Source organism: Peromyscus californicus, unplaced genomic scaffold, assembly GCF_007827085.1.
Source record: "Peromyscus californicus insignis strain IS unplaced genomic scaffold, ASM782708v3 Scaffold_3__1_contigs__length_106647218, whole genome shotgun sequence".
In the NCBI taxonomy this organism is placed as follows: domain Eukaryota; kingdom Metazoa; phylum Chordata; class Mammalia; order Rodentia; family Cricetidae; genus Peromyscus; species Peromyscus californicus.
The window spans coordinates 42,504,435-42,643,789 of NW_026294551.1; the positions used below are offsets into that span (position 1 = coordinate 42,504,435).

Below are 139,355 nucleotides of genomic sequence, written 5' to 3' on the forward strand. Positions count from 1 at the left end.
CTGAGACACAAAGGGAGAGTGATTAATCCACAGGACAACAAAACTCAAAGTGACAGCTCTTTTTAAAATGCCTTATTACTCATTAAAACACCCTAACAAGTGGTCTTAAAATTGTCCATTTACAAGATGATGCAACAGAACTCAGTGAACAGGTTTTCTTTTACTCCTTGTGTCCCAATTCCCTCATTTTTTAGTATTTTTACAGCTGGCATTTTTGGAGCAAACTGTCAAAGCCAGCAGAAGCCTCTTACTGTTTGTTCCTGTATTAACTAGTTCCTGAAGCCTATGTAAAACAAAGGAGCACACCTACATGCTTGCAGGACGAAGAGGGAAGCGGTGACCTAACCTCTGCTCACCACACTGCCTCAGCTGACACACAGATGAGGACAGCCAGGCTCTACAATGTGGGTCATCCACCAAACAAAGACAAATGGGGCAGCTCTCCTCTCCTGACGTTTGGTGAATCAAAGACACTTATCTTAAAATGACAAGATCAGCCATGCATAGTGGCATATTCTGTTAGCTTTTAATCCTGGCACATGAGAGGTGGGTCTGTAAGTTCAAAGGAACCCCGGTCAACAAAAGGAGTTCCAGGTCAGCCAAAGTACTTAGGTGAGACCTTGTCTCAAAAACCTCTAAATAAATAAATACATAAACCCAGCACTTTCCACACGTACACCCAAACCCACCTGGAGCCCTCAGAATAAATAAATAAAATAATAAGGTTGAGAAAAAAGTTTAAATGTATAAACCCAGCACTTTCCACACATGTACTCCAACTCACCTGGAGACAGGGTCTCTCTGTGTAGCCCTGGAACTGACCTGGAACTCACTCTATAGACCAGGCTGGCCTCGAATTCAGAAATACACCTGCTCCTGAACGCTGGGTTTAAAGGTGTGCACCACCATGCCTGGCCACTATCCATCTCTTGATAACTTGCTTTCTTTCCTGTTTCTCACAAACACAGCAGTCTATAAGGCTTATTATTTTAGCCAAAATAAAAAGAAATGTAGAAGAAAAGAAATAGCTGTCTTTGAAGAGTGTGCAACTGAGATCAATTTATTTGGTACATGGGAAATTGTCAGAAAACAAGGAAAATTAAGGGCCTGTGAGATAGCTCAGCGGGCAAAGGCACCAGCGTACCAAGCCTGACAGCTTGAGTTCCACTGCCAAGACCCACGCTGTACCAGAGGACTGTGTGTCTTCTGACCACACACATGCCACGACACACACGGGCCCATATACACACAGACACATAAAATAAATACAGTGTAATAAAAAATTTAAAGAAAATAATAAAAATGAGGTGTTGCCACGTTTAATTTTTTTTCTTCAAACTCAGAAAGAAAATGGGAAGAGGAAGGAAAGACAGGGAATAAGCAAGAGAACAAGTTTATAATGTGCGAAGTTGTTATTAGTTGCTCATGAAGTGTGATCATGTGAGAAACTATCCTCAGAACAGTGGAGGGAAGAAGCATCATCTTAGAGGTGAAGACTAACATGAGCCAGCAGAGGCCACAGTAGTCAGCGCAGGCAGAGGTACACTGGCCTCGGAGGACACACCTCTAGACACACGAATCCTATTCAGCTTCCTTCCTACTGAGTATCATGTTTTTGTATAAAAAATAATCTCTAACCTAAGAAAGGTAGAAACCAGAGGAGCTGCCATACATGTGGACAGAGACACTTACTTTATAAGACACAAAAACCCAAGATCACATTACACAGCAGTTATTTATTTAAATACCTGAAAAGGTCAATGATGGAAAAAATAGGTTTCTTGTGAGAGTTTATAGTCATTAGATTTATTTTACCATTAAAAAAGTGCTGCCTCTAGATTATCCTGGCCAGATGTAGACGACTTCACAACACATGCAGCCACGGCAACACTACAACAGACACGGCCATTCTAGAACGGTCTCCACTTCAGGTGAAACTCAGCAGTGGTCAGGGTGGCTTGTTGAGTTAAACTGAAAACACTGGTAATATACAAATTGTTTTCTCGTTTGATTGAAAGGGCTATAAAATCCCACACACTGACAAAGAAGCAATGTAGTCACACAGGTAACACCTCTGCTAACTGCTTCTGCCTCAGTTCCTCAGCCACACACCCAGATACACAATTTTCTAGATTTCACAATGGCTTTGATGCTGGCCTACCGTAAGTGGCAGAAACAAAGCGGTTTTGGAAAGCTGACCTTGACTCCTGTGTGATCTTAAAAATAGAGAGAAATGGCTGTAGAAGCCAAAGGGTCATTCTGAGTCAACGTGAAATAAATATGTGATCCATGAGTAACACAATCTCTGGTGACTGACACCTAGCAGAGTGAGCCAAGTGAACACTATGACACTAATGTAAATGTCTGCAAACATCATTTCTAGAACTCAGTTTGGGAGACCATATCTTGCTTGAATATATACATTATTTACAAAATATTCCCTTTTGGCCTCTGAAATTTAGCCACTTAAGTTTGGCTACTAAGGTGTTTTCTTTCCACATGCCAGCTAATACTGCAGTCATTACTATCAGTAAAATACTCTTATGCATGAATTACAAATATTAATAAAGTAACTCTGCATGTATAAATATCTCAATATTTCTAGCAGAATTTAAAGCATTCAGAATGTACATAAAAGCATTTGCTTTTGGTAGGCCGGTTATTATCATTATTATTTTTAATCATCGCTGTTTCAATAATGCTTTGTACATAGCAAAGCCCAAAACTGCAAAAACAGTAGCACCAAAACTCGCTCGGAGCCAGAACGTGGAGCTCTTGAGGTCAGCTTGTGTCACGTGCCTGCAGTCAGAAAACAGATTAATATTTAAAACATTAGTAGTAGGAAAATTTTACAGCAGTCATCTAACAGTCTATCTGGGGGAAGTATTAGAACACTTGTCAGGCTAATTGCATACAGTAATGTTTACCCAAAACATTTATAAATATGGCTATACACAACACAGACATCAGTAAAGACAAATGTCTTTACAATTAGCTACTACTTGGAAACTGACCTCTAAAATTTTATCAGTTTTGTCACATGGGAAATAAAGTTAGAAGAATCAGCTGAATACATTTTAATGTCACCACAGTCCTTCAAAATGAGAATTAGGCTGGAGTCTCACAATTCTGAGAGTCTTATTCACAAAATGTGAGTAAGATAAAATCTTCTACCCTCAGGAATCAAAAACTATCTTGTAAGCAGTTAATTGACAAGTGACAATAATACTGTCTCAAGAGCAGTGCTTAATAGGTGAAAAACTTGAGACTTATAAAATTCACCCCCTCTAAAAAATTCCTCCCAAAGAGGAAGGGAAGACTGGCCAGCTTGCATTAGTTTGGTTACTGCTAATTGAAGAGACAAAAACCTAAAACTAAAACCAGCAAACCTTGATGTTAGTTAAACAGGCAGTGATAATGACGCCAAATAAAGGGCACGATGAGACAGGATGCATTAAAGGCAATGACACAAATGAAGCTGTATTATACACAACAAGAACAGGGACAGCCTAACACCACAAACTGAGTTTGTGAGCATGCTCAGTTAATAATACTGCTAAGCACCGTCAGGTGTCTCAAGTATGACAGCTTACCATGAAGAAGAAAAAGCTTAAAACAACGGTTGGATCATTTTATTAAGTGTCAATGAAGAGAATTAGGCTGGGCTCTTAGTTAAGTGCACACAATTGAGGTGATGTAAAAACTTCCAGAATTAAGAGCTTAGTGAGACAGTCTTGGTTACTTTACAATTAGGCAGATTTGAAGCAAAAAGACCAAGATGCTGTCATACGCAAAGAAGTTAAGAGCCGAGAGTTCAAACTGTACACAATGACTTTGCCTTGGTCACAGCTACGGAATGTCTGGATTAGCTCTCACAAAACGCAATCCGTTCATGGAGAAACCACTGCATCACAAGCCAGTGCCCCATGCTTCTCCCCACAGCCAAACAACACATGCGCTCCACACTGCACCCCCACCACAAGTCTCCTCTCAGTTATGTTTGACAAAGCAAAGTGATATCACAGGTTTACTCTACACTGCAAGTTAGTTCTTACAACGGGCAATGTTGTATTTTCTAAAAGGTTAGGAAGAGAATATTTAGATCTCAGGTTTTTCTAGCTGGGAAGATTCCAACAAGGCAACCCACTGGTGGTGGAAATGTTACCTGTCATCAAGAAAAAGCTGACCATGAGATGACTCCATGAAGATGGAATCTTCTACAGAGCTGACGGCGTGCACCTGGTGAGTAACACTGCCTTCGTCGTCTGCTAACAGCATGGCACCCCACTCAGCTACACGGGCTTTTAACCTTTCACACACATGCACACGGTTGGCAGTGCAGGGCTCACGAAAGAACGGGACTTAAAATAACATCTCTCAAGTAAACATCCTATATGTATTTTGGGTTGCTTTTCTATAAGATTGAATCTTATGCTTTCTATATTTAAAATATATGCATTACATAGATAATTGCTGAGTTAAAAACACTCTATGTACTCTTAAAACATTCATACTCTGAGCAAGGAAACCTGAAGCTGCTACATGCATCCCCTACATATCCCTAGGAGGCTGGTCTTAGTATATGAGACACTGAGAAAAATCCTTCAAACCACTACCATAAGCATTGCCTGACAACATATGATAACCACCATAAGTCACTCAACTGATGTTAACAATTACTAGTCATGAAGTTTATATGCTTAGAATTTCAGAATGTTGAAAAGTAAAAGTACTATCCATGAAAAAAAAATGACTCCAACATTCCAAACTGTTAGATCATCAAGGATCCATACTGAGATGAACAGAATTTGTATTTCCAATAAGGAAAGAGATGATTTAAAGCAGTGACTCTCAACCTGTGGGTCTCAATCCCTTGGAGGGAGGTGTGTTCAATGAGCCTTTCACAGGATCGCCTAAGACTATCATGAAACAGATATTTTATGTTACGATTCATAACAGTAGCAAAATTCCAGTTATGAAGTAGCAACGAGAATAAATTTGTGGTTGGGGGGGCTCACCACAGGAGGAACTGTATTAAAGGGTTGCAGCATTAGGAAGGTTGAGAACACTGACAAATAGCACAGGCTGAAAGTGTATCAGAGCTTTTGTTTCAACTTGGAGTGTCTATTTTGTGGGTAATACTAAGGAATAACCTAGGGCCTTGCACACTCCATCACTGAGCTACATCCCCAAGTCTACTTTTTTATTTCCAGGCAGGGATTTGTGACGTTGCTGAGGCTGGCCTTAAGCCTGTCCTCCACCTCTGCCTCCCAGGGCTGGAATTACAGGCAGGAGCCTCTGTGTCCAGACAGTTTGCTTTGGTTTTGGAATTTTCTCCTCTAGTCTTCAATATACAGGTATAGAGAGGAAGGGATTAGCATTAAAGTTAGCCGTGTCCAATTAGTTCTGTCAGAATGACTTCTCATGAGCAGTCCTTAAATGAATATGTACTTTACAAAGCTCCCTGTGACTCTGTCATTTTCAAATTTTATTACTTGTGGGGGTAGGGACTGGGACAGGCAGGGCCTCGGCACACATGTGGAGGTCAGAGGCCAACTTAAGGGGGTCAGCTCTCTTCTTCTATTTGGTAGATCCCAGGAATTGAACTCAGATTGTCATGCTTAAGTGGCGAGTGCCTTTACCCACTGGGCCATCTTGCTGGCCCTTTGTATTTGAGACAAGGTCTAATTCTGCCCCAGTTTCCTGAGTTCTGGGATTTTGAGTGTGTGCCAACCACAGCCAGATTCCTTTTTGTTATGTTTGTTGTATTTTTAAACAATTTATTAGACTGTTTTGTTTTGTTTTTTTGGGACTGTTTCTTTGTGTAGCCCTGGCAGTCCTGGAACTCACTCTGTAGACCAGGCTGACCTCGAACTCAAGAGATCTGCCTGCCTCTGTCTCTGCCTCCTAAGTGCTAGGATTAAAGGTGTGTACCACCACTGGCCAGCTATATTTTTTAGATTTTTTAAAATGTGTTTTTCTGGGGGCTGGAAAGATGACTCAGAGGTTAAGAGCACTGGCTCCTCTTCCAAAGGTTCTGAGTTCAAGTCCCAGCAATCACATGGTGGCTCACAGCCATCTATAATGAGATCTCGTGCCCTCTTCTGGCATTGGGAATACATGCAGGAAGAATACTGTATACATAACAAATAATTTTTTTAAAAAAAATTTTGTTTTGCCTATATGTATATATGTGTATTATGTGCATGCTTATTGCCCTTGGAGGTGAGAAGGAGGGTATCAGTATATAGGATCCTCTGGAATTGGAGTTACAGATGGTTGTGAACCATCATGTGGGTATTGAGAATCAAACCTGGGTCCTCCTCAAGAGCAACAATTGCTTTTAACCACTGAGCTGGCTCTCCAGTCCATTTGTTATACTTTCAGTATTACATTAATTAATATTCTCCTATAACTTCTTAGAAAGGAATCTGAAGTTTTAATTTTCATTCCTTTCATCTTTCCATTGATCCTTTCTAACTATAACTCATAGGAAACAAATGCACTAATATAAGTGATAATTCTAATTTTACAACTCTACTTGTGTATCTCAGGGATGAACTTTTAAGAAAATACTCTTCGTCTGTGTGGCCTGGGCAGGTGTCTCCATGACGGGTAAGGTGACCTGCTGACATCCCACGCAACCTAAGTCAGAAACTCATTTATTAGTAAAAGGGGGATCTGTAGGGCCCTGGCCCCTGTTTTGGGTAACTGTTGCCTTGCTTGCTGACCTTGACCTTGATATCCTCCCTATGCTAATTCCCTCCTGGGTTCCACCCTCCTGAATGCTTAAGGGAAGTTCCTTGTCTGTGTATCCTGCATAATGGGTGTTAACAGCTTAGATGCAAGATTGTAAAACATCAGTTTCTCCCATTGTGCTGTAAGCCTGTATTTAAGACCTCCTCCCTCCTTCAATAAACGGCATTCGGCATTAAAAAACAAAATAAAATTAAATAAAAAAAGAAAATACTCTTAGATAACTGTAATGCATGAATTCTTTGAGTTCTTAGGACACACAAGTATTATATACAGCCTTTCCCTTTTCCTAATTACATATTTCAAGTTGAAAACTACACCAAGGCTATCAAACTACAATCAAGTTCTGTTTCTAAATACTCTAAACACACACACACACACACAAACACACACACAAACAAAAAAAAACGTTTCTGGACCTTCTTGTTTCAATTCTCCAAGTGTTTTTACCTGGTATTTCCTACATTTACATAATAATAATGCCATTACTGCTACCAGTTTGTTATTCTGATTTCAGTGTGTGTGTGTGTGTGTGTGTGTGTGTGTGTGTGTGTGTGTGTGTGTGTCTGTAGTGCCAGGGATCAAAGCCTGGCCTCATACATGTGAGGCAAGCACTCTCACATTGACCTACAATCCTAGCCCTGCTAGTACAATTCTCCTAACGGAGTTAGAAGGCATGAAATATTTAACAAGAAGTTTCTCAGGAGAGATTAAGAAATCAGTGCACAGCAAGCACCCAGTAGAGATGAACTGGGACAGAAATCACCAGCAAGCTGTTAACTGAGCATGCCTAATAGTGACATACTTTGGAAAAGAGTGTAGATATGCACCAGTGTCAAGAAATGCATCCCCAAGCAGTAAGAACTCAAGTTTATAGATGATTTATATACACAGCAAATGTGTAAAAAAAAGAAGAGCAAACCAGGAAAACTCTACCTTGTCATGTTCTTTAATATACGAACCAGATGGAAAATAATCTGAAATCCTAATTATCAGCAGCTGACTGAGATCTGTAACACAAGTTCTTGAGCAATCTTAAATTTAACTATAGGAGCTGGAGGAATGGCTCAGCAGGTAAAAACATAGGCTGCTCTTCCAGAGGATCTGAGTTCAAGTCCCAGCACCCACATGGGGGCTTACAACCATCTGTAACTGCAGTTCTAGAGGATGACACCCTCTTCTGGCCTTCTCAGGCATCAAGGATGTACATGGTGGTGTACATACACACATGCAGGCAAAAGTCTCATATACAAAAAATAAGATAAGTAAATCTTAAAAAAAAAACCAAACCTCACCTGGCTGTCCTGGAACTTGCTCTGTAGACCAGGATGGCCTTAAACTCACAGAGATCCGCCTGCCTCTGCCTCCGCCTCCCAAGTTCTGGGATCAAAGGCATGCGCCATAATCCTCTGACTTTGTTTTAGCCCAGACTGATTTAGAACTCATTCTGTAACTCAAGTTGGCCTCAATCCCATAGTAATTCTTCTGCCTCAGCCTCCCTAGTGTTGAGATTAGAGACATAGGCCCCCATACCAAGTGCATGTCACATAAAAATGTTGATTCTTAATCTTTTGTAGAGTCAGAAAGCCAGCCAACACCAGAGCTACATGGCACAGGGATACAGCTGAATAGTAACTGCTTGTTATAGACAGACCTGTCTCAGCCACCATCTCTCCTCACACTTTCACATCACTCACCTAGAATTCTAGATCCTTAGGGAACTGAGTTTTGACTTCAACCCACCAACACTGCTTTCCTACACCACTTGAAGAAATTTAGTACAGAACCCCTGAAGTTCATTGCACTTCTACCCAATACATGGCAAAGCAGCAACTGAGATAAGAACAGAGTGCTCTGAAACATACATTGTTTTCCTCCTCTTTCCGTTCTTGATTACCAGATGTCAGTGATGAGTGCTGACACCATTATTAAATTACTTGTTTGAGGATCGCAGTGTAGAGCAAGTACATCAATTTAAAGCATCTCCAAACTATCTCACCTGGAAACTGAATCAATCTATGGGGAAAATTGTCACCAATGACACAGAAACTGAATCAGTCTGCTATGATAGCAATTAAGAGCTTCTAGAATAGATAATGAATAGGTGGTTTATAATCAGTAATTAATGTAAGCCAAGGTGGGTTCACCAAGAATAAGATATTAAACAGATGTCACTTCCTATTTAGTAGATAAAACAATCCATTGGTAAGTCAGGAGAATGTGATGAAAATTATACAGAGATTTCAGAAAAACCTTCCCTCAAACTCCTGATAGATAAGAAGATACAATGTATACTAAGTAATAATATACAATGTATACTAGATAATAATGTGTATACTAGGTAACAACATAAAATGTATACTAGGTAGCAATATGCAATGTATACTAGGTAACACACAATGTATACTAGGTAATATACTATTTATAATAGGTAATAATATGCAATGTATACTAGATAATACAATATACAATGTATAGTAGGTAAGAATAAGTATTTTATTTTGATTCTTTGGAGCTAGGTTCTCACAATGGAATTTAGTCAGGCCTCAAACTTACTGTGTAAACTAGGCTGGCCTTAAACTGGAGATCCTCCTGCCTCAGCTTCCTGAGTACTGGGATTGCAGGTGTATGCCACTGTTGTGGAATATTATTTTAACTAGGCAAAGATGTGTTACATTTGTTTATGCTGAGGAATATTACTTTTAACTATGTGTGTGGTGGGTAGCTGTTCTAGCTATGACCTTGAAGCACTGCCCCCTAGTGAGGCAGCAAGTAACTGTTACATCTGCCTATGACCTTGAAGTACATGCCCCTGGGGTGTAGACTCTCGGGGACCCTTAAGACCTGGGATGCACATACAAGGCGCTCTCTTCACTCCCTCATGGTTTGGATGCTGAGACTGACCAGGTAGATCTTGGACCAGGAAGATCAGCGTGGGACATAGCTTGGCTTTCCTGGACCCTATGATAAATCTTCTGTGCTGTAATGAGTTGGCCTCTAATAAATTCCTTTGCTCGTTAAATAGACTCTGGATTTCTCACATTAGATGTGAAGGTGTGTTACATTTGTTTGTGTTGCATCTGTTTAATTATGTAAACAAGTGTTGCATTTGTTTGACCTTGCCTGCCTAAGGCACCTGATTGGTCTAATAAAACACTGACTGGCCAATAGCTAGGCAGAGGAGGGATAGGTGGGGCTAGCAGGCAGAGAGAATAAGCAGGAGGAATTTAGAGAGAGAAGAAGGAGAATGATGGAGAAAGAGAGGGACATGCCTGAGGCCAGAAGCCAGGCAGCCACCAGCCAGCCAGTCAGCCATGGAGACAGCAGGAAAGTAAGATATACAGAAAGAAAGGGAAAAAGCTCCAAGGCAAAACATAGATAAAGAGAAACAGATTACAGGTGTATGCCCCCACACATGGCTCAAGAATATTTTTTTCACTAGTTGAATTTTATTTACATCTATCATTGACAGAGTTCGTTATGGCTAGTTCACTTCTCTCTCTTTTCAATCTCTGAGTAGTCAATATTATTTATCAGTAACTTAAAAACTAAAACACATCTAATCTATGCAATTCACAAATAACAAAATGGTAGTTATATAATGGACAAATTATAAAAATAATGTTTGAATGACTGAGCTAGAACAAATGGATTAAAAACGTTTAGTAAAGAGATATATGTACCTACGTTTACATTTAAAATGTCAACTAAAATACTAAAAACACCATTAGAGAGGAAGGGACATTTGCCTTAATAGTACTTCATGTGAAGAAAAGATCCAATTTCAATTAACCCCAAGTTAATAATATATGTCAACAGTGGGATGGGCTGATAAAAACTTTAGTCACACACTAGTCAGGTGCTGAACATGTGCAGAACATGGCTGCTCTCAGTTCTGGGCCAGTCAGACAACACCTGGAGCATTGTCAGCCACTCTTGTTGGCACCTGCTGATGACAATCAGGAATGATGAGGTCACTGAAAGCACCTAATTTAAGTGAAAGCTAAAAGAAAATGGGGTGTTCTACCTGGAGAAGAGAAAACAAGGGAGACATGATGGTCATACTCGAGTATCTGAAGGATTGCTAGTTGATGAGGGAGAGTGATTGTATGGTGTTCAAAAGGGCAGAACTTAACTAACAGAGAGAAAGCTACAAGAAAAATATTTTAGCTAAAAAATTCAAAGCAAAAGCAAAGTCTTTCTCCGAAAAAGAAAGCCATAAGCAAATAGCTACCTCTCAGGAAGGCATGCAGGAAAGCATTCTCATGGGATTAGTCAGATGCATTCCAGAATCTTCCAACTCTTAAGATTCCCAACACCAGAGCTCCTAGGTTTGTTTGGTTTGAACTAGCCTTGCATTTTTGTCTGTCACCATGGTGGAGTCTGGTTACTCCATTACAAGATGCTCTCAAAGGACAGAGGCAGAGCAAGGTAATTAATCCCTTCAAAGCAGAGCCTTCAGGGGCTACATTCTTATTTTGGAGCTGCTAGTGCTCAAAGCTTCACTGAAACACTTACAGAATGCCTTCAAAACTAGCTTCCAACTCCAGGAGAACAGTCAGCATTTCACAGGCCCAGCTACTATGTTGGTGGTAACAATATACCATGATTATTTGATCCAGCCAGAGTCTAGCCAGGATATAGATGTGGCTAGAGTATTCAAGAAAGGAACAATTAGCTAGACCATCTTAAACCAAATCTGTAATTAGCTTGACCATCTGCTTAATCAAGCCTGGCTCTTAATGATATTTAGATGACTTCAAAAACCAAATTCATCCTTAGATAGATACAAACTAACATTACATAGGGCTTTTAAATTAAAAAAAAAATTACTGATTTACAAAAGGGTAGCATGACCAGAATGGAAATAAAGTTCATTGCTTTGAGAGAATGAATCCCTTTCCCCGCTTCATTTATAAAAGGATATATTACTTTATAGGTCTATGTCATAGTTTAGCTTACTTTAAATGACTTCAATAAGTGATCTGCCTGTTTGGAGTAAACAAGGCTAACAAATCTGGGGGAGGGGGATTCAGAATCCAGCACTATAGCTCTTTTTTCTTTTTCCATATTCCTTAAAGTCTTTAAAGTTGATTATTACTCTTGTTTCCAGAAGCCATGTTCTTTCAAATAAACATTCCCCCAAAAGGAACACTGGAGTTATAAATGGTTTCAAGAAGAGAGAATCTGGTTCATATTAGTATGGTATGCATACAATATATCATAGGAACATGAACTAAGTACAGTACAATGTTTCTGATTTTGGATTGACATGTCTTTTCTTTACTATAAAAGTCCTCCTAGTCTACAACTCACACCCAAAAGATCTATGTACATATTATCTCCTAAAACAGAACAGACAACTAATTTTCCTAGTGAAAAAGACTGAAAACCTTGTTTTATAGTTCCCAAAATAGACCTATTAATAAAAAACCCTTATTAATGATGATTACCAAACTAAACATTGTCACCACATTGAGACTTTCAGTGGGAGTTAGTAGGGGTCAGTTGACTTGTTGCCTTTCTTGTGAGTAGCTGTATATTAAATAGTTATCACTTTTTCTTTTGTATTTTAACAGAATGCCTGGTACCCAGTAAATAAAGTTAAGAACCTGTTAAGAACTGCAGTGAAGATTTTGTTCTTTACAGATTGCAGCAAGTCTGAGTTGAGGAAGTTCTGACAGATGCAAAATGTACACCTGTTGCAGGTGCACATACAGCGTAACCGGGCATGGCTGTGAAAACACACAGAAGGACAGGGTTGAGTTCTTTCTTATAAATAGGGCACGAGTCGAGTGTGCCAACTTAAAAAAAAAGAAAGACTTAGGCATATGCAACACTCTTTGTAGAAAGGAAAAGGACAGTGTGGGGCATGCTAAAGTTGTGCAGAATTCCACATTTGCTGAAAACATAGTAAGCAGTAATAGTTCTTCCTCCCTCCCTATAGAAAATCTAGGGAATATTAGCTATCACTTTAAAAAAATGTTGGAGAGGGGAATGGAATCATTATTAGATGAGTTTTAGTGGAATAAATATGCACAGCAATAGATGGCACCCTCATCTAAATTAATAAAAATGAAACTTGAGTAAGCCATAGCGCCAACTGAAAGGACAAGGTTTGTAGCACTGAATAACCACTCCCTTCTCTTCCTCCTCCCTCAGCATACACACATGCCTGAAAACCAGGAAGGAGAAGAGTCACAATACACAAAGCCAACAGACAAGTAGATTCAACCCTGAGAAGATATGAACAACATCGTCTTTAATTCACCAAGCACCCTGGCTCCCAAAGGAAATCAGAGTGCTTCATCAATTTGTACTACAAGAAATACAGGGTTAATTTCAGCTACAAAACACAGCAGCTATAAGTATGATGGATGAGACTCTGGTAAGGATGTAAAAATCTAGTGAGCCAATTGAATCCGTTATGAAATTGAAGGGCTTTCTGACTCCTTTCTGGTTGAGTAAAGTGTCACTGGTTAGCACAGGCACATGGGGTGACCCATTTCACCTAAGCCCTGACTACAATGCGGGAACTTCCAATGACTGCTCAGTGGTCAGACAAACAAAGCCATCACACCACCCAAGAGGTACTGACTGGGAAGAGCACCATCTGATGAATTAATGTCATCACTTCCTGTGACATGTGATCATTTTTCAAGGCTTCTCAGTCAAAGGACTGGCCTAATCTGCCTTGGCTTAGCTTGTGAGAGCTGATGAGATCACAGTGCACAGTGGCGTGGCTGTGGGCATTAGCAGCATCTCAACAGTGCCTAATTCCCAATATGAAGAAAAAAAAGAATTTTGAGAATCAATGTTTAAGATATTTCTTTTTAAAACCTGGCTTGTGATGAGGAATTACATCACTGCTACCAAGACACTGCCAGCTGTCATACTGGAATCCATCTGTGATTTTATAAACTGAATCTGACTTCCACATCCACAAGGCTCCACCCACCAAAAAGGAGAGATGCAAAGTATGCTGAGCAACAGGGAGATGCTTCATGAGAAGTAGTTTGGTATCAATTACGTAAGAAGTGTCTATGTATGTACATTTATCATATATACACACACACACGAGTTAGCATCAACTGCTGTAGAGCACAGCTCTAGTCCCACTTGCAGTTTCCTGTGTGGCTGAAGAGGTAACTGATGTAACAGAGACGGCACTCTACGTTACAGCTAGGCAGTGAGTCTGACCAAGCAGTGCGTTTCTAGATAGTTCTAAATACTAACAGCAAGGAAGGAGATCTGGCCACCCTATAAGAAAATGTAAACAAAATCCCACAGAATCATAAAGAAAAAGTAACTTACAAAGCAGTTTTTAGAAAGACCCAGATTTTTCTCAAATTCTCTATTCTATCAGTGCTGCCCATGTCTCGGGAGAGGCTGCCTCTGTAATGATCCTCTCTGTAGATAACATACATGAGAGTTTTAAAGCAAAGGTAAAACAGAAATAAGGTTTTTAAAATCTTATATTAAGACCTTTTGGAAGCTTCAGTCTTTGTTTACAATAATGTTTAATTATTACTGCTATATTTGAGTATTGTATTGATTATACTTTATTCTAGTTTTCATGAAAAAAAAAATGACTTCAAGGCTAAAAGAATAATAAACAGAATATGCTCTAAAGTCCTGAGAAACGCACTGCCTGAAAAGCTGTTTTGTTACAAAACAGAATTTATACAAATACACTACTTGAGTAGGATGTCATTAAGATCATGCAATTTTAAGGCAGTTAGTGAACTATGAAGATAACCATAGTTATATGCTTGTACATATGCATGTATAGATATAATAAATGTACATAAAATGTGTGGTTATAATAATGCAAAATATTTATATAGTGGACATTCCATTTATAACTTTTTACAGAACTTTAAAAAAGACAAATCCTGATTTCAAACATAAAATGTAAGTTCAATGTAAATTCTCAAAAGACTTTAGAATTCTTCACACACCAAAGGTCAATTAATCAACAGAAAAATTTAAAAATGAAATTGTGTTCATGTGGAAATGCCTTATAAGCATAAAGCAACAAGACGTCAACTCCATTTTATCATGGCAGGATTACTGTTCAATGCTGGGTGGTAGCTGTGCTTTATTATACTATCCTGTTAGGACAGCTACAGTCTGCTCAAAAAACATACAAGTACTCTAGAAGCACTGTTTATATCATTTATGACACTCAAACCAAACTCGCAGTTGCTCAAATTTGTTCCTTCTCATTACAAAGTTTCTTTCTGTTGCTGAACAATTGCTATGTGACAAAGATCCCCCATGGCTAATGGCATGCAATGTTACTGTGAACCATGCAACATAAAAATGAAGACAGAGCAAGTACTTACGGGTACATGGCCATTGTTGTCAATTTAACAAAGATATCCTTACTGGGTGCATCAGCAGTGTTGCAAGTGAAGGCTTGAGGTGGAGGCATTTTGTGTTTCCTGCAGAAATCAGTGGGTGAGATACTATGTTCTTGTTTAACTTCATGCAGATCTGACTTTGCAGCTACAATTAAGCAGGGAATTCTGCTGTCCATAAAATGTTGCTATGGAATAAAAAAAATAAAATCAAATATTGATGGCAAGTTCAAAAATTACTATTTAACCAAACATAAATGAAAACACTTCCCCAGACTGGCAAGGCAATGATAATTCCAAAGGGAGGAAATGAAGTGAGAAGCAAGTTTGGTAGCACAAGGTCAGTCTCCTGTTGTTATGCATGATCCAGGACCACTTTTCTGGGTAGGTAACAAAACAGACCTACCCTAATTCTCAAGAGTCATTGTCATGTTTAACATGTTCAAATACATACCTATTTTCTATACTGAAAAGTATCATTTTCTTTACATTGTCTCTAGACTTTTACCACATACATTTATATTTATACAGCTGCAGTTATGTTACACACAGCATTTAAAAATATAAGGTTGTATCATTTCTGCACTGTAGAATGAAGACTATTGTTTTTAGTGTTTGCATAATATTTCACAAGATATTTATCTTTTGTGGAAAACCATTCTTCAACTGTTAGATATCTGGATTTTCCCAAAGTTTTTGATATTAAAAACAATACTAGGATACTTTTGCACATATAGCTTTCTTCTCCTGTGGACTCTTGTTGATATTCTCAAAGTGAACGATACGTTTGCAAACCTGTGGTTTATTCTCTTGCTCTGGCTGTTATTCTTTGGGTAACTGGCAATATACACTTGCATTCCTAATAGCCAAGAAGAACTTCCATTAATGCAAAAGTTCTCAATCAAGAATACACATCAAAGTCACACATAGATAAAAACATGTTACTACCTATGACTGGGACTTTATTAGTGTACAATGAAATGAAGACTTTCCAGGAATAGGGCACATAGATGTATATATTTAAAAAACCAACCAACCAACACCAACAAAGCCCTCTGCAGTCTATTTTGTTGTACTCTCCTGACTAGGAAACACCACACCGCAGATCCTTACAACCATATATAAAGTTACAATTAATCATGGGCATAAGAACAAACCTTAAAAATCCTGGCACAGTATTCAAAGGATCTGGGATTAGTGACATCATACACCAGGCATACAACATCACAAATGACCTCAGTCTCAGTTAGAAATTCCGACTCGGAGATATCGTGCAGCTTGTGAAAAGAAAAAGATAACAGGAAACTAAGAATCATAATATTGATATAAAAATGACTTGGCAAATTTCAAATAAAACATTATGAAAGCATGCATAGCCCAAAACATGGAAAATTATTTACAAAGAACAACTTAAGAATATTAATAGTCAGTAATGCCTCCTGAGTACTAATATTTAACACTATATGAGACAAACAAGATTTAATAAGAAGCTCACAAAACCCTTATCAGAAAGAGTAAAACATTATAACATCATAAAATTTATAGCATTTGTTCGATGTGATTATCTGAGAAACTATTTCCAAAAACAAAGCATGGATATATATATATATATATATTTTTCTTTTTGGTTTTTCCAGACAGGGTTTCTGTGTAGTCCTGACTTACTGGAACTCACTCTGTAGACCAGGCTGGCTTCGAATTCAGAGGTCCATCTGCCCCTGCCTCCTGCGTGCTGGGATTAAAGGCATGGCCACCACTATGGATGTTTTCTAATATTTGCTAGAAGCTCCCCATAGGAATCTAACTGGGTTAGAAATCTGTTTCGTCACAGTCTATTGTGAACCAAGTCTGAAACTGAAACCACAGCACCCAAAGAAAGCACATAACCTTTCTACTGTATTTCACCACTGTTTTTTCCTCTTTTTATATAATTTTCTATACTCCTCCCTGATAAACACATAAACTTGATTCAATTATATATAAACCACCAAGTACCAGCATTGATTTCATACTAATTTCTAGCCAATAACATTAGAATTTAAAATTAATATGTTGAAGCACTTAGTTTTTTATTTATTAGCATGGAAGGCACACACACGTTGCATGTGTGAACATGTCTGAGAATAACTCTGTGAGGTTGGTTTTCTCCTCCCATCTCTATGTAGATTCCAGGGATCAAATTTAGGCCATTAGGTTTTGTGGCAAGCACTGATGCCATCTCACCAACAATAATTTTATTTAAAAAAAAAAAAAAAAAGCACTCAGGAGGCAGAGGCAAGTGGATCTCTGTGAGCTTGAGGCCAGCCTGGTCTACATAACCAGTTCCAGGGCAGCCAAGGATACAAAATGAGACTCCATATCAAAAAAACCCAAACAAAACAAAAAGAAACAAACAAGATTTATGTATTTGTGTGTATGTGGGGGGTGAAGTGGGTGTGAATGTTTGTACATGTGCATGAGGGTGCCTGTAGAGACTAGAAGTGGGCACTGGATTCCCTAGAGCTGGAGTTACAGGTGGTCATGAACTTCTAGATGTAGGTGCTGGGAATCAAACTTGGATCCTCTGCAAGAGGAGTACATGGTCTAAACTGCTGAGCCATCTCCCTAGCAGTACATTTCTAAAATCAAAATGGCAGAATAAAAAGGGAAGATTTTGTTTTGTTTTACTTCTGAGTTTCTTTTTTTAAAAATTTATATATTTTTATTGCTATTTTGCCTATATGTATGCCTGTGTGAGGGTGTTGGATCCTGGAGTTACAGACAGTTGTTAGCTGCCATGAGGGTGCTGGGAAGTGAACCCGGGTCCTCTGGAAGAGCAGCCAGTGCTCTTTAATTGTTGAGCCATCTCTCCTGCCTCCTGACTGAGTTTCTTATTATGGGGTCGCTAACATACAATTAAGTGCTAAATAGTTTTACCTTTATCTATACCCATGTAATCATCACACAGAATCAATGGAATTAACATTCCAATGAGTAAACCAAAATGAAAAGTATCACACACATTCTACATACAGCCATTAAATGAAAGTTAATTTATTTCAGACCCATTTAAACATGTACCCAATACTTCAAGTCTTTGTATCCCAGAAGATCTTACCAACAAATATTTCTCTTGTCCATATACATAGACAGTGTTAATTGCATAATAGGACTTATGATCATCACGAATTTTCTTCTGTCTCTAAAAACAGAACCAAAAATCTCAGTTAATAATAAAATATTAAAGTAATTTCATCAGTACATACCTTTGTCCATGTGTGGGTATATTAAAAACAAAAAGACATTCATCCCTCTCTGTATGCTATTTATCAGTAAAAATGGGATATTGGTTTTATATTTCTTAGTTCTAAGGGTCTCAGACAAAAGGTGCATTTATTTTGCATAAAGTAAAAGCAGTAGCTGAAGAGGAAGTAAACAGGATTAGTGAGCATAGATTCTGGAGCCATCTGCTGGCAATTCTCATAGTACACTCTGGTCTCACATGAGAACCCTAAGTAAACAGTATTCTTTTTTTTTTTTTTTTTTTTTTTTGGTTTTTTCGAGACAGGGTTTCTCTGTGTATCTTTGCGCTTTTCCTGGAACTCGCTTTGGAGACCAGGCTGGCCTTGAACTCACAGAGATCCGCCTGGCTCTGCCTCCCGAGTGCTGGGATTAAAGGCGTGTGCCACCACCACCCGGCAAGTAAACAGTATTCTTAGTCAAGGGAATAGTCAGGACTAAGTATCATCACTCCTTAGATACATGAACTTCATGCCACTCTCTGTTAGGCGCTTTCATGTGTGCAGTCATTGAATCTCTGATTTTCTAAGACAGCTAACACCAGTGAAGCAAGATCGATCTTCAACAGGATTACTGTTGCTTTGTTTGTTAAAACAGACTCTCACTAAGTAGCTCAAAATGGCCTGGAACTAGCTATGTATTCAAGGCTAGCCTAAGACTCTAAGTCCTCAGTGTACCTACTGTTACAGTTTAGATTGTACAGCACTAATATAAGTAGACCATGACTTCTAATAATGACCTAAAAAGAATAATGCCCATAAAAACTTTTGTAAACTTATTATTATAAACATTTGTTAGAAGAAATTATAATCTGACAATCCTCACCATTAGGTTTCTTCCAAGGAGAGCCTGAAGAACTCCGCTTTTCCCACAGCCTTTCACTCCAATTACATTACATCTGAACACATTTCTCTGAGTCTGTTTTTTCTGCAGGTCAATCTTTTTATCTCTTGTTACTAAAAAGAAAAACAAAACACACAAACTGTACCACTAAGACTCACTAAGCCTCTACTCAACCATCTATAAAATTAGGTATTGGTGCACCTTTTAGAAATGTCTGATTTACAAACAAACAATGCTGCGTGGTGGTGGTGGTGCAAGCCTTTAATCCCACCAGATCTCTGAGTTTGAGGCCAGCCTGGTCTACAGAGTGAGTTCCAGGACAGCCAGAGCTACACAGAGAAACCTAGTCTCGAAAAAAACAACAAAAGAAAACAAACCCAAGCCCTACAATCAGTACAATAAAGCACCATATTCCTTTCTTTGGGGGTAGGGTAGGGTGGAGAGAGTTTGAGGCAGGATTCCTTGTCACCTAGACTGGCCTCCAGCTCTCTACTTGCTGAGGATGACCTCGCCCTCATTTTTATCACTGGAGCACTACTGAATAGAAAGAAGCAAAAGTACTCTATCCCCTTTGATAAATAATAAAAGAAATTGCCAAATTATGAGCAAAACAAATACAGACAGAGAATAAGATGAGCTTATCTCCATTCTTTGTAATATTTGAATTTGTTTTTTCTTTTCCGGCCTCCTGATAACTTTGTTCATATTTCTGAATCCCTTTTAAACATTTATATTAGTATATATTAATTATTATAGCAATGGGTTTTATTTCCACACATGTATATAGTGCACCATGATGATATTCACCCTCCTATCACCCTCTCACTTCTTCCCACTCCTGTTAACCCTTCTCCTTTCCAACCAGTCTGTCATGTCTTTTTGTTTAATTGATTTTTGTTTTATGTGCATTGGTGTTTTGCCTGCATGTATGTCTGTGTGAGGGTGTTGGGTCCCCTGGAATTAGAATTACAGACAGTTGTGAGCTGCCATGTAGGTGCTGGGAATTGAAGTCAGAGCTGTTTACCACTGAGCCATCTGCCCAGGTCCCTGTTTTTGTATTGAGAGAGGGGTTTCATATAGCATAAGTAGCCTCAAACTGGATTTGTAGCTGACAATGACCTTGAACTTGTGCTGGTATTACAGGGATGCACCACCATTCCCAGTTTATGCAGGTCTAGGGATAAGACCCTCATGCACACTACGCAAGCACTCTACCAACTGAGTGACACTCCCTTCCCCTAAACTGGAGTTAAAAAAAAAATCATAGTCATGAGCTGAATGGCATCCATATATGCTTACCTGTAATGGCTGAAGCTTGAGACTCTTGTTCCGTCAGTATGGAATAGCCTAGATAGCCCAAATACTCCAGGCAACGCTGTACATCTAAGTAGGTTGTGAGCCTAAAACCAGGAAGTTTACAAGGCTTATGTCCTAAATGAACATTCATAAAAAAAATTCCAATAACTGGAAAAAAATTACCCACTGTTAGGTTTCAGGTAACACTTGTCAGGCTGCTCTACTGTCTTATGTGCCCGACTGTGACTCTGTGAGCATGTGTATGCATGTACATTAGTGTAAAAGTGCATGTGTGCAGGCCAGAGGACAGTCTTTGGTACTGTTCCTCGGGAGCTGTCCACCTTATTTTTTGAAACAGTCTTTCACTAGTCTGGAACTCCACAAGAAAACTAAGCGGAAGGCCAGTGAGGTTCAGGAAACAGTCTGCCTGCCTCCACCTTCCCTGCATGGAAGAAAAGGACATGCCCTATCTGTACTGTTTTATATGGGTTCTGAAAATAAAACTCAGGCCCTTCTAGGCACTTTACCAGCTGAGCTATGTCCCTAGCCTCTCCAACCATAACTTTTCCTACACTGCCATTCCTGTAGGAAAACTGTAGGGAAATACAGGATAAGGGTGAATTCCACCTGCCAGAGAAAGCAAGCCTGTGCAATGAGCTGCTGCACAGACAGAGGCTGGTATAACCTATTGCAGATAGACAGACAGATAATATATCTGCTTCCCAGGCTAACATCATGTCCTGCACACACTGACCAGACAAAAACTAAGCAGATATGAAAAGGTTTGACAGAAAAGTAAAAAATACCTCCTGAGAGTACCCGAAATTGGTCCTTCTTATGTACTTGGGGGATGGAAGTTTGGGATGTAGCTCAGTTGGTAGAATCCTTAGTTTGATCCCTAGCAGCACATAAAACGAGCATGAAATCCCAGTTATTTATGAGGTAAAGGCAGGAGGATTGAGTTCAGGGTCAATCTCAGCTACATAGTAAGTTCCAGGCCAGCTTCGGATAGGTAAGACCTGGACTTGGAAAAGGAGATAGGGCTGGAGAGATGGCTCAGCTGTTAAAGGCTAGGCTCCCAACTAAGAAAAAAAGTACAAAAGGGAGGCAGTGGGAGGAAGGAGGGAGAGGGGGAGAGGCGGAGGGAGGGAGGGAGGGAGGGAGGGAGACAAAGAGAGGGGAGAGTGGTGGTACAGAGAAGAGGGAAAGAGAGAGAGGATGTTGAAAAGTCTGCCGCAGGTGCCCTTCCTTGAGGCGGAGCCTGGTTTTCCTCAACACATCTACCTCCTCTATAGAAAGAAAAAGAAGCTTTTCTCAGCAATGCTAAAGTAATGATGACATCTTGTAAGAACAGAGAATTCCCTAATGGTCTTGGCACAATGCCAACCATGCTCTGAGTAGATTTTAGACATATCCTCATTAACTTTTATAGAGAATTAATTAAAAATCATTTAAAACACAGAATGCCAACTCCAGTGCTTCTCCCCACTTGCTGAAATAGTAACAGCAGCTCCAATTTTCTTATCAAACAAAAAGTACAAAATTTAGTTTCATTTCAATATAACGCTAATATTTCCTACAACATCATGAGAAGAAAACAGCCCCTTCTTGAAAACCTTACGAAACCTCCACGGTTCATCTCACGAGACATGCTGTTTAGAGGAAACTAGGAAGGAAGGATTTCTCAAACTTAACAGACACACAAAATGACAAGTCAACACCACCATAATGGAAAAGGAATCGTGACTCTAGAGCAAAGGGGTGCGCTCGATACTCACGTCCACTGGGAGAGGAATCCCTGGTAGGTTATCCAGCCTCTTTCATTTGTGCAGACTGTGTTATTTACATCTGGTCCCCAAGGTATGTAAGGAAAAACTTTGAATAAATCTTTAAGTTCATCAGGTGACAAAGCACAGTCTCTGTCCTGAAGACACATAAGGAAATAACATAACATTCAGATCCCGAGAGAAAAATCTCCAAACAAGCTACCTAGTCTAGTAAAGCTATGCTTTGAGAACACTTGCCAGGCATGGTGCGACATACCTTTGATCCTAACACTTGGGAGGCAGAGGCAAGCGGATCTTTGTGAGTTCAAGGCCAGCCTGGTCTACAGAGTGAGTTCCAGAACAGCCAGGGATGCACAGAAAAATTGTCTCAAAATAAAATAAGAACTTTTTTGTGTTTTTGTTTGTTTTTCGAGACAGTGCTGGGATTAAAAGTGTGTTCTACTACCATCTGACCTAAAATGAGAACTTTTATATATTTTATCAAGACAGTTCCTTGAGCTGGGCAGTGGTGGCATACACTTTTAATCCCAGCACTCAAGAGGCAGAGGCAGGCTGATCTTTGTGAGTTCAAGGCCAGCTTGGTCTACAGAGTGAGTTCCAGGAGAGTCAAGGCTGTTATACAGAGAAACCCTGTCTTGAAAAACAAAAACAAAAACAAATAATCAAACAAAAAAGACATTTCCTCACATTATGAAACAGTCTACTGGAAAAATAGACTTTTTCATTCTAAAAAAATAAAATAAAATAAAATCACTGAATTTAAAAGCTTAAAGTATGGATGACATATCATAAACACTGGGCAGCTCAAAGAATAAAGGAAAATCACCCATACAAAAATATTTGACTATGTACTTTAGAAAACTGCAGGCAAAGGCTTACCAAATCATGTTTGTCAAAGGTGCTTTGGAGAAACAAATATGCATGATGATTTAATTCAGTAGTACAATCAGGAGGTATTTTTAGCCTGTTGATGAAAAAAATTTAAGAGTAAATCATTACTCAAATATTAAAATTTAACCTGAGAAATAAATAAAAAGATTGAAATTAGTATTTTTGTGGGATAATAGCATGAACAAAGAAATCTCCAAAGTCATATAGAAATTCTCAGGGAAAAGTCTCTGGGGTCGTTATGGCATTCCTCAGAAGAATTATTAATAATGTTCATTCCAAAGAGACATATACATATTTTTCCTAAATATTATTAGGGCAGATTGAAATAACAACTTTACAAATTCTGATTATAGGATGGAATGTGGCTCAAGTGGTAGATGCTTGTCTATGCATAAAGCCCTCAGCTTGATTCCCAGAACAACATAAACTGGGGGTAATAGCATATGTCTATAATCCAAGCACTCAAGAGGTGGAGGCAGGAAGATCAAGCATTCAAGGGAATCTTCAGCCAGCCTGTACAACATCAGACCCAGTCTCAAAAAACAAAAGAAAAAAATTTTTAAAATAACTTATTTATTCTTATGTATATTGGTGTTTTGTCTGCATGTATGACTATGTGAGGGTGTCAGATCCTGGAGTTACAAACAGACAGTTGAGAGCTGCCATGTGGGTGCCGGGAATTGAACCCTAGGCCTCTGGAAGAGCAGTCAGTGCTCTTAACCGCTGAGCCATCTCTCCAGGCCCAACAAAAGAAAATTTTAAAAGGAGCCAGGAGGTGACTTAGAAGCTAAAAATACTTGCTGAGCAGGCCTGACAACCGAAATCTGAATCCATGATATCCATTTTTAAAAAAACGGGGGCCAACCAGGTAGTGATCGTCTTTGGTCCCAGCACTCAGGGGGCAGAGGCAGGTGAACCTCTAAGTTTGAGGCCAGCCTCGTCTACAGAGTGAGTTCAAGATAGTCAGAGCTACAGAGAAATCCTATTCTGAAAACAACAGCCAGGCAGTGGTGGTGCACACCTTTAATCCCAGCACTCTGGAGGCAGAGGCAGGCAGATCTCCGTGAGTTCGAGGCCAGCCTGGTCTACAGAGTGAGATCCAGGACAGGCTCCAAAGCTACACAGACAAACCCTGTCTCGAGGAGAAAAAAAAAAAAACAACAAAAAAGAAAACAACAACAACAACAAAACAGGGGCCAAAAGATCTGTAATCCCCTGCTCACCCTAACTAACTAACCAACCAACCAACTAAATAAATAAATGTACTAAAAAACCAAAAAATATATTTTAATTAAAAAAAAGTAGATGGCAAACACCAACACCTAAAGTTGTTCCCTGATCTCCAAACATGTAGCATGACACACACCTGCCATCATACATAAACATATACACACATATAAGCCAAATGCACACATATGACACACACACACAAATAAATGACTATTAAAGGTAGGGCTGGGGAGCTATCTCAGTCAGTAAATGCTTGTCATAAAAACACGAGAACCTCAGCTCATACCCAGCACACAGATAAAAAATTGTTTTGTTGTTGTTTGTTTCCTTTGTGTAGCCCTGGCTGTCCTGGAACTAGCTCTTATAGACCAGGCTGGCCTTGAACTCACAGAGATCCACCTGCCTCTGCCTCCCAAACACTGGAATTAAAGGCGTGTGTCACTACGACTGGCAGATTTTATACTTTCATTATTGAATTCTTACCCTATTATATATAGGCAAATGTACAGGTGGGTACAATATAATATGCAGAAAGAAGAACAAGAAATGGCCAGTATTAGATGAGGAAGGACTGAGTGTAGGTAACGAACATAAAGGTTTACTAGTTCTAAGTCTTCATGAATTTTTCATTTTTTAGCAGATTTTACACACACACACACACACACACACACACACACACACACACACACACGTAATTTTTTTATTTTTCTAAGACAGAGTTTCTCTGTGTAACAGCCCTGGCTGTCCTGGAACTCGCTTTGTAGACCAGGCTGGCCTTGAACTCAGAGATCCACCTGCCTCTGCCTCCCGAGTGCTGGGATTAAAGGCATGTGCCATCATTGCCAGGCATGTAGATTATATATTTATGAAAGTATGCTCAGGGATGGAGAGGTGGCTAAGCAGTTAAAAGCATTTGATTGCTCTTTCAGAGGTTCTGAGTTCAATTCCCAGGACCACATAGTGGCTCACAACCATCTGTAACGGGATCTGATTCCCTCTTCTGGTATGGATGAAAACAAAGCACTCATATACATAAAATACATGAATAAATAAATCTTTAAAAAATATATAAATTCTCATGGAGGCAGTGGTGATCCATTCCTTTAATCCCAGTACTCAGGAGGCAGAGGCAGTTGGATCTCTGAGTTCAAGGCAAGCCTGATCTACAGAGTGAATTCCATGACAGCCAAGGCTACACAGAGAAACCCTGTCTCAAAAAACCAAACCAAAACAAAGAAAAAAAATTATATTCAATGGTTTAAATCACAACTATGGGCTTAATATTAATGGCAACATTTTAACGAGTTGAAATAATAACAGATAGTATTTAACAAATGTCAAATGCAATCAATGAGTTAGGTGCTATAAAGACAAAAACAAAACATCCTTCCTACTTTAGAATTTTTAAAAATTATTTTTGTTTATTAAATGCTTTGGACTTTTAAATTTGTTCATTTGTTTTTGAGACAGGATGTCAAAATTAAGACAAGGCTGGCCTGGAACTACACAGATCAAAATGACTGTGGGCTCTGTGAAGGGACACTAGCTCACTCCAGCATGTGGCTCTGGCAGGCCTTACCCTTCTCCCCCATTCCCTCTGCCTTGCTAAAAACCACTAGATTACATTGCTAAAGCTAGCCACCAAGGTCCTTCTATCCTCTACTTCCTCCTCCTGAGGCCGACTACCAAGGTCCAGCTATCAAAGTATTGAAGTCCAGCAATCTGAAGCCCCCTTCGGCTCACCTCATTAGCATGCCCAATTAAAATTAGATACTCCATCCTAACATGGGTTTTCCCCTGTACCTTTATAAACCGCCGTTTTCCTATGTGCCATGTCTGCCCCCTCTATCCAGAGGCAGTCCTTTGTCCTCTGGAACAAATACCCCAGCCCCTTTTCCCTTCTCTTCCCCTTCCCCCTCTTCCTCCATCTCCTGTCTTTGTCTCTTATCTCTGTCTTTTTTCCCGAGGGGGAAAATAAATCTTGGTGTTGAGAACTTGGTGGTGGGAGTGCTAAGCTGATACTTTCCTTTCATTCTGAACACTGTCTCGGACTCCCAAGTGCTGAGATGAAAGGAGTGTACCACCAAGCCTAACTAATTTTTATTTTCAGGTGTGCTGGATCGTTTACGACAACTTGACACAATAGTTATTGGAGATGAGGGAGCCTCAATTGAGAAAATGCTTCCATAAGATCAGTTGTAGGCAAGACTGTAGGGAATTTTCTCAATTAGGGATTGATGGGGGAAGGCCCAGTCCATCGTGGGTAGGGCCACTCCTGGGCTGGTGGTCCTGAGTTCTGTAAGAAAGCAGGCTGAGCAAGCCATGGGGAACAAGCCAGCAAGCAGCACTCCTCCATGGCCTCTGCATCAGTTCCTGCCTCCAGGATCCTGCCATTCTTGAGTTCACGTCCTGACTTCCATTGAAGATGAATTGTTGCTTTGGACACGGGGTTTCATCACAGCAAATAGAAACCCTGACTAAGAAAATTGCCATGGAACATTTGTGTTTATTTATAGAATACAGTATTATGAATTCATATCTGATGCTAAGTGTAAAGGTGCACACCTTTAAGACCAGCACTGAGGAAGACGACAGGTAGAAAGATCGGTTGAATTCAAGGCTAGCCTGGTCTACATAGTGAGTTCTAGGCCAGTAAGGGCTACATAGTGAGGAAAAAAATTAAAAAATCTTACCTGTATAGAATATATAATGATAAAACCATAGTAATTAACACTTCTATCTTCTCACACACTATCTTGTCTACAGTGTTAGCCCCTTTAGACATCTTCTCTCCAGTGATTTTGGAATGTATAATTATTACAAACTATAGTTAACTACCATGCTATATAGACATCGGAATTTCTTTCTCATAGCACTACATGTTGATGCTCATTAGTAACTTCCGTTCATTCATTTTCTTCTCCTCTTACTTCATGATCAAATAATTAAGCAACTACAAATGAGTAAGGACATACATCTGTCATCCGTGTCTGCCTATTTCACTGAACTTAGTACCCCCGAGTTCTATTCCCCGTGCCACAGATAACAAGATGCCATCCATCCTTTTGGGGTTAGAGAGAACAACAGCCAGGTGGTGGTGGTGGTGGTGGTGGTGGTGGTGGTGGTGGTGGTGGTGGTGGTGGTGGTGGTGGTGGTGGTGGTACACGCCTTTAAACCCAGCACTCTTTTTCTAAGAGGCAGGTGGATCTCAGTGAGTTCAAGGCCAGCTTGATCTACAGAGTGAATTTCAGGACAGCCAGGGCTACACAGAGAAACCCAGTCCTGAAAAACCAATAAATAAGTAAATAAATAATTTTTCATCCTTTTTTATGTCTAAATAAACATTCCATTAAGGAATTATATTCATATAGCACTTTAATTATTTATTATTTCTGTGTATGTTGAGTGTGGGTGGTGGAGATCAGAAGGAAATTTTGTGAAATCAGTTCTATCCTTTCAACTTTATGTGGCTTCTGAGGTTTGAACTCACTAAGCAGGCTTTCATGAGAAGCACCTGTATTTGCTGAGCTACCCAGCCATACTTTTAAAGAACTGTTTATTCAGGGCTGGAGAGACGGCTCAGAGGTTAAGAACACTGCTTGACCTTCCAAAGGTCCCGAGTTCAATTCCCAGCAACCACATGGTGGATCACAACCATCTGTAATGAGATCTGGTGCCCTCTTCTGCAGGGATACGTGCAGACAGAACACTGTATACATAATAAATAAATAAATCTTTAGGGGGGGAAAAAAGGACTGTTTATTCACCCACAAGTTACTGTGTTGTGGCTCTTTATGATCAGTGTTGCAGTAAACAAGGAAATGATGATTCCATTTCCGTTACATATGACATCAGTGGTGGGAACGCTGGGTCATATAAAACTTTACTCTTAGGTTTCTGAGGAACCTCCTTGTTATTTCCACAATGATGTACTCATTTGTGCTGCCATTAACACTGCATCAGAGTTCCCCTCTTCTGCACTATTAGTTTTTTTTTTGGCTTTGTTATACTTATAGCTCTTAATTCTAAGGAATCATGTTCAAGTGGGAAGTGAACCACAAAGGGCCTTTACAGGACAAGGTGTGTGTCTGTATGTGGGTATGTGCACATGAATGTAGGAACCTGTAGAGGCCAGAAGTGAATGTTACGATTCCATGGAGTAGGAGTTACAGGTAGTTATGAGCCACCTAATGTAACTGCTGGGAACTGAACTCAGGTTCTCTGAAGGAGCAGCACCAGTTCTTAATCCCTGAGCCGTCTCTCCAGCCCTGAAAAGCCACTTCTTAAGAGAGTAATAAGCCAGGCAGTGGTGGCACACATCTTTAATCCCAGAACTTGGGAGGCAGAGGCAGATGGATCCTGTGAGTTCAAGGCCAGCCTGGTCTACAGAGTGAATTTCATTCTTTTGAGACATGGTTTCTGACTGAACCTGGAGCAACTCTGGCAGCCAGCAAGCCCTGTGACACTCTTCCCTCCACCTCATCGACCCTAGCCCTGGGGTTATAGGTGTTTATGTTACCACAACCAACAATTTTTTTATTTGAATGGATAGTTTGCCTTCATGTGTCTGCACCATGTGTATGTCTGGTGCCCATAGAGGTAAAAAGAGGCATCAGAGCCCCTGGAACTGGAATTAGAGCAGATGGTTGTGAGCCACCATGTGGGTGCTGGGACTCAAACCAGGACACTCTGGAAGAGCAGCCAGTGCTCTTACCTGAAAAGCCTTCACTCTAGCCCCCAATTATTACCCTTTTTTTTGGTGTGTTTTTGTTTTTGTTTTTTTGAGACAGGGTTTCTCTGTGTAACAGCCCTGGCTGTCCTGGAACTCACTCTGTAGACCAGGCTGGCCTCAAACTCACAGAGATCCTCCTGACTCTGCCTCCCAAGTGCTGGGTTAGAGGTGTGTGCCACCACCGCCTGGCTGGAGGTGCAATTCTTAAACAGAGAAATGTTACCTTGAAAGTAATATATGACTAAAAGGTAGGAAAGAGAGGCCAGAAGATGTCAAAACCCGATTATGACAGACCATAATTCCCAAAAAGAGAGAAGAGGCACCCAAAACCAGGCAGTCTCTTCTGGGAGGGCATCACTGAACCCACATTTAAATACATAAGATTCAAACAGCATTATCAAAGGAAAATAACTACACATACATCAGTTGTTTAGGAAAAAATACTTAATGTGAACTAAAAACAAACTATAGAAATGAAGAAGAAATAATAAAGGAGGGGGAAAAGGTTCGATTTTTCTCATCTTTTGACTCTAAAACTATGATTACCCAGTATCTTTTTTCCCTCTGTTCTCAATAAAAATTTTTTTTAAAGATTTGTAAGGTTGAATATGGTGGCACAACTCTGTAATCCCAACACTTAAAAAGCAAAGGGAGGCAGATCTCTATGAGTTAAAGGCCAGCCTGGTCTACACAGTGAGAACCCATCTTAAAATAACAACAACAAAAATTCAAATAAGTGAATAAATAGATAAAGAAAAGTAGCCAGGTGGTGGTGGTGCACACCTTTAACTCCAGCATTTGGGAGGCAGAGGCAGGTGGATCTCCGTGAGTTCAAGGCCAGTCTGCTCTACAAAGCGAGCTGGTCTACAAAACAGCCAGAGCTGTTACACAGAGAAACCATGTCTCAAAAAACCAAAAAGAAAAGTGCTTATTATGTCATGCTATATTAAGTACTGGCTCTCAACTATGGACGATTTTGCTTATGAGAGGACATTTTGCTCGTCACAACTGGAAGAAGAGATGCTACTGTCATTTACGGTTCTGCTCACCATCCTAGAGGGGAGAGGACAGGGCAATATCCACAATCAAGGATTTTCTGGCGGGCGTGGTGGCACATGCCTTTAATCTCAGCACTTGGGAGACAGAGGCCGAGTCAGGGGAATTTCTGAGTTCTAGGCTAACCTGGTCTACAGAGTGAGTTCCCGGACAGCCAGAGCTACATATTAGAGAGACTCAAAAAACTCTCTGGTCCAAAATGTTCAGAGTACTAAAGTTGAGAAAATGCCTATAATCCTAATTAATCACAAGGCACTTAAAAACTATGCATAAATTAAACAAAACTTAAAGATACTTGACAAGTGAAATAAATTAGAAAGCTGAGGTACATACAGGGGGAATAAATACTCAGGCGTCAGATCCAGATCATCATCATAACCAAATCGTCGAAGTACAGTCCAAGTAGTCTCATGCCTCCCCCTCTGGATAAAAAGTGTATGTAAAAAGAGAAAACCTGAAATAAAGTAAATCAGTAAATACAGTTGGTGTGAAGAGTTAACTGTGGCAGGGAGGAAAGCATACAACGTGAGCTGGATTTGTGAGAACTCGTGTACTAGTTTCACACTGAGGAACAAGAGGTCTCGTGTGTCTGAAGTCTCATTTCAGACTCATTTCCCATAAACACGCAGCTCTGCAAGAGCAAGCAGTGGACAAAAGGGACAGTTACTTCTCAAGGAGCACAATGACAGCCAGAGCTACATGATGAAAACAAATGAGAATGGTGTGCCAGTCCCCTCGCTTACTTCTATAACGGAAAAGTCTGGGTTTTACTTCACCATTTATTAAACCATAACTCAGCAACATACTCAACAAGGAACACTATAATCGGTAAATCTGACTCATACACCCAGTCCCTAGAAGTAATTTTTGCCTAAAGATGGCTTAAGAGTACTAAGATGTTTGTTACATGTATATCTTTCCCTCATATGACTGTCTGCATATCTGATCTAACCAATTTCCCTACCTCTAATTTACACTGACAGTAGATAATAATCTCCCACCAATACTAACGTTTCCTTAATGTATGAATAATGCTATTTGAAATATTAAATTTAGAAGGTTGGGAAATGGGCTAGAAATATGATTAATGAGTAAGGCCCTAGGTGAACACCCAGCACCTGGGGAGAAAGTGATGAAGAACCCATTCCCTACCTCTCAGCGTCAACCCACTGTCAGCCACACCGTCACTTAAGTGTTTTCTAACCACATTCTTGACATCTTCCAGAGCTTGAGGAGCTAAAGGAGTGTTGAAACAAATTCTCTAGCAAAAACATAAAATAAAATAAATTTTAAAACAAACCAGAATATAAATCCACAAATAATATAAAACAGTGTTAGTCTACAAACTCAAAGTGCTACAACCAAAAGAAACAAGTAAATGTCATCTCTATTTCCTATTATTTAAGTGAAGTATGTTATGAAAGAAAGAAAATAATGTATGTCAAGAAAGAAACCTCCAGCACTTCTCACTCTGTTTGAGAAACAAAGTCTTTGTGTGGTCACATAATATAAAATTCAGAAATCACAGTGATTTACAGTTTGTCATTCTTCATACACCCACTGAATACCACAACCTCAAACTATCAAAAAGTCTCAGTTCCTAGGCATAATAGGCTTTTCATATTTTAAGATTTAATAGTTGGATGTCATAGTCTTACAGATAAGAGAACAGGTTGCTTAGTGGCATACTGTTAATCTGAAGCTCAAGACAGTTACCTGAAAGAAGTTGAGTTCAGCATCATTCAGAGTGCCATCATTATCTTGATCAGATATTTTAAATATACGAGTGAGGGCTTTTATACAAGCTGGTTTCATCTATACAACAGCGAGAAAAGAAACAAAATAATTTAAAATACAATTTTCACAAATAATACTGAGAAAGCTTCTGATAACTTTTATTTAACATCAAAAACTGATAACAGAGAAATGAACTAAAGCCAAGCCATTTACATTTTTTTAAGTACAGAGGACTGAACCTATGGCTTTGAACTCAGAGATCCACCTGCCTCTGCCTCCCAAGAGCTAGGATTAAAGGTGTGTACCATCAAACCTGGAGGAAGATTCCTGAAGTTTATTTAAACTTGGAGGTAGATTCATTCCTATACCCTCTCTCAGCAAGAGTATGTCATATTCAATACATACTGCAATAATCTCCTTAAGGTCATTTTCAATACAGCTTTGTCATAAAGAGTACTTATTATGTTTTACATATAGTTCCTGGAGGTAGAGTCTTACGAACCCATTTGAATCAGAGAACAAGATGCGGGATGAAAAAGCATATTCATTAATTTATAATGTCATTCCTATGATTACCCAGAGAAAAATGGTAATGGTAACAGTTGTGATTGTAATATGAAACTGAATTGCAGAATTTGGGGCTGGCAAAATGGCTTAGCCTGCCTATTATAGCCCAATGACCTGAGTTAGATCATCAGGACTAACACAGTGGAAAGAAGAGAACCAACTCCCAAATGCTATCCTCTGACCTCTATACTCACCCACACACACACACACACACACACACACACACACACTTGTGTATGTATACACAAATAAGGCGGGTGTGTGTGTGTGTGTGCAAAACAAAGTTTTTAAAAATTTTTATTTTTTTTTATTTTTAATTGTGCGTATTTGCCTGTGTATGAGTATATGCACTTGAGTGTGGGTGCTCTTAGAGCACAGAGGTGTCGGATCTCCCTGGAGCTACAGTTACAGGCAGTTGTGAAACACTACATGTGAGTGCTGGGCACTGAACTCAGGTCCTCTGCAAGAGTAGTAGAGTAGTACACACTTAAAAAAAAGTTGTTTGTTTGTTTGTTTTTCGAGACAGGGTTTCTCTGTGTAGTTTGGCGCCTTTCCTGGAACTCACTTTGTAGACCAGGCTGGCCACGAACTCAGAGATCTGCCTGGCTCTGCCTCCCGAGTGCTGGGATTAAAGGCGTGCGCCACCAGCCCAGCAAGTAGTTCACACTCTTAACCTCTTAGCTATCTCTCCGGCCCCCAAAAGAAAAATTCTTTTTTTGTTGTTTTGTTTTGTTGAGACAGGATCTCTCTACATAGCCCTGGTTGTCCTGGAACTCACTCTGTAGACCAGGCTGGCCTTGAACTCAGAGAGATCCACCTACCTCTGCTTCCTGAGTGCTGTGAATAAAGTCACGGGCATGGTACTATTATTACATTTTTTGAGGCAAGCTCTCAAAAAAAAAAAAACATTCTAGTAAAGCTTAGACTTAAAGCTCATACACATATAAAACAATATATAGTCTAAAAGTTTAAAATTTTGTATGGTATTTTATTTATTAGATATACCTGAGAACTGAATGGCTTTATTCAGTGACTGAGGGAAGGGCAGGGGATCAGCAGATGAGCAGAACTAATAATAGGCCTAAGAACAGAGCAACAGTTAAAGAATTCAGAATGAACTAAGGTGGTAGTGGCACACATCTTCAACCCCAGCAATCTACGGTGAGTTCCAGGACAACCAGTGCTACACAGAGAAACCCTGTCTAGGAAACACCAGGTTAAAGATAACTTTAAAAAACTTGCCGGGAGTGGTGGTGGCGCACGCCTTTAATCCCAGCACTCAAGAGGCAGAGCCAGGCGGATCTTTGTGAGTCCGAGGCCAACCTGGTCTCCAAAGCGAGTTCCAGGAAAGGCACGAAGCTACACAGAGAAACTCTGTCTTGAAAAACAAAACAAAACAAACAAAAAAAAACTTAAGGAATCATAAATTAAGAATAAAAATGAGAAACTATGGTGAGATTAAGGGATAACTCAAGACTAATTATTTTTCTGTCAAGACAACAGGAATATTTTAAGCTTTGGAGCCAAATATGCAAAATCACAGATAACATGTGGTTTTTATTTACATAGCATGAATTCCTGTTTTACTGACAACACTTAAAATGTTAATGCAGTAACAAGTGAGTACAATTTTGTAATTTAGTCACTAAAGAAAATAGAACTCACTGGGTAGTGGTGGCACACACCTTTAATCCCAGCACTCAGGAGGCAGAGGCAGGAGGATCTCTGTGAGTCTTGAGGCCAGTCTGGTCTACAACGTGAGTTCCAGGAAACTAGGGCTACACAGAGAAACCCTGTCTGGAAAAAAAAGGAAATAGAATTTGCAGGGAGGTGGTGGTGTATTCCTGTGGTAGATGAATCTCTGAGTTTGAGGCTAGCCTTATCTACAGATCGAGTTCTAGGACAGCCAGGATTACTGAGAGAAATCCTGTCTCAAACAAACAAACAAACAAACAAACAGAATTCTCCTGAAGGGATCGAATTTTACTAACTTGGGGTTCAAAGTTAGTGTTTTCTACTGGAATATCAGCTGTAAATGCTTATCTATCACTGCTGATCTGCAATGAGATTTCACGTTGCCTCTTAAGACTTTTTTTTGTAGCAATCTCTATTGTCAAATACTGATACACACATACCATGCTTTTGCTTTTTTTCTTGTTTTTCTTTGAGACAGGGTCTCTCTATGTAGTTGCTATGTAGACCAGGCTGGCCTCAAACTCAGAGCTCCTCCTTTCTCTGCCTCCCTAGTGCTGGGATTAAAAGTGTGTGCCGGCACATCTAGCTGCACAATATGTTTTTTTTTTTTTTAATTATCTTTATTTCTTTGGGAGGGGGAGCATGACTGTGCCACAGCACATGCATGGAGGTCAGAGGACAAGCCTCAAAAGTTGGTTCTCTCCTTCCAGCATGCAAGTCCCAGGAATTGACCTCAGGCTCACAGGCTTAGTGGCAAGGGCCTTTATGCAATGAGACATCTCACCAGCCCAACAAACATGATTTTAATTGGGAAAATCCATGACTTGGAAGGCATCTATAGAGCTGTATTAGACTCTTTCCTTGGCATCTTTTTTTTTCCACCCCCAATACAACTACACTGCAGATTCATCAGTTCCAGTTAGAGATCTGGAAGAAAATCAACTATAGAGTTAGATGGACTATGAAAACATGGAAATTTCCTTCAACTTGCATCAAAGCTTGAAAAACAAACACTGCTGCATCTGAAGCCTGGGTTTATGAGCTGTAAGTGCTTTGCTCCTGAAAATCTCCTTGCCATCTGTCTTGTCCTGGAATGGGATGTGGCACTTGGGAAGTGTCACAACACACAGTGGTAAGTGGCACTCTAGGCAGCAGTGGGGCTGACAGGACTAAACTGCAGCACTGCTCAAACCACTCACAGAGCCACGGATCTAAACAAACAATGGCTGCTATGCCAATGTAAGACAGTTTGACATATCATAAAATACACTTCCTTTTCATTTTCTTCAATATTTAAAAATACACAAAATGGCCAGGTGGTGGTGGTGGTGGTGCGCGTTCTTAGTCCCAGCACTCAGGAGGCAGAAGCCAGCCTGGTCTACAGATAGAGTTCCAGGACAGGTTCCAAAGCTACACAGAGAAACCCTGTCTAAGAAAAAAAAAAAAAATACATAAAATGTATTCATAGCTCATACGTTGTACAAAAGCCAAGTTTGGCTAGGGGGTTTCAATTTTCCAACTACTCAACAATATTATAAACTGCAAATTTTTATGTATCTTTAGATTTATTTCTGTGTGTTTATCTGTCTACATGCCACATATATGTGAGTACCTGGAAAAGATAAGGATGCAGACACTAGAATCCAAACTTAGGACTTCTGGAAGACAAAGAAATGCCCTTAACTGCTGAGCCGTCCTTCAAGCCCTCCAAAATTTTATTTCACTTTTAATCCTAGCATTGGGAAGGCAGAGGCAGGCAGATACTACAGAGTGAGTTCCAGGACAGAGAGAGCTACACAGTGAGACCAAACAAAACAAAACCCTTAGGGTTGAAGAGTTGGCTCAGCAGTTAAGAGCACTTGTTGCTTTTACAGAGGACCCAGGTTTGATTCCCAGCACACCACACTGGCTCACAATGATCCAGTTACAAGGGATCTGACATCCTCTTCTAACCTTCTCAGGCACCATGCATGCACATGGTACACATACATGCATGCAGGCAAAATACTGATACACATAAAATAATAAGTAAATCTAAAATTGTTTTTAAAAAATACCTCAATAAAAATTAATGTAGGGCTGGAGAGATGGCTCAGAGGTTAAGAGCACTGGCTGCTCTTCCAGAGGTCCTGAGTTCTAGTCACAGCAACCACATGATGGCTCACAAACATCTATAATGAGATCTGGTGCCCTCTTCTGGCATCCAAGCATACATGCAGACAGAACACAGAATATATAAATAAATCTTAAAAAATAAAATGAAGGCAGGCAGTGGTGATGCATGCCTTTAATCCCAGCACTTGGGAGGCATAGGCAGGTAGATCTCAGTGAGTTCGAGGCCAGCCTGGTCTACAGAGTGAGTTCTAGGACAGGCTCCCACAGAGAAACCCTGTCTCAAAAAACCAAAATAAAATAAAATAAAGTAAAGTAAAAATTAATCTAACTTAAAAATGGGCATAGTAGGTCCTTGAGTAGATATTTTGCCAAAGTAGACACATAAATGAGAATATAAAAACATTGTTTAAGGGGCTGGAGAGCTGGCTCAGCGGTTAAGAGCACTGACTGCTCTTCCAGTTCAATTCCCAGCACCCACACAGTGGCTCACAGCTGTCATAACTCCACTTAACTCCAGGTCCAGGGGACATGACACCTTCACCTAGACATACATGAAGTGAAGGCAAAGCACCAATGCACAGAAGAGAAAAACAAATTTAAAAAGTTTTTTAAAAATTGTTTAAAATCATTAGTCATCAGGATAATATAAATTAAAATCACAATGAAATAAAGTGATATTTCTTTTTAAAAATTTATCATTATTATTTTATTTTATGTGCATTGGTGTTTTGTCTGTATGTATGTCTGTGTGTGATGTGTGTGGCTGTCAGATCTTGGGAGTTAGACCGTTGTTAGCTACTATGTGGGTGCTAGGAATTGAACCCGGGTCCTCTGGAAGAGCAGTTAGTGCACTTAATGATGATCCATCTCTCCAGCCTCTAAAGTGGTATTTTCTAGGATGACTGTAATAAACCAAAAGACCCAAAGCATAAATGACTGCTGCAAAGATGTAAATAAGTTGGGAATTTCATCGGGGTATGGCAGTGAATACCAGTAATCTTAACATTTGGGAAAGAAAGGTAGGAGAATCAGAAGCTCTAGGTCATCGTCAGCTATACATCATATAAACATACCCCGGGATACATGAAAATGAGAGGATGGGGGTGAGAGACAGAACAAGAAACAGAGATGGAGTGCTGGCGCACACCTTTAATCCTAGCACTCCGGAGGCAGAGGCAGGTGGATCTCTGTGAGTACAAGGCCAGTCACATCTACAGAGTGAGTTCCAGGAAGGCCAGGGCTACACAGAGAAACCCTGTCTCAGAAAACAAAACAAAAGAAAGGGAAACAAACAAAAATTGGATCTTTATACATGACAGGTGGGAATGGACAGTATTTCCTGCCACTGTGGGAAGAGTGGTGGTTCCTCCCTTAGTTAAACATACAATAGTCCTGTTACTCAGCAACACCAATGCTACACACAGATGGAAAAGAACTGAAAACAGGTGTCTCAAGAAAAAAACTTGTTCGTGAACAAGTTAACAACAGCCCATTCACAACAGTCAAAAGGAAGAAACTACTTCAGTAGATGTCAAAACATAAAGAAATGAAGAGTTGCTTCTTCCATATGATGACATTTTTTTAACTAGAAGAAATGAAATACTGATACACACTACAGCATGAGTGAACCTTGAACACAGTGCTGGTGAAAGAAAAGAGAAATAAAAGCTATTCATTGGTGCCTCCACTGTCAGTGACCATCCAGGAGGGACAAAGGGAGGTGAGGAGTGACTGCTAATGGCCACAGGGTTTCTCTGGGGAAGTATATAAGGCAGTGGAGCTAGGTTAGAGGTAGGTCCCTTTCTGAATATACTAAAACTCACTTAATTGTATGCATGAAAGAGGTGAGCTTTGTGTCACGTTATCTTTAAAAAAAAAATCAGTTTTTTATCTATTGCAAAATTTTATTAGATTCTGGGTATTTCTCAATGGAATTACTGTATTTCTTACCTATGAAAGTATATCCAGGCTACATCACATGTACCCAGGACAAAAAATTATAAGAGGTCTGAGAATGTAGCTCAGGGGTGGGTAGCATATTCACTTACTATGCACAGAGCCCTGAGATCAATTACTGAAACCAAACAAACAAAATCACTACCCAAGTTTTTGCTTAGATTGACAGATTGTCAGGGCTGATGAGATAGATGGATTAATGGGTAAAGAATACTTGCTACCAAGCCTGACATCTGACCCAAACAGTGGAAAGAAAGAACTGATTTCCACAAGCTGTCCTCTGACCTCTATGCACGCCATGGCATACATCCACCTCATAAAATAAATCAATAGAAAATGAAGGGGTAAGTTCACAGTTGCACAGTGAGGAAAGAATTGAGTCTTGGCTGCTCTGTGAGTGTCGCCAGTGCTGTGTGTCAGCGGTACAATCTAAGAAGACTTAAACTGGAAACTCTATGAAGACACAATGTCAGTGGCAGTGTCGCTGAACCAGAACACTCAATTTAACAATTTAATAAGCAACACAATTCAATTTCTTTTTTTTTTCTTCTTTTTTTTGGTTTTTGAGACAGAGTTTCTCCGTGTACTTTTGGTGCCTGCCCTGGATCTCGCTCTGTAGACCAGGCTGGCCTCGAACTCATAGAGATCCGCCTGGCTCTGCCTCCTGAGTATGGGGACCACCGCCCTGCCCACAATTCAATTTCAATAGCTTCATCTTTATAAAAAGCTAAACAGATGACTGTAGCTTATAATAAGATTTGGTTTTACTCAAATACTGGGCAAGCCTCAATGAAACATTTCACTATTAGGATAAGAATTTATACTGTATCAAGCTGATAATAGAAAAATAAAATAAATAAATAATTTTAAAAAATTAAAAAAAAAAAAAAGCTAAACATCACTATCACCCATGACCATACTGCATCACTCAGGCCCACAGAACACAGCCTGGGGTTACCTCTTTCTCCTCTGGGCAGTACAGAGGCCCTGTAGGATGAAGAACAGCTTTCTGTGCATAATAAAACAGCTCTGATATATTCTTCAGGTTTTTTGCTGAACACTAAAAAAATAAAATAAAAAATAAAAGTTTTCAATTTTATACTCTGAAATCAATTATGATAGCTAAAAACAATTTTTAAAGTGTCAATATAGGATAGTCCTCCTTCGGAATCCCCTCCACTCCCAGGAGTTTTGCTCATTTTCTCTTACTACATCTACATCCACTTGGCTTAGCAGAAAAAAAGAAAGTCAGTAAGGTAAGAGTAAGATTCCTTGAAGAAACTGAAAAATAAATTTTCCTTTGTGGACAGTACCAATTTATAAAGAAACATAGAGCTTATGAAGAAAACTTTTAAATTCTCTGTTTTATTTGGTTTATATGACTTCACAAAGAACAGAAAATTTATTCCATCCCACATAATCCCCCCTGCCCATGAGACATACCTCCACACAGGTTTCTATTTCTGTATATTGGTTCATAATAGGAAGGATGGTCTCCATACTACTATATTCCACCAAATCAGATTTGTTCCCAACTAATATCAAAGGCAGCCTGAAATAGGGCATTAATGCAATAAAGAAAACAAACGATGTTAGATTTCTATTTTCACCTACATCATTACCCATTCTAACTAAAAAGCTTTAATCTTCCAAACGTAACTTGTCCACTATACTCTGTTCAAGGCCCCCAGAGAGTAGGTTCATTCAGTCAGTCAATGTCCGTTTATACAGCACCTGTTTCAAGTTACACACTCTTGTAAATATTAAGGGCATTAAGAAAAAAGTTCCTCTGGCACTGGAGAGATGGTTCAACGGTTAAGAGCACTGGCCACTCTTCCAAAGGTTCAATTCCCAGCACCCCCATGATGTCTCACAACTGACTGTAACTCCAGTTCCAGGGGACCTGACACCCTCACACAGACACACATGCAGGCAAAACACCAGTGCACATAAAATAAAATAAAAAAGAAAGAAAAAGTTCCCTCTCATTTGAATAGTGAAAACCAGAAAACGAGCAGTACCTAATTTCTAACTCAGTGTCATGAATGAACTAAATGGGGAGGCACAGGACAGAATAATGGGAGGGAGATGATCAAAAAATTTCTCTTCAGGGAATGGTGTTTGAGCCAAGGATTGAGGGACAAGATGAAATCTGCCACATGGAGGGCAGGGAGAGTTGGCTGGGAAGAAGAGAAAGTATGAACATCCTGGTGGGGTCAGAGAAGAGGAAAAATATCCCAGAATGGAGAGTGATAAACAAGGAAAAGGTAAGAAATGGGTTACACTGAGGATGAAAGGCCAGACACATTAAGACTTATACGCTGTGATAAGGAATGTAGGTTGTATCACTAGTATAAATGAGAAGCCAATGAAGAGCTATAAGCAGGGGCAATATCTGATCTAATCAATGAATTTATTTTTTATATTACTATTTGAATGTATCTGATACCACTGAACTCAATACTTAAGTTTTTGTTTTGTTTTAGTTTTTTATGTGTATGAGTGCTTTGCCCGTATATGTATGTATGTATGCCATGTGCATGCCTGGCACCCAAAGAAGTCGGAAGAAGACATTGGATCCCCTAGAACTAGAGTTAGAGAGTTGTAAGCCACCATGCGGGTGCTCAAAATCAAACCTGGATTTTCTGTAAGAGCAGCCAGTGTTCCTAACTGCTGAGCCATCATGGGGGTTCTGGGAATGTGATCTTCTACTTTTCAGAGATACATAGTGAAATATTTACAACTTGGTATGATATCTGTTTGCTTCAAAATGGTCCCAATGGGATAGATAAACAAGACTGGTCCTGAATTAACTGTTGAAGCTAGGTGACACTATTGACTCTCTCTCTCTCTCTCTCTCTCTCTCTCTCTCTCTCTCTCTCTCTCTCTCTCTCTCTTTCAGAAGGAAAAAACCTTGGCTGCTAATTCTCACAAACATGGTGAATGGTCCTAAAAGCCACCAGACTTTCTGCAACAAATGTGGCGGGCACCAGCCCTACAAAGTGACACAATATAAGGAAGAGAAAAGAGGGCTGCAGAGACACCTCAGCGGTTAAGAGCACTGGCTGCTCTTCCAGAGGTCCTGAGTTCAATTCCCAGCAACCACATGGCGGCTCACAACCACCTCTATGGGATCTGATGCCCTCTTCTGGCATAAATACATACATACACACATATGAATGCAGATAGGGCACTCATATACATAAAATAAAGAAAGGGAGGGAATCTATGTCCAGGTCCAGTGGAATTACGACAGGGAGCTGAGCAGCTATGGTAGGCAGACTATGCTTATTTTCCACAAAAAGGCTGACGTTACAAAGACTGGAGTTGAGTGTGCTGAGCCTGACTGCGATTTAAGAGAATGCTGGCTTTCAGAGGTGTGAGCATTATGACCTGGGAGGCAGTAAGAAGAGAAAAAGCCATGATCCAGTTCTAAGATGATTTTAGGGTTTTTGTTTTTGTTTGTTTTTCAAGACAGGGTCTCTCTGTGTAGCCCTGGGTGTCCTGGAACTCTGTAGTCCAGGCTGGCCTCAAACTCAGAGATCCACCTGCCTCTGCCTCCTGAGTGCTGGGATTAAAGGCGTGCGCCACCACCACCCAGTTAAGATAATTTTGTTATGGAGACAATAAAAAAGGTAAAAGAACTAAAAAGGCTTTTAAAAAATTTTCTTTACTACATTTGTGTGTGTGTGTGTGTGTGTGTGTGTGTGTGTGTGTGTGTGTGTGTGTGTTCAAGTATGCCATGTCCAAGGGGAGGTCAGAGGACAACTTTTTGGATTCGTTTCTTTTCCCACCATGTGTATCCTGGAAATCAAACTCAGGTTGTCAGGCTTAGCAGCAAGAGCAACTGTGCCATCTCAAAGTCTGGACAAAGCTTTTAGTTATTTATTTTAATTTATTTATCTAGTCTCTGTCTGTCTCTCTCTCTCTCTCTGTGTATTCTAGGGGTCACCATGTCCTCAGGGTTGTTGCCTTTAGCAACAGAACCATCTCACTGGCCCAGAAAAAGCTTTTTAAAAGTACGGTGGCAGAGCTGGAGAGATGGCTCAGTGGTAAAGAGCACTGACTGATGTCCCAGGAGACCCCGGTTCAGTTCCCAGCACCCACATGATAGCTCACAACTGTCTGTAACTTCAAAATCCAAAACCCTCACAGAGGCAAAACAGCAATACAATAAAATTAAAAAGCAAAAATAAAAATAAAAATATGGTGTCTTGAGGGCTACAGTAATGGCTCCATGGTTAAAAGTACTCATTGTTCTTGGAAAGGACCCAGTTCATTTCCCAGCACCCAGATGGCAGCTCACAACCGTCTTTAACTCCAGTTCGAGAGGATCTGACACCCTTTTCTGACCTCTGGGGGCACCAGGCACATACATGGTAAACAGAAATGTGAATAAAACATTTCCAGGCAGAAAGCATACAGAGAACTTAAAGATCTTGTTTTGGGTAAGTGAAAACTGAGAGGCCTATGAGCAATCAAAATGGGTTATCAGCCGGGCGGTGGTGGCGCACGCCTTTAATCCCAGCACTCGGGAGGCAGAGCCAGGCGGATCTCTGTGAGTTCGAGGCCAGCCTGGGCTACCAAGTGAGTTCCAGGAAAGGCGCAAAGCTACACAGAGAAACCCTGTCTCGAAAAACCAAAAAAAAAAAAAAAAAAAAAAAAAAAAAAAAAAATGGGTTATCAAAGACATCAGAGTAGTGGAGACTGTTACTTTTGAGTTTGAAATGCAGCCTGGAGGCAAAACAAATCATTTTACTAGACTCCAGGATCCCAATAGAAACACCTGCAGCACTCAGTTAAACACCCCTTACCTTCAGTGTGATTTTTATTGCTTATGGTGCCCAAGTATAGACTGCTAACAAAATTAGGAAGAATTAAGAAACACAGTAGTTTATAACAAAAGGTGTGCATCAGAATAATTTTTAGAATGTTAAAAAAATGAATGTTTTAACCCAATTCCACGTTTGTCAGTTCTAAAATCCCAGGCTAAAATGGAAGTCTCTGTAGTTTTTTAAAAGTCTCTTAGATGACAGTGACACTGATTTAAAACTAAGAGACACTGATCTAAAAAGAGTCCTAAGGAAGAACAGGCATGCACCAAAAACAAACTGCAGACATGAGGCTTAGGAAAAGTTACTGGAAAATATAAGGTTCATACAGGCATGGCAGTGCACACATATAATGCCAGCAACTGGGAGGCTGAGGCAGGATTTTGAGTTTAAGATCAGTCTACACTACTCAGTGAGAACCTGTCTCAAAACAAATAATAATAAAGTCAAAAAGTACTGCAATTTGGGAAAAATCAATACTCAGGAAAGTAAGTGTCCTCATGTGCTTCAAGAAAGAAAACACGAACGTCAAGGACAAGCTCACCCATGACGGCACTACACACACTACTGCTTCAAGCGCCCAAAGACATTTGCATATGGCACCATACAGGCCACCAGCAGAGGACAGTGGTGTAACCTTTCGTCCTGACTACCTGTAGGTGGAAGCAGGAAGATTACAAGTTTGAGAATAGCCCGGGAAATATAGTGAGATTCTATGACTCTAAAATGAAATGAAATTGAAGATAAAACAAGGACCACAAAGAAGCCACAGTATTTTAGTGACAATAAAGCCAAAGTTTCTAAATTCCATGACATAAATTGGTTCTTCACAGATACTGGCCAAATATGCTCTCTTCTCCAGAGAGGTCCTCCTAGAAATAGCTCCAACAAGGAGAAAGGGCCAAGAGCATGTGGGTGTCATAGCCTTTAAGGCATCACTGTTGAATACAACATAGTATGATGATGGTCTTCTTTGTTTGTTTTTTGAGACAGGGTCTTTCCAAATATTCCTGGCTGTCCTAGAATTCGTTATATAGACCAGGCTGGCCTCAAACTCACAGAATCCCTTGCTGGGATTAAAGACATGTGCCAGGGGCTGGGGAGGTGGCTCAGCGGTTAAGAGCACTGATTGCTCTTCCAGAGGAGCTGAGTTCAGTTCCCAGCAGCCACATGGCAGCTCACAACTGTCTGTAACTTCAGTTCCAGGGGACACAAACCCCATGGCAAAACACTAATGCATATAAAATTTTTTTAAAAAAATTAAAAAATTTTGCCGGGCGGTGGTGGCGCACGCCTTTAATCCCAGCACTCGGGAGGCAGAGCCAGGCGGATCTCTGTGAGTTCGAGGCCAGCCTGGACTACCAAGTGAGTTCCAGGAAAGGCGCAAAGCTACACAGAGAAACCCTGTCTCGAAAAACAAAACAAAACAAACAAACAAAAAAAAAAAAAAAAAATTAAAAAATTTTAAAAAAGCATGTGTTAACACCTTCTGAAATGATGATGGTCTTTGGTTGCACTATTACTATAACCACCAGCCACAGATAGCTACTGAGCTTCTGCAAGTTACAGTTACAGAGGATCTAATACCCTCTTATAGCCTCTGCAGCATGCATACAGTGCAACAAACGTCACACATACACATAAATAAAAACAAGTAAATCAATCATTTTTTAAAAAAGATTAAAATGCTGGGCCAGGAGTGGTGGCACAAACATTTAACACCAGCACTCAGGAGGCAGTCAGATCTCTGTGAGCTTGAGGTCAGCCTGGTCTACATGAGGAGAACCTGTCTCAAAGGGAAAAAAAAAATTGAAAGCCGGGTATGAACACACCAGAGGCATACACTTTAACCCCAGCACTTGGGAGGTAGAGGCAGGTGGGACTCTGTGAATTCAAGCCAGCCTACATTCTATAGAGTGAGACTCTGTGTTTAAAAAAAAAAAAAAAAAGAAAGAAAGGAAGAAAAGAAAGAGAGAAAGAAGGAATAATAAAAATAATGTTTGACCAATTAAATATTGGAAGGAAAATGTTTTCTTCTGACTTAAAATTGAAAACCTTTATGCAGAGAACTACCATTCTATTTAGACACACACCTTGGATCCCAGTACTTGAGATCTCATGACTTTAATCCCAGCACTAGGGAGATGGAGACAGGAAGTGATATGGCTGGGCAGAGAGAGGAATATAAGTCAGGAGGAGACAGGAGCTGAGTTCTCCTTTTTGGCTGAGCATTTTGTAGAGGTAAGAACTAGTGGCTGGCTGCTCTCCTTCTCTGATCTTTCAGCTTTCACCCTGATATCTGACTCTGGGTTTTTATTAATAAGACCAATTAGGATTCGTGCTACAAACAACTGTTCACATTATGAGCAATCAACAATTCCACACTTCATTGAAGAAGCAACTCAAGAGAGGGCATACAATACAGGCAAAGGCAGACTCCCAGATAGACTCAAGCAGCAGTTTGTGATCAGAAATGCAGGATTACTAAAATATTCAATCTGTCAATAATTACGAATCTTTACAATGTCAGAGCTGTTTTCTGCTTTGCTTTCAAATCTATTTATTTTTTCTAATCACTCCTGCCCCCACAAAGGTATGCAGTGGTGTATGAAGGTAGGTGATCAGAGAGAAACTGATAAAAACCAATGTAGAGAGCCAGGGACACAGCTCAGCAGGTAAAGGCACTTACTGCCAACCTTGAATTCCATTCTGGAATCAACACAATAAAAGGGGACAACCAAATCTGTCTTTTTCTTTCTCCCAAGACAGGGTTTCTCGTAGCTCTGGCTGTCCTGGAACTCAATTTGTAGACCAGGCTGGCCTTGAACTCACAGAGATCCACCTGCCTCTGTCTCCTGAGTGCTGGGATTAAAGGCATGTATCACCACCGCCTACCTAGATGTATTTTTTTATTAGTTTATGGGTGAGTGTTTTGCCTGCACGTATACCTGTGTACCACACTTGTGCCTGGTGCCTGAGGAGATGGTGAGACTCTATATGGGCACTGGGAATCCAACCCAGGTCCTTTGAAACAACAAGTGCCCTTAACCACTTCAGCCCTTAATCCTGCACATTGTACTCTGATACCTATGTGTACATGCATGCACACACAAGCATACATACACACACACACACACACACACACACACACACACACACACACACACACACACACACAAACAGATACACACAAATAAATATTTGAAAGAAAAACCAAATGTGGAACATGTTAATAACCAGTGGATCTAAGTAAAGGCTTTACAGATATGTTTGTTAGTATTTCTTCCATCTTTTCACTACGTTTGAAATTTTCAAAAAAAAAAGTTTGAAAGAAAAAAATACCTGCTGTCTTTGTCTGTTCTTTCATTTATGAGCGGAATCCATCGGCTTGTTACCTAAAATGAAAATAAGTAGGAGTTAAGCCATGATACAGATCTTTGAAAAGCTGTACACCTTTACTTCTGTCACTCAGGAGGCAGAGGCAGGGAAATTTCTGAGTTCAAGGCCAATCTGGTCTACATATGGAGTTCCAGGCCAGCCAGAGCTACATAGTGAGATTAGATTCTGTCCTTTAAAAAAAAAAAAAAAGTGGCAGGACAAAAAAGAAAAAGCATACTTTTAAAAAAATACTATGTTATGCTTATGAGTGTTGTGTCTACATGTGTAGGCCTGGTGCACAGAGGTGCCTACAACTGAAATGGAGTCACAGAAGAGCAGCCTCTGAGCCAGCTGACCCTCTGAGCAATCTCTCCTCTCTTTGTTAGGAGTCCTTAAAAATCTCACTGGAGAGTCAGCTTTGATCAGATTTGTCCCATTAAAACTAGGCATGGTGGCACATATTTGGAATCCCAGACTAAGGCAGGAAGATCGTGAATTCCACGCCAGCTTAGGCTACAGAACAAGACACTACCTTAAAAACAAAAATAAAGCTGGGCAGTGGTGGAGCACGCCTTTGATCCCAACACTTGGAAGACAGAGGCAGTCGGATCTCTGTGAGTCAGAGGCTAGCCTGATCTTCAGAGTTCCAGTATAGCCAGGGCTACATAGAGAGAGATCCTGTCTCAAAAAACAAAAGAAAAAGAAAAAAACTTGAAGCAAGAGGACTGCAAGTTCATTGCCACCCTAGGCTATCTAACAATTCCAGACCTAAGCTATATAATAAGAGCCTGCCTCCATGAGTGGTGGTGGCAAACACCTTTGATCTCAGCACTCTAGAAGCAGAGGCAGGCGGATCTCTGTGAGTTCCAGGCTAGCATGGTCTACACAGCAAGTTCCACGACAGTCAAGGCTACACAAAGAAACCCTGTCTCAAAAAACAGAAACAAAAGGACCTGCCTCAAAAAAGTAAATAAAAAGTACCATATTTAATTTAAATATACCTTATCAATAGAATGTTTGTTGTTAACAGCATAAACTATGCAGATGACATTAGCCTAGAAGAAAAATTAACAAGTTAGTGGCACTTTGAAATAAAATACACACAACAGGATTTATTTATTAACTACCTAAGATTTTTCAGCCAAAGGGGGAAATTTTTTGAAGCAGAAAAACCTGCCTATAAGAGGAAAGTATCCCTAAAGAACTAGAGCAAAAAATATAGACTCAAATACCAATGACAATAACAAAGAGTTGAGAAATTCCTGGTAAACTTGAGCATGGTAGCACACACCTATACAGCACTCAAGAAGAGGAGGCAGGGGGATCAAGACAAGCCCCAACTACACTGAGAATTCAATGCCAGTCTGGGCTACAAGAAACGGTCTCAATCCCCAACTGGCCCTCAGAAGAAGCATATTCTTGGTAAGAGAACTAAAAAGAAAGACTCATAAAATTATCACTGTTCATGTACACGTGTACATACACACACACACACACACACACACACAATGACTTTTTTACACATACCTGTGATATTTCCTGATGAAGTTGTTCATCACTCTGTTCTGCTTCTACAAATGACAAAGTCAGTATTTTGTATTTTAAAAACTTTCGTAACAGTCAAGCAAAAAAAAAAAAAAATTGATGTAACATCCACCTAAGAAAATTGACACCGATGGTTCTTCAGTTAAGAGCACTTGTTGCTCTTTCAGAGGACCATGTTTGGTTTTCAGCACCTACACAGCAGCTCATAATTATCTATAACTCCAGATTCAGGGGAATCCTACAGCCTCCTCTGGCCTCCATGGGCACTAAGCATAAACATGATACATTTACATACCTATAGGCACAGATACATACTCATAAAAATCAATAAATCTTCAAAATGATAAAGTGTAAAGCCAGACAAGGTACCAAAATAAGAGTGATCCAGAGGAAGAAAAAGTTGAACCAAGATAAGAAAGCTGGTTAGCAAGAAGAAATTTTCAAGAGGGCAATTCCAGCACTGAAGGGCAGAGGCACTGTGACAAAGATCTAGGCCAGTATCTAATCCAGAGTTGAAAAAGGATCAGATGGCTGGGCAGTGGTGGCACACGCCTTTAATCCCAGCATTCAGGAGGCAGAGGCAGGCGGATCTCTGTGAGTTCGAGGCCAGCCTGTTCTACAGAGAGAGTTCTAGGACAGCCAGGGTTGCACACAGAAACCCTGTCTTGAAAAAGAAAGAGAGCTGGAGAAATGGCTCAGGGCTTAGGAGCACTGACTGCTCTTCCAGAGGACCCCGGTTCAGTCCCCAGCACCTACATGGCAGCTCACAACTGTCTGTAACTCCAGTTCCAGGAGATCTGACACCTTCACACCAATGCACATAAAATGAAGTTAAATAAACTATTAAAATAAAATAGAAAAGAAAAAGGGTCAGGCAAAAGAGATCAGCAACTCGAGAAAGAAGACTGAGTACTTCAGAGCCAGAAGCTCAGACAGGACAAGAGTCTGGACACAGAGCCCAAGACTAGAGAATCTGGACACTATCAACATAGTGGGTAGGAGTAATAATAACAAAGGCACAGGGCCACACTGTAGCCTGACAACGAAGAAAGAAGAGTTCCCCTTTCTGGCTGGTAAGATGGCTCAGTAGGTAAGGGCTCTTGCTGCCAGTCTTGGTGACCTGAGTTCGACCCCTGGAACCCAACATGGTGGAAGGAGAGAATCAAATCCAACAAGGTATCCTTGACCCCCACACATATTGTAGCACACTGATGTCCACATACATACTGAATAAGTAAATAAACTCAGTAATATGTATAGTTTTACAATTATCAGAAACAATAAGGTGAACTTTGTGTACCTGTCTGTGTATGTACATGCATGTGGAAGTTAGACGTTGATGTCAGGTGTCCTTCCTCTACTTCTCTCACTGCGTTTTTCCAGACTCGTCTGTTTCATAAACCTGCAGCTCACAAACTGGCTCAACTGGCTGGCCAGTGAGCTCTGAGATGTGCCTGGCTCTGCCTCTTCCCAGTGCTGGTGTTCCACAGTGCCCAGCCTTTATGCAGGTACGGGTGCCTGAACTCAGGTCCTTATGTTTGCTCAGCAAGGCCTTTACTTACTGAGCAATCGCCTCAGCTCCCAAAGTGACCATTTTCATTCATTTTTAAATTTTTTTTTTCTTGGTTTTTTTTTTTTTTTTTTTTGGTTTTTCGAGACAGGGTTTCTCTGTGTAGCTTTGCGCCTTTCCTGGAATTCTCTCTGTAGACCAGGCTGGCCTCGAACTCACAGAGATCTGCCTGGCTCTGCTTCCCGAGTGCTGGGACGAAAGGCATGCGCCACCACCGCCCGGCTCATTTTTAAATTTTAATTCATATTTTTGTAACAAAGATTGAGAAATTTAAGAACATATACAGAGGTCAACAAATCATTATATACATGTTTGTGTGTTATTCTGGAGATCAAAATCAGGGCTAGGAAAACATTATATAAAATTATATCCTCAGCCCCTAAACGAATTTTAAAATTCAGAGTCTTCTCACTATTTTAAATATCTATGTGTGCATAGTATACATGCATGTGTGATTGCAAGTATATGGGTGTATACGCCACATGTGTCTGTGGTGGCCAGAGGCACTGATAAGCCTGGAGTTACAAGAGGTTGTATGCCATCTGACGTAGGTGCTGAGGATTGGACTCAGGTCCTCTGCAGGAGTAGTATATGACCTAGTCAGGCAGGGGTGGCGCACACCTTTAATCGCAGCATTCAGGAGGCAGAGGCAGGTAGATTTCTGAGTTTGAGGCCAGCCTGGTCTACAAATTGAGTTCCAGGACAGCCAGGGCTACACAGAGAAACCCTGTCTAGGGGTGGAGTGGGGGTGAGAGTAGTATGTGATCATAAATGCTGAACTTCTGAACATTTTTAAGAGCTTAGTGAGGTTCTGTTTGCAGGGCTATTAAATTAACTCCAGAGTCTCACCCACAAGAGACCACCGATTACCTGAGTAATCAACAATGTGTGTTGGAACTCTCTCAGGGGTGACATCAGCTGGAATGGTGATTTCTTCTGCCCGAGGAGGAACCTTTATTTGAAAACAAATATAAACAAACAAAAAAAAATGTGGAGAAATTATCCATCAAACTTACAAATAGACCATGTAGATTTATCTATATCAGGCCTTTCTTCCAAAACTATTCTTGTAGATATTCACTGCATTTTAAAATGCTTTCATTAGAGTGCTTTATCATATAAAACTACAATAAAAACATTTTTTGCTAGGCAGTGGTGGCACACACCTTTAATCCCAGAACTCACGAGGCAGAGGCAGGCAGATATCTGTGAGTTCGTGGCCAGCCTGGTCTACAGAGCAAGATCCAGGACAGGCACCAAAACTACAGAGAAACCCTGCCTTGAAAAAAACAAAAACAAAAACAAAAGCATTTTTTAAAAATCTATTTATTTGTATTTACATTGGTATTTTACCTGCACGTACGTCTGTGTGAAGGTGTCGGGTTCCCTAGAACTGCAGTTACAGACAGTTGTGAGCGCCATGTGGGTACTGGGATTAATCGCTGAGCCATCTCTCCAGCCCCATAAAAACATTATTTAAGGACCAGCAAGATGGGTCAGTAGGTAAGGATGCTTGCTGCTGAGTCTGACCACCTGAGTGATCACTTTTGATCCCCACACCCTCATGGAGGAAAGAGAACCGCAAGGTGTCCTCTTGCCTCCAAATGTGTACCGTGGTACATGTGCAGAGAGAGAGAGAAAACAAATGAAATGTAATAAAAATTTTAACAATAAAATCAAAAGCAAAGAAAAAAATGAGATTTTTTTTTTTTCCAGCAGAGATATAACCCAATGGTAGAGTGTTTGCCTAGCAAATGTCCAGTCCTAGGTTAAAGGGAAAAGAAATTTTACCTTTGTAGTCAAAGGCCATAATAAGGATATCTCAAGTTTTCACAAACTTAAAACATATTTTAAATGTTTAAAAAAAAAAAACGTATGGTTCTCATTTTATTTTGTTGAGAATTTAAAACACTATACAAATAAGTGGCTATGTTAATCCAAAGCAGTCTTGACGAGTGTAACTCAGTGGTGGAGAACTTGTCTAGCACATGCAGCCTTGGGTTTAATTCTCAGCCTTGCAAACTCTACAAAAACACAAAACAAGATGACAACCTTCAAGGTAACCAATAAATATTAACTTTGTCTAGGCTAGATAACTGGTTGGCTCCATTAGCCCTGTAGTTAATAATTCCACGTTTCAGAAAGATACACATTTTTAACAAAACTGTGAAGTATGGTGGCCCGTTCCTTTCTTTTTATGTGTATAGGTTTTGCTTGCATGTGTATCTGTGAACCACATGCATGCATGGTATCCTTGGGAGGCCAGAAAAGGGCACTGGATCCCCTGGAACTAGAGTTACAGACAATTGTAAGGCACCCTCTGGGTGCTGAGAGTCAAACCCAGGTCCTGTGGAAGAGCAGCCAGTGCTCTTAACTGCTGAGACTTCTCTCCAGCCCCAACTGCATTTAATTATGGGGGGGGAAAAAACCCATATCCACACTCAAGAGGAATACCCTTAAACAACTTTAACTTCAGTTAAACATTTCAAATTTCTTTCTTGAGACAGAGTCTTACTATGCAGTCCTAGCTGGATTGGAGTCTTTAAATTTTGTTTACTTATTTGTGTGCATGGGTATCATAGCACACAAATGGAGTTCAGTGTGGAGTTAGCTTTGTATTTCCACCATGTAGGCCCTGGGAATTAAAATCAGCTTGTTAGTCTTGGCAATAGGTGCCTTTCCCACTCAGCCATCTTGTTAGCTCCTTAGTTAAACTTTTGCAGAGAACTTTATATAGTATAACCTAAATAATTCTAAATTAATGTTAATGATTCCACAATACACTCCATTTTTCAAATTAAGGAATTACTATTTGATTCTTCAATGCTAAAAGGAACAAAGAAAATAGCAGCCATAGAATTATAAATGTTGCTGGGCGGTGGTGGTGGTGGTGGTGCACACCTTTAATCCCAGCACTCGGGAGGCAGAGCCAGGCAGATCTCTGTGAGTTTGAGGCCAGCCTGGGCTACAGAGCGAGTTCCAGGAAAGGTGCCAAAGCTACACAGAGAAACCCTATCTTGAAAACAAAAAACAAAAAAAAACCCAGAATTATAAATATTGAAAATGCTATCAATGAGAGATATAGCTCTGCAGTAAAGCTCTTGCTTGGTATGCACAAGACCCTGGATTCCATCCCAGCCACCACAAGAATCCAGAAAAACAAAGACACTGCCATATGACGCATCAAATTCCTAGCTCAGCAATAAACCTATAAGATTATTTCTTTCTAAATAAGAGTAAAGAAAGGTAAATGCAAACTCTAACATTAATTTTATTTTTCCGTGTGTGTGCACTTACATGCCACCTGTGTATGGGGAGGGGGGTGGAGTGCCACAAAGAGTGTGGATGCCCCGGAGCTAAAGTTACAGCTACAAGTCACCTAACACGGGTGCTAGGAATTGAATGCAGGTCCTTTGGAAGAACAGCAAGTGCTCTTAAGTACTGAGCTATCTTCTCCAGCCTCAAATTCTGACATTAACAAGACTTCAGAGAAACAAAAGATAAGCCAGACCTGTAATCTCAGTATCTGGGAGGGAGACGCGGAAGGATCAGAGAAAAGTTCAAGATCAGCCGTGCCTACATAGTAAGGTTAAGACCAACCTGTACTATACAGACTGTGCCTCAAGATAAACTAACAGTAACAACAAAATCCAAAATTTTGTTATGCTGTTGCATAGAAGCTGTTTTCTCTAACAATATCCTAACTTTACAGCATCTCCTCACACTGGGATTTCCAAAATGTAAATAAGTATATCCCAATATGGTGGTACATACATGTAATCACAGTACAAGGGAAGTGGAGGTAGGAAGAACAGGAGTTCAAAGTCATCCTGAGCTACATAGTAAGTTTGAGGCTGGACTGAGTTACATGAGACCCTGTCTCAAAATACCAATAATAGATATATTATACATACATATATATTATTAGTAATAACACCACCTTGTTTCTGGTGGCACTTCACTATTATTAATTTACTGTTATACATAAGTCTTTGGATCTGTAGGCAAAATAGAATGAACTCATTTACTAATTTGTAAAATGAAGCAGGCAGATAATATTAGTTGTGTCAGAATTCTAGTAGTTCTGACAAAAACATCTCACAGACTGACAGCACCAGGCAGAAGGCAAGTGGTACCCAGACCCTAAATCTAGTTTCAATTCATACAAAACTCAGCATCTCTTTCACGTTTGGGGTTCTGGAAAACATTTTAATTCTAAGAACAGGATACACAGGTGACCCTTTTTGCCACCATTTCAAAAATGAAACAACTGGGGTTGGGGATTTAGCTCAGTGGCAGAGCGCTTGCCTAGCAAGCACAAGGCCCTGGGTTCAGTCCTCAGCTCTGAAAAAAGAAAAAAAAAAGAAACAACTAAGACGAAGAGATGACATAAATGACAAAGCCATTGGCTGGTAGGATAGCTCAGTGACCTGCCAACGAGACTGACAATCTGAAGTCAATCCTTAAGACTCCCATGAAAGGAAAGAACTGACTCACACTAGTTGCCCTCTGATAGCAAACACACATCGCGAGTGCACACACACACACAATGTAAAAAACAAAAACAAAATTTCAATGACAAAGTCAAAGGCACAAAATGAGAACTTAGGCTCTTTCTTAAGGTGATATCCTCTATAAACTAATATGAGCTGTTTAAAAGTACTGACTGTTGGAGGCTGGAGAGATGGCTCAGTGGTTAAGAGCACTGGCTGCTCTTCCAGGGGACCTGGGTTCAATTCCTAGCACCCATATGGCAGCTCACAACTGTAACTCCTGCCCCAGGGGATCTGACACCCTCACACCAATTCACATTAAAAAACAACAACAACAAAAAAAAAAACTGAAAAGTCCTGACTATTGAAGAAACACGTGAAGGTGGCACTGACATATCACTTTATTTTTTATTAATTAAAAAAACCACACACACACACACACACACACACACACACACACACACACACACACACTCTAAATAAGACATTAAATGTTTACCTCTTCTGGAAATTCTTCACTGACCAGAGACATAATCAGTGATGTCTTCCCAACTCTAGCTGTTAAAAGAAAAAAAATCATTACTTTTAATAAACTATTTTGGTTCTATAGGAACTCAAATTCAGTAACCACATAGAGAGTTATTAGCTGTTTTGGGGAAAGGGCAATCATAAGCCCATTTCACGGTATCACAAAAGCCTCCTGCAGCTCAGGTGTCTCAGCACTTGCCTGTAATTCCAGCTACTTGGGGAAGCTGAGGAAACAGGATGTCAAGTTTGAGGAAAGAACAGAAAAGAACACAGTAACAAAAACCTTCCTGCATTATCTACTGAGAGTTGTGTAAGAACCAATCCCATAATATGAACTGCTTAACGTTCCCAAAAATGAACTTCAAGATCATTTCTAAATTTCACCTTTATGAATAATGTAATTCATATTCTACAACATAAATTCCTTGAAGTGCAATTCAAGTTAGCACATGGGCTGTTTTGTATTTAACTGACAATGTTCGCTGTGTTCACAAGAGAATACATCAATTTACATCCTCACCAACAGAAGGATATCAGAGTGTCTATATTCCTACATGTGTACTTCCTTGTTTATTCTGTATTTTAGCGGTTGTTAACAAGGTAAAAAAAAAAATATTTTCTGTCCCACTGATCTTTTTAATAAAGGAAAGTTAAAAATCTCAATCTTTATTCTAAAATCTGACTTCTCTACTCCAGTAACTTTTCTGATCATATAATTACTACAGTCAAATCTAAGTGCTTACCAACCAAGTCTGTCCAAGCTACTAGAGGAAAACAGATACCTGCCTGTTAGTCTCTGCCACAGTGGCAAAGTGCAATTTCAAAAACAAGTCCAAATATGAAAGATGGTAATTTCTAAGAATTAAGAACAACCTCAGTCACTTCCTAAATGACTATAAAAGAGTGAACTGAACAAGTCCGATCCTGGAAAATGATGAATGGCTAGAACACACAGATGAGTGCACTGGCCCAAACAACATGGAGAGTTTATGCAAGTTGAGAGACAAACTATATGGTCTCACAGGTAGCTTCTAGCTAGTTTCTATAGACTATTTTAAGAATGCTTTTATTATTTTATGTGTACATGTCTATATGTGTGCAGGTATATGTTATATGTACATGTGTGTGGCTACCCCCAGAAGATAGTATAGGATTTCCTGGTTGTGACCTGCCCCTGTGGGTGCTGGGAAATAACTCTGTGTCCTCTGGAATAACAGCAAGCACTCCTAACTACTGAGTCATCTCTCTAGCCCCCCATAGACTTTTTGATTTTCTTATGTCAAAAAAGGCTTTTTGACATGTGGCTCACAACAAACTATTTCTGGTTTGTTTGTTTGTTTGTTTGTTTTGGGGGGGTTGGTTTTTCGAGACAGGGTTTCTCTGTGTAGTTTTGGTGCCTGCCCTGGATCTCTCTCTGTAGACCAGGCTGGCCTCGAACTCACAGAGATCCGTGTGCCTCTGCCTCTGCCTCCTGAGTGCTGGGATTTTAAAGGCGTGCACCACCGCCGCCCAGCCAAGTTATTTCTGTTTTGAATAGAGCCAGCATTACAAAACTCCTAGAATCTAACAATACTAGCTTATACAGCTCTCCATAGTTTTCAGACAGGAAATATGTGACTCAGAGACAGTGATTTCCTTAAAAATCTCACTAAAAGATGAGCAGTGGACCTAAGAAAGTAGCTTGTCTCCTGATGGTCAAGCCAGTGCTCTCTTCTGCTTTTAAAGACTTATAAGTATACAGAGAGGGAATGGTAATCAAGAGTCAGCATGCAGCCCTCACAAGCAAGTAATACAGTTCAGTTAAAATAGTCACTGGTTCACTGGCGATTAATTAGAGTAACACCCACTCTTCAGGGCTGGTAGCAGGCACCTTTACTCACTGAGCCATCTCACAGGCTTGCTTTTTTTCCCCCTTTGAGACAGGGCCTCACTCTATAGTCTAGGAACTCAGAGTATAAACTAGACTGGTTTCAAACTCACAGCATTCTGCCTGCCTCAGCCTTTCAAGTGCTTAAACTACAGGCATAAAACACCATGCTGAGTCTATACCTATCCTTAACCCAAATTCCCCACATAACATATAGCATTTTTATAGTATTTGTATGTGCATTATCCCTTATCTGTCTCACTCTTACTCCAGCAGTATATGTATCTACTACATCATATAAGCTTACCAACTAATGAATGGCGAGAAACAGACAGACACAGGACCATTTGAGAACAATTTTATCTTTTTTTTTGGGGGGGGGGGGGAATGTATGCCTGCAGGCCAGAGGAGGGCATCTAATCCCATTATAGATGGTTATGAACCACCATGTGGTTGCTGGGAATTGAACTCAGGACCTCTGGAAGAGAAGGCAGTGTTCTGAACCCCTGAGCCATCTCTCCAGCCCCAATACTTATATCTTTGTATGTATTTCCTAAAGGCAACCTTATTCTTCTATGTAGACAAAGTACCATGTCACAGATAGGAAATTAACTACAAATATAGTACCATTTTCCAATCTATTGACTTTATTCACTACTATCCTTTAAAAAATTAAAAAAAAAAAAGTCTGGTGGTAGTGTTGCATGCCTTTAATCCCAGCACTCGGGAGGCAGGGGCAGAGGCAGGGGGATCTCTGTGAGTTTGAGGCCAGCCTGGTCTACAGAGCGAGATCCAGGAAAGGCAGGCACCAAAACTACACAGAGAAACCTTGTCTTAAAAAACCAAAAAAGAAAATGAAAAAAAAAAAAAAGGCTGTAATGTCTCTTTAAAACTGGAAGCATTGCTTGTTTTGAGTCAGTTTCAAGTAGCCTAGGCTGGCCTTGAACTCACAATGTGTGTGTAGCCGAGAATGACTGTGACTGTCCTGTAACTCACTATGTAAATCAGGTTGGCTCAGAAATCACCCTGACTCTGACTCCTGATTCTTGGGATTAAAGGTGTGTGTCACTATCCCTGGCCTTCCATATTTTCTAAAATAAAAGATATGCTACTAGAAACTGCCAAATAAGTACTATTTTAAGTTATTTTGGTGGTTAAAAATTGGCAAGTTCTAGAGTTACAGATATCAATGTTGATCTTAAATTCTTTTTTTTTTTGTTTTTTTTGTTTTTCAAGACAGGGTTTCTCTGTGTAGCTTTGCACCTTTCCTGGAACTCACTGTGTAGACCAGGCTGGCCTCGAACTCACAGAGATCTGCCTGGCTCTGCTTCCCGAGTGCTGGGATTAAAGGCATGCACCACCACTGCCCGGCTAGATACCTTCTTTTTATGTCTTCTTGTATGTATGGAGTTTGTGTGTGTGTTGAGCCTCTCAAACACTGGGCCTCTCAAATGCTGGGCAAGTGCACTGCCCCTGAGCTCTATCCCTAGGCCCAGCAGATATTTCTGGAGCACTTCGGTGTGTCTTAGGTGTTCACAACACTCTGCACAAAGCCACTGTGTACCCTCCTTTGACACAAATTACATCCGAACAGGCTTTAGAGTAACCATCAACAAAGTCAACACTGTTTCTACACAGCAGCATAAACTGCCAGCCCTGACTGGGCTTCTTATTTTGCATTGAAATTCTGTTAAATTTTTCTCATTGCTATTTAGAGGAGCCTTACTACATCGGAACTCCTGGGCAGTCCTCCAAGCAGTCCTCCCACCTCCTGAGTGCTAGAACCACCAGCACCTGCCATGCTGGACCTAGCCTCAGGTTTTTGTCTGTCTCTGCTTGCCCTTCTGTCTAATTCTGGTACTTTCATTTAGACATTTCCCAGTTCCCAACTTTCTACCTTCATTAATCTACCAACAAATGTCAATTCCAGTCAGGTGGTGGTGGCGGCACATGCCTTTAATCCCAGCACTTAGGAGGCAGAGGCAGGTGGATCTCTGTGAGTTCAAGGCTAACCAGATCTACAGAGTGAGTTCCAAGACAGCCGAAGTTGTTACACAGAGAAACCTTGTCTCAAAAAAAAAAAAAAAAAGTCAATTCCATTTTCTTACACAGCCTTCATTTTCTAACTCAGTCTTTTTGACTCTCAACTACCTACCACATCACACTAAAATCATTCTACCAAAAAGTAGCATCATCTAACTGCTACTCACCTACCTAATCTCATTTCCCACTGTTGTCCACTTAAGCAATTTGCACAAATAATGTTTCACACAGGCACAAGCACTAACTAGCCACAATGAGTCCTGTCTCCCTCCTCACATGGTTTTTCTCATCCAAAAATCATTCCCTGTCTCTTCTGTACTCCTACATCTTAATCATCCCTTCAGGGCTTTTCAGTTCTACCTGAGCCTAAGACCCCAGAGAGCTACCAAAGCTCTCACTGCCCACTAAACCACTTCTGTGACATAATCTGTATTAAGACACCATGACTATAACAGATATACTTACCATGTATGAGTCTACACGGACATATAACCAGATACCTGTAAACAAGGCTAGTGAATGGAATCTTCTAATTTTATATGAATGGAGGATCTCAAGCACTCTCTGACTGGATATCCATGACCAGGCACAGTAATTATGCCAGGGAAACAATGTCTACATACCAGCCCGTCTCAAACACCTGTTCAAAGCTTTCCTTTTCTTTCTTAAAGACTTGCTTATCTTCATGTGTATGGGTATTGGCCTGAACATAGGCCGTGCACCACATGCTAGCACGGCACATGGAGGCCAGAAGAGGGCATCGGATCCCCTGGAACTGGAGCCACACATGTGGGTGCTGGAAATGGAACCCAAGTCTTCCCTCTAGAAGAACAGCTAGTGCTCTTACACACTCAGCCACATCTCCAGCCCCCCAAAGCTTTTCTTAAGAGTGAGTGAGTTTCTGGACTTAAGGCCAAGCACTGAACTAGAGGACGAACAGGGAAGCTAATTACTGCACATTGGATGGCAGGCAAGTGCTAAACCAATAAAAAAGTAAAATAGGGCCATCAAGATGACTCAGTGGGTGTACAGGCATCTGCTGCCAAGCCTGACAAGCTGAGTTCAATCTCCAGAACCCACACATTAGAAGAAAACTGACTCCCACAGGTTGTCCTCTGACTTTCATACATGCATACATACTTATGCACACACACACACACACATAGATAAAAAACAAAATAATAATTAAAAAAAATAAACTCAGCCGGGCGGTGGTGGCGCACGCCTTTAATCCCAGCACTCGGGAGGCAGAGCCAGGCGGATCTCTGTGAGTTTGAGGCCAGCCTGGGCTACCAAGTGAGTCCCAGGAAAGGCGCAAAGCTACACAGAGAAACCCTGTCTCGAAAAACCAAAAAAATAAAAATAAATAAATAAACTCTAGTCAGGTGGTGGTAGTTGTGCATGCCTTTAATCCAGCACTCAGGAGGCAGAGACAGGTAGATTTCTGAGTTCGATCGAGGCCAGCCCAATCTACAAAGTGAGTTCCAGGACAGTCAGGACTACACAGAAAAACCATCTGATAAAAAAAAAAAATTCTCTCTCTCTCTCTCTCTCTCTCTCTCTCTCTCTCTCTCTCTCTCTCTCTCAAATCATTGTATCTAATGCGTTCTTAGCAAAAAACTAAGGTTGGAATTTCATATAACAAAGAAGAGTGTGAAACTGTGACAAGAGTCTTCAAAATCCCTTGCTATTTCCTAACAATAGCTAGGTCTTTTCTTATAAATAACTATACAAGTCCATATTATAAGAAAATGTGCCGGGCGGTGGTGGCGCACGCCTTTAATCCCAGCACTCGGGAGGCAGAGCCAGGCGGATCTCTGTGAGTTCGAGGCCAGCCTGGGCTACCAAGTGAGTTCCAGGAAAGGCGCAAAGCTACACAGAAAAACCCTGTCTCGAAAAACCAAAAGAAAAAAAAAAAAAAAAAGAAAATGTAAGGAGATACAGGCAAGATAGCTTCAGAAATAAAGGTTGATCACCAGAAAAATCCAACCTCATGAGTAGAGGGTTGGGACCTTAAGCCTCATCCCAAAACCTAGAAAGTTTGAAAAGGGGACTGAAGCTTAGTCCAATCTTATGTGACAATGGTTTAATTGTGCCTACAAAATGAGACCCCATATAAAACCTCTAACCATCAAATCTCAGAACTTCCAGGTTAGTGAACACACCAGTAAGGTTATATACCTTAATTCCACTGAAACCCCAGACCCTTCCAACCTTCCTTGTGCATCTCTCCATCTAGCTGCTCATTCACATGAGCATAAGTATAACATTTTCTAGAGAATGAGTAAGCTTGAGGTGGTTGTGAGAAGCCCCTTTTTAACTGTTTGACTAAAATCCTACTTGTACCTAGCAACTAAAGTAAGAGCAATCTTGGGGGCCTTGCCTTTCAGTTTGTAAGAACTGATACTCTATGTAGCATTAAAACTGAGTAGAACTTTTCAGGACACCAAGCTGATAACAAAGAACTGGTATCAGAATGCAGAGGGCATGAGAATTTCATGTTTATCAAAACACAATATGCCTCAAAAAAAAAAGAGAAAAAAAAAAAAAGGTCAATTGGTGGTGGTACATGGCTTTAATCCCAGCACTCAGGAGGTAGAGCCAGGCGAATCTCTGGGAGTTCAAGGCCAGCTTGGGCTACAAAGTGAATTACAGGACAGCCAGAGCTGTTACACAGATAAACCCTGTCTCAAAAAACAAACAAACAAAAAACAAAATAAAAAACCTGAGAACAACAAATCTTGTATCCAAGAAGTCTAGTTCCACACAAACTCACATATCTCCTGAACTGTTTGTTCTCCTCAAACTAAGAAACACTGGAAGAACATACAAATTTGAGTTTCTGCTTTCCAAGATTCATCTCTTATGCAGACCCCTATTAGTTCATCTGATAATTATTTGCATGATGGTCTACATATAAATTTAGTCTTACACACTACATGGAGATAGTCAGGAAAACGTATTAAATAAGACAAACCAAACTGTCAGGAAAGAGGGACAAGCACTGTGTTCAACCCCTCTATTTAAAAACAGGGGGAATGGGGGAGCAGAAAGGACATGAGAAAAGAAAGAAATCTGCTTCTCAAGTCTGTTGGAGAGTATTATTTTAAGATGTGTTACTTTTGCTTATGTTACATTTGTTTAACTCTATGAAGCTGTGTAACTTTGCCTGTCTAAAACACCTGATGGTCTAATAGAGAGCTGAACGGCCAATAGCAAGGCAGGAGAAAGGATCAGTGAGGCTGGCAGGCAGAGAGACTATATAGAAGGAGAAATCTGGGAGGAGAAGAAGAAAAGAGATTTAGTGAAAGGATGAGAAGGAAGAGGAGGAGGAGGAGGAGGAGAAGGAGGAGACTCTAGGGGCCAGTCACCCAGCTACACAGCAAGCCTCAGAGTAAGAGTAAGATTTACAAAAGAGAATGGGAAAAGCCCAGAGGCAAAAGATAGATGGAATAAGTTAAGGAAAGCTGGAAAGAAGCCAAGCTATGGTCAGGCATTTATTAGTAACAATAAGCCTCTGCATGTGATTTATTTGGTTGCTGAGTGGTGGCCCCCCAAAAGAGCCAAAAAGAGCCAAAAAACAAACAACAGCACACATCTGTAAACAACAATATGTCAGGAAACTCATCTGTGGCTGTGGTATAAGTCTGTGGTAGATCAACAGCTTAATATGTACAAGACTCTGGGAGGGGAGGGAGGAAGGGCCATTTAAAAAGAAAAATGCCTTTACTCCCAACAGAGACAGACTCAAAAATCAAAATAAGCTGGGTGGTGGTGACGCACACCTTTAATCCCAGCATTCAGAAGGCAGAGGCAGGTGGATCTCTATGAATCTGAGGCTAGCCTGGTCTACAGAGTGAGTTCCAGAACAGCCACAACTGTTACATAGAGAAACCATGTCTGGGGGGCAGGGGAGACAAAACAAACAAAATAAATAGTAGACAAACAAAGAAATAAATGAAAGAAAAATCAGTAATTTGGCCTCTAGGAAGAAAAAAATATCTGTTGATGTTCTGAAGACACATGCATTCTTTTGTTTGGTTTGGGGATTCTGACTGGCCTGGAACTCAATATATAGAATTGCCTCAGATTTGCAGTAATCCTCCTGCCTCTTGCCTCCTGGGTACTAGGATTACTGGAATGTGCTACTGTACACACTCAAGAAATGTATTTTTTTTTTTTTTTTTTTTTTTTGGTTTTTCGAGACAGGGTTTCTCTGTGTTGCTTTGCGCCTTTCCTGGAACTCACTTGGTAGTCCAGGCTGGCCTCGAACTCACAGAGATCCGCCTGGCTCTGCCTCCCGAGTGCTGGGATTAAAGGCGTGCGCCACCACCGCCCGGCGAAATGTATATTTTTAAGAGTGCTGCATCTGCATAAGACCCAGACAATCCTCCATCATAACAACAGTGGGTTCCTGAGGTCTTCCTAGACTTTGATAAAAATAGGATATTTCTCACCAGCTACTATGCATTTATAGAAAATTTCTAGAAATTCTCAAGAGCAGAGACTATTTGCTGTTCACTACAGCATTCCTAGCACCACGAAAATCAAATGGCAAACTCATTAGAACCATCTTCTTCCTAGTCATGGCTGCCTTCTTTGCCCTCAGACCCACTGGCCCCCTGTGAGTTTCAGAATAGAGAGAACAGCACTATGAGGAAAGTCAGATTTCTTCACTGTTCAGCTCAGTAGTCCAAAGGGCAGTTCTGGCTGCCTGAACAGTAGCAGGCTCCTATCAAACTACAGACATATTCAATAGGGGAAGCCTCTATCACAGCAAGAGTAAAGAAGACAACTGAACAACTTTACTGATGCTTGAAGACAGGGACACACAAGACAGTGGGCCCAAGGAGTGTGGCTAACTCAGTTAAAGTCATGTGTATCATTACCACTTCTCAGAGTGTGATTTTATTTATTTGCTCATATCCTACCTCATCTAGAAAACAATCTGAGGCAATTTAACTCACTACATTATAAAAATTCCATCTAGAACCAGACATGATGGCACACTTTTAATCCCAGTACTTAAGAGGCAGAGGCAGGAGGATCTCTTTGAGTCCAAGGCCAGCCTGGTCTGCATAGGGAGTTCCAGGTCAACCAGAGCTACATAGTGAGACCTGTCTCAAAAATAAATAAAACATTTTTCTTTCAACTGCTCCAGAAACATTTCCATGAGGAAAAGAAATCCTCAATTCTTCTTTAAATATTATACAAGTTAGAATTTATATTTACTATAAAGATTATAGTATAAATATTATATAAAATATATTTATAATAAAGTCTATAACAATGTATTACAAATAAAATGTTACAACCAATATATAAACTGCAATGTAAGTTTGATATAAATATTTAACATATTAATATGAGAGATAAAAATTATCTTTTGTTAGCCAACTATCTGATGTTCTCTAGTCTATTTTGCCTGAGAAATAGTTAAGTGACTTATAAAATGCAAGATCGTATTTATTCTTAAAGACAGATGTCTCCAATTCATTACAACACATCACCTGTCTGAGACTACATGCTTCTAAATAGGCCATCCTTGGAAAAATATAATATAGAACAAATTATCTAGGTTTATCTGGGTTTGAAATTTCTGTCTTTTTATCAGCTCTTTTGAATGTCTAGTTCTAAATGACAGAAAATTCCTAATATTTATGAAGGAGAAATAACATTCTACCATTCCAATTATCACCCTTCCAGTCATATTGGCTAGTTTTCTTGCTAACAAACACCCTTTTCTTCAAATGGCAAAAGAAATGGTTCTTTTCATTTTATATTTCTTTATTATATTAAGAAGTCTCAGTTCATCAGACTGATGGCACACACCTTTCATTCTAGCACTTGAGAGGCAGAGGCAGGTGGATGTCTGTGAATCTGAGGTCAGCCTGGTCTACAGAGTGAGTTTCAGGACAGCTAGGGCTACACAGAGAATCCCTGCCTTGAAAAACCAAACACACACACACACACACACACACACACACACACACACATGCGCGCGTGCGCGCAAAAGTATTGGTTCTTCCTAAACAACTGTATTAGAATAAAGGGGGAGGAGGGGGACTATGAAGTTATACTTATTAACTACTAACCTTTAGCAATAGAATAAATAATCCCAGCAAGGACCTTCCCCATAATGGGAGGCTAAAGCAGAAGAACAGTCATGGGTGAGGCCAGCTTGGCCTACATAATGGCCTTCCAAACAAACCTGGGCTACAAGTGATACTTTCTCTCAAAAGGAGAGAGGGAGAGAGGGAGGAAGGGAGGAAAGGAGGGAGGGGATGACAGTGTTGTTCCCAAGGAACAATTAAAGGTATGGTGGTTTAGCTAAATGTGATGGTGGTGGTGCACACCTTTGGTTCCCAGCACCTGTGAGGCAGAGGCAGGTGGATCTCTGTGAGCTCAAAACCAACCTGGTATACAGAGTGAGTTCACTAACCATAGGTAGGCGATGGCATGGAGGACAATTGTTGTCCACACCTATATGCCTTTCTCCAAGTCTGATCAACACAGTGCCATTAGTACCAGGAGAGCAAACAAGACATTGGAGAGCAGGGGTGCGTGCGTGCGTGTGTACACATTTGGGCACTCTCAAGTACACATATTCGCCACGGTGCAGGTGTGAAGGGCAGAGGACAGCTTTCAGAAGTTGCTTCTCTCCTTCCACCACGTGGGTCCAGGGACTGAACTCAGGTTGAGAACTGGTAGCAAGCACCTTTGCCCCATAAGCTATCTTAGCTGGCCTGACTTGTTTGTTTGTTTGTTTGTTTTTGTTTTTGGGGACCAGGGTTTCTCTGTGTAACAGCCCTGGCTGTCCTGGAACTCACTCTGTAGACCAGGCTGGCCTTGAACTCACGGAGATCTGCCTTTCTCTGCCTCCCAAGTGCTGTGAGTGCACTTTTAAAGACTTTTAGGAATATGTTTCATGACAAGAGTAATTCACTTTTGATCTGAACGGTATTTGACAAACAATAATTAAGCTATAACATAAATAACATTTAAAATACTTTGTTATTCTCTGCAAGCAAAATGCCGTAAGATTTTACAGGCAGCCTAAGTTCCTTCATCTTTTCACTAAGTAGAAAGCAGTTAGTTAGCATTATGGCTCGATGGGTCATAAAAGGGCCAAGAAAATACCCTTTTCACCTCAGCAGTACAGCAGGAGGAATGGGACAACACAATATTGAAACCATTCACGATTTCAGAGCAACAATGAATGAAGCTGCCACTGCCTGGTTCAGGGACAGACACTGACAGGAATACAAAGTAACAGAACAACACACAAGAATAGACTTGAAATCCACAATACCAGAAAGGATGGATGTTTCTTTCTCTTTGCCTCCTCCACCCCCAACCATCTTAAAGCAACTAAAAACTAGATGTACTTAAGCTCAAATCATAATCACTTTTTTCTAATACTACAGGAATAAATGTGCCAGATCTGTATTAAAATACTCTGACACACATTTACCTACTATTTAATCATTAAATATTTAAATCGTGTGTGTGTGTGTGTGTGTGTGTGTGTGTGTGTGTGTGTGTGTGTGTGTAGCTAGTATCTCACTATGCAGCCTTGACTTGCCCAGAACTCACTAGATAAGCCAGATTGGTCTTGAACCTGTGATATCTCCTCCCTCCTGAGTGCTAGGATGACAGGTGTATGCCCAATCTAGGATTTAAAATGCTACAACTAGGCTAAAGGCTAACAAGTATTTATGTTAAGTCTAAAACAGTCGGGCCTGTGAGACTGCTCAGCAGATAAGCGCACTTTGGTCAAAGCCTAACTACCTAAGTTCCATCCCCAGAGCTCACATGGTAGGAGAGAGCAAACTCCCATGAATTGTGCTCAGATTTACACACAAATAAACAAACATAAAAAATAAATGTAAAAAGTAAGGTTTAAGCTGGGTGGTGGCAGCACAAACCTTTAGTCCCAGCACTCACTAGGCAGAGGCAGGTGGATGTCTGAGTTTGAGGACAGCCTGGTCTATAAAGCAAGTTCCAGGACAGCCAGGGTTACACATAGAGAAACCCTGTCTTGAAAAACAAAAACAAAAAAAGAAAGAAAAAGTAAAGCTTAAAAAGACTTTCCTACCAAAACCAGCCATTAAAATAACTGAAATCCTACATTTCAATTGAGTATAACTATACTTCCAACATTAAAATTTGATAATATATGTATACAAGAGTGGAGAAGCTCACTTGAGTGCTTGCCAAGGCCTCGGGTTTGATACCAAGAACAGCTTCAACTAAGAAGCGTGGCACAAGCCAGTAATCCTAGCCTCCCAAGTCCTGGGATTAAAGACATGTGCCGCCACACCCGGCTACAGTTCGTCTTAATAGTAGACAGCCTGAAGCTTTGGTACCAACCTTCTGCTGCGTGTGCTATACTTGGAGACTGAACCTAGGGCCTCATGTATGTCAGGGAAGTGCCCTACCACTAAACTATATACTCTAGCCCTTTTAAAATTCTGATTTTCCATCCTCCTGCATCAGACTCCTGAGTAATGGATTACAGATGTGTACCATTAGCACGATTGGTACCACTCTTTTAGGGGAAAAAAAAAGTGTGTCCCTCAAAAACTAAAGCTTTCTCTTATATCAAGTTTCTCCATATGATCAGAAAACTTACATATATATATATATATATATATATATATATATATACACACCAATTCTCTTGTTTGCTTTTCATTACTAAATGACATACTTTTCTAATAAATTTTAAACTCCTGCATATTCCTAAATAATATTGTTAAAGCTGAATTCAAATGTCCTAAGAGTGGCACTAAATCTTACTTATATATGGCATTTCTATTCAGACAGTTTACACATTAATGCTATATAATTGATTCCTGGGCTGGAGAGATGGCTCAGAGGTTAAGAACACTGGCTGCTCTTCCAGAGGTCCTGAGTTCAATTCCCAGAAACCACATGGTGGCTTACAACCATATGCAATGAGATCTGGTGCCCTCTGCCTGCAGGCATACATACACTATATGTGCAATAAATCTTTTAAAAATAATAATTGATTGCTATATTCAACACTAAATCCAAAACACATACCCATCTTTTTGAAAAACTGGTTAAAAAAAAAAAAGTACTAGACTTTTATAAAATACAATTAAGGGGTCACCGGTTCACTTCCCCTAATTTTGCTCCAAATGTATCAGCACCAATCCAATCATACCTTAAATAATGCCTTCCTTTACTATCAGAGAACTTGATGCAAAATACAGATTAAGATATCATTATAAACAAAACCTAAAATTCAAAACTGAAAGCCAAAAAGCAAACTATGCTTAGCTAAGCTTACTTTCAAATTCTGACTAAAGATTTCTCAAAAAACAAAACAAACAAAAAACAACCTATAGCTACATGGGTAAATAGTCCGTTGTAGTAGTCATGCCCACCCCCACTCCTTTCTGAGGCCCACTGTGCCCAGACTGGCTTAGAACTCTCTATGCAGACCAGGTTGGCACTGAACTCACAGCAACGCTCCTGCCTTAATTCTTCCAAGTCTTGGTTTTACAGACATGAGACACCACACTAGGTTTCTCAAAGAACACTATAACCATAGTAAAAATGCTCAGACCTGGAGCTGGAGTGGTTAAGAGCAGAGGACCAAAGTTCGGTTCTCAGCACCTAGTAGGGTGGCTCAAACCACCAGTAACTCTAGTTCTAGGACTCCTGATTCCCTCTGTCTGGGTCCCAAGGGCACACCCTACCCCAAGTTAAAAAAAAAAAAATTTAATATGTGCATTTTCCTCCTTTGGTATGTATCACAGTGACCTATAGAGGCTACTCCAAATGTAACATGGCTTGGAATAAAGAACTGAACACTAGCAATGGCAAAACATTAACTAAGGAAGTTTTAAACCAATTCAAGTCCTCTTTAGCCCTCTTTTTAATAGAGTCATGTAACTTGCAGTGAGATCGGGAGTCCCTGGTGTACAGTCATCATGTCAGCCAGCAAAAGCGCTGTTTTTGTTGTTGTTTGCTTTTTTTTTTACTCGCAAAAAGTAAACACTAACAATCCCTAGGGAGTCTTGGCTACGCGTGTATATATTTTGCTGTCTTATAGGCCTGCTCTTGTTCATAAAATACCACATAACTACAGGATGGCTAACAAGGAGCGAAATTAAGACTTTTAGGATCACAGATGCCTCAACTAAAGGTTCCTCCCTAGTTAAGTACCGCTCACTGAGTACTCTCTCATATTAACGTGAAGTTGCCGGTAAATCTTTGTGAAAATATCGCGACTACCAGGAGTTACTCCAACGCAAGGCACAAGGATGGCAAAAGGTAAAAACAAAAGAAAAAAATTTAATTAAAAAAAAACAACAACCTCTATCTTAAACTTTGTCTTTTTTCTCCCTTGTGCTGGAGACGGAACGGAACCCACATCTTTACGCTTGTAGGTGATCGAGCTCTTCTACGGAGCTACACAAGCACCCCAACGCTCTCTCTTAATGCCCATGCACAGTAGGAGCGAAGGCAGCAAGTGAAAAAAATAAAGAACTCCAGAAACCTGACCTTGCCCGCAAGTCGCCTGGTTCTGCACTCCTCCCCCAGTGTTCCCGCGAGCCGGTTCCCGCAGTCCCCAGTGCTCAGTCTGCCTGTCCAACATCTGCCTGGCAGCGAGTGACAGGCGATCAGAGGGTCCGACAGGAGGTGGCCCGAGAAACGCCGAGGCCCAACAGGCAAGGACTCGAGGAGGCGAAGGCGAGAACCTTCGCCGCGAAAGGGTCGGGCGTTAGGGACTAAAGCGGACCAGGCCTGCGAGGAGCACTGAGGGGAGGACAGGGCAGAACCCTGGGGAGGGATGAGCTGAGGGGCTGGCAGGCTGAGAGGGGGCACCCGGGCTGCGAGGCCGGGCAGGGCGCGGACTCACGTTCTCCCACTAGCAGGATCCGCACGTCTTTCTTCATGTCGGAGGCTCGCAGGGGCCGCGCTCGGCCCGCACGCATGGAGCGCACGCCTCACGCCTGGAGCGCCCAGCCCGTGGCGCCGCTCTCCCCGCGCTACCACCGTCTCCTGCCAGCCTCTCAGGCCTCTGCGCCCGAGCCTCGGCCGCCCTGACTCGCCGCACCGCCTCCTCGGCTGCCGCTCCGCTCTGGAGCCGGGACAAGCCAGCTCCGCCTCCTCCGGCTCCGCGGACGCGGGCGGCGGCGGCGGCGGCGGGGACGACGGCGTGCGGCGAGGGACACGCGCTTTCGGAACGCGAACGCTCTCGTTACTGGAACTGCGCCCTCGCGGGCATGCTGACGGTAAGCGCAAAACCCGAAAAGTTTTGTTCGTTGCAGTGGACTGCCAGAGATGTGTCAGATTCCGTAGTCGGATCTCCCAAGCCTTTTTTTTTTTTTCTTTAATTTAGCTAGGTTATCTTTATTTTATGTAGACAAGTGCTCTATCTGCATGTACATCTGCATGTACACCTTTATGCCAGACGAAGGTTTACAGACTGGTTGTGAGCCACCATGTGGTTGCTGGGAATTGAACTCAGGACTTCTGGAAGTGCAGCTAGAGCTCCTTAACCTCTGAGCTCTCTCTCCAGCACCACATCCTACTTGTTTTACAGAATAAGAACAGAAGAAGTTCCTTGTCCAGGGTCATAAAGCAGGAGCTTCGTTGTTGTGACTCGGAGCAGGGAATCTTCTAACTAAGTGCTAAGGTCCAGGAAGGCAAGTGACCTGCCTACCAGTTTTTCAGAATGATTTACTGAACAAGGTGACTGGTTTCCAGGGTGTGTGTACTCCCAGAGCCCAGAGCCCTGTTTGTTTTTCAAAAAAAAAAAAAAAAAAAAATTGCCGGGCAATGGTGGCGCACGCCTTTAATCCCAGCACTCGGGAGGCAGAGCCAGGCGGATCTCTGTGAGTTCGAGGCCAGCCTGGACTACCAAGTGAGTTCCAGGAAAGGCGCAAAGCTACACAGAGAAACCAACCCTGTCTCGAAAGACCAAAAAAAAAAAATTTTTTTTTAGTATGACATGTGCATTTGAGTGCCTTCCATGGTGAATGTGTGGAGGTCAGAGTTGGTTCTTTGCCAGTGTGATTGCACACACCTTTAGTTCCAGCACTCAGGAACAGAGGCAGGTGGATCTCTGTGAGTTCTGGGCCAGCCTGGTCTACTTAGTGAGTTTCAGGACAGCCAGAGCTATGAGGAGAGACATAGCTCAAACTTCCACTTTGGATTCCAGGAGTCAAAACTCAGTTCATCAGACACGAACAGAAAACACTTTTCCCACTACCACATCACTGCCCAATTAATTACTTTTTTTAAAAAAGTAGGACATGATAGTTCATGCCTATAATCCCAGCATATGGGGGGGCTGAAGCAGAAGGATTGTCATGAGTTTGGGGCCAGCCTGGGCTATAGAATGAGACCTAAATAGGCATGGTGTTACTTACGCCCCTGAAAAAAGTGGAGGTAGGAGGGTTAAACAGTCAAAGCTATCTTCATCTGCACAGAAAAATTTCATGCCAGTCGGGCTACAAGAGACTGCCTCAAAACAGCACACACACCAAAAATTGTACATATGTTATACATATATGAAACTAATTTAAAGGGATTCAAATGTGTATATGATCTCTATAAGTCATATGGTGTGCAGGAGTTCAGAGACGGCTGAGCAATTTCCTGGGTTTCAATCCAGATTCCGTCACCCAATAGATAGGTGATCCTGAATAAGGTCACTTACTTCCCCTGAGCCTATTCCTTCTCATGTGGCATGGCAGTGATAGTGGTACCTTCCTCCTAGGTGGCTGTAAAGAGAAAACTCTGTTTTGCCATGTCCAGCAATTCTGACAAGACCAGGATGTGCTCTACTGATCTCAGGCAGCATCAGGATCATAAAAGTCCACAAATGGTCCTTCACAAGCTTGAAGGCAAATGCGTTATGTTCACTACTGTAGGCCACCATCTTATTTGTCTGAATATATATATATATATATATAATTAGACAACTAAGATATAGATATGGATAGAAATACATAGAAGAAAATCCTTTCTAAAAATTGTCTGGGAAAGCAAGTGTGGTGATGGACAGCATCCCATCCTGGTACTCAAGAGTTGAAGCAGGATCATGAGTTGGAAGTCAACCTGGGTTACTCAGTGGGACCCCGCCTCAAACAAAAAAGCCCACTCTGTGACATGACAAAGAGGTGAGATGGGAAGGACACACCTCTTACTCCCTAGGAGGGTGGCTGTGAATAAGCTCATAGGACTCTAGAGACTCATGTCACCTCTCCATTCCTGTTTCTTTCCTACCAAACGAAGACTTCAGACCCTTCCTTGTAGAATTGTTTGGAGCAATCTCATGAAGTAATATACAGATGCTCCAATATTTCCTGATGGAATTGCATCCAGATAAACTCACTGTAAACTAAAATACATCTAACACATCTAACCTACCAAGTGCCATATTTTAGTAACACAGTTGTGTGAGAGACTTGCTGCTGCAGCCTTGCATCTTACTAGCCCAGAAAGACGTCAAAAATTCAAAATTTTGAAGTACAGTTCTACTCACCATATTATTACTTGGGTACCATGATACACTGGATCTTAGCCAAAACAGAAATAATTGACACTATTACAGAGTGTTTTAAATCTAGCTGGGAGTAGTGGTACATACCTTTAATCCCAGTACTCAGAAGGCAGGGGCAAACAGATTTCTATGAGTTTGAGGTCCTCCTAGTCTACACTGAGTTCCGTGACAGCCAGGGCTACATAGAGAAACCTTGTCTCAAAAAAAAAAAAAAAAAAGACAAGAAGTCCAGAGTTCAATTCCCAACAACTACATGGTGGCTCACAACCATCTGTAATGAGATCTGGTACCTTCTTTTGGTGTGCAGGCAGAACACTATATAAATAATAATAAATAAATCTTAAGAAAAAAATCCAAGCAGGTAAAAGTGCTGGTTGCTCCAGAGACCAAGGTGTGGTTCCCAGAACCCATATGATGGCTCACAACTGCCTGTACCTCCAGTTTCAGGGGATCTGGTGCCCTCTTCTGACCTTTGAAGGCACTCAGCATGCACACAGTACACAGACATACATTCAGGCAAAACAACCCACACATAAAATAAATAATCCAAGCTGAAATGTGGTATAATCTCAGCACTCAAGAGGCTGAGGCTGGAGAATTGTGAGCTTAAGATCAGCCTGAAAAATAAATAAATAAATAAATAAAAAGATCAGCCTGGGCTGATCTAGACCCATAGGAAGGAGCCAACACCAAGCAATCTCAGCTGGCAACATTTATGGGTGAGTACAAACCAAGGCCAGCACTTCATTCAAAGGCAGAAGAGGGAAAGGAATCTGACGTGTGGGATTCCTGACATGTTTCTTTGTCCATGCTCTCTCTCTCTCTCTCTCTCTCTCTCTCTCTCTCTCTCTCTCTCTCTCTCTCTCTCTCTCTCTCCTCTCTCTCTCTCTTTCCCTGTCCTTGAGCCAATCTAGCCCCCTTGGTTTGCCCTGAGCCCTATGTCCTTCTCATGATGTTAACAAATGTCCACGAGAGGTCACTCAGACATTCTCCTAAAGATAGCATGGATCATTGTTAAGTGCAGGGAATTCGGAGTCCTCCTGCTTGGTTCTGAACATCAACTCTGCCAATTACTTGCTGAGCATTATTAGTCAAATTATTTAGCCTCTTTGTTGTCTCCCGTGCCAAACAGAAATAACAATAGGACATATTACATGAGATTGCTATGAAAATTAATTATCTTATAATGAGAAATCCCTAAGAATACTGCGGGGTACATGGTAAACAATATTTAAATACCGAATATAAAATAAACTCTGAGTGAAGTAACTTTTTGTTTTGTTTTTGAGACAGGGTCTATGTAGTCCTCCTGGCAGTCCTGGAACTCAAATATGTAGTTCTGCCTGCCTCTTCCCTCACCTTCCAGGGCCATGTGCCACCACACCCAGTTGAGGGAAGTGACTTCTGTCTACCTCTCACAGTCTGAGGATCAAGCCCCACGATAAAATACACAAGCACAAAACACAAGGCAGAAGGCATCTTTGGCGGTGAGCCCTACCGTGGGGATATCACAGATTTATTGAGAGTGGATTAAATAGATTGGGTGAAGTCAAGAGGACACGTTGGCAGCTCGAAGGCACTGATGGAATTTTCCTCCAGTGTGCTAATGCAGAGCTTTCCTTTCACAAGTCAGCCTTTATGCCACTGCCCTGCAGAGACCATTGAGAAGTCAGAGCAAAGTGCGTCTGCCTAGAGATAAGAGGATCTATCTTTTGTGGCCATCAAAGGGAGAACTTGCAACACTACCTCCTGAGTCCGAGGAGGGTGCAACATCCCAGGCTAGTAGACAGGCCTGCTGGGTAAAAGAGATAGTGTGCCAGAAAGGTGACTGACATTGGGCCGGACAAGGGCTTCATCTATGATTCTCATGGGCTTCATCTATGATTCTTAAGTTCATCACTGGCTTGGGCAAGAGGCCAAATAAAACTCGGTTGGCTTCAGTCCCACCCTTCAGAGCCATCTATCTTGGGCTCTCAAGCTAAACCCACAGAAGTATCTATCATCTCTCTACCTCGACTTCACTTTTCCTCTCCCCTCTCAGTGTTGGGGATTGACAGAGGGCTTTGCACATGCTAAGTGCTCTACCACTGAGTTATGGACCTAACCTCCTTTGTCACCTTTCCTATTGCAGAAGTGGAGTTCCACCATGTTGCCCAGGTTAGCCCTGAACTCACTCTGTAACCTAAACAGGTACAAACCTCCTGCCTCTGTCTCTCGAGTAGCCGGGATTGTTCCTGCACCACCAGGAGCCTGGGGGGCTCCCCTTCTTCATTTCTGTTCTTTATGAAGGCTTACTGTTTTTCCTACCATGCCTGTTCTGATGGAGCAAAAGTCCACGACTTAGTGTCTGGTAAATATTCTCCAAGCATTCAGCAAAGTTGATCTTGACTCAGTGTTCAAACATGCCCTCTACATGGCCCTGAGAAGGAAAGGCCCCCGAAAGGAAGCTGTGTCTGCAGAGCCATAGCTGATTAGAATTTCAGTACTGTGGAGAGACTGGAATGCTGCAGGTCTAGAGGCTACTTACCTTGGGCTAAGTTCTGGCCCTCCGGGGAACAGCCATTCCTTGTCCCCTCACCCCACCCCATTGGAACTAACATCTTGTAACAATAGATAAAAGCCTCTACAATCTATTGGCTTACAGGCAACTAGCATTGACCAATCCAAAAGCTAAGAACGTATCTTGACCCATAGAAAAGCTTCCCCCTCTCTAGATACCTGTGTCTCCTATGTATCCACCAATGTATTGTAGACTTGCCTTGATTTATGACTTTCTCTTTCTGTAAAACTATAAAAACTTTGTGAAACTGCTTCCACATTGGAATGTGGGTATTTGGGGGAACCTAAATCTGTGTTCCCGAGCTATGGTCATTCAAAATGGCTCCAGAATAAACGATCTCTTATTCCCTTTAAGATGAGAACTGTGGTTTCATGTACCAAGGGTCAGCCCCAGAGGACAAAGTCTCTGCTTGGTTTGGCTTAAAGGTGTATCACTCAGCACAATTACTCATTAAAAGGGACTTGTTCATAACAATGTTGGGAGAGACTTGTTTTGTTTTTTTTCTAGGCAGGGTTTCTCTGTGTACCCTGACTATCCTGGAACTCACTCTGTAGACCAGGCTGGTCTTGAACTCACAGAAATCCATCTGCCTCTGCCTCCAAAGTGCTGGGATTAAAGGCGTGGGCCATCACTATCCAGTGGGTGAAACTTTTCAGACCTCATCTGTTGATTGGGACACATCCAGTTTTCTTCGGAGTTTTCTCAAGCTCCTTCAAATACAGTGGCAAACAAGTGCTCTTGATTAAGAGATAATTGATATTGAGAAACTATCTGACCCCACCCCCACCAATGGCCTAAATTCCCTTATGAGGTAGTTAAAGGCACAGACTATGAATTCTGCATTTCTTCTCCAATACGCTGCCAGCTGTTCAGCACTAGGCAAGTAGCATAATGTCTCTGGGATACATAACCCTCATCTATAAACAAAGCTATCTCATGGGCTCTCTTTGAGAAGAAAATGATGCTGGCAGAGCATTTATTGCATTGCTTGACATGGAGTGTGGGCTCACATGTCACAGCTAACAGCTCATTTTGAACTCCAAATTCATTTGCTACTTCACTAGCTTCCCAAGGGCAAAGTGATTTGCTTACCCACAACACTATAAATTCTAAAAGGCAAACAGGTGTAATTTTTTTCTTTTAATTTTTTTATTCATTTTGCCAAAGAACCCCCTCTTTCCTTCTCCTGTCCCTCCAGCCTCCCCTTCCCAACCCACCCCCCAACAGGTGTAATTTTTTTTTTTTTTTAGGTTTTTCGAGACAGGGTTTCTCTGTGTAGCTTTGGGCTTTTCCTGGAACTCACTTGGTAGCCCAGGCTGGCCTCGAACTCACAGAGATCCGCCTGCCTTTGCCTCCCAAGTGCTGGGATTAAAGGCGTGCGCCACCACCGCCCGGCCAGGTGTAATTTTTAATCACCGAAGGCACATTAAAATTTTTTGCTAATAAGTGATTCTCAAAACTATGTAGGTCAGAGGACATTTGTGAAAAGACAAAAAAAATTTCATGGATAGTATATTGATACTTTTTTGCTTATTCCTCAGAAGAAATCATCAAAATTAAATATAGCCCTAGATAGTAATGAAAAAGAAGAAATATATACACATATACAAATATATATATTTAGCTGTTATTCCATATAGATAGAGTTGGTTCCAGGATTTCTCTCACATACCAAAATTGGAGGATTCTCAAGTTCTTCATAGAAGACTCATGATGCTTACATGTAACCTAGTCAAATCTTCTTGCATTCACTTATAACACTTAAGATTATGTAATTTCTTTTTTCTTTTTTTTTTTTTGGTTTTTCGAGACCAGGCTGGCCTCGAACTCACAGAGATCTGCCTGCCTCCGCCTCCTGAGTGCTGGGATTAAAGGCGGTGCCACCACCGCCCAGCTAAGATTATGTAAATTCTTCAGGTGATACCATGTAGGAAATATTGACAAGAAGTCCATAGACAGTCAGTATAGTTATGATTTATTCTAAATTTTTTTGTTGTTACTGTTTTATGAGACAGGGTTTCTCTGTGTAACAGTCCTGGCTGTTCTAGAACTCCATCTGTAGACCAGGATGGCCTCAAATTCACAAAGATCCACCTGCCTGCTGGGATTAGAGATGTACACCACTATGCCTGGCTGTTTTCTAAGAATTTTTCATCTATGGTTGGCTTACTATGGAGATTTCAACAGAACGTGATAATAAATATTGAGGAAGCCAGGCAGTGGTGGCACATACCTTTAGTCCCAGCACTCGGGAGGCAGAGACAGGTGGATCTCTGTTTGAGGCCTGCCTGGTCTATAGAGTGAGTTCCAGAACACTCAGGGATACATATAGAACTCTCTCAAAAAACAAACAAACAAACAAAAAACCAAATAAAACAAAACTGAAGGTGATCGTACTGGGTGACAGCCATCATTAAGTTCAGATTGGCTTGTTCTGGTACCAGGAAAGGCTAAGGACAGAACCTAGAGCTTTGTGTGTGCAGAGTAAAGGCTCTACCACTAAGTTACACCCCAGCCCGTATATTACTTTAAAGCACTAAATTCATGGAACTGTTATTACACAGCAATTGCTAAGTAACATACATCCCTTTTTTTGTGGGTCCTTACAAGTCACCATCTGCTTCCAAGATCGCTACAAGGACAAACTGAACTCAGCACAGCTGTGATACTCACGATTTCAGTTTATTACATTGAAGGCCACAGAATAAAAGGAACAATAGCAAAGGCACACAAGGTTAGGTCCAGGAAGGCTCCCTCTCCCTAGTCACTGGGCAGTGCTCTACCCTCCCAACAGTGGTACGTGGGACATACACAGTGTATGCTGGCTAGGGTTGTTTACCCAGCTATGCTGTGGGATTGGGCTTTTAATTAGGGGTCAGTCATGTAAGCTGGCCACACACTGATTGAACCAACAATCCCAGATGAGAACTAAGTGATAGAGAAGGGTCCAAAGTCCCTCTTATTAGGCAGGCTATTCTGAGGCCTTAAAGGTCACCTTCAGGAGACACCCCAGGCCAGCTTTTTCTCTGAAATGCCCAAGGTTCAAAGAGCTCAAAGTTAATCTTATCCCACACACAAAAAAGAATAACTTCAAAAGTGAGAGGAGTCATACCATGTAGTCCAAGCTGGCCTTGAACTGCCTTTGTTGACGAGGCTGGCCTCAAACTTGCAGTGATCCTCCTGCCTCCACTTCCCAGGTGCTAGGGTTACAGACATACACTACCATATCCAGTCTCCTTAAGTGGACTTCTCTAGTTGCCCCTAAACAGAGAGGCTAGGAATCCACTGTTCTAACCCCGGGGTGTACCTGCTTTATTTCCAGGTAGTTTCCAGGACTTAAGCCATACAGCCAGAAGGCAGGATGCAGAGGGCAGGAGGCAGAGACCTCACACTCATACAGAAGCCTCTCCTCATCAGAGACTGAATAGAAGGCGAGCTTCCCCAGCTCAAGGTCTAGCCACACGCCCACAACCTCAGGGCGGTCTAAGTGAAGGTCTGTTTTCTTCACCATGGCCCAAGCAGAGAACTGGCCAGGCCCTTTCCACTCTATACACCAAGAGTCCATAGTCCTTCCCAGCATCTGGTCCCGCTTCATGCCCCACGAAGCCACCCCAACAGCCCAGTGGTTGCAGTTCCTAGTGTCCACTTCCCAGTATTTCTGGCCAGAAGAAAGGGCCTCAGAACATAAGACCTGGCTAATTAAAAATCTCTCAGGACTCCAACGATAGGGCTGCAGACACCGAGACACGGTCACTGTCCGGCAACTGTTGGAAACTTCCAGGCTACAGGAAAGGCTCCCCAAGTCAAAGGTTGGACTGATGGCATCTGGGAGAAATAACCACCACAAGATCACGGACAGTCAGCTACTTTTCACATTTATGTGTATGGGTGTTTTGCCTGCATGTATCTGTGCACCACATGTAGGCAGTGACCACAAAGCCAAGCAGAGTGTGTTAGATCCTCTGGGACTAGAGTTCCAGACTATTATGAGACACCAAGAGGGTGCTAGGAATCAAACCTAGGTCCTCTGGAAGAGCAGCCAGTGCTCCGAACCACTGAGCGGTCCCTTCAGTCACGGACAGTCAGTTTTTGACCATTCATGCTGGAAGTCATTCACTCAACAGAAAAAGTAGCATTTTACCTTTAGGGGTGATGTTTACGTTAAATTGATACATATACTTGTAGGAAACTCTACATAACCTTCATGTTGTATTATCAATGCCCTGTTCCTGTTCTTATTTTCTCTTACTTCCCATCGGGAAGCTATCTCTTAATACCATGCAGTACAAAGTCATTCTCACTTTTTTCAGTACCTGTGCTTTGTGAGTACAATGGCTGGCTATTTGTGCCCAGGTCTATGTTTTATTCATTTACATATAATATTTCCCTCTCATTCTTCCTCCCTCCCTCCCTCCCTTCTTGTCTGTCTAGTGCTGGGACTCAGACCCAGGGGCTTGCACATACTAGACAAATACTCTACTACTGAACCACACTCCCAGCCCCTATTGTTAAGTGATAATATGTGAATGTCATGTCTTCTCTACTCCAGGCACTTCTGTCTCTCCCTTCCTCCTGATCTCTCATGTAGCCAGAAGGCAATTCTACCAGGTTATTATTACCATTGCAAAGGTAAGAGAACAGAGGCCCTAAGAGGTGACCTGTCCAGGCCTGCACAGCTAGCTAACGGAGCTGCTGAAGCCAAAAGCAGGGCTCCAGGGTGCATGTGCTCTTAAGGACCATCTAGCCTGGGACAACAAACACAGGATGTATGTAAGTGGGGAAATAAACAGACAGCTGTAACTGATGATACCAGCATGGATGTGCTTGGGATCTAAGTGCTCAAGGACCTAGTTTAGACTGGAATTTGGGAATTTGGATTGGAGAATCCTCTTTGTCCTTATATTAAGCTCTCCATATTGAGGGGACCTAGTCTAGAAGAAAAAAAAAAAATCCAAGGGTATGAAGTCAAAGATTAGGTCCCACAGCAAGGAGGTGGGCACAGCACATTCTTTAAGTCCCTCTATTCTACATATAAGTAGTTTTATTTGTTTTGTTTTTTGTTTTTTCAGATTGAGTTTCATGTAGCCTGGGCTGGCCTCACACTATGTAGCTAAGGATAACCTTGAAACACTGAACCTCCTGCCTCTACCTCCCAAGTTCTAGGATTACAAGTATATACCATCACACCTGGTTTATGCAGTGCTGGGGACTGAATCCAGGGTCTCTGTGCATGCTAGGAAAATACTCTATCTACTGAGTTATTTCGTTGTTTTGTTTTGTATTTCAAGAGAGAGGGTTTTTTGTTTTGTTTTGTTTTTTGTTCTGTGTGTGTGTGTGTGTGTGTGTGTGTAGCCCTGGCTGTCTTAAAACTCACTCCGTAGATCAGTCTGGCCTCAAACTCACAGTGATCCATCTGCCTCTGTCTCTAGAGTGCTGGCATTAAAAGCATACACCACCATTGCCTGGCTGGTCTACTGAGTTATATCCCAGCCCTAGGAGGTATGTTTAAGTGGACCTCATACTTACATAAGGCAAACTGAGAAGCTTTCCTGGGTACAGGACTCCTTTGGTCAGGCAGCAGGCATAAGGAAGAAGATGGCATTTCTAGGAATTAAAAGAATAATTGGGAGGAGGAAGCCCCATTAGCAAAAGGTGAACCAAAGTTATCCAATTGTCATGATATGGGCACAGGCCTGCATTCTTTCTCATAGCACATTTCTGGGTGTCTGGGTTGTGCCAGACACCACATTCAGACCAAGTATATCCAGCCCCAAGTTATCACCCCGGAACTTTTTTCTTAACTGTTTACCCCACAAAAACCCCAAACTCCTTGCTACCAGAGATCTTGTTCATCTCTATTTTCTAAGCATTAAGATCCATATAAACCCCATAGACAGAAAAGTGTTTTATGCACCCTCTTATCCAGAATACTCACAGCCCGCATAGGTCAACATTCTACACCATTATTATAAAGCCAAGTAACCTGAGCCGATGTAAGGTTCAGGTCAACTGCTGACACCTCCAACTCCCTCCCCATGTTCCAAGTTTAATTATTCACTTAAGCAATTATATATGCTAGACTATAATGACCATGAGAAGGCAGGAACAGAGAAAGTAAGGGAAGCCCTTGTAGAATATTAGTTTAAGATGTGTTACATTTATTTATGCTGTGGAATATTTGTTTAATGATGCAAAGAGATGTTGCATTCTTTTATGTTTCATTTGTTTAACTCTGTGAAGCTGTGTTACTGTGCCTGTCTAAAACACCTGACTGGGCTAATGAAGAGCTGAATGGCCAATAGCCAGGCAGGAGAAAGGATAGTCTTGAAAAACCAAAAGAAAACAAAAAAACAAAACCTGGAATTCTGATACATGTACAAAATGAATGAATCTAAAGAATATTGTACCCATGTATACAAATTAAAATAATTTGGTAGTTTTTTTTGTTTTGTTTTGAGACAAACAAACATTGTGTAGCTCTGGCTACCCTTGAACTTGCTATATAGACCAGGCTGGACTCAAACTTCCAAAGATCTGACTACCTCTGCCTCCAAAGTACTGGGATTAAAGGTGTAAGCCACCACATCTGGCTTTAAAATAATTCCAAGTAAGATTTTCAAAATGTTCCATACCTATGGTCTGGGAAGATGTCTCAGCAGTTAAGAGCACATACTGCTCTTGCATCTAAATTCATTTCCCAGCACCCATGTCACAAGGTTGGCTCACAAGGTCTCTAATTCTAGCTTCAGCTTCAAAGAATCCAACACCCTCTTCTGGCCTCCATAAGCACCTGCACTCACATACACATACCTTCCCACAGACACACATACATACACACAATTAAAAATATACAAAAATATGACTGCTCTTGCATCTAAATTCATTTCCCAGCACCCATGTCACAAGGTTGGCTCACAAGGTCTCTAATTCTAGCTTCAGCTTCAAAGAATCCAACACCCTCTTCTGGCCTCCATAAGCACCTGCACTCACATGCACATACCTTCCCACAGACACACATACATACACACAATTAAAAATATACAAAAATATGAGTCCAGGAGAACAAGAGGAAGAACAGAGGTTCCTTCATACTGGTACTGTGTAAAATTAAGACATTCCCCCAGTACAATAGAATACAATACAGAGATGTGTTTCCCCTGAGTCAGGATTTCACTATAAATTGCTGGAACTCATAGAGATCCACCTGCCTCTGCCTCTTGAGTGCTGGAATTAAAGGTGTGTGTCCCGAAGCCCAGCCAGAACTACATTTTTGATAGGATATACCAAGAAGTAGCAAACTCTAGGACAGGTAGGAATACAAAGAGAGACTCTGTCTCAAAAAACAAACAAACAAACAAAAAGAAGTAATTATATAGTTGCCTGCCTTTTTTTCTTTCTTACTACTATTCCCTCCACCCCACCCCCATACTCCTTTTGAGACAGGGTCTCTCTCATGTAGCTCAGGTTGGCCTTGAACTCCTGATGCTCCCATCTCCACCTCCCAAGTGCTGGGATTAGAGGTATGTACTGCTACACTTAGTTTCATGTCTTGTTAGTAAGAAACATTTTACTAATTATAAAAATATAAAGAGCCAGGCCGTGGTGGCGCACGCCTTTAATCCCAGCACTCGGGAGCAGAGGCAGACGGATCTCTGTGAGTTCAAGGCCAGCCTGGGCTACAGAGTGAGTTCCAGGAAAGGCTCCAAAGCTACACAGAGAAACCCTGTCTCAAAAAACAAAAGGATAAAATAAAAAGAGGGCTCATGAGATGGATCAATGGGTAAAAGCACTTGCCACCAAGCCTGATGATCTCAGTTCAATTCCCATGTGGTGGAAGGAGAGAATTATTTTCTTCTAATTATCCTCTTACTACATACACAGATTGTGGCAAGTGTACACACACACACACACACACACACACACACACACACACACACTAAATGCCTTTTAAAAAAAAAGACACGAAGCCGGGCGGTGGTGGTGCACGCCTTTAATCCCAGCACTCGGGAGGCAGAGCCAGGCGGATCTCTGTGAGTTCGAGGCCAGCCTGGGCTACCAAGTGAGTTCCAGGAGAGGCGCAAAGCTACACAGAGAAACGGACGGTGGTGGTGCACGCCTTTAATCCCAGCACTTGAGAGGCAGAGCCAGGTGAATCTCAGTGAATTTGAGACCAACTTGGTCTACAAATCGAGTTCCAGGACAGCCAAGGGTACACAAAGAAACCCCTCGAAAACTGGAAAAAAAGAAAAAAAAAACCAAAATAAAGGACACAAAATAAAAAGCAGCCAGGTGCGGTTGAAGATACGGCGTGGTCCACTTGGTTCATAAAGTGGTCTCTTTATGAAGATCACTTAAGTTTGAGGTCAGCTTGGGCAACATAAAGAGACCTCATCTCAAAAATGAGAACAGGGCTGGTGAGAGGCTGGAGAGATGGCTCAGCAGTCAAGAGCACTTGTTGCTCTTGTTGAAGACCTTGGTTTGGTTCCGAGCACCCACATGCTCACAACCATCCCTAACTCCAGTCCCAGGGGACCTGATGCTCTCACCCTCTTCTGACCTTTGAGGGCAACACACATACACACACACACACACACACACACACACACACACAGGGCACAGATATACATGCAGGCAAACACCCACACACAGGAAATAAATCTGTAACAATGAAAGCAGAGACCAGAGATGATTCAGTGGGTAAAGGCACCTGTTGCCAAGCCCAGCAGCCTGAGCTGATCTCTAGATCACACGTGGTGTAAGGAGAGAGCAATTTCGGCAAGTTGTCTTCTGATTTCCCTCCACGTGTGAGCTGTGGCACGTACATGCCCACCACCACCACCACATATGTAAATAAAAATGAAAACCAAAAGTCCAAATCAGCCGGGCGGTGGTGGTGCACGCCTTTAATCCCAGCACTTGGGAGGCAGAGCCAGGCAGATCTCTGTGAGTTCGAGGCCAGCCTGGGCTACCAAGTGAGTTCCAGGGAGGCATAAAGCTGCACAGAGAAACCTGTCTCGAAAAACAAAAAAAAAAAAGTCCAAATCAGCCTATTTCCAATCTCCTCAGGCAAAAAAGCAAAGATAAGCAATAAACTGGGAGTCTTAAAAATGTGAGTTTTAGCCGGGCGGTGGTGGCGCACGCCTTTAATCCCAGCACTCGGGAGGCAGAGCCAGGCGGATCTCTGTGAGTTCGAGGCCAGCCTGGTCTCCAAAGCGAGTCCCAGGAAAGGCGCAAAGCTACACAGAGAAACCCTGTCTCGAAAAACCAAAAAAAAAAAAAAAAAAAAAAAATGTGAGTTTTGCTTTAGTCAGGGCCTATGCTACAGAAAATACCTTGCGGTCATATCCCAAAATGTACACAGCCATGACCATGCCTCAGCCCACTCCTACACAACTTACACCACCACAACAAAGAGCAGCCCTGCTCCGGCCCCCGTCCCCAAGGAACAAAGCCCAGGGCATTCGGCCATTCCCACCAACCTCCTTAGTCAGTCCTGCTCCACTAAAAAATGTCAGCTCACCCTGAACTTGTTCTCCAGGAGCGTCTGTCCGTGGGACACTCCCTTGTAGTTTTTCCTGAATTTCTTTTAGGTTATGGAGAATCTCTCGAATTTTCGTCTCGGATGCACTGGACGTTACCAGCTTTGGCGAACTCAAGGAATGTTCCTCCTCAGAGGAAGGAGCCTATTGATCAAGGAGTAAAGAACAAGTGAATGAAAGCCAACCATGGAACTCATCGAATCCACTCGAGGTCTGCCTCCCAGTTTTTCTCATTTAAGTCTAAAAAGGCTTTTAAAAACAACATTAGGGGCTGGAGAGATGGCTCAATGATTGAAATTTTATTTATTTTTATTTCATATGCATTGGGGTTTTGCACGTATGTCTGTGTGAAGGTATCAGATCCCCTGGAACTGGGGTTACAGACAGTTGTGAACTGCCACGTGGTTGCTGGGAATTGAACCTGGATCCTCTGGAAGAGCAGTATTAACTGCTGAGCCATCTCTCCAGGCCCAGCTCGATGATTAAGAGCAACAGCTGTGCTTCCAGAACCTGGGTTTAGCTCCCAGGACCCACATGGCATCAGGCATACATGTGGGCACAGGCATACATGCAAATAAAACACTATACACATAACAACAAACAAACAAATAATATTCCCTAGCAGGGAGTGGTGGGTGGCTCATGCTTCTAATTCAAGCACTTAAGAGTCCTGAATAAGGGGCTGGAGAGATGGCTCAGAGGTTAAGAGCACTGACTGCTCTTCCAGAGGTCATGAATTCAATTCCCAGCAACCACATGGGGGCTCACAGCCATCTGTAATGAGATCTGGTGCCCTCTTCTGGCCTGCAATCATACATGCTGTATACATAATAAATAAATAAATCTTAAAAAAAAAAGAGTCCTGAATTAAGTCTTTAAAAAACAAAAGTCCTGAAGCAAGTGGACTGCTACGAGTTCAAAGTTAACCTGGGCCACAGAGTGAGACTCTATCTCAAACAAACAGAAATCATCATGCTCAAGCAGTTTTTGTTTTGTTTTGTTTTTTCCACAATCTTTTTTTCAAGACAGGGTTTCTCTGTGTAGCCCTGACTGTCTGGGAACTTGCTCTGTAGACCAGGTTGGCCTCAAACTTAGAGGTCCACCTGCCTCTGCCTCCCAAGTGCTGGGATTAAAAGCATGCGCTATCACTGCCCAGCACATTTCTTTCTTTTTATTTTATATTTATGAATGCTTTGCCTGCCTGTTTGTGTGTATGTACCACACGTGTGCCTGGTGCCTAAGGAAACCAGAAGAGAATGTCAAATACCCTAGAATTGGAGATACTGGTGGTTGTGAGCCACCATGGGGGTGCTGGAGATCAACCCCAGGTCACCTGGAAAAGCAGCAAGGGCTTTTAACTGCTGAGCCATCACTCTGGCCCCTTTGGGCACAAGATTAATTATTTATTTCTTAATGTATTTTTTATGGTGCTAGGGATCAAATCCAGAGCCTTGTGCATGAAGTCTACTACTAAGCCACATCCCCAGTCTATAAGATCCTTTTATTTTCGTGTATATATATTTGTTGTTATGCGTATGTGGTGTAAGCGTGTGTGTGTGTGTGTGTGTGTGTGTGTGTGTGTGTGTGTGTGTGTGTGTATGTGTGTGTGTGTGTATGTGTAGGGAGGCGTAATACATGCACATGGAAAAGCATATCAGGGTTCCTGCTCTGTCACTCTCCACCTTATCCCCTTGAGACAAGCTCTCTCACTAAACCTGGAGCTAGGCCAGTGACAGTAATCTCAGTCCCCCCAGCCCTGGCACACTTGTAAACCCAGTTCCAAGATCACAGGAAATCACTGTGTCTTGCCCAGGTTCAGGGAGAGACCCTGCTCAGCCTCTGACTGCACATGTCAGAAGGTGGCCCCTGTAATCACGGAGACAAAACAAAAAGCCCATGGAATCCTGAGAACCTCTGCGGGGAATCCGACTCATTCAAGGCTGTCGGTATGAAAGAGTGTAGTCATCCCCTAGGTAATGCACAAAGGAAGCAAATGTTTTCAAAGGCACCCATCCCATAGTGGGAAGAAAGAAGACATCCAACAGGAACTGACTGGACTTGGGTGGCTAGGCACACCGAGCCAGAAGGTCAGGAGGGATGTGGTCAGGAGAGGACCCAGGCATGGGACCCCGTGTGGGATGTGGTCAGGAGAGGACCCAGGTATGGGACCCCATGTGGGATGTGGTCAGGAGAGGACCCAGGCATGGGATCCCATGAGGATGTGGTCAGGAGAGGACCCAGGCATGGGACCCCATGTGGTTTTGCTGGTTCTGGGAGGACTGGCTCTTAATCCCAAACAGGCAATGCCACAGTTTAGATCATACATGGCTCCCCAAAGGCCCAGCTAGTAATGCTTAATCCCCAGGGCGCCATAACCAGGAGGAAGTGGAACCTTTAGGAGGTGGAGTATAGCAAGGTCTTTAGGCCACTGGGGGCACGAGGCACTCCTTTCCTCTCTCTCTCCTCTGCTCCCTGGCCGTGAGGTTGTGAGGCTCTGCTCTCCCACATGTTTCCACCGTTGCCACTGGGCTCCTGGAAGCAGCGATCCAAAATAACCTTTTTATTTTCAAAAACTGATTGTCTCCGGTTAAGCCGACATCATCAGAGTATTTCAAGCAGATGAGTTACATGGTCATATTTGTGTGAAGAAAGGTGACTAAAATAGAGTGGGACATTTGCAGGGCATGGTGGCTGTCCAGGCAAAAGATTATTGTGGCTTGGTCTAGAGAATTCTCAAGAGCTCAGAGGTGAATAGATTTGGAAGATACTTCGGCTGGCCTCGGAGCTACAGTGTGCTGCTAGGCAGGTTAGGGCAGAGGAAGTGACTTGAGATTCTGGCTCATGTATTTGGAAGAATGAGACCAAGGCTGTGAGGGAGAATCCCCAGAGGAAGCGTAGTTTGGGGCATTTAACTGTGCTGTTTCTGAGATACCCAAGAGGAAAAGTTGAGATGCAAGAAAGCAGTGGAAGTAGGAGGATCAGGAGTTCAAGGCCAGCCTACGCTAGAGATCCTGTCTCATAAAACAGAAGCAAATGAAAGCAGCCTGGAGACTGAGCACAATGGGGACACTCAGGCAGCTGGTTTAGGAGGACCATGAGTTCATAGTGAAGGACAGCCTGAACGGCACAACAACATTCCATCTCAAAAGGAGAAATGGGGTGTTAGCAAGATGTTCAGCTGGTAAAAGTGCCTGCTGCACAAGCCTGGCACCCTGAGCTAGAGCCTGGGACCTACAGTGGAAGACGAGAACGGACTCCTGAAAGTTGTGCTCTGTCCTCCCCTACACACACACACACCCTCCCCTATACACATACCCTCCCCTAAACACACACACACACACACACACACACACACACACACACACACACACACCCTCCCCTATACACATACCCTCCCTTATACACACATACCCTCCCCTATACACATACCCTCCCCTATACACACACACACACACACCCTCCCCTATATACATACCCTCCCCTATACACATACCCTCCCCTATATACATACCCTCCCCTATATACATACCCTCCCCTATACACACATACCCGCCCCTACACACATACACCCTCCTCTACACACATACCCGCCCCTACACACATACACCCTCCTCTACACACATACCCTCCCCTGCACACACATACCCGCCCCTATACACATACCCTCCCCTACACACACATACCCTCCCCTATACACACATACCCGCCCCTACACACATACACCCTCCTCTACACACATACCCGCCCCTACACACATACACCCTCCTCTACACAACATATCCTCCCCTACACACACATACCCTCCCCTACACACACACACACACACACACACACACACACACACACCCTCCCCTATATACATACTCTCCCCCACACACACATACCCTCCCCCCGACACACACCTTCCCCTCCACACACACAAACTCTCCCCTCCACACAATAATGAAATTTTTTTTTAAAGGTCACTGAATGGGGCTAGAGAGTTAACTTGGCAGTCAAGGACATTTGTTGCTCTTCCAGAGGATCAGAGTTCAGTTCCCAGTAACCATATGATGGCTCACAGTCGTCGGTAACTTTAATTCCAGGGGATCCAACACCCTCTCTGACCCCTACAGGGATCAGGCATGCATATGGTATACACATATTAATGCAGGCAAAACACCCACACAAATAAAATAAGATAAATACATCTTTAAAAAAACGTGAAGGTCAGTGAAGATGAGGATTCTCAAATCCGTGGGATTTACCGCAGCTTGTTGGTGGTTTTAGAGAGAGTTGATTGGGTAGAGTGGCAAGGACAGATCCCAGCCCACTGGAAGCTTCCATTAACTCATGTCCAGCCAGGTGGTGGTGGCGCACGCCTTTAATCTAACTTCAAACAGGGCATGGTGGCACATTCCTTTAACCGCAGCACTCGGGAGGCAGGGCAAGCAGTGATCTCTGTGAGTTCGAGGCCAGCCTGGTCTCCAAAGCGAGTTCCAGGAAAGGCGCAAAGCCACACTAAGAAACCTTGTCTCGAAAGGAAAAAAAAAAAAAAAAAAAAAAACCTCATGTCCAGCATGCCAGATTTCCAATCACCCATATTTGGCCGACAAGAGAATGGTAAACGTGGGACCTGTTGCATTCCATGTCTCATACTGCTGTAGCTGGAAGCTGTCCTTCACCCTGGCCCCTCCTTTCCCACCTGAACCTACCGTGCCCAAGACGCCTAGTTCATTGTCCAGTCCAGATCCCAAGCGAGGTCTTTGCGTTTGAAGGCCCTTGACAACGTCTACGAACTGCTGGAACACTTCTGTCAGCTCCCGGATGAATTCTGTGGTGCTTTTCTGTACTGCCACCTTGAAAAGAGCAACACAGGGCTTCTGGTCCCCAAAAACTGGACCCAGGACCACCACTCAATAAAGGGGCAATAGTGGCATGAAAGAAGACATTAGAGCAATGGAAAAGAATAGAGAGCTGAGAATCAAACCTTCAGATACGCCGTAAAATAAATTTTTACAAGAATGCCAAGACTACTTAAAGGGGTGAGGAGTCTTTTCAACAAACACTAACTAGAAATGTATATTCCTATACCAATGAATGAAGTTGGAGTCTATGGTTTGTTTTTGAGACAGGCTCTCTCAACATAGCCCTAGCTGTCTTGTGCCACCATGCCGTTTGAAGTTAGATTCTTGCCGGGTGGTGGTGGCGCACACCTTTAATCCCAGCACTCGGGAGGCAGAGACAGGTAGATCTCTGTGAGTTCGAGGCCAACCTGGGTTACAGAGTGAGATCCAGGACAGGCACCAAACTACACAGAGAAACCCTGTCTCGAAAAACCAAAAAAAAAAAAAAAAAAAAAAAAGCTAGATTCTTACCTAACATGATATAGAAAACTAAATGAGGAGGCTGGGGGAGAGTACATGCCTGGTACATCAGTCCCCAGAGAGTAAAGTTGAAAATAGGAACTTGATTTTAAGATAATGGACATTGTAGCAGTAGTTATAATAGTCAAATGTAGAAACAATTCAGATGTTCATAATTACTAGATTACTAGATAAATTGATTAGAAAGTGATATATCCACACAGATGATATGACAGCCACCTAAAGCAAGGGTGTTCTGACACATGCTACAAGAGTCAGCTCTGAAAGTATTATGGGAATGAAAGAAGTTAGACACCAAGGGTCATGGAATGGCCCCCATTTACATGAAACATGTAGAATAGGTAAATTCAGAAACATAAAATAGTTATGGAATATTACTCTAACTAGGTAAAGATGTGTGACATTTGTTTATGCTGCAGAATATTACTTTAACTGTGTAAAGGTGTGTTTTACACACACACACACACACACACACACACACACACACACACATACACACATAGGGGCAAGAAGCCAGGCAGCCAGCCACCAGCCAGCTAGACAAGAGAAACAGTGACAGTAAGATACACAGAAGGAAACAAAAGTAAAAAGCCCTGAGGCAAAAGGTAGATGAAGAGAAACAGGTTAAGTTAAAAGAGCTAGCCGGAAATGAGCCTAAGCTAGGCTGAGCATTCATAACTAGTAAGACGTCCCGGTGTCATGACTTGGGAGCCGATTGGTGGCTCAAAAGAAAAAGCCTGGCCGGCATGGTGGCGCACGCCTTTAATCCCAGCACTCGGGAAGCAGAGGCAGGTGGATCTCTGTGAGATCGAAGCCAGCCTGGTCTACAAATCGAGTTCCAGGAAAGGCACAAAAGTACACCCCAAAAGTACACAAAAGAGAAACCCTAAAGCCTGGTACAGTAGATGAGATGTGTGGAGGCTGGAGGGACAGGAATCAGGTGTCATTGCTTAGCGGGTACAGAGGTACTATTTGTAGTGATGAAATCACTTTGGAAACAGCGTTGACAGATGCACAGTATTGGAGGCATGACAAATGCCATCAAAGTGTACACTAAAAAAAACCGTTCAAATGGTTGGCTGGTCATGGTGGCACATGCCTTTAATCCCAGCTCTTGAAAAGCAGAGGCAAGCGGAGCTCTGAGTTGGTCCACACCTATAATCCCAGACTTGGAAACCCAAGACAGGTAGAAGGCAGAGATCATTACTCACTTCAGGTTCAAGGACAGCTTGGTCTACACTAGTTTGATCCTGTCTCAATAAATAAATAGAATTAGACAGTGTTAAAATTTGCATATATACTACCACACTAAAAATTTTCAGACATCACAGAAAGACTGTCGGAAAAACGGAAATATGCAAGGGTGCACCACACCTCGGTTGGATGGGATTTAGATTAACTACTGTTTGTGAGATTTTTGTTTTTGTTTTTTTTTTGTTTGTTTGTTTTGTTTTTTCGAGACAGGGTTTCTCTGTGTAGCTTTGCGCCTCTCCTGGAACTCACTTGGTAGCCCAGGCTGGCCTCGAACTCACAGAGATCCGCCTGGCTCTGCCTCCCGAGTGCTGGGATTAAAGGCGTGCGCCACCACCGCCCGGCTGTTTGTGAGATTTTTAACTATTGTTTGTGACCAGTCCTTACTATGTAGCTCTGGCTGGTGTGGGGCATGCCCCTAGGTCAGCCTCGCAAATCCTGGGATTACAGGAGTGCGGTCACCACGCCCGGCTTTTCAACTTTTTTTTTATTTTTCCGGAGCTGAGGACCGAACCCAGGGCCTTGTGCTTGCTAGGCAAGCGCTCTACTACGGAGCTAAATCTCCAAACCCCCACCCTTTTTTTTTTTTTTTTTTTTTTTTTTTTGGTTTTTCGAGACAGGGTTTCTCTGTGTAGTTTTGGTGCCTTTCCTGGATCTCGCTCTGCAGATGAGGCTGGCCTCGAACTTACAGAGATCTAAAAGCGTGTGCCACCGCCGCCCGGCCCACTTTTCAACTTCTTTATACAACTCTGAACTTTCCAAAGATTCTCCCGAAAACAGATCAAATTGATAAGAATCATGTGGCGGAAGAAGAGATCGGGAAGGCAGGAGAGGCCCAAGGGGGGCGCACTCGGGCTGCCAGAGCGGTGCGGGGTTCCTACCGGCGGTGGCGGCGCGGGGCGACGAGGCGGCGCGGGCGCGGGCACGGTCTCGGGGCCAGCCTCGAGCTCGTGCGCCGCTTGGCGGTACTTGTCCGCTAGGTCCTGCAGCAGCGGGTTCTTGCGCAGCGTGGGCTTCGTCTCCGGGCCCTCCCGGCAGGTGGGACAGGCCCAGGGGCGGCCATTCACGCCCGCGCGCTGCGTGATCCACAAACCCTTGAGGCACCGGAGGCAGAAGCTGTGGCCGCAGGGCAGCGTGGTGGGCCACTCCAGCAGCCCTTGGCAGATAATGCAGCCCAGGTCCTCCTCGCTCAGCCACACAGGGACCGAAGTGCCTAGGCCTGGGGTCGCCATACTGGGTGGTGGCCAGGATGCCCCGTAAGCTTCCGCTGTGCCCCACCTACTCCCCTAGTTTTACCCCGCCCACCACATCGCCCCGCCCTTCCCATCACATCGCCCCGCCCAATCGCTCGCAGTGTTCCCAACCTCTAAAAATGCTAGCTGGCTAGCCTCCAGCCAGGAAAATTGTTTCTCTCAATCCTCTGGCTCCTGCTCCTCTGTCCATCAACATGCAACCACAACAACTTAAGCTATGAAGAGGGTTAGCTTCAGGAACTCATTTTAGGGTTGCGCCCACTAGGTGTCACATTTTATTTTCTGCGATCTGTGCAAACAAAACAGAAAACAACTGAGTAGCAGAGCAGCCTAAGTTGCTGTGTATATTGAGACGTTGAAGACGAATTCAGAATTTTGTTTGTTTTTTGTTTTTCAAGATAGGGTTTCTCTGTGTGTATGCCTGACTGTCCTGGAACTTGTTCTGTAGACCAGGCTGGCCTTGAACTACCAGAGAGATGCGCCTTGCCTCTCCCAAATGCTGGGATTAAAGGTATGCGCCACCACCGCCCGGCTATTTTTTTTTATAGTTTTATCTATCTACCTATCTATCTATCTATCTATCTATCTATCTATCTATCTATCTATCTATCTATGAATTGGTGTTTTGCCTGCATGTGTCTGTCCGGGTCCCCTGGAACTGGAGTTACAGACAGTTGTGAGCTGCCATGTGCGTTCTGGGAACTGAACACCGGTCCTCTGGCTGAGCAGCCAGTGCTCTAAACCGCTGAGCCATCTCTCCAGCCCCCAGAAACTATTTTTAATCATCTCCCAGAAGGGTTTTATTAGATTAAAAAAAATACTCTATTTTAGGCTGGACGACGGTGGCACACACCCTTAATCCCAACACTCGAGAGGCAGAGGCAGACTGATCTCTGTGAGTTTAAGGCCAGCCTTAGTTCCAGGACAGTCAGGACTACACAAAGAAGCCCTGTCTCAAAAAAACCAATAAATAAATAAATAAATACGAAAAACAACCAAGTAAGTAAGCAAGCAAATGAACAAAGTTCACTCTTTTATTTTTGAGGAATAATGCCAAAAAAAAAAAAAACTTTTCTAAGGCTTGTCAAGTGACTCTCAATTCTAACCAGTTAAGCTTCTACTTAGAGATATTTTTGTTTAACCTGATATATTCAGAAAGAAAAATTAGAGCATTGTTCATTTCAATACACCTTTGGCAGTCTAATATTCTTGGAAGGATTTTATCTTACATGCTTGAAATATGTTTGAAAGTTTGGAGGAGTCAATTGAGCTCATTGAAATTTATGAAGAATATTTACCACTTTAACTAAAAACAGCCTGTCAAATCAAATTCAGCTGCTGTTCAATTGAAATGGGGTGGGTGCGCTGGAGATGGGATGCAGTTGGTAGAGTGTGCTTGTTATTTGGCGGCGCGCTTACCCTGCAAGGAAATGTCACGAAACACGACAGAATCCACTAACAAGAGTTTTATTAAGATAAGAGAAAAGGACAGGGGTGCTCAGGCCTGTTAAAGAGATGCGTGCGTGGAGAAGAAGGAAGCCGGGAATATGGTGCCGGCTTATAAAGGCTGGGTCGCGCATGTGTACACAGGTGTATGTGGCTACTCACCCATGCGCGCTCTTACGCAACCATGCAAAGCCACGGGGTCCTGGTCACGGGGTCCTGGTCACATGCCTTGACCCGGAAATGGCTATTTTGACCTGGAACTGGCTAGACGGAAGTGTCTAGGTCAGCCGGACATGCCCAACCATGGGGACGTGTTGTGAATCTATTAGAGTGCTCACTTTGAGTAAGAAGCCCTGGGTTTGATCTCCAACACTGAGCATGGAGCCACAGACCTGTGATCTCTGTACTCAGGTAGAGAGAAGAAGTTCAGAAATTCAAGGTCATCCTTAGCTACACAGTCAGTTGGAGGCCAGCCTGGGATATATAAGAACTCTCAAAGAATAAAATAGGGCCAGGTGGTAGTGGCACACACCTTTAATCCCAGCACTCAGGAGGCAGAGCCAGGCGTTTCTCTGTGAATTCGAGGCCAGCCTGGTTTACAGAGTGAGTTCCAGGACAATGGGGAGAAGGAAGGAGAAAAGGGATAAAACAGGACTCGTGAGATGCTCAGCAGATAAAGTGTTTATTGTGCAAGCCTGACAGTGAATTTGTCTCGCAGGCACAAGAATATATCATAGAGATTCAGCTGCGTATTAAAGCTGAACTTTGACCTGCCAAGGGTCTGTCAAAAGGCAAGTCATGCCGGGCGGTGGTGGCGCACGCCTTTAATCCCAGCACTCGGGAGGCAGAGCCAGGTGGATCTCTGTGAGTTCGAGGCCAGCCTGGGCTACCAAGTGAGTTCCAGGAGAGGCGCAAAGCTACACAGAGAAACCCTGTCTCGAAAAAACAAAACAAAACAAAAAACAAAACAAACAAAAAAAAAAACAAAACAAACAAAAGGCAAGCCATTTATTTTGAATATTTGGTGTTACCCAGCCTTCAATATTTCAGCTGTCTTCTGCTATGAAATCCTTGCGTGCCCAGACCAATTGGTAAACAGTTCAGCTCCCCAGACCTCCTGAACCTACTAAGTTACTAACTGCCCTGCTGAGTTTAGGAGACAAGCTGGCGGGAGACGCCTAGCTTTGTTTCCTGAGCTAATGAAGCTCAGACCATCCCCTGGCCTTGAGGAGGCCTAGTGGTTCTCCAGAGCACTTTGACTGAGAACAAAAGAGGTTTTCACATATCAAGGTAAGAGATAAAACAACATTCCTGAGGAATCACGTGCCCAAGGAAAGAAAAGGCAGGTATTTTCTGTAGACAGGGAGATAACAGAATGGAGAAAAGAGAATGGAAGAAATAAACGGGTAAGAACTTGAGAGGAACAAACTGAGATGGGGAAGAACTAGATTGAAGGGCTAGAAGAGAGGACTAGAGGAACAAGATGGGAGATGAGGAAGAGCCAGATGGGGAAGAACAAGATGAGGAGGAGCCAGATGAGAGAGAAGGAGATGGAAGAGGAGCTGATAGGGGAAAGAACTAGATGGATGAGAACCTAGAAGGGACAGAACTAGATGAAGGAATTAAGATAGAACCTGGAGGGGACAGTAGATAAATATAGAGAGAAATCAGGCAAGAAAAGAGCTAGACATGAGAGCAGAATAGGAGCTGTGTAGAGAGAGAACTATCACAGAATAATAAAGTATATGAACTAAGGAGTTTCGTGTACATAGATTTATTTCTTTTTATCAAAGTTTAATGATCAGCTGGTTGTAGATTCTTCCCGGACCCTGGGAGGGGACTACCGAGGGGCTGGACCCCTCTAGTCCCCGATAAATTTGATCCTGGAACCCATAGAAAGGTGCCAAGAGAGAAACAACCCCACAGGGTTGTCTTCTCACATGTCTGCTGTGACACACACTCCCTCGCACATACACACAGGCACACGATAATAACAAGCACAAAGGGGAAAAATGGTATTTTTACCTTGGAGACCTCTTCTACTCTTGGGAGTTCTTTCCTCATTTCTCCTTTAAAATCTACATTTGCTCTGCTTAAAAATAAATAAATAAAATAATAAAGATAGAGAAGTTGGCCAGGGCGATGGTGGCACATGTCTTTAATCCCAGCACTCAGGAGGCAGAGCCAGGCAGATCTCTGTGAGTTCGAGGCCAGCCTGGTCTACAGAGTGAGATCCAGGACAGGCTCCAAAACTACACAGAGAAACCCTGTCTCGAAAAAACAACAAAAACAAACAAACAGAAACAAACAAACAAACAAAAATAGAGAGGTAGCCTCAGAGACCAAGACAGAGATCCAGACAGAGGTCAGGAGCCAAGCTAGACCAGACCACAGTGCTGTATCTCACTGGGATTTCCTGTCAGTCCTAGTCTGCCCTCTGAGGGTCACACCCACCTAGAAGACCCCTCTCCCTTGCGATGAGCTGTACTACTGCTTATTTACTGCCCTTTCGGGTGGTGAGTTCCTTGACCATGGCAGCTGTGACTTTACTGATTTCCCCATCCCAGAACTTAGCCACATAGACCCCCTCAAGGAACACACAGTGGTGGGAAAGGCAGATGCCTGCTCTACGGTGGTTCTCAACCTTCCTAACGCTGCAACCCTTTAACCCAGTTCCTCATGTTGGGGTTGTTGGTTAAACGGCATGCGCTGCTCGTGGCTGGCCGCTGCCCACGGTGGCTATGCCGGCGGAGGAGAGTGCTGATCGGAAGAATCACAGCCATGGTTACCTTTTTTGAGCTTTATTGGGGGGCGGGGGGAAGAGAGGGAGAGAGAGGACAGACAGAAGGAAGGAGCAGAAAGGAAAGAGAGGGCCGCAGAGAGCGCCCACCCGCTTTTTTGGCTGGGATGCCGTCGCAGGCTGATGATGTAATTAAGGACAGAATCCTTACAGGGGTGACCCCCAACCATAAAATTATTTTCATTGCTACTTCATAACTGTAATTTTGGTGCTATTAAAAATCGTAATAAAAATATTTTCAGAGATAGCGGGTTGGCAATGGGGTCGCAGACCCACAGGTTGAGAAGTACTCCTCTACCAGTCACTGCCGCAGATATAGCCAAACAATTTTAGTAGCTAGAGAGGGCTCACCTCCCCAGGGAGCTTCATTCTGGGAAGAAACATTCAGAATTTGTATTGCTGCTTCTTTGGGGAATTCAAAGAAAGTCCAGTAAATTCAGAGACTCTCACCAGACATGAAGGCACATGTCTGTAATCCCAGCAATCGGGAGGCAAACAGGCAGATCTCTGTATGGTTGAGGCCAGCCTGTTCTTCACAGTGAATTCAAGAAATCAAGAACAGGCAGGGCTACATAGAGAGGCCCTGTCTCAAAAAAAAAAAAACAAAAACAAGGCCCCCCTGGGCTATATGAGACATTACCATTTAGAATATATATATTCATCTTTTAAAGACCAGTTCAGTCTGTTGGAGAGACGGGAGAACACCCAGTACACCTCTCCATTCTCCTTGAAAGGAGAAGAAACAAGAAGCCACCAAACGTGGGCATCTGTTCACATTTCAGCCACATATGAAATTTCTTTCAGTTCTCCTTTCCTAGCTTGGGGCCTTTGAGCATTTTCTTTCCTCAACTTGAATTATTTTCCTCACCCCTTCCCTTTGATTAACCCCTGCACAGTTTGGGAATTTTCACTTTAACGTCACTTTCTCCAGAGGAAGGAGGCTTCCCTCTCCCCCTCCCCTGCCGCTGGCTGGTTGCCACCCACTGCTTCACGGGAGCCTGAGCACTTCGCCGCTTGCTGCCCCCTGCAGGCTGCAATATGCAACAGCAGGGACCACCCGCTTGCACCTGCCTAGTAAAGGGGGCTCAGCCCAGCACTTGGGAAGTGATCAAATACATGTAATTTGCATCGAGTTTCACCAATCAGTGCAGCTTCCTCTTTTTCTTTTCTTTTTTTTTAAGGTTAAACTTAATTTTTAAACATGTGTGCCCATGGAAGCCAGAGAGGCTAGATCCCCCTGGAGCTGAAGTCACAGGTACTTACTTGCGAGCTGACTGATGTGATTGCTGGGAATTCAAATCCTCTGGGAAAGCAGAAAGGGCTCTTAACTGCTGAGCCATCCAACCTCCCTGACTTCCTCATTTTAAATATAAAAATAGTGAAATGACTTTTCTTGTGTTCTCAAGTTAATGGTGGAACTGGACCCAGAAAACTCCTCAGCCTTCCAAAGCACCGTGGTAATGAAGGCGGCACCACTTTCTCACTGTCTGAGTTTCTGTTTCTTCTCAAATGTGCACAAAAATGGAGTTCTCTGAAAAACTTTTTTTTTTTTTTTTTTTTTTTTGGTTTTTCGAGACAGGGTTTCTCTGTGTAGCTTTGGAGCCTGTCCTGGTACTCACTCTGTAGCCCAGGCTGGCCTCGAACTCACAGAGATCCGCCTGCCTCTGCCTCTCTGAGGAACTTTTTAAAAACTTTTTTTTTAGCCAGGCAGTCCTTTAATCCCAGCACTCAGGGGGTTAGCCTGTTCCAGGACTGTTGTGATTTATTGTTATATGCGGGGAGGGGATGGGGGGAATGGACCTGAGGGTATCCCGCGCGTGCAAGGAAACATGCTGGCATGCTGGGCAGATGCAGTGGCACCAAGGGGAGGGGTCAGAATATTAACAAGGACAGCCAAGGCTACACAGAGAAACCCTGTTTCCAGAAAAAAAAATTTAAACTTGGCAGTGGTAACCAGAAAACCTACCCTATTTTCTTCCTTTTAAAATTTTTTATTTTTTGCCAGGTGGTGGTGGCAAACTTCTTTAATTCCAGCATTCGGGAAGCAGAGGCAGGCGGAATCTCTGTGAATCTGAGGGCAGCCTGGTCTACATGGCGAGTTACAGAGAAGCCCTGTCTCGAACAACCAAAAGTAAAAAACTTTTTTTAAAGATTTAGTTTTGTTGTATGTGTATGTTTGATCCACATGTATGTAAACGTAACTTGTGCATACAGTGCCCGTGGAGGCCAGAAGAGGGCGCTGGATCATGTGGAACTGGAACTAGCATTGTGAACCTCCATGTGGGCGCTGGGGAGCTAGAGTCCTCTGTCAGCAAGTGCTCTTAAACACAGAGCTGTCTCTCCAGCCCTCTTGGGGAAAAATTAAAAGCTAACTACTATTTTATTTAAGTGCTAGTGATTGAAGTATGCTAAGTATAGTGGGGGAGGGCGGGAAGCCTAAAACTACAAGGAGAAATTCCCACACTTTAACAACCAGACCCTGACTGTTTGGAGCCTGGCCCCAATGACTTGCGATTCCTCATACAGACATTCAGAGCTTAACTCTAATGACCCAGGAACATCCAGTCTCAAGAAGTTCAACGGGCGCTGGAAATGTACTAGCTAACAAGATGGAGAGATGTCACTTATATGAACACAGATATCCATACAACAACCAGGGCAGCAGAGGATTTCTCTCTGAGATGTCTCCAAGTCTCTGTCTCTTGCAGCATTTTATTTAATCTTTTTCTATCTGTTTTGGTTTGGTAAATACTTTTACCCCAGTACCTCCCTTTGGTCACCTCTGGCAAAACACAAGCACACGTTCTCCCACTGAGCTGTGCCCCTCCCAGGAACACTGAGGCAGTATCTCGCAAGGTGTTCTTATACTCTGGCTTAAGTGGTCCTGACAAACCCCAAGAGTACTTGAGTCTTCAGATGTACCCACCATGCCCCAGGGGATCCAGGGACATTGGATTCAAAGGAAAACCGTTGTCTTTGAGGAGTACAGACTAGGTGTTCATCAACTTTTTAATATGAAAACTCAAATCTATATAAAATGTTCACAGGTAGAAAAATAAATGCCCGTCTACATTTCATCTAGATTCATCAGTGGTGTGCTGTGTGTATAGAGATATAGATAGGCACACATGTGCATTCTATTTGTGTACATGTCTACATATACTGATTTTTTTTTAGCTGAACCATTTAAAAATTGGCCGCAGTCATCATTTAGAGTTTACTTCAAAAAAAAAAAATTAAAATAAAAAAAAGCCGGGCGGTGGTGGCTCACGCCTTTAATCCTAGCACTCGGGAGGCAGAGCCAGGCGGATCTCTGTGAGTTCGAGGCCAGCCTGGACTACCAAGTGAGTTCCAGGAAAGGCGCAAAGCTACACAGAGAAATCCTGTCTCGAAAAACCAAAAAAAAAAAAAAAAAAAAAAAAAAAATAGAGTTTACTTCAGCACGTGTCCCCTAAGAACAGGAACACTCTATACAACACATCTTGATTGTCACAATTTTACAATACTGTTAGCTAATATGCATTCAGGTTCTAATTTCTCCAACATCAATTATGTCCTTTACAGTGGCTTCTTTTTTTTTTTTTTTTTTTTTCCGAGACAGGGATTCTCTATGTAGTTTTGTGTCTTTCCTGGATCCTTGCTCTGTAGACCAGGCTGGCCTCGAACTCATAAAGATCTGCCTGCCTCTGCCTCCCGAGTGCTGGGATTAAAGGCGTGCACCACCACTGGCTGGACAGGCTTTTTTTTTAAATTATTTTATTTTATTTTATGTGTATTGGTGTGAGGGTGTCAAATCCCCTGGAACTGGAATTACAGTTGTGAGTTAACATGTGGGTACTGGGAATTGAACTCAGGACCTCTGGAAGAGCAGCCAGTGCTCTTAACTGCTGAGCCATCTCTCCAGCCCCAAGGCTTCTCTTTTTTTTATTTATTTTATTATTTTACATGAATTGGTGTTTTGCCTGCATGTATGTCTGTGTGAGGGTGTCAGACCTTGGAGTTACAGATAGTTATGAGCTGTCATGTGGGTGCTGAGATTTGAACTCAGGTCCTCTGGAAGAGCACTCAGTGTTCTTAACCACTAAGCTATCTGTCCAATCCCCCCCCCCCTTTTTTAAATGTGTTTTGCTTGCATGTTTGTCTGTCTGTAAGAATGTTGGATTTCCTGGAAATGGAGTTACAGACAGTTGTGAGCTGCCATGTGGGTGCTGGGAATTGAACCCGGGTCCTCTGGAAGAACAATCAGTGCTCCCAACCACTGAGCATCTCTCCAGCACCTCCAGCCCCCCTTTTAAAATCCAGGTTCCAGTCAAGAATCCCAAACTGCATTTGGTTGCGATGACTTGGTGTTGGTTTTTGTTCTTTGAATCAGGGTCTCATGTAGCCCAGGTTAGCCTTGAGCTCTCTATGCATAATAGCAGAACCTCTGACCTTCCTGCCTCCACTTTCCCAATGCTAAAATTATAGTACCACTACCCCTCCCTGTCTTGGGTCTGTCTGTCTGTGTCTCCCCCTCAGTTTTTTTAAACAAATTCTCTCTATATAGCCCTGGCTGTCCTGGAACTTGATATGTAGACCAGGCTGCCCTTGAATGCACAGAGATCCACCTTCCTCTGCCTGCTGAGTGCATGGGCCTAAAGGCATGCATCACCATGTCCAGCCAATTTTATATTTTAATATTGATATTTGAAGAGTCCAGGATAGTTTTGTAGTAACATGTAATATTTGAATGTCTGATTATTTCTGCATAGTTAGGTTCAGATTAAACTTTTACATTTTTTTCTACTTGCACAATCTTGATGCTGAGGGTCCTTTTTTATTACAATGTCTCCACCTCCTCTCTGTAGTTTTTATTGCTGTTTGTTTGCTTGCTTTTGTTTTTGTTTTTTGAAACAAGGTCTTGCTATGTAACTCAGGTTGGACTTGAACTCCCTGTATGGTCTAGGCTGGCACTGAACTCAAGGCACTCCTGCCTCTCGACAGGCATGCATCCCCGCACCTGTCTCTAGGTGCAGATATGAGAAAGCCTTCAAGACTTCTAAGCTTGGAGAGCTAAATTCTGTCTTCTTCCTACCAGCTCCCAGCGGCTAGGACATGTTTGCTGGAAGGATCCTGGGAGCCAGAAGATAAACCACACCCTTGGTCTTGACAGAGTTCACGGACAGGGGCAGCTGCTGGCCTCGGGGCTTCCTTCTGGACAACCAGGGCAGAGGTGAACACTTCTCCAGGATTTCAGGTGCTCAGTGCCCAGCCAGCTCTTCGGAGACGGGTCACCTGAGGCCACAGTCACTCTCTGCTGATGCAGCTGTAAGGGAAACAAGAGGGCTGGGGAAGGTGGCCATGCTAGTGCTGTCCTGCTGGAAGAAAGGAATAGATGGCCAAGGGGACACGCGTGAGGTGGCAGAGGGAGCCAGAACAGCGCCGAAAGCAAAAGGAAACTTTAAATGAGAGTAAAATGGAAAAAAAAAAAAAAACAGACCGAAGGAGACCGCCAGGAGACAGGCACATAGGTAAAAGGGGAGAGGAAAGCAGGGGCGGAGACACAGAGTTTCTTTCTGGCCACAGAGAACAGAGGACAGCAACCGAAATGCGTCATCAATTATCTCCTGTGTCTTTGGCTTTGGGAACTGGACAGGGAAGACCGTTGTGGGGTAGGGTTTTTTTGTTTGTTTGTTTTTTCGAGACAGGGTTTCTCTGTGTAGCTTTGCGCCTTTCCTGGAACTCACTTGGTAGCCCAGGCTGGCCTCGAACTCACAGAGATCCGCCTGCCTCTGCCTCCCGAGTGCTGGGATTAAAGGCGTGCGCCACCACCGCCCGGCGGGGTAGGGTTTTTGATGGTTTTGGTTTTTGGTTCTTTTAGACAGGGTCTCACTGTGTAGCCCCAGCTGTCCTGGAAATCACTATGTAGACCAGGCTGTGGTCTCACAGAGTTCTACCTGCCTCTGCCTCTGAAATGCCAGGATTAAAGGTGACAGCTCCCACGCCAGGCTGTGACAGTTGCATTTATACTGGCGAGTCTAGGAAGGCACAATGGTTTCCCCCAGGGGCTGCTGGGGTCACCTGTTCAATCTGTACTTTCCCAAACATAGAGCTTTTCCTTTCTGCCCCAGAAGCTCAGCCCTGGCCCAGATGCTTCCCCCTTAACTCAGCACATCTGCTTTTCACGGGGCTGGCTACAGATGGGAACAGCCTCCTTGTGACACTGGGGTGAAGAGGAGGAGCAGGGGAGGGAGAGAGACAAAGGAGAGGGGTGAGGGAAGGGAGAACACTCAAAATAGCCTACCCTGGGGGTGGGGAGGATTCCAGAATCCCAGGAGGAGCCTGGCAGGGTGAGCTAAGGATACCAGGCAAGCAATGTCTTATGAGAAAAAGGCCAAGGGCGTAGGGAATCTGAGCAGCTGGATAGGTACAGCGCTGTTAGACCAGACTCCTCCTAAAGCCTGTGAGGACAGCTGCATAGAGGAACTTGTGCAGAGGGAACTTTCTGGCAATAATGTGCAATGTGTGTGCTTTCCTCTGGCAGGAAGTAAGGGCAGCTCAAAATGCTGAGTCAGGCCCTTCCAGGACCACAGTCAAAGAACCCTTGTCTGTCCTCACCCCAAAGAACCCCCAAGCCCACCCACCCCCACCACTTCTCACTGAGGAGGTTGAGGTGTGACAGGGGACTGGACAGGACATCCCGCAGGCTCTCCAGCCATTCCCGTTGTTCCTTCTCACTGGGGCAGGTGAAGATGAACTTCCGTTCTGGAGTGATGACCGTGAGTCCGGCCTTCCAGCGGTTCCCTCGGATACCCTTGGGCAAGTCCTCGGACACTCCATATCCCTGCTCCTGGCTTCCCAGAAAAACCTGGCCCTGCTCAAAAGCATCCTGAAAATGGAAGGCATGTGGTCATCAGAGGCTGTCCTGGGGCAAAGGGGCCCTTGCAACCCTGCCAGTCCCAAGGTCAAGCTTGGTAAAGAGATGTGCATGTCATTGCCAGATGGGACTTCGAATTTGAAACATTAAAATCTGAAATATATTGCACACAGTGGAAACACTAACATATAGAGAATACACCAGGCACTGGGAACTCAAAGGCTGTACTTTTTTTTGTTTGTTTTTGTTTTGTTTTGGGCACTGGGGATTGAGCGTAGACTCTCAAACATGCTAGGCAAACCCTTTACTGCTGAGCCTAGGCTCCTCCCCTCTCTCTTTAATTTTGAGACGAGGTCTCACCAAGTTACACAGATCGGCCTTGAATTTATTCTGAAGCCCAGGAAGTCTTTGAATTTGCCATCCAACTGTCTCAGCCTCCCCAGTCGCTGGGATTACAGGCTGGTGCCCCCAGACCCAGCTCAAGTGGTTTACATGTTAGCAATTTCTATATTCATCATGGCCGCCTCTGAGTCAGACATTCATGCTAAGCCAATATTTTGGTAAGAAGGGAAAGGCCGCATAGAGAGCTAAATGCCTACCCAGCCCAGGGCAGGGCTCTACCATGGCAGGACAGAGCCCAGAGCCCAGAGTCCAGCCAAACTGGTTCCTGAGCCCACAGCCCTAACCACTCCACTCTAGACCTCCTGGTTACAAAGGAGTGGTTGGTTACACCTGACTTTAACCACAGCTGTCAGCACTGGGGATCCCGAGAGGAGCTCAGTGAGAAGCAGGGGCACAGGGGAGAAGTGGGGGCACAGGGGAGAAGCGGGGGCACAGGGGAGAAGCGGGGGCACAGGGGAGAAGCGGGGGTACAGGCTTTCCTGTCACAGGTTCCCCCGTCCTGGGATTCTGAGAGATGGTCTTTCTGTACACTCTGAGATCAACACTAGCCCACCTGACTGGGAACATGCCAAGGAGGTGTCAGGAACGGCTCTTACCAGGGGGTTCTTATAATACAGCAACCTCCGCTCCAGGGCATCCAGGGCAAACCATCTCTTCTTGAAGGGTTCTCTCTGCTACAAAAGGAGGAACCTCTTACCAGACATGACAAAGCCAGGCACAAAGGTCAGGGCCAGCTCAGAGGTCATCACACTGTTTCTCCAGCCTGGCTTCTGCAATCAGACACCATAGCTTCTCCCCAGGGGCCAGCTCTGGGAGTGCATCCCCTCCCCAGATGACGGCCATAACAGCAGAGCTGGGACTGGAGTCCAGCCAAACTGGTTCTAGGGTCCACAGGTCCGAACACCTATTCAGACTCTGAGGTGTTTGTTTGTTTGCTTGATTGTTTTGAGACAGGGTCTCACTGTGTAGTCCTGGCTGGTCTGAAACTTGCAGGGATTCCCCCCAGCTTCTACCTGGGGAATGATGGAATTCAAGGAGGACACCACCAGGAGCCAGCACCTGCTCAGACTCTGAAGGCTCCGCCCAGCCCATCTCTGCCCCCCCCCCACCTTCTTCCTCCCTCTCTGTTAGCTTTGCTGGGCACTGCCAGGTGCTGCCCGGAGTGGAAGGGTTACTTCCCTCTTCCTCCGACTGTGGACAAAGAAGTCTCAGAAAAAAGGAAGCCAGGAAAGTCAGAAGTGGCTTCTGCTCACAAAGGCGAAAGTGCTGGCCTTGGATCAACTGTAACCTAGGTCAGGGAGGAGAAAGACCTGAGGCAAGAACCAGGGACTGCGTCTGGCTTCTGAGGGAAGGAGGCTGCACACCACCATTTGACCATGTTTCCAACTCCCGAGGCTGGCTTTGCTTGCTTGCTTGCTTCCTTCCTTCCTTCCTTTTCTTTTTTTTCCGAGACAGGGTTTTTTTGTGTAGCTCTGGCTGTTCTGGAACTCACTCTGTAGACCAGGCTGGCCTTGAACTTGGAGACCCACCTGCCTACTGAGTGCTGGGATTAAAGGCCTGCACCATCACTACACAGCTCCTGAGGCTTTCTTTCACACGGTCCTCCAGCACCTTTCAGGATCCTCCTAACAACCATCCTCTACCACATTATAACTGTGTTTTTTGCATTGAACCCCTGCACTCACGCAAGCTAGGCAAGCCCTTTACCTCGAGCTACTCACCACACCCGACCCCACCTTATTACATTTTTTTTTAATTTTGAGATGGGAGGGGTGCTCACTAAGTGCAGACTGACTTTGAATTTGTTATGTAGGCCAGGCTAGCTCGCATTCTTCGGCCTCAGCCTCCCGAGAATCTGGGTCTGTGGAACCCTTGTCTGGTCTACAGGAAACCCCAGGCTCCTCCTCTCAGGGGCAGCTCCTCTCTTCCTCCTTAGATGAGTGTGAGGGCACAGGCCCTGGTGAGGGGGTGTGGGCCTAGTCACGAAGAGCCAGGCTGAGTGGGAGGAGAGAGGACACATGGCCATGGTCTTTCAGACTAGCCTGTGTCTCCCTGACACTGTCTTGGCGGACTCTGTGGATTCAGAAACATCCGCTCCAAGCTCTCTCTCTAGGGAATCCCTTCTCAGCACCGCTTTCCCAGGGTTTGCTGAAGCCTGACTGTGATCAGAGGAAAGACTGGGATGAGATGACAGGATGGCACAGGAGAGGCAGAACCCCCTCGAGCAGTGCTGGGTCCCACAGCAGCCAGCTCCTGGTCTCTGCTCGGTCCTTCAACACAGAGACTCACAAATATCCTCCTTTCTCTCTCTCTTCAGCCCCCCCCACCCCCACCCGTGCTTTTCTGCCTTATGAGCGGCTGGGATAGGACCATGTTAAATAACCCAGAAAATGTACCTTGGGCCCAGTCTTCTCCATGAAGCCTTGTTTGAGGTAGTTCCTGGTGATGAGCGGCACGAGCTGTGGGGAGAGACAAGGCTGACTCCCTATTCACACCCAAAGCTTCAGACTGAACGAGGCCCCAAGACAAAGGAGAGGTTGGGAATGGAGAAGGGAGTGTGCTACTCATGGTTGATGGGTTATATTCGGAGTGTGTGCTGGATATGATGCAAATAGTTCAACGAAGCCAGTCAGTGGGCCCCGATATGTCTGTAGAGTTTTCCAGCATGGCCCAGTCATAATTTAAGTGCATCATTCATCCCAGATCATAGATTCAGGCAAGGCTGTCGAGAGACCCACTTGTCAACAGGTGTGGTGGCGAATGCCTTTAATCTCAGTACTTGGGAGGCAGAGAGGCAGGAGATCTCTGTTTTTGAGGCCAGCCAGGTCTATGGAGTAAATTCCAAGATAGCTAGGGCTACACAGAGAAACCATATCTCAAAAAGCCAAAAAGAAGAAGAGGAGGAGGAGGAGGAAGAGAAACCCATTTGTCTGCTGTGGCAGGCTCTGGGTACAATTCCCAACCACCCTGGGTAGTAGATTTTATCAGCCTCACCTTACTCACAAAGAAACCAGGCCACAGAGATATGAGCAGAGACTTTGCTGAAGTCACATGGCTGATAGCATGAAGAGGTGGGATTCCCACTCGGGGCTGACAGGCAGCAGGCCTGTGCACCATCACACTATGCTACCACCACGTAAAGATGGCAGAGCCCCTTCACCAGACTCCTCACCATGCCAACTGAGACCTGCTCACAAAATCTGACACAGGCCACGAAGAGGCAACAGCAGGGTGGACAAATAGAGAAAACTCTGGACTGGGTGTAAGGAGTCCAGAATCTGGGATTGGGGATTTAGCTCAGTGGTAGAGAGCTTGCCTAGCAAACGCAAGGCCCTGGGTTCAGTCCTCAGCTCCTTAAAAATAAATAAATAGATAGATGATAGATAGATAGATAGATAGATAGATAGATAGATAGATAGATAGATGAAGGAGACCAGAATCTTAGCACCACTCTGCCTTCAACCAGCTGTTACCTTGGTAAAGGTTCTGTCTCTGGGGGTCCATTTCCTACCGTGACCTCCAACAGCCCTCACAACCTGCTTTCCTATGCTCAGAGAAGCTTCCAGAAACGGACCATGGCTTCTTATGCTTCCTGAAAGTGGGGAGAAGGGGACTGGACAAATCCAGGGCTTCAAATGGCAGCCTAGACTTCTAAGACCAACAGCAGGGTCTCTGGAGTTACAGGGGCAAAGCTGAGGTGGGATGTAGAGAATCGTGATAGGGAACAAGAGAGAGAAGTTGAGGCCTAAAATGAAAATCTACACTAGACTATTCCATTTCTCCTCAACATATTCTTAGGATTTATCCTCTGTTTGGAAAAACTAGGACCACCAGGGTTCCGTATTCTGAGTGTGAGCCAGCACAGGGCTAGTCTAGGCCTAGGGGAACAAGAGAAACAAGGAAGTCACCTGCCGGAGTTCTCCTTCAGGAGCCTTTCCTGTCCTCCAGACACTGGCTCCCTCTGTTTCCATGATAGTCTGGCAGGTGGCATCGGGCCATGGTGACATGACAGCTGAGCACACTGAGCTCAGGGGTGATGTCATGTGCTGCGCAGCACCCTAGGCTCTAACTCCAGGGAGTTTACTTCCTTCATTCCCCTCCTCCATCCCTCCTTCCCTTCCTTCCTCCACCCTTGACATGTTTTCTGTGTACCCCGAGCTGGCCTGATTTTGAACTCACCATGTAGCCCAGGCTGACCTCAAGCTTTCTGCAATCCTCCCACCTCAGCCTCCAAAGGGATGGGACGATAGGCCACCAAGCCTAGGTTCTTTCTCCTCGTGCTGAGAATGGGACTCAAGGTCTAACACAAACGAGGCCCACGCTCTGCTATTGAGCCACACCACATTTCAGATGAAAGCATTACAACTCGGCAAATACTTCCTGGGCTCCCAGCACCAAATTCTTAAGCCCGGGCACCACACCTAAACGTAGGGAAGACAAGAGAGAGGGGCAGGCAGGGCCGGTAGGAGACGAAGGAACATGGAGGACACTGGTCAAAGGCTAACGTCCTCCATGCAGGTTAGCAAACACAGGAAGCCAGGCCAGATTAAATAAGGCTGAGCACCTGCTCCATACCCTCCCCTCTCCTGGGTCAGCAGTCAGCACTCTGGACTTTCACTGAGCCAGCAGCAACCAGCTCTGGGTGCTGACTAAGCACAGCAACTTCAGCTTTGGGCCCTGACCCCTAGCCTTGCTGGAACTGTGCCTAGGGAACTTCTAAATGGGTACATCACTGGGCCTGAAGTCGACCCTATCCCAGACATCCAGCTCCCTGTAAACCCTGGGAATTGAGGAATGTTTAGGCTTTCAATGAAAGTCTGACAGATGAGACTAAGAAACTCCAGGACCAGGCTGAGGAGATGGTTCCATGGGCAAAATGCTTGCCATGTGCTCAAAGGACACAGCTTTGGGCACCAGTACCCACATAAAAAGCTGAGCATGGTTGTGAGTGTGGTAATCTCAGCACTGGAGAGACACAGACAGGAGGATCCTTGGGGCCCTCTGGCCAGCCGGCCTAATGGGAGAGCCCAAGCCAACGAAGAGAGACTGTCTCAAGAAAATAAAGGTGGGCGGCAGCTAAGGAATGGTACATGAGGCTGATGTCTCGCCTCCCCATGCATATGTGTACACACACACACACACACACACACACACACACACACACACACACACACAAAGACCCCAGGAAGATGGCTTGGTGTCCACACAGAATAAATAAATTAATGTCAAAAACTAAAAAAAAAAAAAAAGGAAAGAAAGAAAAAAAAACTCAAGAAAAAGGAAGTTCAGGATTTCAGGGTGTGGTGACTGGGCCTGTAATATCAGTATTTGGGAGGTGGAGGGAGAGGAAGGTGAGGAGTTCAAGACCATCCTCAGTTACATAGTGACTTCTAGGCCAGCCTCAGTTATAAAAGATTCTGTCAAAAAGAAAGAAAGAAAGACAGACCCAAGTATCAGCATTGTCCCTTTGTCCCTGTCACTAAAAAAATTCCTTTTAACAGGAAGCTTAAAAGCCCTCAAGGCTGGCGGTGGTGGTGAACACCCTTGATCCCAGCACTCAGGAGGCAGAGGCAGATAGATCTCTGTGAGTTCCAAGCTAGCCTGGTCTACAGAGTGAGTTCCAGAACAGTCAGGGATACATATAGAGACTCTGTCTCAAAAAAACCAAGTAAAACAAAAGCAAGTCTATATCTTCAATTACAGAACCTCATAGGTAGAGGGACCCTGAAGGAGACCTGGACCAACCACTGTTTTTCTAATATGGAAACATGCTCAGAAAGGCCCATGATCTGTAAGGGTCACATAGCATGTCAGTGACAGAGCATTCATGAGGGCCTAGGCTTCTTGACTTAAAACATCATCCTCTGGCACATGCCATTCCAGCTTCCCCAGACAAGACTTCGAGAAATAGATGGAGGTCCCAAATGTCTGGGGATGATCAAAATTAAGTTCTCAGCTTACTGTTACCTTTACCACCACAGGCAGATACACTCCTGTAACGAGGAGGAACCCAACATCTTCCCAGGGACAGGGTACCACAGCACACAGCGGTGATCGCCAGGGAACAGCTCATTCCATTACTCACTTAACAGGAATAATCACCCAGCCCGATTGCCTGTTCTAAGTAATTACTGTATAGAAAGTTATGAGACAAAATGGGTCAAAAACACTTTGCATGTAGTATGTAGGGCACATTTGCATATTTTAGCAGGAGAGATCACAAAGATGTTCGAAGGCTGAGATCCTGGACCCTGCAGAGACTTGTTACCCTCCAATCTCCCTGGCTTTACCTGCAATAAACCTAGTCTAGCCCCTGAGTATCTTAGAGTTATCAGGAGACAGGAAGAGGAAAAGGGAGGGGATGGGAGACTCAGAAGCCAAGCCCACATTTAGCTCACCTCAGACTCTGGGAGATCAGGAAAGGCCAATTTTAGGTATTGCAGGCGGGCTGCACGGAGAGCATTGAACCAATCCACTATCTCCTGCCGGGGAAAATTCAAAGTACACACAGTGGTGAGATGGGTGCCTGTGGGAGGACCCTGGTGGCGGGGCTGGAGGTAGCAGGGTTACAGCACACGCACCTGCGGTCAGCAAATACACACATCACACAGTCAGAGCCCAGGGGACTGCCCTGAGCTAGTAGGAAGTCACGGACAGGAAGACCTCCCAGCCACGGAAAGAGACCTGTGTGAGCTGCACAAAATGGTTTAGTACACTTCCTAAAGCTTGTGAGAATCACCTGGGTTCCTGTTAGGAGACTCATGGGTGTGAAGTGGACCTGAGACTACATCCCTTCACCCTAGGACTCTCAGGTCCTGTGATGCTGTGGGCTGGTGGGACACACACTTCTTGGGGTAAGGGTGGGGGCTGCATATAGAGACACTCCTCCATCAGAGATGCTCAGGACCTGGCATGCGCACAGCCCACAACTGGATGAACTTTTATGTTGTCACAGTGAGAGACTAACTACATCCTTCATCATCGTGCAGCAACATCATCTCGCCTGGAGATGTTCCAAGGCGTTCTCAGCTGCTCTCTAGTCAGACATCCTTCCTCTTTTCTTCATCCTACCCCCATGCTTTCATTTTATGTGCATGTGTGAGTGCCTACATGTATGTATGTGCCCCCAAGTGTGTGTGTTGCCTGCAGAGGACAGAGGAGAGCCTTGGCTCCCCTGTAACTGGAGCTATAAGCAGCTGTGAGCCACCATGTGAGTAATGAAAACAGAACCCGCTGGGCGGTGGTGGCGCACGCCTTTAATCCCAGCACTCGGGAGGCAGAGCCAGGCGGATCTCTGTGAGTTCGAGGCCAGCCTGGGCTACCAAGTGAGTCCCAGGAAAGGCGCAAAGCTACACAGAGAAACCCTGTCTCGAAAAACCAAAAAAAAAAAAAAAAAAAACAGAACCCAGGTCCTCTGGAGGAACAGCAAGTGCTCTCAACTGCTGAGCCATCTCTCCAGCCTCCCTGCTCTGCCCTTTCACAGTATCCAGGGAAGCCTGTTGCAACTGATCTGTATCTCCAGAGCCTTTTTTACTTTTTTTGTTTGTTTGTTTGCTTTTTTGTTTTTCGAAGTACAGTCTCATGTAGCCCAGGCTGGCCTCTTCAAACAGCTAAGTAGCAGAGGCTAGCCTTGACCTGTTGATCCTCCTGCTTCTTCCTCCCACGTCCTGGGATTGCAGGTGGGCACTGCCACACCTTTGTACTTGGTTGTTATTTTTGATGCAGGGTCTTGCCATGTAACTCACACTTGAACCTTGTTGTGATCCCTCCTACTTCTACCTCCCAAGGACTAGAATTATAAATGTGTCACCACACTCATCTTTCCTTCCTCCCTGCCCCCCTCCATCTCTCTCTCTCTCTCTCTCTCTCTCTCTCTCTCTCTCTCTCTCTCTCTCTCTCTATCTATCTATCTATCTCTATCTCTCTCTTTCTCTTTTCTTTGGTTTTTTTGACATAGGGCTTCTCTGTGTTGCTTTGCGCCTTTCCTGGAACTCACTCTGTAGCCCAGGCTGGCCTCGAACTCACAGAGATCTGCCTGCCTCTGCCTCTGGAGTGCTGGGATTAAAGGCGTGAGCCACCACTGCCCGGATTCTCTCTCTCTTTCTTTCCTGAAGAAATTTTCATTGAAAACTTATACCAAGGCTGGGCATGGTGGTATACACCTTTAATCCCAGCACTCAGCAGGCAGAGGTAGGTAAATCTATATGCATTTGAAGCCAGCCTGGTCTATATAGTGAGTTCCAGGATAGCCAGAGCTACATAGTGAGACTCTGTCTCAAACAAACAAATAAACAAACATACAAGAAAAAACTTATGCTGAGACAATTGGTAGCTTCAAGACAGAGCAAGGGGTTGGAGAGATGGCTCTGTGGTTGAGAGCACATTCTGTTCTTGCAAAGGACCTGGGTTTGATTCCCAGCACTCACATGGCCGCTCACAACCATCTGTAATTCTACTTCCAGGGGATCTGATGGTCTCTTCTGACCTCCAGGCAGTGCATGCTCATGGCATAGAGATAATACACACAGGCAAAATGCCTATACACATAAAATAACACACAAAATGAAACACAGAGTAAGGCAGTGCCAGGAACATAGTGGAATGTGTTATTTTATATTGTGATGTCTCCAGGTATTCTAAACCCAAGATCTCCTCTGACCTGAGACAGTCACTAAACCTTGCATAGGGACCTAAGAGCTATTATCAACCAAGAATTATAACTTAAAATATAGAATACAAAGATATATAAAAATGTAAAAACATGAACAAATGTATTTTACATATAAAATACATACATATTTATATATACAAATATATAAAACATAAAAATATGAACAAATATATTTTACATATAAAATACATATATATTTATATATACAAATATATAAAATACAAAAATACTCGACAACCCCTGGTGCATGGACTGTAACATGTCCTAGGTTCTGCATTGCAACTCTCCTGCATGCCTCCCCCTCACTGCCCACGCTTCCACCACCTCCTGCTCCCCCTCTCTCCTGACCTCTCTCTCTCTCTTAGCTACAACAGTGCAGTCATTCCATAGGTTAGTTTAGATGTTAGCATTCGGCTCCTGCCCAAGCCTTTGTCCTCTGAGAACTGCCAGCCTGATCCTCAACCCCCACACCCTGCAATCCCCACCCTGTCTTAGCTACAGCAGCTGGACCAACACAGACGCTGGGCTGGACTTATCAGATATGCTCTCTCCCAGGAATTTGGGATGAGGAGGCTGAAAGACTTGCTCAGATAGCTGTGGTGCAGGCCTTGGAGGCAGGCCTTGGAGGCACTACGGTGATTGAGAAAATCATTTGACTACAATTTCAACAGGATGCAACAAGTTCCTTTCCACCCCCAGGCCAGCCAGGGGCCTAGTCCCCTGAACTTCTGAGCTCTCCTACCCTGGTGTTTAAGGGCTTTCTTGGCAGGGTATGTTGGACTATATCTATAATCTCAGCAGGAGGAAGGCTGAAGCAGGAGGATTGCTCCAAGTTCAAGACCAGCTGGGCTACATAGCAAAACATGACTCCTCCTGAAAAAAAAAAGAAAGAAAAATAAAAGATGAAACACAAAAGTTCTTGGGTCTTAGGCATTAGGTAAATGGGGCCACCCCAGAAAAAAGGTACCCAGTATACACAGGGTCAAAAAAACACAGCACCGAAAAAAGAAAACAAGGCAGGCGGTGGTGGCGCACGTCTTTAATCCCAGCACTCGGGAGGCACAGGCAGGCGGATCTCTGTGAGTTCGAGGCCAGCCTGGTCTACAGAGTGAGTTCCAGGACATCCAGAGCTACACAGAGAAACCCTGTCTCGAAAAACCAAAAAGAAAGAAAGAAAAAAGTAAAAGAGAAACAGAGATTGCCTTCAACAGTTGCTACAATCCTGAGCGAGTAACTAAAACTAAAAAAGTGTAAAACAGTAACTGCAAGCCACTAATGCTTCTATTGCCCCTCACCGCTATGAAACACTTTCACACTGGTGGTACATGAAGCCCTGTGAGAGCCAGGTGTGGTGGTGTACATCTTTAGTCAGCACTCAGATGTGTTCTACCTGGTCTACACATCACTAGTTGCTCTTCCAGAGGACCCAGATTTGACTCCCAGCACTCACATGGTACCTCACAACTATATGTAACTCCCATTCCAGGGGAATCAGATACCCTATCGTAGCCTCAGTGAGCACAAGGCACACACATGCTACACAGATATACATGCAGATAAAACACCCCTATACATAAAATAAAATAATTTTCTTAAAATAGGTATTTGTTTTTACTTAATGTCTGTAAGTGCTTTGCCTGCATATATGTCTGTGACCACATAAGCGCCTGGTGCCCACAGAGGCCAGAAGACGGCACTGGCTGCCCCGGAACCGAAGTTGTGAACCACCATGTGGGTGTTAGGAACTGAACCTAGGTCCCCTCCAAAAGCAACACAGGCTGTGCTGAGCTATTCTTCCAGCCTGAAGACTCACAAAGTCTCAGGTAACATCGGTCCAGTGTGTGACATGTGGAAAGAAAGGCCCCGGTCCAATTTATCCACCTTTCCTCCCAAATCACAATCTCCAGCCCTACCTGGACTTGTCATGTCTTCATTGTTCATTTGGGGTGTGTGTGTGTGTGTGTGTGTGTGTGTGTGTGTGTGTGTGTGTGTTGTCGTCTCTCTAGCCCTGGCTGTCCTAGAACTCACTATATAGAGCAGGCTGGCCTCACACTCACAGAGATCCACTTGACGTTGCCTCCTGAGTGCTGGCTGGGGCCTGGTGTGTGCCGTCACAACCATCAGATTTGCCGTTTCTGGCTCGGGCCCCCTCTGCTAGCTTTTCTCTCACTGATGACGGAGCACTGCCCAGATATATTCCCAGGACTTGCAAGGTTCATCTCCTATGCCCCGTTCTGCCTTCCTCAGGTCTCTGACTCATGACAGAGCGGGAATAGATCCAGGCAAGCAGCGGCGGGTCTCAAGGGGCAGCTGAACAAGCACATGGCAAAATGTGCCGTGGAGGTGGTGAGCAGAGCCCAGGGGACTGGGTGCCATGCTGGAGACCGCAGAAGCAGCCTGAGCCATCTCACCTTCCCGCTGTCATGATACACAAAGAGGTTCCTGATGCGGCCCTCTCTCCTGTAGGTGATCTGCAGCCCATGGGGATGGCCTATCTTCTCTGTCTGGAAGGTGGCATTCAAGTCCTTGATGTGGATGACAGCCTTTGGGGCTTTACCCTAGAAGAGAGAAAGACGGTTCTCAAGATACTGGTGGCAATAGGTGCCTTATTGTAACCTTTGCCAAGGCCTTTAATACACACAAGCCCCCAGTACATAGCCCTGGGTTGCTCTAACAGCCAAAGGCACAGCTCTCCTATCGGTGGCCTGTGCTCATCATCCTCTTCCTGCCTAGTCACTCTGAGCTGGAAGCAGGTCTAGAAAGCCTTCACTTTGGACTCTTCACACGTGTTAGCCACAGAAACTTTCCTGGAGTAAATCAACCACTGGGGTGAAATAAACAGTCAGACAGAAGCAGTCTTGGGAGCTCAGAGCACGAGCGCGCGTGCGCGCACGCGCGCGCACACACACACACACACACACACACACACACACACACACACACACACGACGCATATTCTCTGTGCCTGTCCCTTGGGCTCTGACACGTGGTGGAGCACTAAATGATACCACAAAGGGATCCTGACCAGAGACATGATGATTCCAAGCCCCTAGACCTGAAGGAGCCACACTCTCTGGCCCACAATTTTTTTTAAATACAATTTAAAATTCCATTCTTAGTCACACTCAGCCTCATGTCACTAGTCAGCTAACACTAATGGCTGTGAGAACCAGATAGGGCATACACAGACTCCTTTGTCACCAAGGAAAGTTCTATGGAACCTCTCTGGAAGGAAACTTGGTCATATATCCATTAAAATGTTGAAGTGATTATTATTGTCGTTGCGTGTGACCGTGGGTACACATGTGCCACAGTACACATGTGGAAGTCAGAGGACAGCTTTCCAGGGTCAGTTCTCCCCTCCCACTATCTGCTCCAGGATTTGAACTCAGACCGTCAGGCTTGTGGGGTAAGCACTTTTATCCACGGAGCCATCTTCCTGACCTGAGTGTGTTGTCTGACCTCCAGTTTGCATCTAAGAATGTGCCACAAGGAAGTAACTGCATGACAATGCAGACACACGTCAAACGACGTTTGCTGGAGTATTACAAAGGCAGCAAGAGGTCTGGGGAATGTAGCATAGTGATAGAGTGCTGGCCTTGCATGTCCAAGGCCCTAAGTTCAATCCCCAGCACCACAAGCATGCACACACACACACACACACACACACACACACACACACACACACACACCACAAATCAACAAGGGAAACAAATTAAATGTTATCAATTATAATGGGTTAAATTAAACCATAGTATAGGCACACAATGGAATACTCCAGAATTAAAAGATAATTAAAAGCACATGCCTATACTCCCAGTTCTCGGGAAACTAAGATTGGAGTTCTGAGCCAGACTGGGCTCTAGAGCCAGATGCTGCTTCAAAATAAAACAATGACAATGAAACTAGGGCCTAGGATGCCGCTCAGAGGCACAGCACCAACCCATCTCAGTCACTGTCACAAAGATTTCCCATCAGGTGGTGGTAGAACACCCCTTTAATCCCAGCACTCGGAAGGCAGAGGCAGGAGGATCTCTGTGAGTTTGAGGCCACCCTGCTCTACAAAGTGAGTTCCAGGACGGCCAGAGCTGTAACACAGAGAAAACCTGTTTTGAAAAACAAAAACAGAAAAAACAATCCTCCAAAAGATTCCCCATCAGTCCCCATCAGTAATATTAATATAAAAAAGTGTTCATAGTATCTATGAGGAAGTAATACCAACTCCTAGAAAATAGCTATATCAGCAACCTATTATAAAAACACATAAATATCCAGGCGGTGGTGGCACATGCCTTTAATCCCAGCACTCGGGAGGCAGAGGCAGAAGGATCTCTGTGAGTTCGAGGCCAGCCTGGTCTCCAGAGTGAGTTCCAGGACTGTTTCACAGAGAAACAAACCCTGTCTCAAAAAACTAAAGCAAAACAAAAAACACATAAATAGCCAGGTGGTGGTGGTGCACACCTTTAATCCCAGAACCTGGGAAACAGAGGCAGGTGAACCTCTGTGATTTCGAGGCCAGCCTGGTCCACAAATGGAGTTCCAGGATAGCCAGCACTGTTACACAGAGAAAGCCTTTCTAGAAAAAAAAATACTCATAAATATGCATATTATAAATTTAAGGTTATTTGTGAACACACATTAAAAATATACAGCTATACCAATATTCGTTCTCTTTTTTTTTTTTAGTCAGGCTCTCACTATGCAGCTGTGGATGGCTTCAAAATCACAGAGATCCATCTGCTTCTGTCTCCTGAATATTGGTATTAAAGGTATACACCATCATGCCCAACCTTCTTACTAACTTAAAAAGAAATATGACATCACCATGATGTATAGCTCAATGGTAAAGCATGCATTGGTATGGAACAATCTTTGTACACTGTACATATGTATTACTCTCATTGGTTAATAAAAGAGTTGACTGGTCTATAGCTAGGAAGGACATGATTGGGAAGGAGAGCCAGACTAGGAGGATGCTGGGAAGAAGAATGGCAGATTTGGAGGAGTAGCAAGGAGATGCTGTGAGACACGAAGAGAGCAGGATGGGAAGTACATACATGAGGTAAAAGAACCTGAGGCAGCACATAGATGAGTAGAAATGGGTTAAGTTATAAGAGCTAGTTAAAAACAAGCCTAAGTAAGCTATTGACAGAGCATTTATAGTTAATACTATAATAAGACTCCGTGTGGTTATTTGGGCAGTGGCTGGCGGGACAGAAAAGCCTGCCTACATATAATGACCAACACGGAGCACCTACATCCACATAAGACCTGAGAAAACTTTAAAAACAACACCCAAAAATGGAGTCAAACCCAGCTTCCCAGTCTTGTGTCTCTCATGCTGGCCACAATACAGACCCAGGTGCCAACTACCATGCACTAGTACCATTCACTAAGCTGAGCAGTGCTGGTGACTGACATAGCAGTTTAAGATTCACATCATGTGATCAAAAATCAATTCAGATGTTCAGTAAAGATAGATCCAGATAGGGAAAAAAAACTCTAAACAGGTTACAGTGTGTTTAAAAATATAGGCTTGGGAGAGAAAAGACAAAGGGTATATACAGTCATAGACTAAAAAATAGTTTAAAAATAACAAGGTACTTTAAAAAAGGAATAAAGTAATAAAAAACAATAAGTCATGTAAAGACAGAAAATACAGGGAGTCTGAATATTGTATGTTACTGTGTTGTCTTTACATTTTTTTGACCACTGATAAAGGAGCAATAGCTACTAAGAGATAGTTGAATATGAAAGCTGCTAGATTAAACCGATCTATTTATTTTAAAAATATCTTAATTTCAAAATGGAAGTCCAAGGTATGTTGCTTTGGTAGAGAGGTTATTCTTTTATTTCCACAGGTTAATGAGAAGCTATGGATTCATTCCAGGTTGATATGGACCAGATTTGATCAGGCAAGACCCCCCTGAAAATCCTGGCTACAGGCATAAAGAAATAAACCTAGAAAAACTATAAAACACATAATGTATATTTTACATGTTGAAACATAAACCAAAAAATCATCTTTGGCTGACTTGTGTACAACACACAGTCTATACTTGTATTAATACAGACAGGTATATTACCTTTTGTAGTTTCGTGGCTTTACCTGCTGCCTTACATGATGCTCCCTGGACGGCAGGCTGGCATCTCCTCCTCTCCGCCTTCCTGTTCTCTCAATTCTCCTCTCTGCTAGTCCTGCCTATACTTCCTGCCTGGCTACTGGCCAATCAGTGTTTTATTTATCAACCAATCATCCACAGCAACCTTCAAAAGTTTATGTATTTTCAGAACAAGGGGACCAGACATCAATAAAAATGGATGGCATGAGCCACGTAGTGGTGGTGGTAGTGTATGCCTTTAATCCCAGTACTCGGGAGGCAGAGCCAGGTGGATCTCTGTGAGTTTGAGGCCAACCTGGTCTACAGAGTGAGTTCCAGGACAGGCACCAAAGCTACACAGTTTTGGAATTGCGAAGTCCTGCAGCACAAATTCTGGGTGCACAAATGTAGACAAATTTCTAAATGGTCTTATTAAATAAAAAACCCAGAGCCAAATATATGGGTGAAAGCCTTAGATCAGGGAAATAGGGAAAGCAACCAGCCAACCTTACCTCACCAACTCTGCAGCTTCCAAATGCAAGTTAACTTCCTGTCTACTCATGCCTTTATTGCCTTGCTGTTCTGCTCTCTCATTGGCTCTCTTAGCCCAGCTACCTCACTTCCTCTTCCTACACAGCTCTATCACTTTCTGTCTGTCTATACAGACTTCCAGGTCTCTATGGTTGGTAGTGGGATTAAACACGTGTGTCACCACACTTGGCTCTGTTCCCGAGTGTGGCCTTGAACACACAGAGATCCTGCTGCCAAGTGATCAGATTAAGGGCGTGTGCTGCCCAACTTTTGTGTTTATTTAAAATGGCTGGCCTTTCCCCCAATCTCCAGGCAAGCTTTATTTATTAACATACAAATAAAATATCACCACAGTTAGCTATTTAGGTAAAAAAAAAAAAAAACAAAAAAAAACTGCCCTTGCCTCAATTGCTGACTGTATGCTATCCAAACTGGACGAGCAGGAAGCAAAAGAAAGTGACTGCCAAACTTTGCCAAGACAAGGTAAGACAGTCCTTTAAAATTCCCTGCTTCTCAAAAATGTCTGTTTGATATACTAGGCCTGTAGGCCAAAGATGGATGTTCCAACATTACAGAAAAATTCTGGGTGACTGTCCAGGCAGACAGATGTCTCTGTCATTATGTAATATTACACCTTTCTGGGGTCTTTGATGGAGTTAAAGATTAAATAATTAGACTTAAATTTTTCATTAGTTATGGTAAAAGGCAAATTAGGTGTAAAACTTTAGACTTGAAAGGATAAGATTATTTAAGTAGAGTATTTTCTCTAATTTTGCCAAATACAAATGGATTGGATATTGTAATTCTTACTTGATAACAGTTTTTGTTGTATGTAATTTCACTATGTTAAAGTTAAAAGTTTCCCTTTTTATTAGACAAAAAGCAGAAAATGCTGTGGAACAATCTTTGTATATTGTAAATATGTATTACTCTCATTGATTAATAAAAGAGTTGACTGGCCTATAGTTGGGCAGGATAAGATTGATCAGGAGAGCCAGATGCTGGGAAGAAGAAGTGTGGAGTCTGAGGAGTTGTAAGGAGACGCCAAGAGACACACAGCGAGCAAGATGAGAAGTACATACACAAGGTAAATGAACGTCAGGGCAGCACATAGATGAATAGAAATGGGTTAATTTAAGTTGTAAGAGTTAGTTAAAACAAGCCTAAGCTATTGTCCGAGCATTTATAATTAATACTGTCTCTATGTGCTTATTTGGGGAGTGGCTGGAGCGACAGAAAAGTCTGCATACAATATATGCATGAGGCTCTGGGTTTGATACTTAACACCACACACACACACACACACACACACACACACACACACACACACACACACGCTAATAAAGACAATCTCTTTTACTGAAGCTTACTCCATACTTTCTCCTTCTGCATTTCCCACGGGCAGGCAGTCATGAGTTTAATGTCTATTCTACTTCCTTTCTCATACTTGTACAAACATATACATAGATTCATAGGCATGTATCTAGGAACAACTTATTGTCTTATGTAAGTTTTTAATTTGCTTTGTGGTCCTGGGGTCCAAGTCCTGGACCTTGATCTTACTAGACAAGTGCTCTACCATATAAGGACACCCCCAGCTCCCTTTCATTATTTATTTGTTTGTTTGTTTGTTTGTTTGCTTATTTGATGTTGTGGTACTAAGAACTAATCTAGGGCTTCACTTACTCTCTCACTGAGGGTTTTTTGTTGTTGTTGTTGTTTTTGTTTTTGTTTTATGTTTTGAGGCTGGATTTCTATGTGTAGCCCTGGCTGTCCTGGAACTCACGCCATAGACCAGGCTGGCCTTGAACTCACAGAGCTCTGCCATGGGATCCAGTACTGTCTTTGGGTATGCAAATGTATGCAGACAAAACATCCATACATAAATGAAAATAATTTTTTTTAAAAGGAGGAAAAGAAGGAAGAAAAGATGTGTGATAGATGGCTCATTTGTGCTCTGACAAACAAAGCCTGCCTGGAGATCAGAGGTCAGAGCTAGCCACTAGTTAACCGTAGAGGCTAGGCAGTGGTGACACACACCTTTAATCCCAGCTCTTAGGAGGAGGAAGCAGGAAGAGCAGGAGTTCGAGGCCACTCTGGGCTACACAAGATTGAACCAGTCTACAAAAGAAATAGAGCCAGGCCATGGTGGCTCACACCTTTAATTCCAGCACTTGGGAGAATCATGCCTTTGATCCCAGCACACGGGAGGTGGAGACAGGAATATAAGGCTGGTGGAGACAGGATCTGCAGCCTGTTCAGTCTGAGGATTTGTGGAGACAGCTCCCGCCGCCCCTTCCATCCCCAACTCCCTCTGAGATTTTGTGTAGGTAAAAAGTCTCTGGTGGCTGGCTGCTCTGCTTTCTCAGATCTTTCGGCCTTCCCCCTCCATATCTGACTCTGGGTTCTTACTGTTAAGACTAACTAGGGCCACGCTTCAAAAAGAAGTATTGAAAAAGTGAGTTGTCAGACTTCAAAACTGCAGGTCCCCATTTCACTCGGAGGGCTAACACTCTTCTCCTCCAAGGCTTTTCACTCAGTCCCAGACCGCAGCACAGCAGCTCACCCTTCTTGCACAGCCTGTTCCTCCAGGAAAGCAACAGGAAATACACAGACCAAAGGCCTCAAGTGCAAGCTGAAGAGCTCAGCCGTCACCCCTCTGGTCAGCTGCTCCTTCCCATTCCCTTTGTTAGCACTTTTTCTTTTCTGTTCTCTAATTCTGGAATGCCCCAGGGTTCAGTGCGGTAGCTGGCCTCCAAAGATGTTCTCACCACTTCCTTCTCTCCCAGTAGGCCCCATAAGCTCTACCCATAAGGATGTAGAATTGTATCCCTTCCCTTTTTTTCGCCCCTCCCCCGAGACAGAGTTTCTCTGTGTAGCTTTGGAGCCTGTCCTAGAACTCACTCTGTAGACCAGGAGCTGGCCTGGAACTCACTCTGTAGACCAGGAGCTGGCCTGGAACTCTGTATGTAGATCAGGCTGTCTCGGAACTCATAGAGATCCACCAGCTTCTGTTTCCAGGGCACAGAGACTAAAGGCAAGCACCCCCACATCCAGCAACAATCACTTTTGCTTAGAAAACAGCCCCAGGCATGGTGGTGGTGGCACACACCTTTGATTCCAGCACTTGAGAGGCAGAGGCAGGTGGATCTCTGTGAGTTACAGGCCAGCCTGGTCTATGGAGTGAGTTACAGAACAGCCAGGAGTGTTACACAGAGAAACCCTGTCTCAAAACAAAAAGAAAAGAAAAAAGAAAGAAAACAGCCTCTATGACATAAAGAAACCTGAGCTAGCTGTGCTTGGAATGAGCTCAACAACAGGGTGCTGGTCTGGGTTGCACAAATCCTAGTCCAATCCCTAACATCACAAGGGGAAGAAAATAGAAGAGGAGGTCACTGTGGCCACAGTGGTTCTCCAGGGCACTGGGCCAGTGAGGGAGAGTTCTGTTTTATTTTATTTTTTAAATATCTTGTTAGTCAGTTTTGTTTTTTGAGACAGGGTCTCTCTATACAGCCCTGAATGTCCTGGGACTCACTGTGTAGACCAGGCTAGCCTCTAACACACACATCCACCTGTCTCTGCTTCCCGAGTGCTGGGATTAGGGTCACAAGCCACTTTGCCTAGCCTCATTTAAATGAGTAAAGCACATTTGTAAATATATCTCGATAAAATTGGTTTTGTCCAGGCATGGTGGCACACTCCTTTAATCCCAGGACTCAGGAGGCAAACCCCGGTGGCTCTCAATGAGTCCAGGGCTATCCTGGACTACATATCAAGTTCTAGACTAGTAAGGTCTGCACAGTGAGACTCTGTCTCAAAAAGAAAAAAAAATTAGAGAACAATAACAATGAGATGGACCAACTTAAGTGATTTCAAGTGACCAGAGTGTGGTTGTTCGTGGACTGGATTGACAGCAGTCAAGGAAAAGTAGGAGAATGTCATGTTTGCCAGGACTGAAGTTCTCCCTAAGACATGGGGCTATCCACAAAGGCCTTAGTGAGCAGAGTAATCCTGAAGTAGCACAGGCAGCCTGGCCTCTTACCTCCTCCTTGGTGTAGTACTTCAGGAGGCCTTCTCTCGCCAGAAGGACAAACCTCCTTCTCAGGAACTGTGCATTGTCGCGTCCCCGCTTCCACAGGAACACTTCTCGGTCACCTTAACCACCAAGGGCGAGAAGAAGTGAATCACCAAGTCAACGCAAATAAGCTAAAGAATGCCTCAAGTTCCTGGGGGTAGAAAGAGCCTCCATCCGCCATTCAAATATAGCCAATCTAACTGGGCTAATTCAGGTGCAGGACACAGGGTCCCATCTGTGTAGTGGGAGTTCTCTCTGCCCATGACCTTGGGCTATCTGGTCTGATAGAGGTGGTGCTTCCTATCTGCCTACATGATCATTTAAAAGGGAGGAGAAAGGGGGTCTTGTTTCTTGGATGGTGAAGACCAGATCAGGCGGTGTGAAGTAACATGTGATCGGCTCCCAGCTTTCTAAGGACTCTGCAACCAGATTTACCTTATCCTGTATCAGTGAGTCTGTTTTCCCCATAGAATCCCTTAATACACACACACACACACACACACACACACACACACACATACACACACACACACACACATACACACACCATTGAGGTTCTCCTTACATATCTGGGGCCAACCTTATATAATTTCAGTCTCCACCACTGTGCAAAACCTTTCTGCCTTGACTCTCCCTGAGGTCGGTCGGCTTCACTGCAAGACAGGTGTGGCAGGGCCTGTTATCCTAGCACTTTGGCTGGGGAAGGAAAGTGGTTATGAGTTCGATGCCAGTCTTGGCTACATAGCAAGACCTTGTCATGAGAAAGAAAGGAAAAGATGTTGGAGAGATGGCTCAGCAGTTAAGAGCACTTGCTCTTGCAGAGGACCCAGGTCCCGGCATCCACATGACTGCTCACAATCATCCATAACTCCAGTCCCAGGGGATCAAACTCTCTCTTCTGACCTCTGAGGGCACCAGTACTGCATGTGGTGCACATACATACATTCAGGCCAAACAATCACACACATAAAAATAAAATTAATTTTTTTCTTTTTTGTTTAGGGCTTTTGGTTTTTTTTATTTGTTTTGTAATTTAGGACCTTCAGTCCTTTAGGACCTTTGTAATTTAGTGACCTTTAATTTTATCCTGTGAGTTCGAGTGGCGGCGCACGCCTTTTATCCCAGCACTTGGGAGGCAGAGGCAGGAGGATCTCTGAGTTTGAGACCAGCCTGGTCTACAGAGTGAGTTCTAGGACAGCCAGGGCTACACAGAGAAACCCTGCCTCACAGAAAAAGAAAACTAGAGTTATAAAAGTGACCTCAAGACACTAGTTTGAGGAATGAATAATTTGCATCCTGGAAATCCTGAAAGCTTTATCCTTTCATGCTTTGCCCTAAGATCCTTGAAGACTTTTGTCCTCAGGGCAGTGCCAGCTTGAGAATTCAAGTCAGTGGAACGAACACTGCTCTGGGTCAAGGGCTGCCAGTGAGCTTGCGCCCTGCATGAGTGTGGAAAGAGGCTGAAATCTAGCTCTTCACCAAGCCTACCTCCACCTTCCTTTTTTCTAGAGCTCATTAGAACACAGACCTCATAACACTAAGATGGTAACTTTAGGGCTGCAGAGATGACTCAGTGGTTGAGAGCACTGGCTACTCTTCCAGAGGACCCAAGTTCAAATCCCAGCACCCACATGGCTCACAACTGTCACAACTCCAGTCTCAGAGGCTCCAGTTCCCTGTCCTGGCCTCTGGGTGCATTGCATACACATGGTGCATATACATACATGCAGACATCATAGTAACTTTACCTGGGGGGGAGACAGCTTTCTCATGAGCTATAAACTCTTGTCTTTCATACTTAGCTCGAATCCATTGCTCCTTTAAGACCCTAAAGAGAGAAATTTCGGTTAGTCCTGTCTGCTGCAGTGCCTCTCGTTCCCATAGTGACTTTCCAAGACCCTACAGTGGAGAGTGGGGACAACCCAGCAGCTGCCTTCTCAGGACACCCAGAGATTCTCGGCCTTAGGATAGTTAACATCGGTGCTGGATGGGTCTCTGTAGTGGGGGTGGGGGCTGTCCAGCGCTTTATGGACTGTGTGGCAGTACCTCTGGCTCCTACCTCCTAGATTCCAGGAGTTTCTGCTCTCCAGACGACACACCAGGAAAATTTGTCTTCTAGTGGGTTGAGAAGCACTGGACTGTCCCTCAGCCCTCTAAGTCAATGATCAAGGTATGCACTCCCTCAACACTTACCCTGTCCCCCCAACACTCCTGGCTGACCCCAGGTATCTAAAGTAACTGAGAATGACTTTGAACTTACGATCTTCCTGCTTCCACCTCCCAAGTACTGGGATTACAGGTGTGTGCCACCATACCCAGCTTTATGCAGGGTGAGGAACAAACCCAGGGCTTTAAGCATGCTAGGCAGGCACTCTACCAACTGTGCTATATCCCTAGACCAAATTACTGAACATCTCTAAACTTAGGAAATGAGCCAGTAATATACCTGCCTTCCCTAGTGCTGTTGAGGTGGGCTTTTTTGTTTGTTTGTTTGTTTGTTTGTTTGTTTCAAGGCAAGGTTCCTCTGTGTAGCTTTGGAGTCTGTCCTTGAACTCACTTTGTAGACCAGGCTGGCCTCGAACTCACAGAGATCCGCCTGCCTCTGCCTCTCGAGTGGTAGGATCAAAGGCGTGTGCCACCACCGCCTGGCTTGGGCAGCTGTATGTAAATAATCCAGCACCATACTCAACACACAGTAGGGTTTGTTGTTGTTGTTGACAGAGTCTTGCTGTATAGGCTGGCCATGAACTCACAGAGATCTGCCTGCTTCTGCCTCCTGAGTGCTGGGATTAAAGTCGTGCACACAGTAGATTCTTTTTTTTTTTTTTTTTTTTTTCATTTTATCCTGGTGTGATCGGACACTGAACAGCCAGGGAATTGAACCCAGTTCCTCTGGAACATCAGTCAGTGCTCTTAACCACTGAGCCATCTCTCTCTTCTCCACAGTAGATTCTTAATGCTGATGTTAACCAAATAGTATTCTGCAGTAAAACTGTGTATCTGAGAACAAACTTACTTTCATTGTTTGCTCCTTTTTATCTTTTCCAGGTACACGTTTCAAAGGTTAGCTGACCAAATGCCCTGGGAATGGGAGTGACCTGGAGCTGTGCATCTGGCCTAACCAGGTCACTTGGAGCTCTGGGTTGCCCTGGGCTGTCAGGCGTCAAAGAGACCAAAAGTTAAGAGACTGACCGGAACTCCTCTCTGGGCTATGCTGGGTAATGCAGCATGAACCTGAAAGTGGATTTGCTGTCAGCTGCAGGAGAAGTCTGGCTAAGAGAAAGACGGAGGGACAAGTGACATGAGAGTGTGAAAGACCGGGTCACGCTGGAGCCCCTGTGTGGCCCTCCATCTCCCCTTCTCCTTTTCCTTGGTCATGTCTGAGCTCCCGGTATTATGGTCCTCCTCCTTCTCCTCTTCCTCCTCCCTCGTCTTTCCTCTTTTTAAAAGAAAAATACACTTATTTATTTAGCGTGCACACGTATGTGTGTAAGTGCACACTCCACAGTGCAGGTGTGGACATCAGAAGACAACTTGTGGGAACCAGTTCTTTCCTTCCTTTGTGCGGACCCCTGGAATGGAACTCAGGTTCTCGAGCTCAATGGCAGGTGCCTTTGACCACTGGGCCCTCTTGCAGGCCTTGGCTGTGGTTGTGGTGAAACAGAGTCTCACTGCAGTCCAGGCTTGTCTCAAACTCACACTAAGCTGGCCTCGATCTCCCTAGCCTCCTTAATGCCAGGATTACAGGTGTGTACTACACTACCTGGTTTGGCATGATCCTTCTTGAAGGTGGCTTCATACCTGACCTTCCTGGTGTCTGATCTTCAAAACTCCCAAAGCCTTTTGATGCCTGAGCCAGCTTAAGCTGGAATTCTGTCCCCCAGTCAACAGTTCTTTCTAGGTTTGAGGTGTAGCTCAGAGGTAGAGTGCTGGCCTGATATGCACAAGGCCATGGTTTTGACCCTCAGTATACAACCCCAAGACCTTCCTAAGGCACAGCCTTCCCCATGGGACAGTGAGGATGGCACCAGGCCCAACATGGTGGTGGGAATTCTGGGCCATAGGATAAGCACTAGGGGAGAGACTAGAGACTGAGTTCTAGTCCCAGAGGTGGGGAATGCAATGGTTATAGAACTGGAGGAGAGCAGTCACCAGCCCTCAATCAACAGGGATTAAAATGCAAAGACATTTGTAGGAGTCATGATAAATGCTGGAGAGGACAGGGAAGAAAGCCCATGGAAGAGACGCTGCCCAGGGGCTTGGAGCAGAGGCTGGAAGGTGGCAAGGGGGCAAGATGAGACAGGTTCTTTCAAGTGGTGTCCAACCCTCACCCTCAGAGGGGTGAGGGACCCGGTATCACTGTAAGGCTGACACTAAGAAATGCATTAAAACTACCACGCTAGGTGACATGGGAGCTGCTTAACAAATGATGTCCTTTGATCTACATTATGTTGTAAGGCAGGTTTTGTGGTCTGCACTTTTGGAAAGGGACTTGGACTACATGCAGAGGGACATCCAGAAGGCTTGGTGGCTTGGCCACCTTCTTATAGCTGGGTAGCAGTAGAGTTGGGGGAGAAAAACCCGAGGCCTTCTGCATACAAAGCTTTGCTTCCCTGCCTCTCCACAGGGTATCAGTAGCCCTTGGATCACTAACTGCAAAACTACAGAACCACCAATTACAGTTACGCATTTGTGCAAAGCCCAAAAGCACTACGCTGAGACTCGGTGGTTCAAATACAACTTTCCAGACATGCCTTCATGAGACTGTGTCTACTCGGAGGGATCCCTTTTCCTGAGTACACAGGACACTGTCTGACAGTCCTGAATGAGGCTGAGTCCCTGAGAGGGAGGCCCAGGATCAGAGAATCAGCCTTTCAGAGATTTGGGGTCACTAGGTTCTGTCATCTTCCTCATCCCTCACATTTACAACCCTCCTGCTATACTGGGTTTTCCTAATGTCATGCTACCATCCCCTGGTATCAGATGATCCGTTCATTCCCAGCTCTATGCTCCTTCACATCCATCATGTTCTGTCTCTGAAACACAGTAGTAGTCACACTTGCAAGGTTGCTGAGAATGTTGACAATAACACACACAGCATTTAGAGCTTGGCATATGGGTAAAGCTCCACCAATATTAATGGCTTTTGTTTTGTTTGAAGCATAGTCTCAAATAGCCTAAGCTGGCCTCCAACTCACAATGTAGCTGAGGCTGACCTTGAATTCCTGATCATACCCTTTTTATTTACCCCCTATGCACCAGAATTACAGACTTCTGCCACCACACCTGGTTTAAACCAGGATTCCTACGTGCCTTCTGTGACAATACCAAATCCATCCTTGAAAGAACCTTCCAACCAGGTCACAGGAGAACTCACCTCAGACAAAGGTTCCAGGAACAGAGAAGGGCTGGGAAGACCTCTCCCCAGACCCTAGGGAATCACTCACTTACAGGCAGTCGCTGGCCTGAGGGACGTAGTAGAAAGCTGGGACTCTGGCCTCAAATTTGGCTTTCACGTTGAGATTCCCATTGCTGGTCATGAACTGTAAGACAAGAGCAAATCGGCATAATTGTAGAACTTGAACAAAAAACATGTGAAATGAAACCATGGTCTAACCAGAAGACTGTGGTTGCTGGGCATAGTCCTGCACACACACCTTTAATCCCAGCAGAGGCAGGTGGATCTCTGTGAGTACAAGGTCAGCCTGTTCTGCACAGTGAGTTCCAGGAGAGTTAGGACTATGTAGAGAGACCCTGTTTCAAAAAAATAAAAAATAAAAAACCTGTGGTTTTCCCTGGCTCTGAGGCAGGGCCAGGAGAAACTACCTTCAAGGAGACATCTCACTGGGCACGGAAAACCCTAGTTTGTCCTATCACGGGGACTGATAACCATGCCTCAGATAGGAACATCTTTTTACAGTTCTCACACAAGAGTTTATTGGGTCTTCTCAACCATTTTAACACTCCTATTCTGTTTTTAAAGAGGACACTGGGCTCGGAGAGGTTAGGTGGCTTGCTCAAGGCAGCACACAGCTAGTTAATACAAAGTGGTGATGCCAACCCATTTCTGCTGGACCACAAAGCTCAGGTTCTTTCTCTTACTTCTTCCACCGACAGCCCCCTCACAGCCCTTAAAGTCTACAGCAGACTGGGCTAGCTGGAGAATGGAAGTGGCTGCCAGCCTCATAGAATACCCAATGTCACCTGAGACTCAGAGTGGACATTCTGTCCAGTGATACACTGATGTGCCAGTGGGCAGTGACATGCTGGGGTAAGAGCAGGAACAACAGGTTTGTAATTCCTATCTGTGGACACAGTGAACACTATTTTCCTCCCTGGGGGCTCTTGAGCTGTGGCGTAGACATGTATTGCCTGTGGACCCCAGGAGAGCATGAGTGACTCTGGGGAGCTCACCTGTCCCAATGAAGACATAACAAGGGATTTAGAAGGCAAAAACCTGTGGGTGTGTGAGCTGGCTGGCAGCATCCCTGTGTTTCCCCCACACAGAATGTGAGCCTTGACTAGATAGCCAATCTGTCTTGTCAGTGTGCTTTTCCCCACCAAGGACAATACAGTTACACCTGGGTGGGCTGAATAGTAAAGTCCGGTCCAGATCCTGCCATGGAATGGGGATGCTCAATGATGTTACCTGCTTCCCCAGTGGTCCTTGAAGTTCCCAGTTCACCAGTGAGATGTAAACCTGTCTGCTCTCCTCGGGTTTTTCTGGCTGAGGGCTCCTCTATACCAACTGAGCAAGCATGCAGAGTGGGCTCGGGAGGTGTGAAGGACCTTGGGCTATGAATCAGGACGTTTCTCTTCCTCAGTTCCTGGCTCCCCTGAATGTTGACAGCGACTGTTAATTCACTTTGTGTCTGTGCTGAACCTGTGTTTTATTATTATTATTTTTCTCCTCTTTTTTCCACACAGGGTTTCTCTGTGTAGCCTTGGCTGTCCTACAGGACTCTGCTCTGCAGATCAGGCTAGCCTAGAACTCTCAGAGATCTGCCTGCCTCTGCCTCTGCCTCTGGAGTGCTGGGATCAAAGGCACATGTCACCACCACCTGGCTGGGTTTTATTCTTACAGCAACTACATGAGTGGGTGATTCATGTCCATAACATGGGTGTGGAGGTGGAATCCGTAGCTAAGATTAAGGAACTAGCCCAAGGGTTAGAGAGATGGCTCAGTAGTTAAGAACACTTATTGATCTTGCAGAAGACCTGGATTCAATTCCGAGCGCCAATATGTCAGCTCACAACTGCTTAACTCCAATTCCAGGGGATCTGATACCTTCTTCTGACCTCTGAGGGCTCCTGCATACATGTGGTTCATATACATAGACTCAGGTACACATATATCTTTAAATACACGCACACGCACAATTAAAGGCACTACTTAGAGTATCGCCCCTTGTAGGATTAGCTAGGATTTGAACTCAGGGCCTTTGTCTAAGCCACCACCTACTAGTTAGTCTATGCTTCCTCTCATTAGTCATTGCACCTCTCTGGGCTCCATTTCCTCCTCCGTGGAATAGGAGGTACACCTGCGTCCCGCCTCCTCTCCCCACGCCCAATTCCAAGAATCTGCATATGCACGCGATTCTACCTCCACCATACTGTCGTCCCAGAAGTCCAGTCTCACGGATTTAACTTTGCTGACATCTGGGAAGTTGCGGTGGACGCCAGAGCAGTGGAGACAGATGAAAATCCCCAGCTTGTAAGAGGCCCAATCAGGATCTGCGGGGTGGAAGGGCAGGATCTTCGCTGAGGACCAGGACTGGGCTGGGGTGTAGAGACAGGCGGGGTTGGAGGCCAGCTCTCCCCACGCGGGTAATCCTTTCTCTTTTGGTCTCCAACCTTGGACAACTGAGGTAACGCCATAAACCGTGCTGAGCCCACCCTTCGGCGCAGCGACACCTAGGAGACCTCGGAAGGAGGAACCGAGAAGAGGGGACGAGTGAAGGACCCACTCGGAGGCTGAGGGCAGGGAGCCGCATCAGCATCCTCAGAGTGAACGCGCCGCAGTGAGGGTCGCGGGGGCCCAGGAGGCATCGGAGGTGGGATGTCCGAGGGTGCGGGAAGGGCCCAGGGTCGGAGATGATGTCCGGGTCCGGGTCCTGGGTTGTAGGATGCCCGGTGGAAAAGTGAGAGAGACCCAGGGCATGGACCGCGTCTGGTGCGGAGCGAGGACTGAGGTCCCTAGCTTCGGGAGCAGGGAGACGGAGGACCGTCAGGACCGTCGGGGCCGCCGGAGACGCTCCACCGAGAAGGACTGGAGTCCCAGGCGCGGAGAGAATCTGGCTCGCGCGTGGGTGGGCTCCTAGAGAAGGGGCCGGCGGGCCAGGGGCCAGGGCCGTGCCTGGCTGCACCTGCCCCGCACGCCGCACCCTTACCCGCAGCCCCGCAGTCGGCGCAGTGCGTGTTGCCGGTGCCCGCAGCTTGCAGCAGCTCCAGCAGCCGCTTCTTGTTGCGCTCGCGGTCGCCCATGGCCGGACCGGAGGTCCCAGCGGGGCTCAGCCCCGCCGCCTCCGCACTTCCCGCTCCTGGACGCCCATGGTCCTGCCTTTGCCGGGCGGCTGGAGAAGGACTCAGCTAGCCAAGCCTTCAAGACCGTGCGGCCGCCGGCCCCGCCCCTGGGACAGCATGCCCCGCCTCCAGGTCCTTGACCACGCCCCTGGACAATATACCGCTACTCAAGGCCTGCAGTCCATTTCCACTACCCGAGGGAAGGGACAGGAGTGCACCAGATGTAATCCTGACTGGCTACTTGCTAACTGGGAGACCATGGTTTATTCGGTCTTTCTAGGCCTCAGTTTCCACATCTGAAAAAGAGGCCTACAAGGGCAGCATAGGGACTGGAGAGATGGCTTAGGGGTTAAGAGCCCTGGCTGGTCTGCTGGTGGACCGGGATTCGATTCCCAGCACCCACAGGGCAGCTCATAACTGCAACTCTAGTTTCAGGGGATCCAACAACCTTTACACAGACATATATGTAGGCAAGACACGAATACACATGAAATAATTAGTTTTAAAAAAAAAAGATAAGGACAGTGTAGCTATTTCCTCAAACATTCCGCTGTGGGGGGAGGAGGGTGGTTCATAAAACTCAAGGAGATCAGGAAGTAGAAGATTCACAAGGTTGAGGAGAGAAGACCCTTCTTTGCTTTTCCGTGAACCGGCATTGCTGCTGGGTTTGCTCTTTGGCAATGCTGTTTCTTTTGACTCCCTAGGCTCCTGTAAGCAGCCTTAATAATAAACTCACTGGTTTGTCAAGCTAGACTTGGGTACAATCTCTTTGGTCTATCGTTGTTGTCCTACACAGGGTGAAGAGACTCTCCATGTCTCTCCAGGAAAAGTACACAACAAGCATGCGTCTGCACTTCCGGGCTCCTTGGAAAAACTGAACACGCTCTAACATGTGTTAAAGTGTTCTGCAGGTCTTAACATCTGTTTGGAGACAGCTAGATACAAATGCTCCCTCCTCAGAACACCCTCCATGATTCCCAGTCTCCAGCATTCCATTGGGCCTGTTACAATTCCTTAATAGGGTAATCTCTCCTCTGTAGCCCTGACCACATCTGTGATCCACGTCACATTACAGTAGCTTAGACACCTGTGTTCATTTCAATCCCTGTGGCCTCACTAGAGTCCACAGAGTCAATATTCTATTCTGGTAAACAGAATATTCTGTTCTGGGAAACAGCCTCTATCTACTTTGTGAAATTGAAAGTTTCAATGACTGGATTCACCAGGAAGTAGAGCAACCTGGACAGAGCTGGAGCCTGTGAAATTCCATCCCTGTGAGGTGAGCGGGGTTTGGGGGGTTTTGAACCTATATCACTACATCCCTTCTCTTTGACGCCATCACCAATAACCCACTGGACTCTGTCATTCAACCATGACACACATAATGCTTAGTGCACAGGGATGTTGGGTCTCTATTCCGAAGGACCTGAGGCCTTCTCATACCCACATTCCATACACACACACACACACACACACACACACACACACACACACACACGGTAGCATGATGTAGTGGAATGAACTAGAATTACACAAATTCAAGATATGAATGTTAGCTCCGACTCCATCCTTCCCTAGCTGCTTGTGAAGGAAGCTTGTTCCATGACTTCTCTGAACCTTAGTCTCATGTGTGAGATGAGGACTTTGAGGAATGCTGAGACGGCACACAAAGCTCCCAGAACCCAGCGCTTGCCTTGCTTCTCCTGTTTCTTGGTGAGCTGATGGGACTCATCTGAAAGGCGAGGAGGCTTCATTTCCCATCATTCCCATGGTGGAGGAGGTCAAGCCACCAGACCTGGAGAAGAAGCACATTCCAGAAACAGCCAGTCCTGAGGGTTCTTGACTATGTTTTGGGATTGGGGGTGGCTAGCCCAGGAGCATCCATAAAGGAACCAGTAAGTGAGACAGCTGGGGTCAGCAGGCATGAAACTATTTACTAAACAAACCCAGAGATGATTCATTTCCGCTGCATTAGATAAAAAAAGAGACAGAAATAGGTCTCCCAGGAGGAGGATGGGAAAGACAACGATGTAAGGTATGAACAGAGGGGTAGGGGGGAAAGAGGGCACAAGCCATGGACATCTGTCCTCTGCTCATCCTCACAGCAAAGGCGGGCCGTTTGGAGTCCCGGCTTTTCTTAGTCTCCTGTAGCATCTGGACTCTTAACTGTCCCCTCCCTGGAAGCCTCACAAAGAATCACAGCAGTGGTCAGTTCAGAGAGAAGTCTGAGACGGAAAGGTCTCCTTGGGTTTCTCTTCCCATCCTCATTTTTGGAGGTTTTAGTTTAAAAGTTAGCAAAGACTTAGGGTGGACTTGCAGCCACCCTAAAAAGGAAAAATGATAGTGACCTGGTACTTTATGCCAGGTTTCTGCCTTCCCGCCTCTGTGTTGGGGGTGGGGAGGTGAATAACACTGGCTGGGTGCTCCGCAGACCATGCTCCAGATAGCGATGCCTTGAGCTTCAGAATGTCCCTCGGTGGGCAGCAGGCATTTCGTTTCACAGCAGAGGCTGAGGGCTAAACCCCAGGGCAGCTGTTACCTAAGGTCTTGTGGTCAAATGGTGTGTGCAACAGGGGCCTACAGTCAGATTTCCTGTCACGGCGTCATTTAGTGCTGTTTATTTCATGAAATGCTCTTCCTTCTCATCCTGGGTTTTTGTTTATCTTCCTGTGCTGGGGATTAAACCGATGGCTTTGTGCACCCTGGGTAAGCACTCTGCCACTGAGCTATAATTCCACTCCTTATCCTTTCGTATGTATACCCATAACATGTACAAAGTGATGATTGGTACACTGTGTAATGATCATCATAGTCAACACTTCCAGGTTGGAGAGATTGCTCAATGGTTAGAGCACTGGCTGCTCTTCCATAGGACCCAGGCTCAATTCCCAGCACCCACATGTTGGCTCACAACTGTCAGTAACTCCAGTTTTCAGGGTATCTGGTGCCTTCTTCTGACCTCTGAGGGCAATCACGTGCAGACACACTGACATACACATAATTTTTAAAAAAATTAACCTTAATTTAAAAAACCACACACACACACACACACACACACACACACACACACACACACTCATCACCACTACTCCAACAAAAACCCATACCCACCACTAGCCTACTGTGCTCATCTCCTAACTCAGAGTTTGTACTCCGTATTTTTACTGCTGATTTTCAAAACTTGTTCATCACCCCCAACAGAAACTTTGTCACCTCCTCCTGAATTTGGCGTGATGAAAGCTTCCCTCTGTTTCTGTGTTCGGAAATCACGAGTCAAGGGGATGTGGCAGTGGTCCTTTTATCACAGCTCAAGAGGCTGAAGCGGCAAGATGAGTTTGAGGCGTGCTGACTTACACAGGGAGCTCCCACCCCACCTGAGCTAAACCTTGTCTCAAAATAAAAGCGAAGGCGGGGGCTGGAGAGATGACTTAGTGGTTAAGAGCACCAACTGCTCTTCCAGAGGTCCTGAGTTCAATTCCCAGCAACCACATGGTGGCTCACAACCATCTGTAATGAGATCTGGTGCCCTCTTCTGGCCTGCAGGGGCATATGCAGGCAGAATACTGTATACATAATAAATAAATAAATCTTTAAAAAAAAAAAAAAAAGCAAAGGCGGGTGATGCCAGTGCACACCTTTAATCCCAGCACACTGAAGGCAGAGACTGGCGTATTTCTTCGAGTTCGAGGCCAGTCTGGTCTACAGAGTGAGTTCCAGGACAGCCATGGGTACATAGAAACCCTGCCTCAAAAAAGCAACCCCCAAAAAACAAAACAACAACAACAAAATAAAATAAAAAGTAAAAAGAGGGGCTGGAGAGGGAGCCCAGTGCTTTAGAGCACTTGCTGCTTTTGCAAAGGAACCCAGTCGGGGTTCCCAGCATCCATGTCAGGTAGCTCACAACAACGTGTAACTCCTGCTACACTGACACTTTTCTTCATCACACATACACATTTTACACACGTACATGTAAGTAAAAGCAAACCAAGTCATTTTAAAAGCTTTATATTATTATTTATTAGCTGTGCATGTGTGTGTAAAGATAAATCATTTTAAATATTCATTACTTATTTTTAAATTATATGTATGTGTTTGTGGGTGCTTACGTATATATGAGTGCAGATCTTGTAGAGTCCAGAGGCACTGGATCCCCTGGAGGTAGAGTTAAAGGTACTTATGAGCCACTGTGCAGGAGTGCAAACCTAACTCGGGTCGTCTTGACTGCTGACCTATCTCTCCGGCCCTAAAATTAATCCTTTTTTTTCCTTCAAGAATTAACACATTTGTGTTACAGCACCTACAGCCAGTTTCCCCGTCCTACGTAATTATCACTTCTGAGGCCATGTGCAGTTGGGTAGATGGGAATGCTGAGTCTTAGGGGTCCTCACCCCCTGGTGCCACGACATAGACCGCACTTCACCAGTCTCAGAAGAACAAGCCACCCCAAATGTGCTTCATAATTAGGACATGGGCTACCAGGATGAGAAGTGTGGAGCTTGCGAAAGGCTGTATGGATGGTTCAGTAGGTCCCTGGTGAGGTTACAGAGGCCACACCTGAGTCCCATGGCCTTAAGTCATATCTGCACCTGTCCTGACGACCAGCCACATGGCCACGAGGTGAGCCTTATTTTTCCTGGCTTCTGGATCTGGAAAATGAGAAAGGACGGATAGCTGCTTGTATTTTTCCTGACCTTTCTGAATGCGTCCCCCACCCCACACCCTGAAAACCCAGTTTCTACATACTCCCAACTCCAAAGTTGTGTCTTGCTAAAATGCTGACCATGCAACCCTTTGGCGAGTCCTTGGAATCTCCGACATTGGGGTCCGGCCGAGGGCATCAAAGTCAAACCTCAGTGTCTTCTCACCACAGCTCTGCACTACGTCAGGCTGCAGCCATCCTTCGTGCTCACTGGCTTCTCAACACTGAGCAGAGAAACACCCACTCGCTCCTGGCTCTGATGTCCCTGACACAGCTGAGCAGCTGGCTCTGATGTCCCTGACACAGCTGAGCAGCTGGCTCTGATGTCCCTGACACAGCTGAGCAGCTGGCTCTGATGTCCCTGACACAGCTGAGCAGCTGTGCTGTGCTTGTGGTGCTGAAAAACCCAGGACAAAAATAAATCTTAAAAAAAAAAAAAAAGGAAAAAGAAAGGAAGGGCATTTGCCTAGTCCACTTGAGACCCTAAGTTCAATACCCAATGCTGGCAAAAGGGAAAGGAGGCGAGGATGGTGGTGGGGTGTGGCTCAGGGGTCAAGAGAACTTGCTTTTGCTCTGGCAAAAGACGTGGATTTGGTTCCCAGCACCCACACAGCGACTCACAACTGCTCCCAACTCCAGTCCAGGGATCTGACACCCTCTTTTGGCCTCCACAGACACTAGGCATACATGTGGTACACATAACATGTGCGAAGGGATAACATTCACACACATAAATAAACCTAAAATGTTTTTAAAAGAAAGGAAAGGACAAGGCGGGGGCATCAGAGAAAAAGAAGAAAAGAAATTAGAAGCTGTTCCCAAGGGAAGAGGACTAAGCTAGAGGCTGTCATGCCCTAGGTCATTGCTGATGAGTGAGACCAGAACTTGGGGGTGGGTTGAGGCAGCCTCTCTGGGGTGCTCACTCCAGACAGCAGCTGCTCGGGTGATGGAGAAGTCAGGACCCCGGGACAGAATGTCCTCTGTAAACAAAACTCCCAGGGCTCCTCAGGACACAAACATCCAGCCCTGGTCGAAGATCATTGCTGTCCGGCTGAGATGAGCCACTGCAGGCCTGGAAGAAAGCTTTCCATTACGTTCCCAGGAACAGGCTTGAGATCCCCGGGGAATAGAGCATGACCCCTTGGAAAATGTAAAAAATGAATAGTCTTAGAAGTTTCAAGGAAACTATAACTACAGGGAACTTGGAAAACAGAGTGACAAAACATCATTCCTGCTGATGGTCCATGGGTTGCATTGTGTCAGGATGCCAACACGCACAATTTCATTTTATCTTTGCCACAACCTCCAGATAGAGACTAGTTTTAAGCCCATTTGGTGAACAAGGCAACTGTAGCCCAGAGACAGAGCAATTTAGTTGCATTGACTGGTTACATTTAGTTACAGGTCACATGACGAAGATGAAGCATCCTGAGTGGGTACAGCACTGGTGCTAGGGTTTGAATCCACTTTGCCTTGGCAGGTTTTCACCAATGCATCAGGTTGAGCTGTGAACCTAACCTCCAAAAAGGGCAATGGCAGGCATCTGAGCCTTACACCGCACTGAGTAGCTCTGCTACATACACTCGTGTGTGTGTGTGTGTGTGTGTGTGTGTGTGTGTGTGTGTGTTTTCTTCTGGTCTTTCACATATAACTCGATGTGATCCAAGCCATAGTTTTCATATCACTTTACATCCCTTTAAATTTTTATGTGTCATATTTTTAAGATTCATTTCATGCCAGACAGTGGTGGCCACACACCTTTAATCCCAGCACTTAGGAGGCAGAGGAAGGCAGATCTTTGAAAAGTTCAGAGTGAGTTCCAGGACAGCTAGGGTTGTTATATGAGAGAAATCCTGTCTCAAACAAACAACAAGATTCATCTTCTGCTGTGGGCTGGAGAGATGGCTTAGTAGCTATAAGCACCTACTGCTTTTCCCAGCACCCACATGGCACCTCACAATGGTATATTTCAGTGAGCAGACCTTCAGCTTTAATGAAATCCAGTATATTTTGTCTTCAAGTCTTATTCTTCTTATGTCTTAAGAAATGTTCGTTCCAGGTGGTGGTGGTACACCCCTTTAACTACAGCATTCAGGAGGCAGAGGTAGGCAGATCTCTGGGTCTGAGGCCAGCCTGGTCTACAGAGAGAGCTCCAGGACAGCCAGGGTTACACAGAGAAACTCTATCTCAAAAAATGGGCAAAATTTTGCATACTTCAAAGTCATGAAATTTTTGTTTAGTCTTTTTTAAAGTATATTTATTTATTTATTTGCTTATTCACACACACTTGTGTGCCGTGATGCATGTGTGGAGGTCAGAGAATACCTGGTAGGAGTCAGCTCTACCACATGGGTTCTAAGGACTGAACATAGGTTGTCAGAATTAGCTGCAAGTGCCTTGACCTGCTGAGTCATCTTACCAGCCTTGTTTTTTAAGACTTGGGACCAGGTCATTTGATATTTTCACTCTTTTGATTGTGCAGTGCTGGGACCTGAATCCAGAGCCTCATTCACAATAGACAAGAGCTACACACACCCCAGCCAGGGTTTTACCAATGGCCGAGATGGCCTTGACCTCATAATTCTCCTACCTCAGTTCCCTGGGTGTGCACTATCACATCTGTCTATGGAGAACTAATTTTTTTTTACAGGGTTTCTTCATGTAGTTTTGGTGCCTTTCCTGGATCTCACTCTGTAGACCAGGCTGTGCTCAAATTCACAGAGATCCGCCTGCCTCTGCCTCCCGAGTGCTGGGATAAAAGGTGTGAGCCACCACTGCCCAGTGGAGAACTAATTTTTAATATGTCTACAAACAAAATTAATCTGTTCCAAGGACAATTATCTGGAAATAAGAAGAGGGAAATGAGAAGGAGCTGATTTCAGGAGGAAGGTGACCACTTTCATTTTGAACAGCCTGGCTCTGGTTTGCAGTGAATCATGAGGACCTGGCTGTCCCTGCCACCCTCAGTGTCTGGTCAAAGCACAGTTCTGAATGGTACACTCTGATGAGGACATTTCCTCTCAAGGCTATTAATCATTAGTTCTGAAGAACAGGTCATGCTGTGTGGGAACACTAGCACTCCCGGAGCCTACACTGTACACGGGTTCTCTGCATCTCTGCATCCAGTTTCTGGTCAACATTTCAGCAGTTCTGTGAGGCAGGCGCTTCTCTCTC

General features: G+C 43.7%; 3 protein-coding genes across 12 annotated transcripts; all 3 read right to left on the reverse strand.

The window, feature by feature from the left end:
• Positions 1-1,039: 1,039 nt before the first annotated feature.
• On the reverse strand, positions 1,040-69,740 carry Rhot1 (ras homolog family member T1). 8 transcript variants are annotated; one of them, XM_052759937.1, is made up of 22 exons: positions 69,457-69,740; positions 54,621-54,679; positions 50,499-50,580; positions 48,041-48,084; positions 47,515-47,568; positions 46,478-46,530; positions 39,747-39,855; positions 39,262-39,363; positions 31,950-32,048; positions 31,386-31,494; positions 30,567-30,687; positions 23,204-23,288; positions 22,316-22,461; positions 20,541-20,641; positions 19,224-19,354; positions 18,217-18,300; positions 16,277-16,396; positions 15,105-15,307; positions 14,071-14,166; positions 12,369-12,491; positions 4,166-4,309; positions 1,040-2,799 (listed from the first exon to the last, which is right to left on the reverse strand). In XM_052759937.1, exons 1-22 carry the CDS (start codon positions 69,530-69,532, stop codon positions 2,682-2,684), a joined length of 2,259 nt encoding a protein of 752 aa, XP_052615897.1. In that variant the 5' UTR covers positions 69,533-69,740; the 3' UTR covers positions 1,040-2,681. The 8 variants fall into 8 exon arrangements, with proteins under 8 accessions (XP_052615897.1, XP_052615898.1, XP_052615892.1 ...); XM_052759938.1 differs by lacking the exon at positions 14,071-14,166 and having other exon boundaries at positions 1,717-2,799; positions 69,457-69,739; XM_052759932.1 differs by lacking the exon at positions 4,166-4,309 and having other exon boundaries at positions 1,717-2,799; positions 69,457-69,738.
• A 7,594-nt stretch (positions 69,741-77,334) lies between these two features.
• On the reverse strand, positions 77,335-92,086 carry Rnf135 (ring finger protein 135). The gene is made up of 5 exons (XM_052759939.1): positions 91,706-92,086; positions 88,902-89,045; positions 84,189-84,351; positions 80,195-80,272; positions 77,335-78,493 (listed from the first exon to the last, which is right to left on the reverse strand). The coding sequence occupies exons 1-5, from the start codon at positions 92,054-92,056 to the stop codon at positions 77,943-77,945; spliced, it is 1,287 nt and encodes a 428-aa protein (XP_052615899.1). The 5' UTR covers positions 92,057-92,086; the 3' UTR covers positions 77,335-77,942.
• Positions 92,087-99,314: 7,228 nt separating this feature from the next.
• Positions 99,315-132,117, reverse strand: Adap2 (ArfGAP with dual PH domains 2). 3 transcript variants are annotated; one of them, XM_052758097.1, is made up of 11 exons: positions 131,350-132,098; positions 130,563-130,693; positions 128,411-128,502; positions 124,708-124,787; positions 122,927-123,039; positions 114,664-114,810; positions 109,980-110,063; positions 105,978-106,040; positions 104,178-104,255; positions 102,963-103,191; positions 99,315-101,628 (listed from the first exon to the last, which is right to left on the reverse strand). In XM_052758097.1, exons 1-11 carry the CDS (start codon positions 131,441-131,443, stop codon positions 101,594-101,596), a joined length of 1,146 nt encoding a protein of 381 aa, XP_052614057.1. In that variant the 5' UTR covers positions 131,444-132,098; the 3' UTR covers positions 99,315-101,593. The 3 variants fall into 3 exon arrangements, with proteins under 3 accessions (XP_052614057.1, XP_052614059.1, XP_052614058.1); XM_052758099.1 differs by lacking the exon at positions 131,350-132,098 and adding an exon at positions 128,617-128,713 and having other exon boundaries at positions 130,563-130,675; XM_052758098.1 differs by lacking the exon at positions 109,980-110,063 and having other exon boundaries at positions 131,350-132,117.
• Positions 132,118-139,355: the final 7,238 nt, after the last annotated feature.

Bases quoted from the DNA above. Each gene is read 5' to 3' on its own strand.
- Rhot1 (XM_052759937.1), bottom strand. From the start codon at position 69,532: ATGCGTGCGGGCCGAGCGCGGCCCCTGCGAGCCTCCGACATGAAGAAA. The intron at 48,085-50,498 runs GTAATCGGTGGT...TGTCATTTGTAG, and splicing joins ACACATTGTTGATTACTCAG to AAGCAGAACAGAGTGATGAA. The intron at 4,310-12,368 runs GTTCTTAACTTT...TGTGTGTGAAAG, and splicing joins TTCACTGCAGTTCTTAACAG to GTTAAAAGCCCGTGTAGCTG.
- Rnf135 (XM_052759939.1), bottom strand. From the start codon at position 92,056: ATGGCGACCCCAGGCCTAGGCACTTCGGTCCCTGTGTGGCTGAGCGAG. The intron at 89,046-91,705 runs GTAGGAACCCCG...GCTCTTTTCAAG, and splicing joins GCCCCGCGCCGCCACCGCCG to GTGGCAGTACAGAAAAGCAC. The intron at 78,494-80,194 runs GTAAGTATGAGG...TATTTCTCCCAG, and splicing joins AGCTTCTCAGTTTGCCTTAT to ATGCCATCAGTCCAACCTTT.
- Adap2 (XM_052758097.1), bottom strand. From the start codon at position 131,443: ATGGGCGACCGCGAGCGCAACAAGAAGCGGCTGCTGGAGCTGCTGCAA. The intron at 130,694-131,349 runs GTAAGGGTGCGG...TCCACCCCGCAG, and splicing joins CGCCGACTGCGGGGCTGCGG to ATCCTGATTGGGCCTCTTAC. The intron at 128,503-130,562 runs GTAGAATCGCGT...CTTGTCTTACAG, and splicing joins GGGACGACAGTATGGTGGAG to TTCATGACCAGCAATGGGAA.